Genomic DNA, 121,896 nt, shown 5'->3' with positions numbered 1-121,896 from the left:
TCCACTTTCTTGATGTAGGCACCTATTGATATAAACTTTCCTCTTAACACTGCTTTTGCTGTGTCCCATAAGTTTTGGTATGTTGTGCTGTTATCCTCATTTACTTCCAGAAAGTTTTTGATTTCTCTTTTGATTTTTTCTATGACCTATTGTTCATTCAGGAGCATGTTGTTCAATCTCCATGTGTTTGCGTATGCTCTAGGGATTCCTGAGTTGCTAATTTCCAACTTCATTCCTTTATGGTCTGAGAAGCTGCATGGTATGATTCTAATTCTTTTAAATTTGCTGAGACTTGCTTTATGGCCTAGTATGTGGTCAGTCCTAGAGAAGGTTCCATGTAGTGCTGAGAAGAATGTAAAATCTTTAGCTGTAGGATTGAAAGTTCTGTATATATCTGTTAGATCCATTTGGGTTATAGTTTTGTTTAAATCTACTGTATCCTTGTTGATCTTCTGTCCTGTTGATCTGTCTATTTCTGAGAGTGGAGTTTTGAAGTCCCCCTGGACTATTGTATTGGGGTCTAAGTCTCCCTTTAAGTCCCTTAACAAATCTTTTAGATAAACTGGTGCCCTGTAGTTAGGTGCATATACATTGATAATCCTTATATCTTCCTGTTGTATTGATCCCTTAATCATTATATAGTGTCCCTCTTTGTCTCTCTTAACAGTTTTTGTGGTAAAGTTTATGTTGTCTGATATTAAGATGGCTACGCCTGCTCTTTTTTCATTTCTGTTGGCATAGTATATCTTTTTCCAGCCTTTCACTTTCAGTCTGTATGGATCTTTGTTGGAAAGATGTGTTTCTTGTAAGCAGCAAATAGATGGGTTTTGTTCCTTAACCCAATCAGCCAGTATCCTGAAGATTTCTGACAATATGTTTTAGATTTCTAATTTCCTCTTCTTTTCTTTGATCTGACTGTATCCTTTCCTGTTCTCTGTCTTCTAGGTCCGATATTCTCTCTTCTGCTTCACCCATTCTGTTTGTAAGGCTCTCTATTGTGTTTTTCATTTGATCTATTGAATTCTTCACTTCAGTCACTATCACAGTTTCCTGTTGTACTAATTGTTTCGTTTCATTTTGATTCCTCCTTAATATTTCATTTTCACGAGAGAGATTTTCTATCTTGTCCATTAAGGATTTCTGTAGTTCAAGAATTTGTTTTTGAGAACTTTTTAATGCTCTTATCAATTTTTTGAGATCTTCTTCTTGCATTTCTTCTAACTCATCATCTTCATAATCTTGAATTGGGGGTGTCTTTTTCGTTTGGGGGCGTCATGGTGACTTCCTTGTTTTTATTGCCTCGGTTTCTGCGTTCGTTATTTGGCATATTGGAGATATTTGGTTTCTTCACTGTGGTGCTTTTTCTTGTTATACTATGACTCTAGATTAAGTGGACTATCTGTTTTTGATGGAGCCTTAGGGCTTGAGATGGGTGTGGCCTGAGAGCTCTGTTTGGTGTGCCAAAGGTGACACTTCCAGGTTAGGCATGGTAGATCTCTCTCTCTCTCTCTTTCTTTCTTTTTTTGATTCAAAAGGGAAGTAATTCTGCACAGCTGAACGAAGTTGGAGGTAGTTAGCAGGCAAATGATATACCCACAGGAGCCAGAGATGGGAAGCTCTTTCCCAAGGACCACACAGGGAATCTGTTCGGCCCTCAGGGTGGGCTCAGATTCTCCTTCACTCTCCCACTGGGTTGCCAAAGTTACGGAATTGTAGCATCTCTGGAGAGTACTCACGTGAATTCCATGAGTTCTCTCCCCCACCGTGTCTTTTTTCACAGTCTCAGTTCAGTAGAACCACAAATTTACTAGGTCCTAATCTCCTGTTAATTCGCCCCACCAAGAGTCAGGTTTTTCTGCTAGGCTCAGGGCCGGTGCAGACCTGAGGTCGCTCTGCTTATGACGTATGTCTAAGATGGCACCTGCTCTTTGTCTTGCTCGCCCTTGAGAGGTGAGCAGAGAGAGAGAAACCCATGTCCGTACCAGTCACCTTTTTTTTTTTTTTATCTCTCTCTGTCTTCTAGTTAGCCTGGTGAACTTTTCCCTCCGGGGTCGTTCCCTCTAGTCTCCTCTCTCCGCTTGCCTTCCGGTGTCTCGGGCTATTGAGGTTCGGCTCACCTCGCGTTCCAGCACTGGTGTGTTGAGTCTGCCGCTGGTGTCCCGAACTTTGGGCTCCCACGCTCTCCACGCAGGTCCACTGTGAATCACACGTTCCGGAAGAGTTTCTTCTGCTGTTTCCTCCCCTACTCTTCCTTGAATCTGCAGTATCTCCACTTTTATTAAACTGTCTCTCCCTGGACTATCAGTGTCCTCCCTTCCTATTCCACCATCTTGCCTCCGACCGAATGCACAGTTGCTATATATTATTTTATATACAGTTTTTTCCAGAGGAAGTGACAGCCTTTCAGTTCTTGGTTCATGTTGCAACATCATATGTATGTATGTATGTATATTATATAGATATTATCTCTATATTTTATATATAGGTGTTGTATAACCATGTATAGAGTTTCTATATATTGTTTGATATATAGTGTCCATAAATATTTGCTATCCACATTGGTCATTCATACTTTGTACATAGAATGAGGTAATTTGGAAACCCTAGCTGAATGTATCAAATAATATTTAGTTTTTTATTTCATATTTTTCTGTTTCTCTCCTCATTCTTCTACCTGTCTGTCAATTGCTCATCCTCTCATTTCTTTCACCATCTTCTGCCTGGTGCCAAATGGTCTAGAAGGCTATTTGATACACTGGGCATTTGTGATCTGTTTTATGCCATTTTTATCTGTTTTATGCTGTATTCCTTATCTCTAAGAAGAGTTTATCAGGAATTATTGTATATTCTAATATTGGTGAATCTAACATTGGATGGTATAGTGTCTAAAACTATTGATAGTTCAATATGGCTTGTTTTCCGATTATCATCAACACAGGTATTTTCTCCTGGGTTTGCATGTCTAATATTTGCACTGAAATATTCCAACTATATTATAAAGCTGACTTTAATATTAAATGAGAAATGAATGAATAAATACACTATTGAATGTATAAAATCTGCAAACAGGGGAAGACGCTGTGGCACAGTAGGTTAGCGTCCTTGCCAGAAGCTCCAGCATTCCGTATGGGGGCCGGTTTGAGACCCGGTGCTCCATTTATCATCCAGATCTCTGCTATGCCCTGGGAAAGCAGCAGAAAATAGACCAAGTCTCTAGGACTCTGCACCAGGAACCCCTGGCTCCTGGCTTCAGATCAGTGCAGCTCTGTCCAATGTGGCTAATAGGAAGTGAACTGAACAGATGGGAGACCTCTCTCCTTCTGCCTCTCCTCTCTCTGTGTAAACTCTTCCAAATAAATGAATAAATCTTAGAAAACAGCAAATGTGTAACTCATTTTATTAAAATATGAATATTACAATGTCCACCAGGTGACAATGAAAACACAGAAATGAAAAGTTTCAAGGAGAGCTTTTATCTGAGATCAGTTTGTGTTTGTGAACATGAAACACAGGCTAAGAAATTTATACACAGTATTATTTTTGAGGAGAGGAGGATTAGGACAAGTGTGAGTGTGTAGTGGATATAACCACCACTTCTAACTATGACATCCCATGTGGGTGCCAGTTCATATCCTGGCTGTTCCACTTGGAATCCTACTCCCTGTCAATGATTCAAAAAAAGCAGTAGAAGATGGCCTAAGATGCTGACACTCAAATGGACAACTGAAATGATCTTGCTTTGACATGAACCAGCACTGGGCCACAGCAGATATCTTCAGAGTCTATCACCAGATGGAAGGTTTCTCTGATTATCCCTTCCTTTTCTGTAATTGGTGCTTCAGAACAAAACCATTTTAAGAGAAACATAAACTGTTCATAAGAAGGTTACATTCTGCAAGTTATTTTATAACATCAGAGTGCAAAATGGGTTTTAAAATCTTTTTTTAATCTTTTTTTTTAACTTTTATTTAATGAATATAAATTTCCAAAGTACAATTTATGGATTACAATGGCTTCCCCCCCATACCGTCCCTCCCACCCGGTTTTAAAATCTTAATCTCTAACAACTGAAAACTGTGAGACCCTTAAGAGCTACACTTCAGAACATCTGTATCCTTGGAAACTGTTCTATCCCTGAATCCTTTGAAAGCATTCTTCTCAGGTCTGAAAAGAATAATGTAGCACTTGGGGACAAAGATGCAGCCCAGGAGCCCTGCACTGGAGGCCAAGATGGAGAAGACCTCCACAGCCACCATGACCTTCCCCTTGGTGCTGTGGTAGACAGGCAGGAAGGTCACCCAGACACTGCAGAACACCAGCATGCTGAATGTCAGGAACTTGGCTTCATTGAACGTGTCAGGCAGATTCCTGGCTAGGAAAGCCACAGTGAAGCTTGCCAAGGCCAAGGAACCCAGGTAGCCTAGGACACAGTAGAAGGCAGTGACTGAGCCCTTGTTGCACACCAGGATGATGTGGCCATGCTCAGAGTGTGCATCTGTGTTAACAAATGGAGGAGAAGTCCCAAGCCAGATGGCACAGAGAGCCAGTTGGATCAGGGAGCAGATGGGAATAATGGAGTTAGGGACCCCTGATATCAGCCAGTGTCTCATCCTTCTCCCTGGGGCAGTGAAATTGAAGGCCAGAAGCACAGTGATAGTTTTGGCCAGGACAGTGGAAACAGCCATGGTGAACACTACTCCAAACGTGGTCTGCTGGAGGACACAGGTGGTTGTGTTGGGATGACCAATGAACAGTAAGGAGCAAAGGAAGCAGAAGATGAGGGTGATGAGAAGGATGTAGCTGAGACAACGATTGTTGGCCTTGACTATGGGAGTGTCTCGGTGCTTCAAAAAGACCCCAAGAACAACAGCAGTGAGGACAGAGAAGCACAGAGCTGTGCAGACAAGGGTCATCCCCAGGGGATCTTCAAAAGACAGAAAGGTCACTTTTTTGTAGAAGCACTGGTCTCGCTCTGTGTTGGCATACTGAAGATCTGGACACTTCACACACTGGTCCATATCTGGTGAGAAACGTAATTAACATCATCTCAAGTTCAGTTATTCCTGATTCACAAGTACCTTCTAGAATACCCAACGTAGCTAGTTTAGGCAAATGGTCCTTATTTGATGTGAAAGAGAGCATATAAAATGGCATATAAAATTATTGGCAATTATTTATGTCCATTTTCCTCATGTTAGCCAGAGTTAATACTTCATCTTCCTAAGTACCTTACATAATGATGAGTACATGCTCTTTTTCTCCTAACAAAGCCCTAAGGGCTACTCTCTGAACCTATTCATGGTGCTTTAAAAACATACCTTAGCCTGTGTTATTTTAACACCACAAATTCCTTCTTCATTGTTTCTTTGGATTGGGAACTGATGATCAAGGTGCCAGAGGGTTCCATGTGTGGTGAGGGCTACTCTGCCCTTATACAGGGCATATTCTGCTGCACGCTCACTTGGAACAAGAGCAAGCAGCAGCCCTCAGTTTTTAAGTTTTTATTTAATGATTGCATTTTTCATACATTCACCTTTAGGAATATAGGGGTTCTTTTCCCTATACCCAGCCTCCCACTCCCACTCCCATCACATCTCCTTCTCCCTCTTCCTATACCATCTCCTTCTTCATTATGGTTCATTTTTAGTTTGATTTTAAATACAGAGGACCAACTCCATGTTAAGCATAGATTTCAACAGTTGGTATCCACACACACAGACCACATATAGAGCACTGTTTAGGAACAAAATTTGCAGTCGATTCTCATAGTACAACTCATTAGGGACAGAGGTCCTACATGGGACTAAGTACACAGTGCCCTCTGTTGTTACTTGAACAATTAACATGTTTATGTATGTATGATGTCAGTGATCACCTGAGGCTCTTGCCATGGTCTGCCAAGCCTATGGAAGCCTTTTGTGACCAGAGACTCCATCGGTATTTGGACAGGGTCATACACAAAGTGGTTGCTCTCTCCTCTCTTCAGACAAGAGTACATCCCTTTTTGATGACCCTTTCTTTCAACAGAGGTTTCACAGAGATCCTCCATGTAGTCTATTTTTTGCTGCAGAGTCATGGCTTTCCATGCCTGAAATGAGCCCTTCTTTTAAAGGTGCTATTCCCTCTGTACTCTCATGGCCTATTCGACCACCCAATTGTTGCAGTCTTTGTTTTAATGAGTGTTCATTTATTTATAATTTACATGAAAGTCAGAGTTTCAGAAGGAAGAGGAGAAGCAGAATCGAGAGAGAGAAAGAAAGAAGGAGAGGAGGACAGGGAGAAAGGGAAAGAGGGAAAAAGAGGAGGGGAGAGATCTTCCCTCAGTGATTCACACCCCAAAAGACATTAATAGCTGGAACTGGGGTGTTTTGAAGCCAGTAACTGGGAGCTTCTTCTGGGCTTCCTGCATTGGTGTGATCTCTGAAACTTGGGCCATCTTCAGCTGCTTTCCCAAGCATCAGGAGAGAGCTGCATTGGAAGTGAAGCAGCTGGGACTGAAACTGCTGACCAACTGGGATGCTAGCATCCCAGCCAGAGGCTTAACCTACTATACCACAGCACCTGCCCCAGGTTCCCACTCTTAAAATCATGGACTGGGAGATATGCTTTGTGAATTTTGGTTGCACAGAAATCGCCTAGCAATCTCCCTAAAACATATCTCTTTAAGGTAGAATCTGGATTATGTCATGATAGGGGAAAGCACTGATTGACAAACCACCATTAGAAGGCAAATGGTCAGGTTCTAGAGAAACACAGAACAGCTGTACACTTGATACCAGCTGGATTAGTTTCCAACCTTGAACGTTTTCATCAAAGAACACACTAGGATGCTGCCTATAATCAAAGTCAGTCTGTAGATCAGCTTGAAACTTACTTGCATATTTCCACTTTCCTGTCTTTTTATCCTTGAACATGAATTTTCTCTCCAGCCCTGTCTGCATCCTCTTATGTTCAATATATTGTTCCATCGATGACTCATGTCTCAACTTGCAGATTTCTTCCAATATTTAGTTAGTCTTTCCTTTGGATATTTCATACTTTTGAGACATTACAAGTGCCATCTTTCATAGGTTTGTTTTCCAGAATTGGTAAGGAAAAGTAACTGCTTTGTATAATTTGGTATACCAGCACTACTTAATTCAATTACCGATTCACTGATTTCAATACACCATCCCAATATCACTTTAAATGATGCCACTTTTAAATCTTCCTTTTTAGTAAGTTGAATGTCATTCTTTTTTGACAATATGCATGGAGCCAAACCTCTTGTGTAATTTTCTGTAGAAGTTGCGTTCTTTTGTCAACTTTGTATCCAATCTTCAGTTGTAATTTCCATGTTTTGTAGCATTCTAAAATACTCTTTAGGATTGAAAGCTAATCCTTATTTTTGTCATGTTTGAGTGGTTTTGTTCTTTGTTTACAATTCATAGATCACTTAGATTTTATTAACTATTTTTCTTCAGTTATGCTAATTAATATTGCACTTTTCATGTACTATAAACTGAATTAGATTTTATGAAGCTCTTTGGGCATGATGTAGCTTATTTAAAAAATACTGTTGGATTTACATTGCTTGAGATTTCAAATGTATGAATTTATTTCAATAACAGCGTCTTACAATTTCATTTTGCTGAAATATCTAGCAGTATTTGATCCATCAACTTGAGATGTCCCCATAGAAGAAACAGAATTTTTACATTTTTCCTGTTCTCCATAGGAGTTGAGAAAATATCTGAAAATTGTTTATCACCATTCAAGTATTGGGAATTATTTTAATAACTGTGAGGATATTTGGATTTTTCAAATATTGCTCAACATATTTCATAATATTTCTATCTGAGAATATCTGAATTTCTTCTATATTTTTCAATGTATCAGAATTAAATGATTAATAAGCTCTATTATTAGTATTTTTATATCTAAATAGACCTCTTCAGCTCTCTTTGTGTATACACACACACACACACAGAGTAATCTTATTGTTCGCACTGTTCCATCTTGCTGAGGTTCATAAATCTTTCTTGTTTATGATCACCAATTTTAAATTCTTCCAATTTTTACTTACTTCAATTTCCTTATAATGTCCACATTTTACCTTCAAGGGCTTGTGCTGAATTTGCAGTCATTGACCTACCTTGGTATGCATACTTATTTTTTTTAAAGACAGAGTTACCAAGGGAGGTAGAGACAGAGTGAGGCCTTCCATCTGCTGGTTCACTCCCCAGATGGCGGCAGCAACCAGGGCTGTGCTGATCTGAAGACAGGAGATTCTTCAGAGCCTCTTATGTGTGTGCAGAGGCCCAAGGACTTGGACCATCTTCTACTGCTATCCCAGGCCACAGCAGAGAGCTGGATCAGAAGAGGAGCAGTTGGGACTAGGACTGGTACCCATATGGGATGCTGGTGCTTCAGGCCAGGGCTTAAGCCCACTGCGCCACAGTGCCAGGTCCACTATGCATACTTATTACCATGTATGTCAGGTTGAGTTCTTTTGATATGAATTTTATAAATGTGTGTACATATGTAAGCATAAGAATGTTCTTGAAGATTTATATTTTGAGCAGCAATGACTTTTGTCAAAGGCTAAGATTAGCCCCATTTATGATATTTGATGAGTATTATCCTCAGGATGATATACTGCATGATTTCTAAGATAGTTTTTCACATAACACACAGTTTGTGTAGAGTTGTGCTTTCTCACTCCAAGCATGCTACACTTGAATTTGGTGAAAGGAGTTTTACCTGTATAAGCACAAGGAACCCAGACATGAGTTTTCCTATACTGAATTAGCACATACACCACACTACTCCCATGGACTGTACTCTGTTTCCAAAACCTTTCATTATCAACAATAAGTTTCAAAAAATTAGAATTATACTAAATATATGGTAAAAATAACTACTCATACAACACAAGGAAAAACTGGAAAATCTTTATGATGCATGTGATGCATAGTTCTGATTCATGAAATAAATCTTAGAAATGCCACACTGTTTTATGGGGTGAATATTCTCCAATCTTGGTTTCTATTCATTTTTTACCATATGTATATCAGCCTGAACTCCAACATGGTCAGCATTCCAGAGACATTCAGTCTTTTATATGCTTTCAAAAATAATATAGGGAGTGTATTGTGGAAAGTTTTATCCTTTTGTGGATTATTATTGATTATAAGGAATAATTTCTACCTGAAGGGGGGAAGACTGTTCTCAGCAGTCATATTCCACATACTTTCTTTCCATGGATAAGTTGATAATTTAAGAAACAGGTGGTAACTTCTCCAAGAGGCAGGCACTGACTTACCTGTCTGATTGGAAATCTCATTCTCAGGACAAGGTGTGCAAACAAAACAACAGACAGGCTTTCCCTCAAGAGGGGTTTTCCTGAATCCAGGGCTGCAACTCACACTGCATACCGAGTGTGGAGTCTGAGAAAAATCAGATGAGTGTTGGTCATAGTTCAGACTATTACTTAAGTTCCAAGTAGAGGGTTTTCAAGTCCTGCAAACTTATTCACTGAAACTGTAAACATCTCTTTCTGACAAAATGACTACATTCAATTTGATTTTCTTAAATAGATTCAGAAGATGTGGTGGAAAATGTGTGTGTACTGTCCATCCTCAGACACTAAAAACATAAGAAAGTATTTGGATTGGAAGGGGAGTGGTTTAATGTCTCTAAGTGTCTTTTGAATAAGCCATACTGCACATACTCCCTTAGCAGTTGGGGGGTAACAATGTGTCATGTGAACCTTATGATCAGTCCAACTTACCTCTGTAATTCCTGTGGCCCACTCTATCAAATTCTCAGAGAGAGACAACTGTTCACTCTGTGAAACGTATGGGGAAAACCATCCTACTTTAACCTTACGTCCAAAACCATATGGAAAATTCCAAAAGTTGAGAATGTCGTATTCAGCTTCCCAATTTTTCCTGTGATTCAAATTCACTAGGTCACCAGCTGGATTGGTAAACTGGAGATTCTTCAGAAACGGGTGCAACTGAAAAAATGCATCATATTCTCATGAAGACTGCCAAGCAATAACACATGAAACCCAGGTAAGAGAAAACCTCTCTTTGTCTGTAATCACAAATGAACGATAGAACCTGTTTAGAACCACCCAATGAATTGAAGTAAAAAAAATAAACCTGATGAGAACTACATCAAGGTAAGTATGATTTCACTCATTTTTCTACAAAAACAAGTGGAATCAAAAATATCTAGCTGTGAGATTCAGACCATTTCCAACAGTGCAGTCCAAGCTACCAACACTCATTTTCTCAGTGTACCTTGGACAACTATCTGTAATAACGTTACTAGAATAAAGAACTGTGCAAATTATATGAGATCCCTTATGTTCATTGTAGATGAACATCCTCAGTAACATTTGGACCTGGAAATAATTACTGTACTGCTGAAGTTGAAAATGGAATAACACAGTCTACGTATTTCACATGTCAAAATTAAATTGACAGAATTGGAGAGTATTTTTAAGTCACAGCACTGATGCTTATCCAAGAGACCTGCCCACTTTTCATTGGAGCCCTTTTGCTAATGACAAATTACAGGCAGAGGCTCATTTTTATCTTGTGTTTTGCAGAAAGGTTCCCAAGCTACTTGGATTGAACACCTGCAGAAACTCTTAAGGGGATCACATCAGGAGTACATGTCAATAATGGAAACCAAGTTACCTGCCAGGGAGAAAATGCCACCTTTGCCCCATTGTTCACTGGCTGCATTTCTACCTCTTGTAGAAGCATCTCATGTATGCTGTGGGCCACAGCATACACAGCATTGTATATGTTGTAACTCCCATCACTCATGCTCATTTCAAAATGATGCGGAGGCAAGGATTCCAAGGAGGCATTCAGTGGACAGTTCTGCAAAGTTTTACAGGATGTCCCAGTAACTGAGCAATTAAAAGCCAGCGACCAGAATCTGGAGAGGTAAGAGTCTTCGGGGTACTTGGAAGGGTTAGCTCTCTGAAGAAAGTTTTTGAAACCAGAGATCTCACTATGCTGGTGTGAAAAAATGAGAGTCCCATGGAATGAGTGGAGCAGGAAAGGTTTCTCAGAACTGGCAAAATCCCATTGTGAAGTGGTGACCCAGACTTTCCATGTCATTAACTGCCCCCATGATTGAAAGCTGGTGCCTATGAGTGACTCAGTGACACAGAAAAGAATCACCACATTTGCTGATGATTTTAGGATCTGGATATGAAACGTACTTTGGAATGAAGAAAGTGACTCTACAGTGGCTGGGATCAATTCCACAAAGTCTACACAGATGCCATTCTTCTGTAACTCTACTTTCAAATCAGACATAAACTGAATACCTTTTGGGAGGTCTGAGATGGCCAAACCCACCCAGGTCCACCCAAAATGGAGCATCAAGGAGGTCATGCCATGGGCCAGAGAAGTGTCTTTGGGTGCCAACTGATAGAGGGAAGAAAACTGACCACTGTCACTCAGAAGAGGTTCAAAAGGCCCAAGGGTCAGCTAAGGGAAAAGGCAAGAAATCTGTGTAAGGTTATTGTCATAGTGTAAAACATTATTCCTGAAAAAATTAAGCAGATAACGGAAGTGTCAGATTTTAGAATATTTAATTTTTATCATTTCCCAGTACATAAAAGCTTCCTAGTTCATGAATCATTAGACTCACAGGTTGCAAAAACATTTCTCCTTTTTACTCACCCACACTTCTTCTTCAGAACAAATGCGGCTAATCCACAAAATCTCTGCACGTCTTCTCTTTAGATCACATACTGTGTCAAATGTATAAGGTCTCTGTCATTTTAATTTTTGGATCTAAGTAAGGCACCTAAGATGATGTACTTTATCCCACTTTTTTACTACACACTCACCTGTGGAATTTTGTAGAGTTCCAGCAGTGTCCCCATTTGGACAGCAATGCTGCTTTCTGATATTACAGCAACAGACTTGTTCTGTTTCCTACATGTGTAATTAGGAACGTGCTTTTCCAGTCCCACAAGCCAGATGAAGGGGTTCTCCATCACAGTCATATGACTGTGCATGACATTATAGAGACCAAATCCCAAGGTCATGTTGGGTAAAAGATAGGGGTTTTTGTTGATCTCTTCAATAGCGAAAACCAAGGCCAGAACATACTGGTAGTTTTTGGACTGAAACCTGCATGAAAGGCACAAGGATCTTTAAGGGAAAATCCTCCAATCCAGATTATCTCAATTCTGTGATTACTGTGAGAGATGGAATGGTCATGGCCAAACATTCATATGTTCTAATCCATATGTGTAGGTTTGCTGAGTACAGAGTGTGAACTGTTGTATTTGCAGGACACATGTCCTCACCAGAACCAAAGCTGCTACCAGCTTTTACTGGTTTCCAAGCCTAAATGATTCTGAAAAATTAGATCTGCTTTTACATCATAATGTCTTGGGCATGTTATCCCATGGTTCTCCATGTAGCCAAAGAGCATGATCTTATTTTTGGATGCAAACCTCATCAATTTTAATCATCTCTGGCAACAGCTAACTCTTCTAAGTTTTTATATTTCATATCTAAAGTAAATATTACAACAGGCTCTGGAATGCCCTCTCTAAAGTTCATGCACACCTAGGAGTACACTCCAGTTGTCAAAGAAAGCATGACAAGGAAAGTCACATCATCTTTAGCACTGCCTCTAAATGTTTCCTACATCCACAAACTACAATGATTCTTCATCTTACCACATCATTAAGTGCTTCTTGAAATAGCAGTCATACGATCATAAGGCTGCAGGTTGTAAAGGGAAAAGAGAGTAACTCAATTGAAGGCTATGTGTTCAAAAAGAGGGATGATGTCACAGTACTGAGAATGGTAGATGGGAGTCTGTAATTGATCCTGAAAAATCTCTTCCCCATCACACTTACACATCAACAAGCATCACAAGCCAAGAAAATAAAATCGAATTCAGAGCTTGAAAGAAGGAAAATAGTGAAAAGGGAGGAGCACTTTAGAGAAGCTGGAAACACTCCCTGGCTGAACATGAATCACTGGGCTATGAGGCACCTGATGCTTTACAATTAAGCCAGCCATGCATTTAGAACACTAAACATATGTTAAAGTAAATCATTGTGAGTAGTACCAGTATTTACTACAAACCGGCCTTCTTCACTCACGTTTTCCTACAATGTTGAATATAAATAGCCTTACATGTGAAGGAAATGATGCATTTCTACTTTTCATTATGAGTGATATCAGTATTTACTCCAAACAGGCCTTCTTCACTCAACTTTTCCTACAATATTGAATATAAATAGCCTTCCATGAAAAGAAAATGATGCATTTCTACTTTCTAGGATCTGACATTTCACAAAAAATGCAAATGAGGAGCCCCTTGTATTTATTTCTGATGTCCTGTGTGTTAATTCCTTAGGAATAGACCAGGTCACGAACACTGCTTGTTAAGGGTCACTGTGTGCTCCAGAGGAAGTGACAGTTTTTCAGTTCTTGGTCCTTGCTGTAACATAATATGGATATATGTACGCATATTATATATGTATTCTCTCTATATATCTATACATAGGTATACTATAACCATGCACACAGTAGCTATATATATAGTTTTTTATGTATATATAATTTGCATACATATTTGCTATCCAAATATGTCATTCATACTTTGTAGAATGAGGAAATTTGAAAATCATTACTATGAATCAAATAAAATTCAGTTTTGTATTTCATATATCTGTTTCTCTCCTCATTACTATGACACTTCCATTGTTCCGCATCCTCTCATTTCTTTCTCCAGCTGCTGCCTTGTACCAAAATGTCTAGACGGCCCTTTGACACACTGGAATTTGTAAGAGTTTATCTCTTTTATGCTGTGTTCTTTATCTCTAAAAACAGTTTACCAGTAACTGTTGTATATTCTAGAGTTAGTGAAGCTAACATTGGAAGGTATAGCACCTAAATCTATTGACAGTTAAGTATTTCTTGTTTTTCCAAGTATCATCAACACAGATATTTTCCCTGGGTTTATTAAGATTTGATTATGATCTCCAGTTTGCATGGCATACATCTTGGAGGAACTTGGGCTCTATTCATAGCCTCTTTTCCTACTACTGGAAAGTCACTATTTCCTCATCTCCATCATTAAGGGTACACTTAAATGATGTGCTGCATGCATAACCAGGGGGAATACTACTACTAATGAATAAATATTTCATGAATTGGACCCCATGGACACATATTAAGTTAGGTAAATTTATAAAAATCAATGTGAAGTGAGTAATATTGCTACACCAAGCTAGTATCCATTAGATTTTTTTCAACAGAGATATTTGGACAAATGCCTAAAATACTGAATCAGTTGCATCTCCTTGGTGGCAACAACTATACTTCTGAAATCCATTGGCTTTAATGATACTGAAATGATCTATGTCCTAATAGCTACCTTCTACCAAAGTTCTATGCAGAGGCAACCTACTTCCTGTAGCCTTACAGTAGAAAACAATTAGAAAATTGTCACCCTCATAAACAGGTTTGAAGAAAACAATTCCGCTGTCCTACAAGATACTATATTCTGCGTGCATGAAATTTATATATGCTATATATGTATATGAAATATTTATATTTAGTAATAAATAAAGGATCTTCAAGAGGGGCAAAAACAGAATAATCCCCCTTAAGAAATCTATTTTGCCCAGAAAAGGCAGAATCAGGGAAACACTATAAATGTAGTAAATTACAACCATTGAAATTCTTATGGGTATATTCATCAGTAAAATATAATTATTATATTTGTGCAAAGCTGTTACCCTGAGATTACTTTTACATAGAAAAAAATTTTGAATCTTTTCTCCTTTACAACTGTAGAAGAAATGAAGTGTTCTCATGGCCCCAAATCTAGTACGTAGCAGAAAAGAGTGTGAGCACATGTGGAAGAGCTCATGTAATTCAGTTCATTCATTTCAGTGCATGGGTTCTGTAAGAATCTACTACTGAGGCACAATAGGCCCCTGAGCTGATGAAAGTGGACAGGGAAGGATAGGAGGATACCGACCAGACTCTGGTTCCCCCTCTGATAAGACAACATTTCCCTGAGCCATCCACGGTGCCAGGCAGAAAGAAATGTCTTCCTCATGCCCCAAATCAATTACCAGCAGTTTTTAGGAGGGACAGAAGATGGACCTGGCAGGGATACAGAACATATTTGCCTATCCATTTGCAGACCCAATAACAAGTAGCTAATATGTAAATAAATGGAAAATGGTTATGGCAAGGAGAACTTACCAGCTGAATCTGCGATATTTGATGAAACTTCTCTCGATTCTGGGAACATCATATGTGTAAATGTGCAAAAAAGCAGCGATCTCAATATCTCCATCCTTGTAAAAACTCTGTTCCATCTGGGAATAGCAGTCGTGACCATCCTGACATGTCACAAGGAGATACAGCTGCAGAAAGAGCAAGAGAAAAATCAAAGAAAACATCTGTGAAAAACCCTATGAGACAAGAGCACTGGAACATGCAGGGTCATGCAGGTGGAAACATAGTGTGTGTGTGTGTGTGTGTGTGTGTGTGTGTGACTGCTTGAAACAAGTCACTTTAATACTGCTCCATCTGACCTCTTTCCACCAGCTGTCCACTCGTCCATGGGGGAATCTGATACTTTTCTGCCCCGAGGCTCTGTAGTTCAGGTCTTCTGTCCTGGTGAAAAACACAAGTAGAAAAACATGTTTGTGAATCATCCTCTTCACCTAGGTGCCAGGATTTCCTCCAAGTCCATGGAGACAAAGATTCAAGGAAGAAACCCCTGATAGTTACATTTGTTGCAAGGGTTTGTCAATAAACCACTCCATGAACTTTTGAAAATTATGTACCAGGATTGCATCAGAGGGCATGAAGGGAGGCATCAGGTGAGGCTTTCAGTAAGCTTTCAGACCAGGAATCTCCAGTATCACACACTACAATAACTCAAAGTGCAACAGGGCAGCCTCCCTCAACCAGTGTTCTGGGCAGCCACACATCACTTTGATAGCACATAGACCCCAAACCAATCCTGTTTACAGAGATACCCACTAGGACATGTGGTTTTCAATCACTGTGCAACCAGTAATCAGCCTGAATTCAGATATGTCCATTCTGCATTTCTAATCACTTCATCTTTAGTTGTAAAACATAAAAAACTTCCATGTTGCTGTTAACCATGGTAATCCCATGATGATCTGCTTTTGCACCTACAACCTTGGTTGGTGCTCACATGAGAACCTGGGACTATTTGAGTACTTATACCTTTTTTACTCTAAGCAGACAATACCAGCTGGAAGTCACCTCTTTATTCCCACCACCACAAACACCAAGGTCAGGATCATGCCTGCAGACACCTGTACTTCTTGAATGCAAGTGACTTTCAGGATGCTTATGTAGGACACCATCAGGGCAGCTAGGTACCATTAAACCTTTGCCAAACCACAGACTGGGCAAGATGAGAGTGAACAAAATGGATATCATGTCCTATGAGGCAATAATGAGGATCAACATTGACTAATCATTTGTGCTTGTATACCTGTGTGAGGTATTGCCAATAGAATAAATCTAATAAGGGGGGTAAGAAGGGCATATATGCGAACTCTATTTTTCCACTCAAAAGTTTTTTAAACTGAAATTACTGTAAATGTGGTGGCTAATATTTTAAGTAAAACACATTTTTCATTGCTTAGCCACTTCTCTGATGCCATTAGGGAGATTTTGATTAGGGGTACACGCAAAGTGAATGCAGTATAGGAACAAAATACACAACAGAATTCAGTGACTTGCCTAAAATTGAAAATATAATTTCTTGATGAGTTAAACTTATTACTGGTACATTGATGAAGCTTGTTGTCTATTCAGTTAAACAAGAAACATAAATCTAAATCAGAGAGCAAGCATCCACTGTTCTCTCTAATGTGTAGGAACTAAAAATAGAGTCAATCTTAATGCACTCCATTCACTGAAAATAAATTGGGAATGGAGAGGATGAATTCCATGCAATGAGGAGGCTTCAGAAAATTCATGGAAAATGTGTGTTATGAAACAGTTATGGACGATTTTTTTTAAAAATTAGCACCCAGATTTATTCAATATTTTTGCTTAAGTGTTTCTTTCATATTTAACATTTTCATCTTCTATATCCTTAATGCTGCATTTGACATTTTTTATAGTTTGTGATGAATGCTTCAATTATAGAACTTCAGACTTAATTCAGGGAAATATATATTCTAATTGCATAAATTTATATGGAATCTGAAATCATACATTTATGTCAAGTTGAACTTTAGCAACAACATCATAAAAGTTGATAATATTTTTTCTATTTGAGACTTTTTATAATTTATATTGAAGTCCAATATCATGTAGGTTATTGCAAAGCAATTTCCAAAAATAAAAATACGTGGACATTTGAATGGGTAGGTACAGAGTTCTCTGTGTGTACAGGGAACACACACATGAACTTACACTCATTCTACATCGAGAACACTGTCTCCAATGGACTATCCTGGACTATCTTCTCAGGCTCAATACACTTCAAATCAAAAGTAGAAATTGTCCCTTTTTCCCCATATCCTCGCCAGCATCTGTTGTTGGTAGATTTCTGTATGTGAGCCATTCTAACCAGGGTGAGGTGAAACCTCATTGTGGTTTTGATTTGCATTTCCCTGATTGCTAGTGACCTTGAACGTTTTTTCATGTGCCTGTTGGCCATTTGAATTTCCTCTTTTGAAAAATATCTATTGAGGTCCTTGGCCCATCTCTTAAGTGGGTTGTTGGTTTTGTTTTTGTGGAGTTTCTTGATCTCTTTGTAGATTCTGGTTATTAACCCTTTATCTGTTGCATAGTTTGCAAATATTTTTTCCCATTCTGTCGGTTGTCTCTTCACTCTCCTGACTGTTTCTTTTGCAGTACAGAAACTTCTCAATTTGATGCAATCCCAATAGTTGATTTTGGCTTTGACTGCCTGTGCCTCCCGGGTCTTTTCCAGAAATTATTTGCCTGTGCCAATATCTTGAAGGGTTTCTGTTGGTGGGAATGCAAACTGGTCAAGCCACTATGGAAGTCAGTCTGGAGATTCCTCAGAAACCTGAATATAACCCTACCATTCGACCCAGCCATCCACTCCTTGGAATTTATCCAAAGGAATTTAAATTGGCACCCTAATGTTTATCGCAGCACAGTTCACAATAGCCAAGACCTGGAACCAACCTACATGCCCATCAACGGTAGACTGGATAAAGAAATTATGGGATATGTACTCTTTAGAATACTATACCGCAGTAAGAAACAACGAAATCCAGTCATTTGTCCAAAAAGGGACAAATACCCTATGTTCTCCCTGATCGGTGACAACTGACTGAACACCAAAAAGGAAACCTGTTGAAGTGAAGTGCACACTATGAGAAACGGTGACTTGATCAGCATAGCCCTGACTGTTAATGAACAACTTAATACATTATGTAGGTTTTTTTTTGTCTGTTCTACTTAATATGACTGGTTTAATTCTGTAATTGATACACAGTTATTCTTAAGTATTGAAAAAAAGTAGAAATTGCTATAAGTACATGGTAACATTAATGTCATAGCAAGCAGTAAAGGAAACTAAGAAAATTCGGAATGCAGAGGTGAGCTGGCATGTAAGAACTCACTGTATCAATTCTCAGTAACTCCAAATTAGCTATGCTGGTATGCAAAGTCTACAACATGGCATTTTTAACCATTCTGAATTATGTCCCAGACAAAAATCCCCAATTCCTCCAACTTCCAGCCATACTTAATCTGATGCAGCTCCTCTGCATATAACAGAACATGACACTTTGCTAGTTTTGCCATTTCTGGTAATCCATCAGGAATCTGTTTCTACCATCATCCATCTAACCTAGGAATAATACTGCTGATTACTGAAGAGAGACCAAGATGGCTGAATGAGAAGGACATACTGTTATAATCTAGGAGGAGATATAAAAGTAAAAGTGGAAGAAATACATTCTCCTGGGATAGTTAGAGAGAAAACCACAGTGGGAATTCTATGGAAGGAAGAAGAATGCTGTGGATCAATGTGGAAGGTGCAGACATGGAATATGTTCAAGGACACAACAGACAATCCCAGCAGCCAAGAGCCAGAGAAAGCAACAGTGTTGGAGAGGGAGGGGAGATCAGACTGCAGTGCCTGAGCCACTGGTTATGTAATTGGAGGGAGAGATTTCAAGAGTCAACCACCTGAGAGAAAATTGGAGAATATGGCTACATATCCTTCCAGATACATGTTTCCAACATACAAATTAAAAAAAACAGAAGGGACAGTACAAATATCATCGAAACTGCATAGAGGAATTTAACATACATTACTGCACAAATAGAAGAGCCAAAGGCCTTACCAAGGGTGCTAAACATTAGTAAACTTGTAATACTATTTAAAATCACACTGAGATATCACCTCACATCTGCTCGATTGGCTACAATAACTTTTGTTTTAAAGATTTTGTTTGAATGGAAGATTGAGAGAGTGAATGTGAGTGATATAGTCAGAAAGAGAGAGAGAGAGAAAATATCTTCCATCCCATGGTTCACTCTCCAAATGATCACAACAGCTGGAGCTGAGCTGATCCAAAGACAGGAGCCAGGGGCTTCTTCAGGTCTTCCAAATAGCTGCAAAGGACCAAAGACTTGGGCCATCTTCCACTGCTTTCCCTGGCCATGAAAGGGACTTGGATCCTTAGGGATCTTTGGTAAATGTCTCCAACCATGATTATTATCAACTCCAAACTTAGAACTACTAGAGAATGAATGTTTTGTGCAAATATGGGGAGGTTGAAATACTGCTCTGTAGCATGATTATAGTTGGTGAGGTCTTTGGGTGGTAATAGCAATTTTTTATGGCTTACCTAGTTGCTTTCTTGCAATTTTCAATATGAGACTACAGAGAGAGTTTGTTACATCTCTCTAACAGGTGAAGACTGTAAGAAGAGGAAAGGAAAACTATCTTTAGTGGAGGCAGGAAACGTGTCCTGGACAAACACCAACCTCATGTATATTGATCCTAGTCTTACCAGCCTCAGCAATTCTGAAAAATAAATTTCTGTTCTTAGGTCAAAAAGTCATGGTATGTTATGACTAACAAAACAATTAAATTGGGATGAACACTAGTTACTCTCATTTGTGTCAACAGACAGCTCTCCCAAGTCCTTGGATTTTGTATTTGTAGCAAATGCCAGAACAGGCTCTGGAATGTTCTATCTAAATTACATGTTCCACAAGGAAGAGAAACTGATTTTCAAAGGAAAGCAAAATGAATTAAATAAAAATCAGTCTTGCTGAATTTTGCACATGTGCCATCATGTACCAAAAATGGTTATTTATATTAGCACATCATTAAATGACTCCTTGAACAGCATCATCATGAACATGACTTTGTGCAAGGTCTTGGGAAAGAATAATTCATCTGAGAGCTATGTGGCTAGCAGAGGCAGGATATCGAAGTGTGGAGAATGGTGGAGTACAAGGCTTGGCATTTATAACTGTTAAGCCTCCTCCTTTTCAAAACTGGGCATCAGCTCCCACCCCAAATCAGGAAACTAATTCAGATTCAAAGCCTGAATGAAGGAGATTCTTAAATGCAGAACATTTGGAAGATGTCAGAATCACTGGGGGGACTTCAAGTACTGTAGATCAAAAGGCACTGCACCTACTGAAGCTGAATGGCTGCCATCTAGTTTTCTATGGAAATCTGAAAAATATGTTCATATACATAATGACTATTGGTAGCAGTTCTAACTGCAAATAGGTCTTATTCTCTGAATATTAACTCCAGACATGCATGCAGTTTGACTTTCAGGTAAAGAAACACATCGTGCATTTCTACAGCCACTGACACAAAACTTCCCCAAGGTTAGAACACAGGTGCCCTTTGTGTTTCAAGTGTCCTGAGTATTCAGTCATGATGAACAGTGTATTTCATGTTGACGGCTTATACATGCTCGTATGTTCCGACCAGAAGAGGTATCTTTCAATTGTTGGGCATAGGATTTATATGTTTCCAACATGACAAATTGTAAACTTGACTTTTCAAGTATCTCTTTATTATCTATGTTGCTTTCTGGGTGAGATAAGTGGAAAATTGCCATTCTAAGCAAAAATATATTTTCTGATCTGTATTTAGTCTTTCTCTTCTCTTCTTTGTCATTCTTCCAGGTTACCTGTAATTGCTCTGTCCCTTTCATTTCCTCCTCCTCCTCTTCTCTATAAAGCTGTATATGATGACTGCCAAAGAGGCTTTATGGGAGTTTGCAAGTGGATACGCTATATCATTCCATCCTTTATCTCTTCAAACAGGTCATCAGTGGTAAGAAGAGATTCTGACACTGGGAAATCTAACAGTTGGGGATTTAGTGGCTAAAGCATTTATTGTAAATTTAATATTCTTTTATTCTGCTGTCATCAACAAACATCTATTTTTCCTTCACGTGTCTAATGAGGTTACTTTATAAGGTGCTTCTTGCATGACTTTTCACTTGTGAGATACCTGTGTCCTTATGACAATCTTTTCCTCCACTTAGGAACCATGAGAGGCTGGTACCGTGGCTCAATAGGCTAATCTTCTGCCTTGCAGTGCTGGCACACCAGGTTCCAGTCCTGGTCTGGGTGCCGGATTATGTCCTGGTTGCCCCTCTTCCAATCCTACTCTCCGCTTTGCCCAGGAGTGCAGTGGAGGATGGCCCAAGTGCTTGGGCCCTGCACCCCCATGGGAGACCAGGAGAAGCACCTGGCTCCTGCCTTTGGATCAGCTCGATGCGCCGGCTGCAGCATGCTGGCCGCGGAGACCATTGGAGGCTAAAACAATGGCAAAAGGAAGATCTTTCTCTCTGTTTATCTCTCTCTCACTGTCCACTCTGCCCTTGAAAAAATTAAAAAAAAAGAACCATGAGAGTTTCTCCTGGTCATGGGATAATCCCATGTTGAGTGAATTCATTTTCCTCTCTTGTCTCAGAGTTTATCTGGGATTCCCACATTAATTTGCCCCAGATGCATAGTGAAATATACATAAATCTTTTCCTTTTAGGATGGCTCTTAGCCTTTGTCTGTTGTTTTGTCTGCAAAAACATTCAACTGTTTGCAATCCATTTCTTTCTTCCTGGGGTTTTCTCATCTAGCAAATTTAGGGAAATAATCCAAATCATACTCTTTGAAAGACCTTGATTTGTGTTAAATGAAGAAGGGAAATCTAGAAACACAAGGAAGTAGAATTGGGCAGAGTCTCCTACTTACCACAGGATTCCTGCCTCTGTCTTCTGATGAGAAAACTGTGTGCACAGAGCTGAGGCTCCAGACTTTGGCTGAAGATCAATTTGGGGGCATTCATTGTGGCAGATGTGTGGATCTCTGCAAACTTCAGGTGTCGCTCTTGAGGAGCTGACCTGAGAGATTCCATAAGCAGGAGCCCATAAAACCATCCCCTACCCCTTAGGTGCATTTACTGCAGTCTTGCAGGCAAGGTCAAATCCATGCTGCCTCAGGCACCCTCTAGTGCCTGAGGGCGGTATTGACCCTGACTGAAAGGAAGGGAGACATGGGCATAAGAGCAGTAGACAGCTCCAAATCAAGACTGGGTCAACTGAAACATCCAAGTATACTGGAAAGGATCTCCATGGGAACATCAGATGGCTGTGCAGAAATAAACATGTATGTGTACAGGAAGTCTGAAAGACTATTTAGATAGGAGCTGCCTGTGAGCAATGGGATTGTAGTTGGTTTCCTTTTCTCTTTATAAATACTTAGATTCATTTGCATAAGGATACTATTGAACAATAAATGATAACTGACCAATTTCACATTGAATTTAAAAATGAATGCCAATGTGTTTCCTTTTTAATGAAATAAACAAGCCTATAATAAAACAGACAAGTCATGAAAAGTAAGTCATCATAGAATATACTATTCAGATAATACATAAACATATGATCTAACTATGATTGATAGAAATTATAATCAGATATATTATTGGCACATTAACTCAGGACTTAGTTTTTGCATGCAAAAATATAGAATTTCAGTTCCAGTGATCTTGCCTTTACAAACACACATACATACACAACAAAATTGTTTTGAAACTCAAGGACTCAGATACCAATTGACTTGGATATTTGAAGACACACATGCTAATGGCTATTCATACACAATTGAGTATGAATCAGGAAGTATTGCTATGTTCTGAGACAGCCACACAAAGTTATGATACCTCCCACCCAAGTGCTTCTCAGGCTATAGCTGCTGAAGACACTGTTGGAGGGTTTGGGGAGAAAGAAGTAATTCTATGAGGAACTGATGACTCTGCTGGAGATGATGGGGACATTTAATTTAAGACGGCTCAGTTAGGGAAAAGGCTCTCAAAAGGTAGTTGGAATCTGCATGATCTGGTGCTTCACCACTTATCTTTGAGAATAATGGAACCTGGAGCTGGGCAGTGGTGCAGTATGTTAAGTTTCCACCTTGAGTGCACACACTTTATAACCTCTGCTGGAGAGCACTAGGGAGAAAGGTACCCTAATCCACAGTTGGTGGGAATGTCAAATGATGCAGCGCTGTGGGATACAGTATGGAAATGTCTGTGAAAGAAAACGTATCTGCCATATGACCCAGTCAGCTAACTCCTAGGAATTTACCTGAACAAAATGAAATCAGCATGAAAAGGGGTCATCTGTACCCCCATGTTCATTGAAGATCAATTCAAAATAGCTAAGTATGGAATCAACCCAGATACCCATCAACTGATGACTGGATAAAGAAACCATGGTTTATACTCTAAGAATATTCATCAGCAGTAAAAAAAAAAAGGAATACTGTCTTTTGCAATAACATTGATACAACTGGAAACCGTGATACTTAGAGAAATAAGTCAGTATCAGAAAAGACATGTACTGTATGTGTTCTCCTATCTGTCATAACAAGTGCCTAAAAAGTAATGTATTGGAGTGAAATTGACAATTGGAGATTCCATGTTTGTTTATAGCCTTTGTCTCTATTTTTGAGGAATACTGTTGGTTTCTTCCTACCATTGTTTAACACTTTACATATGGTAGGGTTAATCTCATGGGTACAAAGTAAACTAGAAAATAGTTCTTTGCAAAAATAAAGAATCGGAATAGGAGAGGGAGGGGAAGAAGCATAACAATGTTGACAGGAGGGAGGATTAGGTGGGAAGTATCACTACATTCCTAATCTGTATATATGAAATTCATGAAATTTGTATACCTGAACTAAAATTTGAAATATAAGCACATTGAGTAACTTACAAACAATAAAAAAATTAAAAAAGGCAGAAGTAACAACAAAATACAAGTAATTCATGACCAATGGGAATAGGATATGATGGACATTTCTGCACAGTTAAATATATGACCAGAGGTCATTACAAAGGATCCTAATCAGCAATAAGTATGGAGAAACCATTCTATACCAGAAGGAGCCTCCACCTCACATCCACTACATGGGTACAATAAATTGAGAATTTTTTCAAGTGATGTAGATAACATAGGGAATTTGGAATCTTCGAATGTGATAGAAAGTAACAGCATATATGGTATGGAAGGCAGTTGTCATCTCCTTAGCAAATTCAACACAAAATTAATTTATAACCAAAACATTCCACACCTGAGAATACACTCAAAAATTAGAAAATATGCAAAAATCTCTTCTAATCCGTGTTTGTATCCAAACAGCCAAAGTTGAAAATAGCACACAAATCAGTCTATAGTTAATTGGAGACACAAAACTCAAAAAATTACAGCAAGGATTTATCAGTTTGTCATCTAAAATGTAGACACTTGCAATAATGTGGATGCCCCTTGAAAGCACCATGAAAAATGAAAGGTCAATTAATCCACAGAGTCCAATATTTAATTTATGCAAAACACTGAGTACCATGAAATCCACAGAAACATAAACATATTGATGGTTGTGCAAATTCAGTTTTTCAATCTTAGTTTTTAACCATTGAAAACTGAGATTGCCTTAAGACTTACAACTGAGAACATCTGTTTCCTTGGAAACTATCCTATCCCTTAATCCTTTCAAAGCATTCTTCTCAGGTCTGAAAAGTATAATGTAGCACTTGGGGACAAAGATGCAGCCCAGGAGCCCTGCACCAGAGGCCAAGATGGAGAAGACCTCCACAGCCACCATGACCTTCCCTTTGGTGCTGTGGTAGACAGGCAGGAAGGTCACCCAGACACTGCAGAAAACCAGCATGCTGAACATCAGGAACTTGGCTTCACTGAATGTGTAAGGCAGATTCCTGGCTAGGAAAGCCACAGTGAAGCTCAGCAGGGCCAAAGAGACCAGGTAGCCCAGGACACAGTAGAAAGCAGTCACTGAGCCCTTGTTGCATACCAGGATGATGTGGCTATGCTCAGAGTGTGCATCTGTGTCAATAAAGGGAGGAGAAGTCCCAAGCCAGATGGCACAGAGAGCCAGTTGGATCAGGGAGCAGATGGGAATAATGGAGTTAAGTACCCCTGATAGCAGCCACTGTCTCATCCTTCTCCCTGGGGCAGTGACCTTGAAGGCCAGAACCACAGTGATAGTTTTGGCCAGGACAGTGGAAACAGCCATGGTAAACTCTTGGGAGCCACTGTGCTGGTTTCCCTGTATAGGCCTTTGTTTAGATTAACCTTCAACTGTATTCCCATAAGGATTCACTAGAAAATTCCATTTGTACAGCTCGCTGATATGGTTAGTGCTTGGCCACCTGGCTTCAGTGCTCTTTCTTGTACCTTGATAAGCACGTCTGGTAGCTGTAAAACCTTGCTGTAACTCCCTTTGTCAAATTGATACTGATTCCTGTGAAATTATTCCTTTGAACTATGTTGTAAGATGACCCCTGCTTACCCTTGACTGTTACAATCCTTGCCTTGTACTATATAAGCTACCTGTTTCTCCAATAAAGTGAGACCTTGATCAGAATATTGTCTTGGTCTCCCTTCTTGTGTCTGGTTTGTCTCTCCATTCAGGTCTGCCCTCCTCATGTCCTAGTTGATTACCCTGCGGGCCGGGGCAAGTGGCACACAATGTGGGGCTCAAGGAACGGGAATTGAGCTGAAGGTTGCTGGAAGAGATGGCCATTTCATTTAGGTCACAGCCTTGTCTCATAACAGCTACCATGGACAATTCGTCTGTGATACGGGCCCGAAGAAGGCAAGTGAAGACTTGCATAGTGGCCACCGTGTCCTGACCCGTCCATGACACAGGCCACAAAGGTAAGAAGAGCAACACAATTATGGGACAAACACTCACTAAGCAAGAAATGTTTGTAGAAGGGCTAAAAGCCTCACTCACGGCATGAGGAGCAAGGGTTTAAAAAGGTGAGCCATAGAACAGTTCATTAATGCTATAGGAATAGTCAGTCCTTGGTTTGCAGAAGGAGTCGTGAATGAACAACATTGGGATTTGCTTGGAAAATATTTAAGTGTGCATTTAAAGAAGCAAAGCAAGCTGTGACAAAGGCTGTGAAAGCTTTATTGCAGATGCAGAGAATAGGGTTAAAGAAACAAACCGTAGAGCGATTTATCAGTGCTGTTGAAAAAATTAGTCCCTGGTTTGCAGAAGAGGGTGTTGAGGATAAGAAACACTGGGAGTAAAAAATATAGATCAGTGTACACTGGACAGCCCTCACCCTGCATTTAAATATTTCATTTGAAGTAAATGTTACCTGTTGTGAAGTTAATATTACTATGTGAAATGAGGAATTGTGGTGACAAAGTGTCCGCACTACCCATTCTGTTTTTGTATTATGTATTAACTCTACCCCTATTATCGATAGGAATGCTTGGACAGATTAGGCTTGGTTTGCTTCACAAAAAATGTAAATCAAAATATGCCACAAATAGTTAAGATTCCACAAACCTGCAAAAATATAACAATTACAGATAATAAGAGGCTAATTCCCCCTCAGATATGTTTCAATTTATCCTTAAAACACATTGAATATTATTGTGTTTGATTGCTGAGTGTATACTTATATGAGAAATTTTTATTGTATTCTTACAATGTGTTAATTATTCCTATACCTTGGTGCAACTCTAGGGCCAAATGTAAGGACAGATTTTTGGGATGGAGAGGCTTTTATCTAGGCTTGGCTCTGATAAACAAGTAACTTGTCTGCCAGATGACCTTCTCCTGCTCCTTGGGAGCCTGGCCAGTTCCCAGGGAGGAGGATAAAAAAATGTTTCTGATAAACAGGTAGGCATGCTTCGTGTCTCAGCTCTCTGGCCAAGATCCAGGGTGGGACGCACTGCTCACCTAAAATCTTGGCAATGAGCCACCCTTGTCTTTGGGGGCTTTAAGAGGGAGCTGGAGCAAGCCTCTGCTGCTGCTATTTCATCCCAGGAGAACACACAGTCAAGCTGAACTTTAAATGTGCCTGTAATGATTACTCATGATGTTTGATTCTCAGTATGGATCCCTTTCTGGTGCTGTGTGATGACTGCCTAGTAATGCCCACAGTACTGTAAATTCTACAAAACATAAGTACAACGCAGATATGGATCTATTGGCTATTGTGGCTGAGGTGTTCTGTGACAGTCCCTTTGATGAGCGATTAACAAAATGGATTAATTTAAAAACCAGATATTCAGGACCTGCCACTCTGCTTGGTATGTCATTACAAAAATCAACAAGGAGGGCTATGCCCGATAAATGAGGGTGCTATAAATGTGGGCAGCATGTACCTTTGTGAAAAAATTGTCCAAAAGTTAAAGATCAAAATAAGTCTCCTCCTGGAATTTGCCCCCAGTGCAAAAGAGGAAGGCATTGGGCCAATGAATGCCACTCCAAAACTGATTAAAAAAAAGATAATTCATTAAAAGAATAAAGTTCAAAAAACTAGAAGCGGGGCTGGCTCTTGGCCCCATTCCAAGAAAACCAACAAACTTTTGGGGCCATGACATTTGTTCCTCAACAGAACACCCTAAATCCATCAATTCCCTCCACAGAGCCACAGAGGGTAGTGCAGGACTGGACCTCAGTGCCAGGTCCTATATGGTATTGACCCCTGAGATGGGCCCACAAGCCCTCCCTACTGGGATTTTTGGTCCTTTGCCAACTGGGTTTTTTGGTCTCCTACTGGGCAGAAGTAGTACAACTATGAAAGGGTTACAGGGTTTTCCTGGAGTTATAGACGCTGACTTTACTGGTGAAATAAAAATTATGGCTCAAGCCAATAATGTAACTTTAACTACAGCACAATGCATTGCTCAACTGATTCTGCTCCCCTTCCCTTCAATTGGTAAGTCGCTCCTATATTTTGGCTGCATTACTAGTTAATCTATGGAGACATGATATTCTAACTCAAATGGGGGCCTTAATGCGTAGTCCAAATAAGATTGTTACCATTAACATGCTTCAATAAGGTCATTTGCCAGGTAAGGGTTTAGGCAAACAACAACAAAGCATCACATCTCCAGTTACTTTAACTGTCAATCATGACCAGAGAGGCTTGGGTTTCCCTTGATGGCTACTGGTCAGCCTGTGCCCCATGCAAAATAAAATAAAATAAAATAAAATAAAATAAAAATCAGATAATCGTGTGTGGGTTGGATCGGTGGCCTTTACTGCAGGAAAAGATAAATGCTGCACAGATATTGGTGGAAGAACAATTAACAACAGGACATATAGTTCCTTCTGATTCTCGTTGGAATAGTCCTATTTTTGTTATCAGAAAGAAATCTGGGAGATAGCAATTGCTTCAAGGCCTTAGGGCTATTAATGCTACTGTGGAAATTATGGGGGCTTAACAACCAGGTTTACCATTGCCTACTGCAATTCCAAAGGACTCTTATACTGAAATAATGGATTTAAAAGATTATTTTTATACTATACCTTTACATCCAGAAGATTGTCCCCGATTTGCTTTCAGTGTTCCATGAGTAAATTTTTAACTTTTATTTAATGAATATAAATTTCCAAAGTACAGCTTATAGATTACAATGGCCCTCCCCATAACTTCCCTCCCACCCACAACCCTCCCCTTTCCCACTCCCTCTCCCCTTCCATTCACATCAAGATTCATTTTCGATTATCTTAATATACAGAAGATCAGCTTAGTGTACATTAAGTAAGGATTTCAACAGTTTGCTCACACACAGAAACATAAAGTGAAAAATAATAGATGATTTTTTTAAATGATGATGAAATCAGATCAGACCTATTGTCATGTTTAATCCCAGTGAGAGTCAAGTCAGACTCACTGCTGACTTCTCATCAGAAACTCTACAAGCTAGGAGGGAATGGCGAGATATAGCCCAGGTAGTAAGAGAGAACAACTGCCAGCCCAGAATATTATATCCTGCAAAGCTATCATTTGTGAATGAAGGTGAAATAAAGACTTTTCATAACAAACAGAAATTGAAAGAATTTGTTGCCACTCGTCCAGCCCTGCAACAGATGCTTAAAGATGTGTTACACACAGAAACACAGAAACACGGTCATCAATATGAAAGAAGATAAAGGAAGGAAACCTCACAGCAAAAGATCACAGGGAATTCAAAGCATATATTAGAACTTATCTTTGGCAAATGGCAGGGCAAAGTTACCACTTTTCATTAGTCACATTGAACGTGAATGGCCTGAACTGTCCAGTTAAAAGACACCGATTGGGATTTGCTTCTTAACCTGATGCAATTTTAAATGATGCTTAATTTTGTTTTTAAATTTCAAATCCTAGCTCTTACCCATACATGGAACAACAATGAAATTGTACATGTAATTTGTCACTTTGATACACTAACATTATTCCAGGGGTACTTATGATGTACTTTTGAATTTTCTATACATGCAATAATGACATTTGCTAGCAGTTTTATGTCTTCCTTCCCAATATGTATGCATTTTGTATCCTTTCTTTGTGTTACTGCACTGCCTAGTAATTCCACCATAATATTGAAAAGTAGTGGTGAGAAAAAGACACTTCCCCCTTTCCCCAACTTAAGGGAAAACTGTCCAATTTCACTATTAAAGCTGGTTTTGGTAGATATTCTTTATCTAGATGAGGAATTTCTCTTCTGTTCCTTGTTTGCTCAGTTTTTTTATGCCAAATATCTTCTACAAAAGTTGATGTAATCATTTAACATTTTTGCAGTTTGTGTAGTATGTCCAATTTATTGATTTTTTTTAAATGCTGACAGCCTTGCTTACATGGGATAAATACCACTTGCTTGTACTACATAAAATTGTTGGATATTACCTATTATTATTTTGATTTCTATTTTTATTTTGCATCTTTGTTCATGTGAAATGTTTTTCTATAGTTTTCCTTTCTTAGAAGTTTAGCAAGTTTTTTATTAAGGTAATGCTGATTTCACCAATTGAGTTATAAATTATTATCTACACTTCAGATCTCAAGAGGAAATGGTAGAGAGTTGTCCTTTTTTGTACTTGGAATGTATGGTAGAATTCAACTATGAGTTACCCTTGCCTGATATTTTCATTCCTTTTTTTTTTGGTGGTGGTGGGAAGAAGTATGCATCTTTGATTCCATTCTTTTAAAGGAAATGGGCCTTGACTGATTATATTTCTTTTTGTGTAAGTATTGGCAATTTGTGCTTCAAACAATTGTTCTGTTCATTGAAGTTATCAAATTTTTGTGCATAGTGATTTTAGTAGCCCCTTATTATCCTTAAGTTTCCATGGAACATTAATGTTCATTTCCAATGATGGCCACTCTTTGATTTCTGATACTGGTAATTTCTGTCTTTCTCTTTTCTTAATGAGCATGGAGAGAGGTTTATGAATTTGTTATCTCACTGAAGTATCTTTTGGTTTTGCTGATTTTCATATATTATTTTCCTATTTTTCAATATTATTCATTTATACTCCAATTTTCATTCCTTTTCTTTTTCATGCTTCAATTGTTCTTCTTGCTACAGTTTCTTAAAATTTATTATCTGGGAACATTCTTCATGTGTTTTGTGAACATTCACAGTTTCAGGTGTATTTTGTTGTCCAGACTGTGGTCCATCCATGGAAGCTTGATCTTGTTGGACAAAGAATTCTGTAAATATTATTAGACCAAAGTAATTGATAAGGCAATTAAAGCCAAGTTTATGCTTCTGTTTTTTTGCATTTTTGAACAGCCAATTAATGGAAGATTGATGTTCCCAAATATAATAGTGGAACTTTCTCTCTCTCCTTGAAATTTTGTCAATTTTTAAAAAATATTTATTTATTTGAACGTTAGGGTGTCTGGGTAGAGCAGGAGTGGGGAGAGACAGAGAGAGCACATGCACGCACGCAAGAGAGAGAGAGAAAGAGAGAGAGAAACAGAAAGAGAGAGAGATCTTCCATTCACTGTTTCACACTTGAAATGGCTGCAATACCTGGAGCTGGGCAGGCTTAAGCCAGGAATTCCATCCTGGTCAACCATGCAGCAGAAAGACAGAGAGATGGATTGAGAGAGGAGCATCTAGAATTCCAAACAGCACTCCAAAATGGAATACAGGTGTCCCAAGCAGTGGCGTACCCTGCTTTGCCAGAATGCCTACCCTCATTCTGTAGGTTTTTGAAGTGTATTTTGCAGTTCTGAATTTAGGTGTATACACAAATTTGCTAGGTTTTAAAGCAATGGCTGCCTGCCTAATCATTAAGCAATCTTCCTGTTTGTCTCTGATAATTTTCCTTGTTTTGAATTCCATTTATCTGAAATTAGTGTAGTACCTCCAGCTTTCTTTCAATTAGTTTTAACATATATTTTGCTATCGCTTTATTTGAACTTGTCTGAATCAGTATATTTAGTGAATGTCCAAAAGACAATAGGTAGCCGAATATTGTTATTATACTCACTTTGTCAATCTTTATCTTTTAATGAATATATTTAAACGATTCACATTTAAGCCTTTAAATAAGAAGATGGTTTTCATCCTATTTCACAATGGTTACTGTTCCTCTTCCCTGTCATAGCTAATAAATGATGTTTCTAAGCCCTCTACTGTGAAAAGTTGGTGGGATTCCTCAAGATAAAGCAAAGTATTGGATCCCTAAGTCCATGTTGCCTGGGAGTTTCCCATTCATGGTAGGAATGGCCTCCAGCCACTGGGTAAAATTGCCTTCATACAAAGTTACCGTCTAAGTGCTTCAGCCAGGGCTCTGTTCCAGATAAGCAGGTCCCAGCTGTGATTCCAGCTTTATGACCTTTGATGATTCCTGGGTGCTCATTGCATTGTAACTGCAACTCCTTAGTGTGCCCAGAGAAGCTGTTGATATTTGTTTTGTTTAGCTTATTATTGTTGTAATGAGGAGAGTAATGACTTTCAAGTCTTTTCATTTCGGAAATGATACTTGAAAGAACTTCCACTTTGACTATGACATTGTCTAAATAAGATCGGCGTTGGAGCCTCGGGTGATTACTGACGCCATAAATAAGAGTGTCAGTTCTTAAATCAACAAGAGGAGTCACTGTGCATCTACTCCCCATGTAGGATATCTGCCCTAAATGTATTGTACTATGTGAATTAGCAGTATAACTAATACTCAAACAGTACTTTACACTTTGTGTTTCTGTGTGGGTGCAAACTGTTGAAAACCTTACTTAGTATATACTAAATTGATCTTCTGTATATAAAGATAATTAAAAATGAATTTTGATGTGAATGGGATGGGCGAGGGAGCGGGAGATGAGATGGTTGCGGGTGGGAGGGAGGTTATGGGGAGAAAAAGCTGCTATAATCCAAAAGCTGTACTTTGGAAATTTATATTTATTAAATAAAAGTTAAAAAAATAAAAAAAGAAAAAAATACAAAGAGTGGGAATAAGAGAGGGAAGAGATGTGCAATTCGGGACATGCTCAAGCTGACTTACCTCAAACGGTAGAGTTAGAAACATACCAGGGGATTCCAATTCAATCCCATCAAGGGGACATGTACCAATGCCATCTCACTAGTCCCAGTGATCAATTTCTGTTCACAATTGATCAGAATGATAGGACTAAGAACCAAAGGGATCACATAAACAAGACTAGTGTCTGCGAATACTAGCTTATAGAATCAAAAAGGGAGAGAACGATCCTACATGGGAAGTGAGATACACAACAGACTCATAGAATGGCAGATGCCCTAAACAGCACTCTGGCCTCAGAATCAGCCCTTAAGGCATTCGGATCTGGCTGAAAAGCCCATGAGAGTATTTCAGGCATGGAAAGCCAAGACACTCTGGGGAAAAAAAAAAATAACCTAAATGAAAGATCTCTGTGAGTGAGATCCCAGTGGAAAGAACAGGTCATCAAAGAAGGAAGTACCTTTCTCTGAAGGGAGGAGAGAACTTCCACTTTGACCATGGCCTTGTCTAAATATGATCAGAGTCTGTGAACTCAGGGGGCTTCCATAGCCTTGGCAGCTCATGACAAGAGCCTGGGGAGATTACTGATGCCATAAACAAGAGTGTCAATTTGTTAAGTCAACAACAGGAGTCACTGTGCACTTACTCCTCATGTAGGATCTCTGTCCTTAGTGTGCTGTACATTGAGATTTAATGCTATAACTCGTACTCAAACAGTATTTTTCACTTTATGTTTCTGTGTGGGAGCAAACTGTTGAAATCTTGGCTTAATGTATGCTAAACTGATCTTCTGTATATAAAGAGAATCAAAAACGAATCTTGATGTGAATGGAAGGGGAGAGGGAGTGGGAAAGGGGAGGGTTGTGGGTGGGAGGGACGTTATGGGGGGAAGCCATTGTAATCTATAAGCTGTACTTTGAAAATTTATATTCATTAAATAAAAGTTAAAAAAAAACATACACTGATAGCAAATATGTGTTCCTATCAGTGCCTCAATTGTTAACTTGTTAATTCCTTCCTGAATCCTCTGCTGCTTCTCCTTTGTTTTCTTGCATTTGCACTGTCATTCGACAGCATACCTGCCCTTTCTTTACAGGTCATATTCGAGCACATTCCAATGTTCCTGGACCTTTGGTAGAGGGCAACCATTTGGCAGATTCTGCTCTATGCATATATTCTATTGATACAGCAACAAAAGATCACATTTTACATCATTTAAATGCTCATACATTATGCTTAAAACATAATATTTCTTGAAAACAAGCTTGACAAATTGTAAAATTCTGTTCAACTTACTCCATCCAGTTACCAGTACCTCACTTTCAAATTCATCCTCGCAGTTTATTCCCCAATCAACTATCACAAATGGATATCACCCACTTCATGGAATTGGGTAAACAAAAATATATACATGTGTCTATTGATACTTGTTCTGGATGTATTTTTGCTTCCTTACATACAGGTGAAGCTACAAGACATGTTATTGCTCGTTGATTACAAGCTTTTGCTTCCCTAGGAACTCCAAAGCAGATTAAAATGGATAATGGAGCTGCTTATATTTTTGCTTCTTTTAAAAATTTTTGTGTAACATTCCTTATAATCCTAAGGGTTAAGGCATTGTTAAATGTACACATAATACTTTAAAGCAATATTTTAAAAAAGGGGGGGGGGAGTTTGTGGTTCCTGCCCATTCTCCTAACAAATGGCTCTCACATGCTTTATTCATTTTCAATTTTTTCACATTGGACAAAGATGGTCATTTTGCAGCTGATCAAAACTGGCATCCACAAACAGCTGTGACTATGGGAGTGTCTCGGTGCTTCACAAAGACCCCAAGAAGAACAGCAGTGAGGACAGAGAAGCACAGAGCTGTGCAGACCAGGATCATCCCCAGGGGATCTTCAAAAGACAGAAAGGTCACTTTTTTTACAGAAGCACTGGTCTTGCTCCATGCCACCACGGAGTGAGACCAGTACTTCTACAAATAAAGTGACTTTTCTGTTTTTTGAAGACACCCTTGAGATGACCCTCATCTGATGTTCTGGACACTTCATACAATGGTCCATATGTAGTGAGAAATGTACAATAACATCATCCCAATTTCAGTTATTTCTGATTCACAAGGTACTTCTGGAATACCCAACTGAGCTATTTCAGGAATATTCTTAATTGATGTTGAAGACAGCATATAAATGACATCTAGGAAATTATTGGCTGTTATTCATGCCCAACTTCCTCATGTTAGCCAAAGTTATTACTACACCTCCCTAAGTGCCTTACATACTGATGGATACATTCTTTTTCTCATAACAAAGGTCGTTCCTTCTTAACCTTTCTTACCAGGCACACATTTCTATACTTGTGATGTTTCCATCTCCAATTTCCTTGATTTCCATTTTTAAAATCACCTGTTAGGTCATCAAAGAAGGAGGTACCTTTCTCTGAATGGAGGAGAGAACTTCCACTCTGACTACAACCTTGTCTAAATATGATCAGAGTCGGTGAGCTCAAAAGGCTTCCAGACCTAAAGACATTATTGGGGGTAGAGCCAAGATAGCGGAATAGTGAGGGCACACACTGATAGTCTGGGAAAATTTAGTTTAATAAAAGTGGAGTTACGGTAGCCTCAGAAAAAGGATCAGGAAAAACTTGCAGAGGAAACTTCTGGATCTAGTGGCTGTGACTCGGAGGACCTATGGGGAGAGCAAGGTCACCCACCGCGTGGAAGCTGAGCCGCGGGAGCCGCAGGGTTGTGCACCAGTGCTGGAAGGGGAGTGGATGTGACACAGACGACCAGTGGGGAGAGTAGGGACGCCCATGGTTCTGAATCCACACATCAGCGCTGGAAGGGGAGGTGAGCTCAGTAACCTGAGACATTCATGGGGAAACGGTGGACAAAATCTAGAGGGAAGCAGGCTTTGAGGTGGGAAAGTTCACCAGACTGACTACAGGAGAGAAGGAAAAAAAAAAGGTGGGGGGGTACTGGTACAGAGGAGTTTCTCCACCAACCTTGCAAAGGTGAGCAGGAGACAAAGAGCAGGCCCCACTCTGGATATACATAACAAAAGGGGAGAGCTAAGGAACTGAGGCACTACAATTCAGTAGCCTAGGCAACCCAATACAATAGTACTGGGGGACTTCAATACTCCACTCTCAGAAATAGACAGATGATCCAGACAGAAGATCAACAAGGAAACACAGATTTAATCGACACAGTAGATTTAAATGACACTATAGCCCAAATGGATCTAACAGATATCTACAGAACTTTCAATCCTACAGCTAAAGACTTCACATTCCTCTCAGCAGTGCATGGAACCTTCTCTAGGATTGATCACATACTAGGCCATAAAGCAAGTCTCAGCAAATTTAAAAGAATTAGAATCATACCATGCAGCTTCTCAGACCGCAGCGGAATGAAGCTGGAAATAGGTAACTCAGGTAACCCTAGAAAGTATGCAAACGCATGGAGATTGAACAACATGTTCCTGAATGAACACTGAGTCATTCAAGAAATCAAAAACTTTCTGGAAGTAAATGAGGATAACAGCACAACATATCAAAACTTATGGGATATGGCAAAAGCAGTATTGAGAGGCAAGTTTATAGCAATAGGTGCCTATATCAAGAAATTGGAAAGATACCAAATAAATGAGCTTTCAGCGCATCTGTAGGACCTAGAAAATCTGCAACAAACCAGACGCAAATCTAGTAGGAGAAGAGAAATAATTAAAATCAGAGAAGAAATGAACAGGATTGAATCAAAAAAAAAAAAAAACATTACAAAAAATCAGCCAAGCGAAGAGCATGTTTTTTTTTTTTAGAAAAATAAACAAAATTGACACCCCAACGACCCAACTAAAAAAAAGACCCAAATCAATAAAATCAGAGATGAAAAAGGAAACGTAACAACAGACACTACAGAAATAAAAAGAATCATCAGAAATTACTACAAGGACTTGTATGCCAGCAAACAGGAAAACCTATCAGAAATGGATAGATTCCTGGACACATGCAACTTACCTAAATTGAACCAGGAAGACATAGAAAACCTAAATAGACCCATAACTGAGACAGAAATTGAAACAGTAATAAAGGCCCTCCCAACAAAGAAAAGCCCAGGACCAGATGGATTCACTGCTGAATTCTACCAGACATTTAAAGAAGAACTAATCCCATTTCTTCTCAAACTATTCAGAACAATTGAAAAAGAGGGAATCCTCCCAAATTTTTTCTATGAAGCCAGCATCACCTTAATCCCTAATCCAGAGAAAGATGCAGCATTGAAAGAAAATTACAGACCAATATACCTGATGAACATAGACGCTAAAATCCTCAAAAAATTCTCGCAAATAGAACACAGAAACACATCAGAAAGATCATCCACCCAGACCAAGTGGGATTTATCCCTGGTTTGCAGGGATGGTTCAACACTCACAAATCAATCAATGTGATTCACAACATTAACAGACTGCAGAAGAAAAACCATATGATTATCCAAATAGATGCAGAGAAAGCATTCAATAAAATTCAACATCCTTTCATGATGAAAACTCTAAGGAAACTGGGTTTGGAAGGAACATTCCTCAATATAATCAAAGCAATTTATAAAAACCGACGGCCAGCATCCTACTGAATGGGGAAAAGTTGGAAGCATTTCCACTGAGATCTGGTACCAGACAGGGATGCCCACTCTCACCACTGCTATTCAATATAGTTCTGGAAGTTTTAGCCAGAGCAATCAGACAATAAAAAGAAATTAAAGGAATACAAATTGAGAAGGAAGAAGTCAAACTATCCCTCTTTGCAGATGATATGATTCTTTACTTAGAGGATCCAAAGAACTCTACTAAGAGACTATTGGAACTCATAGAGGAGTTTGGCAAAGTGGCAGGATATAAAATCAATGCACAAAAATCAACAGCCTTTGTATGCACAAGCAATGCCATGGCTGAGAAAGAACTGCTAAGATCAATCCCATTCACAATAGCTACAAAAACAATCCAATACCTTGGAATAAACTTAACCAAGGATGTTAAAAATCTCTACGATGAGAATTCCAAAATCTTAAAGAAAGAAATAGAAGAGGATACCAAAAAATGGAAAAATCTTCCATGCTCATGGATTGGAAGAATCAACATCATCAAAATGTCCATTCTCCCAAAACAATTTATAGATTCAATGCAATCCCAATCAAGATACCAAAGACATTCTTCTCAGATCTAGATAAAATGATGCTGAAATTCATATGAAGGCACAAGAGACCTTGAATAGGTAAAGCAATCTTGTACAACAACAACAACAAAAGCTGGAATCATCACAATACCAGATTTCAAGACATACTACAAGGCTGTTATATTCAAAACAGCATGGTACTGGTACGGAAACAGATGGATAGACCAATGGAACAGAATTGAAACACCAGAAATCAACCCAAACATCTACAGCCAACTTATATTTGATCAAGGATCTAAAACCAATTTCTGGAGCAAGCACAGTCTATTCAATAAATGGTGCTTGGAAAACTGGATTTCCACGTGCAGAAGCATGAAGCAAGACCCCTAACTTACACCTTACACAAAAATCTACTCAACATGGATTAAAGACCTGAATCTATGACCTGACACCATCAAATTACCAGAGAGCATTGGAAAAACCCTGCAAAATATAGGTACCGGCAAAATACCCCAGAAGCACAGGCAGTCAATGCCAAAATTAACATTTGGGATTGCGTCAAATTGAGAAGTTTCTGTACCACAAAAGAAACAGTCAGGAGAGTGAAGAGACAACCAACAGAATGGGAAAAAATATTTGCAAATTATGCAACAGATAAAGGGTTAATAAACAGAATCTATAGAGATCAAGAAACTCCACAAAAACAAAACAAACAACCACTTAAGAGATTGGCAAAAGACCTCAATAGACATTTTTCAAAAGAGGAAATCCAAATGGCAACAGGCACATGAAAAAATGTTCAAGATCACTAGCAATCAGGGAAATGCAAATCAAAACCACAATGAGGTTTCACCTCACCCTGGTTAGAATGGCTCACATTCAGAAATCTATCAACAACAGATGCTGGCAAGGATGTGGGGAAAGAGGGGACACTAACCCACTGTTGGTGGGAATGCAAACTGGTGAAGCCACTATGGAAGTCAGTCTGGAGATTCCTCAGAAACCTGAAGATAACCCTACCGTTCAACCCAGCCATCCCACTCCTTGGAATTTACCCAAAGGAATTTAAATTGGAAAACAAAAAAGCGGTCTGCAGCATAATGTTTATTGCAGCTCAATTCACAATAGCCAAGACCTGGAACCAACCTAAACACCCACCAATTGTAGACTGGATAAAGAAATTATGGGATATGCACCCTTTAGAATACTATACCGCAGTAAAAAACAATGAAACCCGGTCATTTGCAACAAAATGGAGGAATCTGGAACACATCATGCTGAGTGAAATAAGCCATTCCTAAAGGTACAAATATCATATGTTCTCCCTGATCAGTGACAACTGAGTGAACACCAAAAAGGAAACCTGTTGAAGTGAAATGGACACTATGAGAAACGGTGACTTGATCAGCATAGCCGTGACTGTTAATGAACAAATTAATATGTTATCCTTCTTAGTATTTTGTTTGACTGTTCTACTTAATATGACTGGTTTAATTCTGCAATTAATACACAGTTATTCTTAAGTGTTGAAATTTAACTGAAATGTGATCCCTGTTAAACATAAGAGTGGGAATAAGAGAGGGAAGAGATGTACAATTTGGGACATGCTCAAGCTGACTTGCCCCAAATGGGAGAGTTAGAAACATTCCAGGGGACTCCAATTCAATCCCAACAAGGTGGCATGTGCCAATGCCATCTCACTAGTCCAAGTGATCAATTTCAGTTCACAACTGATCATAATGAAAGGACTAAGAGTCAAAGGGATCACATAAACAAGACTACTGCCTGCTAATACTAACCGATAGAATAAATAATGGGGAGAGCGATCCAACATGGGAAGCGAGATACTCAGCAGACTCATAGAATGGTGGATGTCCTACAAAGCACTCTGGCCTCAGAATCAGCCCTAAAGGCATTCTGATCTGGCTGAAAAGCCCATGAGAGTATTTCATGCATGGAAAGCCAAGAAACTCTGGCAAAAAAAAAAAATGAAACAAAACAAAACAAAACAAAAAGGACATAAATGAAAGATCTCTGTGAGTGAGATCCCAGTGAAAAGAACAGATTTTTAAAGAAGGAGGTACCTTTCTCTGAAGGGAGGAGAGAACTTCTACTTTGACTATGACCTAGTCTAAATAAGATAAGAGTTGGAGAACTCAAAAGGCTTCCATAGCCTTGGAAACTCACGACTGGAGCATAGGGAGATTACTGATGCCATAAACAGGAATGTCAATTTGTAAAGTTGACAACAGGAGTCACTGTTCACTTACTCCTCATGTAGGATCTCTGTCCTTAATGTGCTGTACATTGAGATTTAATGCTATAACGAGTAGTCAAACAGAATTTTTCACTTTGTGTTTCTATGTGGGTGCAAACTGTTGAAATCTTTACTGAATATATACTAAACTGATCTTCTATATATATAGAAAATTGAAAATGAATCGTGATATGAATGGAACGGGAGAGGGAGCAGGAAAGGGGAGGGTTGTGGGTGAGAGGGAATTCCTCAGGGTGGGGTAAGCCAATGTAATCCATAAGCTGTAGTTTGGAAATCTATATTCATTAAATAAAAGTTATAAAAAAGGCTTCCATAGCCTTGGCGACTCATGACAAGAGCCTAGGATGATTACTGATACCATAAACAAGAGTGTCAATTTTTAAAGTCAACAACAGGAGTCCTGTGCACTTACTCCTCATGTAGGATCTCTGTTCTTAATGTGCTGTACATTGTGACTTAATGCTATAACTAGTACTCAAACAGTATTTTTCACTTTGTGTTTCTATGTGCGTGCAAATCTATATGTGTGTGTTGAAATCTATACTTAGTATATACTAAACTGATCTTCTGTATGTAAAAAGAATTGAAAATGAATATTGATGTGAATGGAAGGGGAGAGGGAGCGGGAAATGGGAGGGTTGCGGGTGGGAGGGAAGTTATGGGGGGAGAGCTATTGTAATCCATAAGCTGTACTTTGGAAATTTATATTCATTAAATAAAAGTTTAAAAAAAGGTATAAAAAATAAAATAACCTACCTGTAATAATCTAAATTAAGATAACATTTTTAAATAAGGTAAGAGTTTGTAGAAATTGTGGAGTTTGAAGAGGTATAGAAAGCATTTAGCGAAGGATATATACATATACATATATATATATATATATATAGAGAGAGAGAGAGAGAGAGAGAGAGACAGAAATATGTTCAGATCTGGGGTAAAAGAAAGACTCATAGAGGCATGGAGCTGGGAGCCCATGGCCTCACTTCAGGCTGTGCCCAGTCTCACTGATGGATAATCTCCAGGAAGGAAGAACAGAATGCAATTTTCAGCCAACATCTGAATGGGCCATTGTGATCTGGTGTCCAGTCAGGGAGTCCTTGAAAAACACCAGAGAGTGTCACTGGCCTGAATTTCAAGGTTATTTCAAACTTTTCTCCCAGTGTCACATGTTGGGCAAATCCTCATGAAAAGAAAATGTGTTGGGACAGACCAACATTCCGAGAGCTGAGACAAGAAGCAAGAAGAGTGGAGTGTCTGGTTTTCTAGCTTGTGAGGAGTCCAAAGGGGCAGGAGATTGGCTGCCCACTGGAAACAGCATTTCTTGGCCCAACACTATTCTGGCATTCAGAGCCAGGTACCCAGCCAGGAGACCTTCTGAAAACACTGGCGTGTAGCCCCAGCCAGAATCCATCAGTCATCTCTAAGACTTCTTCCAGTCCCACATGAAGGGCTGATACACACAAGAGGGAGGGAGGGAGGCTGAAAGGATAGAATCCCAGCTCCAGGGGATTGATCTGGCCTTAGTCAGCCAGCACTAATCACTTTTAAATGGCTGACAGGGACCCAGTGTTTTAGGGAAAGTGAGAGTGACTATGAAAGAGACACTCTGAAAAAAAGTGACAGCAGTCTGCATGCTCACCAGTCCAGTGAGATTATCCAACTTTGGATGCACATCACGTAGGAGTTGCAATCTGAGTCACATTGGAGTTGCTCTCCAAGTAATGGCACCAAAATATTATGGGAAATGGTGGCACAAAAATTATTGTTACCTTGGTTCTTTGCCTCACGTGGAAGAAGAATTTCCAAGTGGACGGCAAAGAAATTTAAAAGTATTTATTAGAATCAAGGACCTCCAGCCAGAGTGGCATGGAGGGGGTCTTCCAAGAGAGGAAAACTGTGAAAACCCACATTCATTTGGGTGAACTTCTCAGGTGCACGAAAGCTGAAAAATGGAGATTTTCTTTGTTCATAGGTATGATTTAAAGAGGAAGTACTCAGAGATTGGAGTAGCCATATTTGTGGTGTTTGAAGTAGAGAAGAGGAAATGGAAAAGGAGAAAGGGACTTTCCTGGATGACTGTGTCAGAAGAGTTGTGATCGACAAAGCTCTCAAACCATGGTAGATTGTCAGGAAAATTAGAATATTCTAGTCTTCCACCACTTTCAATCATTGTTGACAAATTTCAGGGTTGAGATTGTATATTATGGCTGTCCTCTTATGTAGCATGCTATTTTTTCTCCCCCCTTAGCTGACCTTTTGTTCTTTTGAACCTCTGTGACCATAGTCACTTTTCATTCTCTCAAAGAACACATCTCTGACCCTTGCACCTAGATGCTACATTTCAGCTCAGCCCATGTGTGACTGGCCATTTCTGATCACCTGAAAGGTATTTGATTTATGTCAGGTTTGAGAGTTAGAGATAGACAGGATAGCATCTGTGAAGTGCTGTAGGATTAATCTCAGTCACTGAGAAGAGACATTAAGCAACAGCCTGGCCATATCAAATACTGATCAGGACATCATCAGCAACCGTGGTTATTCTTTTCTTTGACAACAAATTTCTGATAGTTGTAGCCAATGGAACATAGTGAGGTGGTCACTCATTGTGGTTTTGAATAGTTTTCTAAGTTTACTGATGATTAGCACCCTTGATAAGGCCTTTTGCTCATTTATCTCTGCAGAATGTCTGTTCAATTGCTATACCCATTGTTGATGATATTGTTGTTGTTCCTTCTGCTTTTTAAAATATAAGTTGCAAACATGTTTCTGAAAGAAGGTGTGGCTATATTCTCCCAATTTCTATCAAGTGTTTGACTCTTGAAAGCTCTCCCTCCAGTTATGTAAACATGGCCCAGGCCACTGACTGCAGTCTGATGTCCCCACCTTCCCTAAACTGTTGCTTTCTCCGGCTCTCAGCTGCTGGGATTATGTGTGTGTCCTTGATCGTACTACAGATCTGCACCTTCCACACTGATCCACAACATTCTTCTTCCTTCCATAGAATTCCAACTGCATTTCTTCCACTCTTACTTTGACTGTCTACTCCTAGCCTAGAACAGTATGCCCTTCCCTCTTCAGCCATCTTGGACTTCCCCCAGTAATCAACAGTGTTAATCCTAGGTAAGATGGATAATAGTAGAAACAGATTCTTGGTAGATTACCATATGTGGCAAAACTAGCAAAGTACTAGGTATTGTTATATTCAGAAGAGTTGCATCAGATTAAGTAGGGATGGAAGATGCATTATGTGTGGATTCTTGGCTGGGACATAATGCAGAACATTTAACAAAAATGCACCATTGTAGGCTTTACATACAAGCATAACTAATTTGGAGCTACTGAGAACTGACACAGTGAATGCTGATGTGCTAGAGCACTTCTGTGTTGTGGATTTGCTTTATTTCTTTTTCTGCTTGCTATGACATTATTCTTGCAGTGGGCTTATAGTGATTTCTACTTTCGATTTGAAGTGTGTTGAGCCTGAGAAGATAGTTCAGGATAAAGTCCATTGGAGACAGTGTTCCCGATGCAGACTGAGTGTAAGTTCACGTGGGTGTTCCCTATACACGCAGAGAACTCTGTACTTACCAACTCAAATGTCCACTTGCTTTAATTTTTGTAAATTGCTGTATAGTGAGCTAAATGTTATTAGACTTCAATAGAAATTATAAAACATCTCAAATAGAAAAAATATTACCAACTTTTAAGGTAGTGTTGTTAAAATTAAATTTAGACAGAAATGTACAATCTCAGATTTTTATACTTTTATGCAGTTAGCATATATATTTCCATATAAGACTGAAATTCTGCATTTGAAGCATTCATCCCAATCTATAAAAAACATCAAATTCAGCATTAAGAATTCAGAAGATAGGCCTGTGCTGTGAGTCACTAGGCTAAGCCTCCACCTGCAGCCCTGGCACTCGGGGTTCTACTCCCAGTTGGGGGACCGGTTTTGTCCCAGTTGCTCCTCTTCCAGTCCAGCTCTCTGCTGTGGCCTGGGAAGGCAGTGGAGGATGGCTCAAGTGGTTGGGCACCTGCACCCACGTGGGAGACCAGGAGGAAGCACCTGGCACGTAGCTTCAGATCTACACAGTGCACCGACTGTAGTGGCCATCTGGGGGGGTGAAAAACAGAAGGAAGACCTTTCTCTCTGTCTCTTTCTCTCACTGTCTTACTCTGCCTGCCAAAAAAAATGCAGAAGATAAAAAGTGATGACTATGAGGGAAATAGTTAAGCAAAAAATTAATGAATATATATTGATGAAATTCATGCATGTTTGGTTCATAACACACATTGTCCATGAATATTCTGAAGTCTACATTCTGGCTGGTATTTTCAGATTTATAGTAAAAAGTGAGAAGTAATCAAAAAGTCCCAAGTTCTCATGAGTGCATCAACCAAGGTTGTAAGTGCAAAAACAGATCAGCATGGAATTACTGTGGTTAACAGCAACCTGGAAGGGTTTCATGTTTTACAAATAAAGATGAAGTGATTTGACATCCTGAATGGGAACTTCTGCATTCAGGGTGATTACTGGTTCCACAGTTATTGAAAACCACACGTCCTAGTGGGTATCTCTGTAAACAGGATTGGTTTGGGGTCTGTGTGGCATCAAGAAAATGTGTGGTTGCCCATTGCTATTTGGGTCTTTGAATTCTTTGACACTAGAGATTTCTGGTCTGAAACACTAATGAGAACCTCACCTGATGCCTCCCTTCATGCCCTCTGATGCAATCCAGGTACATAATTGTTTATGGGGTGGTTTATTGACAATGCCCTTGGACCAAATGTAGCTAGCAGGAGTTTCTCCCTTGAGTCTTTGTATCCATGGACTTGGAGGAAATCCTGGCACCTGGGTGAAGAGGATGATTCACAAACATGTTTTTCTTGTTGTGTTTTTCACCAAGACAGAAGACCTGAGCTGCAAAGCCTTGGGGCAGAAAGGGTTTCAGATTCCCCCATGGACGGGTGGACAACTGGTGGAAAGAAGTCAGATGGAGCAGTATTAATGTGGCCTGACTCAAGCAATCACACACACACACACACACACACACACACACACTTTCTAGTTATGCACCTGCATAACGCTGCATGTTCCACTGCAATTGTGTCTTACAGTTTTTCACAGATTTCAAAGATGTTTCCTTTGATTTTTCTGTTGCTCTTTCTGCAGCTGTATCTCCTTGTGACATGTCATGATGATCACAACTGCTTTTTCCAGATGAAACGGAGTTTTTTCAAGGATGGAGATGTTGAGATTGCTGCCTTTTTCCCCATTTACAGATACCTCGTTGATAGAATCATGAATAATTTCAAAAATAATATAATATTCAGAGGGTAAGTTCTCTTTGCCATAATCCTTTTCCCTTGATTTGCATAATAGCTCCTTGTTATTTGGTCTGCTAATGATTGATAAATGCATTCTGTGTTCCTGCCCTGTCCATCCTCTGTCCCTCCTAAAAAATTGCTGATAGTTAGTGTGGGGTCAAGAGAAAGACAGTTCTTCTTGCCTGGCACCTTGAATAATTCAGGAAATGTTACCTGATAAGAGGAAGGAGAGTCTGGTTGGTATGTTCCTGTCATTCCCTATGCATGTTCATCAGCTCAGGGGTCTATTGTGCCTCAATAGCAGATTATTAGAGAACCCACGCATTGAAATGAACAAACCTGAGTTAGATGAGCTCTTCCACATGTGCTCACAATGTTTTCTAATATGTGCTAGATTTGGGATCATAAGAACACTTCATTTTTTCTGCAGTCATAAAGGAGAAAAGATATTCAAGAAAGTAAGTTTTTTATTAGGTAAAAGTAATCTCAGGGCAACACCTTTGCACAAATAAAATAATAATTAAATTTTAATGAGGAATATACCTGCAAAAATTTTAATGATTGTAATCCACAACATTGACGATGTGTCCATGAGTCTATCATTTTATCAGGAAAATACATTTCAGATGGGGTTTTATCTGCTTCTGATCCTCTTTCAGATACTTTCTTTTTTAGCTAAATATAAATGTTTCATTATATATATACTAATGTATATATATATATATATATATATATTAAAATTTCATTCCTACACAATATACTATCTTTTAGGACAGCGTACTTATTTCTTCACAAATATTTTTCTAATTTTCTAATTGATTTCTACTTTAATGCTACAGGAATTATGTTGACACTGCATAGATCATTGATAGAAAGTAGATATCAGGACATAGATCACTGCAGTATCATTAAAGCCAATGGATTTGAGAAGTATAGTTTGTGCCACCAAAGTGAAGCAACTGATGAAGTATTTTAGGCATTTGTCCAAAGATCTCTCCTGAAAATATTTAATTTGGATACTAGCTTGTTATAATATTCACTTCACATTGATATTTATGAATTCACCTAATATGATATTTGCACATTGTATCTCATTTATAAATATTTATACAATATTAGCAGTAGTATTCTCCATGTTTTTGCATACAGCACATCATTTAAATGTTCTCTGAAATGGTAGAGACCAGGAGGTAGTGAATTTCCAGTAGCAGGAAAAGATACTATGAATAGAGCCCAGGTTCCTCCAAGATGTATGCCATGCAAATGGGAGATCAAAATTAAATCTTAGCAAACCCGGGAGAAAGTACCTGTATTGATGATACTTGGAAAAAAAAGCAATACTGAACTATCAATAGACACTATACCCTGCAATGTTAGATTCATGAACTTTAGAACATAAAATAACTACTGATAAACTGTTCTTAGAGACAAGAAACAGAGCATTAAACAGATCAAAAGGGCAACTCTCAAAAAGCCCAGTGTGTCTAAGAGCATTCTAGATATTTTGGTGCTGGCAGGAGCTGGTGAATAAAATGAGAGCATGAGGAATTGATGGAAGTGTAGAAGAATGAGGAGAGGAACAGACATACATGAAATACAAAACAATATTATTTGATTCATTTAGCAAGGTCTTTCAAATTTCCTCATTCTACAAAGTATGAATGAAGTATTTGATAGCACATATTTATAGGAACTATATATATATAAAACAATATATATAAAGCAACATGATTATAGAACACCTGTATATAAATAGAGAGAGAGAATAGGTGTATAATATGCATACATACATATTATGTTTCACCATGAACCAAGAAATAAAAAACTGTCACTTCCTCTGGAGCACAAAATGACCCTTAACAAGCATTGTACGTGACCTTGTCTATTCATCAAGACTCAACACAAAGGACATCTGAAATAAAAACAAAGGGCTCCACATTTGCATTCTTTGTCAAATGTCAGATCCCAGAAACAAGAAATGCATCATGTTCATTGCATGGAAGGCTATTTATGTTCAATTCTGTAGGGAAAAATTGAGTGAAGAAGGCCTGTTTGGAGTAAACACTGATACCACTGGTCATGATTTACTTTAACATATGCTTAGTGTTCTAAATAAATCCATGACTGTCTTAGTTGTAAAGAGTCACAGGTCTCACAGCCCAGTGTTTCAAGTCCACCTACTGAGTGTTTCAGGCTTCTCTAAAGTGCTCCTCCCTTTTCACTGCTTTCCATCTTTCAAGCTCTGAATTTGGTTTCATTCTCCTGGCTTGTGATAGTGGTTGATGGGTAAGTTTGATGGGGAAGATATTTTTCAGGATTAATTCCAGACTTCCATCTACCATCCAGTGCTCTGATATCATCCTCTTGCGAATCACATAGCCTTCAGTTGAGATACTCTCTTTGCACATTACAACTTGCAGCCTTATGGTTATATGACTCCTATTTCAAGAAGTGTTTAATGATGTGATAAGATGAAGAATCATTGCAGTTTGTGATTATAGGAAATATTTATAGAAACAATGCTCCAGATGATGTGCCTTTCCTTATGTTTTCTTTGACAACTGCAATGTTCTTCATAGGTGTCCATGATCTTTAGAGAAGGCATTCCAGAGCCTATTTATAATTTACACTAGAAATCAAATAAAGAACTTAAAAGAGATAGCTGTTGCCAGAGATGATTTAAATCAAAATGCATGGGCAGCCATGTGATAACATGCCCAAGATTATGGTGTAAAAACAGATCTTATATTTCAGAATCATTTAATCTGGGAGACCAGGATCTAGGTAGTAGCAGCTTTGGTTCTGGTGAGGACATGGGTCCTGCAAATATGGCAGTCTTCACACTCTGTCCTTAGCAAATGTACAGAGAAGGGTTAGAGCATATGAATTTTTGGCCATGGTCATCCATCTGTCACAGTAATTACAGTAGCATAGATGATAATATGGATTGGATGCTTTTTCCTTAAGATCCTTTTGTATTTCATGCAGGTTTCAATCCAAAAACTACCAGTATGTTCTGGCCTTGGTTTTCGCTATTGAGGAGATCAACAAGAACCCCTATCTTTTACCCAACGTGACCTTGGGATTTGATCTCTATAATGTCATGCACAGTGACATGATGGTGATAGAGAATCCCTTCATCTGGCTTGCGGGACTGGAAGAGGACATTCCTAATTACACATGTAGGAAACACAGCAAGTCTGTAGCTGTAATATCAGGCACAAGTGTTGCTATCCAAATGGGGACACTGCTGGAACTCTACAAAATTCCACAGGTGAGTGTGCAAGGGAAAGAAAGAGAAAAAGCACATCAACTTAGGTGGCTTATTTAGACCTAAAAATTTAAGCAACAGAGACCTTCTACATTTGCCACAGTGTGTGATCTAAAGAGAAGGCATGCAGAGGATTGATGGATTAGCCACATTTATTCTGAAGCAAAAATGTGGGTGAGTGAAAATGAGAAATGTTTTCATCAACTTGTGAGGCTAATGACTCATGAACTAGGAATCTCATGTAGTGGGAGATGAGAAAAAGGAAATATTCTAAAATCTTCTGACACTTCCATCATTTGCTTAATTTCTTCAGGAATAAGATTGTACACTATGGCAATAACCCTACACATATTTCTTGCATTTTCCCTTAGCTGACTCTTGGGTCTTTTGAACCGCTTCTGAGTGACAGTGGTCAGTTTCCTTCCCTCTATCAGATGGCACCCAAAGACACTTCTCTGGCCCGTGGCATGGTCTCCTTGCTGCTTCATTTCAGCTGGACCTGGGTGGGTTTGGCCATCTCAGACCTCCCAAAAGGTATTCAGTTTATGACTGATTTGAAAGTAGAGTTGCAGAAGAATGGCATCTGTGTGGACTTCGTGGAACTGATCCCAGCCACTGAGAAGTCACATTCTTCAGTCCGCTGGCCATACCACATCCAAATCATAAAATCATCAGCAAATGTGGTGATTCTTTTCTGTGACACTGATTCACTCATAGGTGTCAGCTTTGCAACATGGAGACGTGTAATGACATGGAAAGTTTGGGTCACGACCTCACAATGGGATTTTGCCAGTTCTGAAGGACATTTCCTGCTCCACTCATTCCATGGGACCCTCATTTTTTCACACCACCATAGTGAGATCTCTGGTTTCAAAAACTTTCTTCGGACAGCTAACCCTTCCAAGTACCCAGAAGACATTTACCTCTCTAGATTCTGGTCACTGGCTTTTGGTTGCTTATTCACTGGGACATCCTGCAACACCTTGCAGAACTGTCCACTGAATGCCTCCTTGGAATCCTTGCCTCCACATCATTTTGATATGAGCATGAGTGATGGGAGTTACAACATATACAATGCTGTGCATGCTGTGGCCCACAGCGTACATGAGATGCTTCTACATGAGTTAGAAATGCAGCCAGGGAACAAGGGGGCAAAGGTGGCATTTTCTCCCTGGCAGGTAACTTGGTTTCCATTGTTGACAGGTACTCCTGAAGTGATCCCCTTAAGAGCTTCTGCAGGTGTTCAAACCAAGTAGAGTAGTATATTTACTCCAGTCACAAGATATAAATGAACCTGTGCCTGAAATATGTCATTAAAGACAGGGTTCCACTGACAAGTGGGAAATTAACTTGGCTAAGCATTAATGCTGTGTCTTAAAGAGTATACTCACCCATCCTGTCAATTTAATTTTGGATTTGCAATACTTTGACTGTTTCATTCTGTTTTCAATCTCAGCAGTATAATAATTATATTTACTGTCAATTGTTGCTCAGGATGTTCATCTACAATGAATAGAAGAGATCTCATATAATTTGCACACACTTGTTTATTCTGGTAACTGCATTACAGATGGTTGTCTTAGGTACACTGAGAAAATAAGTGAGTGTTGGTAGCTTGGACTCCACAGTTGGAAATGCTCTGAATATCACAGCTAGATATTTTTGATTGCCCTTGTTTTAGGATGAAAATGAGGGAAGTTGTACTTACTTTGATGTAGTTCTCATCAGTTTTTTTTATTGTATTTGGTTTGGTGGCTCTAAAAAGATTCCTTTGTTTATTTGTGATCACAGAGAAAAAGAGACTTTCTCTAACCTGGGTTTGGTGTGTTATCATTTGGGCAGTCTTCATGTGAATATGATGCATTTTTTCAGTTGCACCCATTTCTCAAGAACCTCCAATTTACCAATCCTGCTGGTGACCTAGTGAATTTGAATCACAAAAGAAATTTGGAAGCTGAATACGACATTCTCAACTTTTGGAATTTTCCGTATGGTGTTGGACATAAGGTTAAAGTAGGAAAGTTTTCCCCATATGTTTCACATGCCCAACAGTTGTCTCTCTCTGAGAATTTGATAGAGTGGGCCACAGGAATTACAGAGGTAAGTTGGAATCTTCATAAGGATCACACTGCACACTGTTACCCCCAAACTGGTATGGGGATTTGTGCAACATGGCTAATTAATAAGACATTTAATGACATTAACAACTCCTCTTCCAATCTAAATACTTTCTTATGTTTTTAGTGTCTGAGGATGGACAGTACACACCCTCGTTCCTCCACATATTTTGATTCCATTTATTTTAGAAAATCAAATTGCATGCTGTCATTGTGTCAGAAATAGGTGTTTACCATTTCAGTGAATAGGTTTGCAGGACTTGAAAACCCTCTACTTGGAACTTAAGTAATAATCCCAACTCTGACCAATGCTTATCTGATTTTGCTCAGACTCCACACTCAGTATGCAGTGTGAGTTGCAGCCCTGGATTCAGGAAAGCCCCTCTGGAGGGAAAGCCTACCTGCTGTTTTGATTGCACACCTTGTGTTGAGAATGAGATTTCCAATCAGACAGGTAAGTCAGTGACAGCCTCATGGAGAAGTTAACACCTGTTTCTTAGAATTTCCAATTCTCCATGGAAAGATAAAATGTGGAACATGACTGCTCAGAAAATTCTTCCCTTCTTCAGTAGAAATTAATCCCTTTAATCAGTAATAATCCTCAAAAGAAAAAAAAATTCCCACACTACACTCTGCTTCATGTAGTGTTTGTGAAATCATATGAAAGACTTAGTGTCACTGGAAGGCAGACCGTGTTGGAGTTCAGGATTATATGTGTGGTAAAAAATGAATGAAACCAATATTGGAGAATATTCACTCCATAAAGCAGTGTAGGATTTTTAAGATTTGTTCCATGAAGCAGCAATAGGCTATCATCACATGTATTGTGAAGATTTTCAATTTATGCTCATGTTGTATGAGTAGTTATTTTCACCATATTTTTAGTATCATTCTAATTTTTTAAAACTTATTGGTGATAATAACAGATTCTGTCAACAGAATACAATCCGTGGGAGTACTGTGGTGTATATACTAATTCAGTATAGGTAAATTCATGTCTGTGTTCCTTGTTCATGTATAGATACAAGTGCTTTCACCAAATTGAAGTGTCGCATGCTTGGAGTGAGAAAGCACAACTCTAATGCATATGTGTTATATGAAAAACAATCTTAGAAATCAGACATTATTTCATCAAGGGATAATACTCATAAAATATCATAAATGGGGCTAACCTTAGCCTTTGAGAAAAATCACTGTTGCTCAAAATAGGAAACTTCAACAACATTCATATGTTTACAGACATATACACATGTATAAAATCTATTTTGAAAGAACACAAGCTGACATCAATGGTAAAAATTATGCATAGCAAGAAAGGTCAGTGACAGCAAATTCAACACAAGTCCTTGAAGATAGGATGTGGACATTATAGGAAACTGAAGTAAATAAAAATTGGAAGAATTTAAAGTTGGTAATCAGAAACAAGCAAATTTTATTAACCTCAGTAAGAGGGAATGGTACAAAAAACAAGATTAGCTGAGGCAGTCTCTTCAGATATATAAAATACTAATATTAGAACATATTAATTATTTAATGGTGATACATTGAAGAATATCGAAGGAATTCAGAAATTTCCAGGTAAAAATATTATGAAATATATTGAGAAATATTTGAAAAATCCAAATATCCTCACAGTTATTAAAATAATTCCCTATACTTTTATTGTGATAAAAAATTATCAGACGACTTTTACCAAACATTCACATAGGAAAGGAAATCTTGTCTGAATTCCTGTAGAGAACAGGTAAGTGCAAAAATTCTGTTTCTTCTACAGCAACATCTTAACTTGTTTGATCAAATATTGCCAGATAGTTGTGCAAAATGAAATTGTAAGACACTGTTGTTGAAATAAATTCACACATTTGAAATATCGAACATGGTAAATCCAAAAGTATTTTTAAATAGGTTACATCATGCCCCAAGCATTGCATGCAATGTAATTCAGTTTATAATCCCTGAGAAAATAGTAAGAAGAATTAGCATAACTGAAGAAAGGCATTTAATAAAATCTAAGGGATCTAAGAATTGTAAACGAAGAAGAAAAAACTCAAAAACACCAAAAAGAAGGATCAGTTTTCAATCCTAAAGAGTGTTTTAGAATGCTAAAAAACATGGAACTTATGGCTGAAGATTGGATACAAAGTTGAAAAAAGAATGTAACTTCTGCAGGAAATTACCAGGAGACTGATCTGTGCATATTATCGAAAAAGAAAGACATGCAACTTACTAAAAAGGAAGATATACAAGTGGCATTGTTTTCAGCTGATACTGGAATGCTGTAATGAGGTTAGTGAATCAATAATTAAGTAGAGCTGGAATACAAGATTAAACACACAGAACAGTTATTTTTGCTGACCAGTTATGGAAAATGAAGCTATGAAAGACGGCACATATAATGTCTCAAAAGTATGAAATATCCAAAGGTATGACTAACTAAATATTGGCAGACATCTGCAAGTTGAGACATCGGACAACAATGGGGTAATATATAGAAAAGAAGAGAATACTGACAGACCTGGAGAGAAAATTCATGTTCAAGGATAAAATGGCAAGAAAGTAGAAATATGCCAGTAGGGTTCAAGGTGAACTACAGACTGACTTTGATTACAGGCAGCATCCTAGTGTGTTCCTTTATGGAAACATGCTCAAGGGTGGCAACTAATCCAGCTGGTATCAAGTGTACATCTCTTCTGTGTTTCTCTGGAACTTGAAAACCTTCCTGCTGATGGTGTTCTCTCAATCAGTGCTTGCACCTAGAATGACTTAATACAGACGCTATCTAAGAGAGATGTGCTTTAGTGAGATGGTTGTGTGCTTTCTGTGCACCCAAAATTCACAAAGTAAATCTCCCAGTCCATGTTACTAAGAGTAGGAACCTGGGGCTGGTACTGTGGCATAGTAGGTTAAGCCTCTGGCTGTGATGCCAGCATCCCAACTGGGCACCACTTCCAGTCCCAGCTGCTTCACTTCCAGTCCAGCTCTCTGCTGATGCTTGGGAAAGCAGCATAAGATGGCCCAAGTTTCTGAGCCCACACCCACATAGGAGACCCAGAAGAAGTTCCCAGTTTCTGGCTTCAGAGTGGTTCAGTTCCAGCTATTGTTGCCATCTGGGGTCTAAATCACCAGGTAGTAGATCTTTCCCTTTCTCTTTTTCCATCTCTTCCTTTCTCCCTCTCTATACCTGTCCTCTGTCCTTCTCCCTCTCCCTCCCTCCCACTTCTCCTATTTTGGAACTAAGACTTTCAAGTAAATTACAAATAAATAAATAAACAAATACTTATTGAAAACAGACTTGAGCCCTTGGGTGGTTGATGAGGCCATGAGAGTACAGAGTGAATAGCACCATCAAAACAAGGGCTCATTACAGGCATGGAAAACCAAGAATCTGGCAAAAAAATAGCCCACACTGAGGATCTCTATGAGTCCTTAATGGAAAGAAACAGTCATCTAAGAAAAATATTCTCTTCTCTGAAGGGCAGAGAGAGCATCCACTTTGCTTATGTCCATGTCAAAATGTTGACTTAGTCTATGTTTACAAAAGGCTTCCATAGCTTTTACAATGCATGGCAAGACCCTCGGGTGATCAGTGATGTCATACATAAGAGTGTTAATTGCTAAAGGAACAACAGAAGTCACTGTGCACTTACTCCCCATGTAGGACCTCCGTCCCTAATGAGGTGTACTATGAGAATCGACTGCAAATTTTCCCCCAAACTGTATATGTTGTGTGTCTGCATTGATACAAATTGTTGAAATCTTGGCTTAATATGGAGTTGGTCCTCTGCATATAAAATCAAACTAACAATGAACCATAATGACAAGGAATGTGAGAGGGAGAGGAAGGTGGGATGGGAGTTGGGGTGGGAGAGTGGGCTTAGGGGAAAGAACCACTATGTTCCTAAAGTTCTTTCTATGAAAAAATGCATTTGTTAAATAAAAAATTAAAAAAACAAGGGCTGCTACTTGCTCTTGTTCAAAGTAAGGATGCAGCAAGTATGCACCATGTATAAGGACAGAGTAGCCCTCACCACCATGGAATCCTCTGGCACCTTGATCACCACTTCCTAATCTGAAGAAACCATGAAGAAGGAATTTTTTGGTGCTAACAAGACACAAGTTAAGGTATGTTTTTAAATCACCATGAGTAGACTCAGGGACTAGGCCTTAGGACTTTGTAAGGAGAAAAATAGCATGTACTCATCAGTATGGAAGGGACTTAGGGAGGTGAAGTAATAACTCTGGATAACATGAGGGAGATGGGCATGAATGATGGCCAATAATGTCCTAGATGTCATTTTTGTGTGCTGTCTTCAAAATCAAATAAGGACTATCTGCCTAAACTATACTACATTGGTCTTCTGTATATAAAGATCTTTGAAAATGAATAAAGAAGGATATGATGGCAGAGGGAGTGGGAGATGTGATCGTTGTGGGTGGGAGGGAGATTATGGGGGAAAAGCCACTATAATCCAAAAGTTGTACTTTGGAAATTTATATTAAACAAAAGTCGAAAAAATAAAATAAAATAAAAATAAACAAGCTAGTCAGGTGTTCAAGAAGGACCTTGTAAATTAGAAATAGCTGAACTTTGGATAACATTATTCTACATTTTTCACCAGATATGCACCAGTGTGTGAAGTGTCTGGATCATCAATATGCCAGCACAGAGCAAGACCGCTGCCTAAACAAAGCTGTGGCCTTCCTGGCTTATGATGAACCATTAGGAATGACCCTGGTCTTCACAGCTCTGTGCTTCTCTGTCCTCACCACTGTGGTTCTTGGGGTCTTCGTGAAGCACCAAGACACTCCCATAGTCAAGGCCAACAATCGTTGCCTCAGCTACATCCTGCTCATCGCCCTCGTCTTCTGCTTCCTCTGCTCCTTACTGTTCATTGGTCGTCCCAACACAGCCACCTGTGTCCTCCAGCAGACCACATTTGGAGTGGTATTCACTGTGGCTATTTCCACTGTCCTGGCCAAAACTATCACTGTGCTTCTGGCCTTCAAGGTCACTGCCCCAGGGAGAAGGATGAGACACTGGCTGATATCAGGGGTACCTAACTCCATTATCCCCATCTGCTCCCTGATCCAACTGGCTCTCTGTGCCATCTGGATTGGGACTTCTCCTCCCTTTATTGACACAGATGCACACTCAGAGCATGGCCACATCATCCTGGTGTGCAACAAGGGTTCAGTCACTGCTTTCTACTGTGTCCTTGGCTACCTGGGCTCCTTGGCCCTGGTGAGCTTCACTGTGGCTTTCCTTGCCAGGAATCTGCCTGACACATTCAATGAAGCCAAGTTCCTGACATTCAGCATGCTGGTGTTTTGCAGTGTCTGGGTGACCTTCCTGCCTGTCTACCACAGCACCAAGGGGAAGGTCATGGTGGCTGTGGAGATCTTCTCTATCTTGGCCTCCAGTGTGGCACTCCTGGGCTGCATCTTTGTCCCCAAGTGCTACATTATTCTCTTCAGACCTGAGAAGAATGCTTTGAAAGGATTCAGGGATAGAATAGTTTCCAAGGAAACAGATGTTCTGAAGAGTAGCTCTTAAGGCTCTCGCAGTTTTCAATGGTTAGTAACCAAGATTTATGAAACCAATCTTGCATTCTGATGTTATAAAATAACTTGCAGAATATAACCTCCTTATGAGCAATTTATACTTCTCTTAAAATGTTTTTGTTCTGAAGGACCAATTCACAGAAAAGAAAGAGAGAGTGGGAGAAACCTTCCATCTGGTGATAGATTCTAAAGGTATCTACAGTGGCCTAGTGATAGTTCATGCCAAAGCAAGGAGTTTAATTCAGGTGTCCATGTGAGTGTCAGGGCTGGAAAGATGTAGGCCATCTTCCACTGCTTTCTCTTGATCATCAACAGGGAGCTGGATTGCAAGTGGAGCTGCCAGGACATGAACTGGCACCCACATGGGATCTCAGGGTTACAGGTGATGGTTATATCCACTACACCCCCATGCTGGCCCCATTCCTCCTCTCTTCTTCAAAGTAACACTGTGTACAAATTTCTTAGCCTGGGTTTTATGTTCACAAACACAAACCTATCTCAGACATAGGCTCTCCTTGAAAATTTTATTTCTACATTTGCATTGTCAGCTAGTCAACACTGTAATATTCTTATTTTAATAAAATTAGTTACATGTTTGTTTACTGTTTTCCTTCATTAGAGTCTATATTAAAGTGGGCTTCATAATATAGAATGCATATTTTCAGTGCAACCATTAGACATGTTAAATCATTTTAATTATATATCATTTCATATTGATTTAAAATGATGTGATAATCACACACCAAGTTTTAATTATATGTTGGTAGAAGGATTCTGCAAACTTCTTTTCACCTGTTCGTTTCTTTTTCTTATTAATTTTGGCTTTAAATTTACTTTTGCCAATACCAAACATAAGAAAACAGTTATTAATCTTGAGGAGAAAAGAATTCAACAAAGTAGCAGTTTTAAACTAAACTAATTTCATTTAGACATTTCACTCTTTTGTGCGACAATCATCTATGTCATATTTTAAAATATGTTGGTCACTACAAATCAAATTCCTTATCCATTTACGGTTACTCTCAGTTCCTTCTCTTGCCAGTCACCCAATCACCAATCCATTTCTGTTTCCATAGATTTATGGTACTGTGGGTTTTTTATAAATTAAGTATTGGATTCTGTGGTTTTAGGTGACCTTTCATTTTGCATGGCGTTTTCAAGGGGAATCCACATTATTGCAGGTATCTACATTTTTCATGACAAACTGATAATTCCTTGTAGTAATTCATTGTGTTTTGTGTTTTCAATTAACCATATACTCACTTGCATGTTGTTTCCAACCTTGGCTGTGTGGAGACAAGCACTTATGTACAAAGATTTTTATGTATTTTATAATTTTTGAATGTACTATTAGGTGTGGAACATTTTGGTCATAAATGAATTTTATGTTGAATTTGCTAAGGAGGTGACAACTGTCTTCTGTACCGTATGTGTTGTAAATTTCTCACTATCATGGTTTGAAGGTTCCAAATTCCCTATGGCTTCTCCATCACTTTGAAAATTTTGAAATTTATTTGAGCCATGGAGTAAATGTGAAGTGGTGGCTCCTTCTGGTGTGGAATAGTTTGTCCATGCTTATTGCTGATTAGCATTCTTTGTAATGCCCTATGGTCATATATTTATCTGTGCAGAAATGCCCCTCATCCTAACTGCATTGTTCATAAATTACTTATATTTTGTTGGTTCATTTGCATTTTAAGATACATTTTATTGTTTGTAAGTTACTCAATATGTTTATATTTCAAATTTTAGTTGAGGTGTACAAGTCTCATGAATTACATATATACAGATGTAGGAACATAGCGATGCCTCCCACATAACACTCCCTTGTGTCCACAATCTCTCGCTTCTTCCTCCCCCCTCTCTTTTCCCACTTTTAAATTTTGCAAGGAACTATTTTCTTTTTTTTTTTTTTGTTTGACAGGTAGAGTTATAGACAGTGAGAGAGAGAGAGAGAAAGATCTTCCTTCCATTGGCTCACTCCCCAAATAACTGCTATGGCTGGCACTGCATAGATCCACAGCCAGGGGCCAGGTGCTTCTTCCTGGTCTCCCATGCAGTTGCAGAGGCCCAAGCACTTGGGCCATCCTCCACTGCACTCCCGGGCCACAGCAGAGAGCTAGACTGGAAGAGGAGCAACTGGGACTAGAACCTGGCACCCATATGGGATGCCATTGCTGCAGGCAGAGGATTAACCAAGTGAGCCATGGTGCTGGCCCTGCAAGGAACTATTTTCTAGTTTACTTTATACTCATGAGATTAACCCTACCGTATGTAACATGTTCTACATATGGTGTGAAGAAACCAACACTATTCCACAAAAAATGGATACAAAGGCTATAAGTAAACATGGACTTGCAAATTATCAATTTCACTCCAATTCATTACACTTTGTTGCAAAAGACAGGATTTCTTTTTTTTTTTTACTGCTGATTAATATTATTAGAGTATGTATACCATGGTTTCTTTATGCAGTCATTAGTTAATATCTGGATTGACTCCATATCTTAGCCATTTTGAATTGAGCTGCAATAAACATGGGGATACAGATGACCCTTCTTCATGCTGATTTCATTTTGTTTGGGTAAATTCTAAGAAGTCAGTTTGCGGGACATATGGAAGATTTATTTTCAGTTCTCAAGGTTTCCATATTGTCTTCCACATTGACTACATCAGTTTACATTCCGACCACCTGTGGCTTAGGGTACTTTTTCCCCAAATCCTCTCCACAACAAGATGTTAGTTGATTTCTATATGAGAGCCATTCTGACAGGTGAGGTGAAACCTGATTGTGGTTTTGGTTTCATTACCCTGAAGGCTAGTGATCTTGAACATTTTTCAAGTGCCGTTGGCCATTTCAATTTCTTTTTGAAAAATCGTGTTGAAGTCATTTCCCACTTCTTCACTGGATGTTTATTTTGTTGTTGTTGAGTTCTTTTTGGTCTTAGAGGGAACTGGATCAGATGTGGAGCAGCCAGGGCTCGGAGCCGTCGACATGTGGGATGCCAGCACTCAAGGTGGAAAGTTCACATACTACACCACATCCCTGCTCCAATTTCCATTATTCTTAAAAGGTAAGAAGAGAAGAACCAGATCATGCTGATTCTAACCACCTTTGGAGAGCCATTTCCCTAATTGAGCCATCTTAAATGTCCCCATCATCTCAAACACAGTAGTAAGTTCCTCATAGAATTACTTATTTCTCCCCAAACACTCCAACAGTGTCTTCAGCTTCTACAGTCTGAGAAGGGATTACATGGGAGATATCATAACTATATGTGGTTGTCTCAGAACATAGAAACACTTCCTGAGTCATACTCAAATGTGTGTTAATAGCCAATAGCATATGCATCTTCTAATATCCATGTCAATTGGTAACTGAGTCCTTGCATTTTAAAACAATTGTGTGTGTATGTGTGTGTGCAAAGGCAAGATCACTGGAACTGAAATTTTTATTTTTGCATGCAAAAACCAAGCCCTGACTTAATGTGCCAATGACATCTCTGATTATAATTTCTATCATTCATAGCTAGAACATATGTTTAGGTATTATCTGAATAGTATATTCTTTGCTTACTTGCCTTTCATGAGTTGTCTATTGCATGATAGGCTTGTTTACTTGATTAAAATGTTACACATTGGCATGGCAGTCAATGTGAAACTGGGCTGTTCTCATTATTCAATAGTATCCTTAAGGCAAATAAATCTAAGTATTTATAAAGGAGAAAAGAAAACCAACTGCAATCCCATTGCTCAGAGGGAATTCCTATCTAAATAGTCTTTGGAACTTTTTTTCACTCACATTTTATTCCTGCAGAGCCATCTGGTGTTCCCACGGAGATCCCTTACATTATTCTTGGATGTTTCAGTTCACCAACTCTTGACTTGGAGCTCCTCTTAATGCCCAGGTCTCCCTTCCTTTCAGTCAGGGTCAATACCACCCTCAGGCACTTGACAGTGCCCTTGGCAGAAGATGGATTTGTCCTTGCCTGCAAGACCGCAGTGAATGCACCTAAGGGGGTTGGGTGTGGTCCCAAGGGCTCTTTCTTGTGGAACCTCTCAGGCCAGCTCCTCCAGAGTGAAACCTGAAGTTCACAGAGATCCACACATCAGCCATAATGAGTACTTTCACACTGATCTGCAGGCAAAGTCAGGAGCCTCAGCACTGTGAGCACAGGTTTCTCATGAGAGGACAGAGGCAGGAACCATGTCCTGTACAGGAATATGGGTCATGAGGCATGGGGAATGAGAACAGGCCCCACCCCACTTCCTTCTTTGGTGCAGAATATGAGGATGTGGAGCTTTATGTGCATGACTCCCAGGGCCAAGCTGCAGAGGAGCAAAGTGTGTTCATGCCACTGCCCCTGTTGGCTCCTCACTGCTCTGCAGCTCCACAGGCCCTCCCAGACTCTGCCCCAAGTTGTGAGACCTGGGGAGGAGCGGGATGAGTGAGTGTGGGAGTTCCCCTGAGGTATCATGAGTAAGGAGAATCCTTCCAGTTTCTTCCCCACTGTTTTGGTGAAACCTAGTTATCCTGTAATGTAAAAAAATTCCAGTGCACCTTGTCTCCCTTGGGCTGGAAATTTACATCTTCAGTTGTAGAGTATATTGTGGAATTCATTTATTCTGAAACAGGAAGTCTTACCTCATGGAGACTCTAACGTTTGAAGAGGAAGTTAATTTGTTTCCTTGTTTCTTCAACCCTCAGAATCACCTTGAGAACTTACTGAAACAGGGAGACTATTGGGACGCACTCTGTGATGTCTATATAGTAGACCTGGGGGTGGCCGTGCCTTTCAGATCCACCTGTGGTGAGTCAGAGCTTCTGCCCAATTCTGCTTCCTTGTGTTTTGGATTTCCCTTCTTCCTCTTTAAAAACATTTCCTTCTCTTTCTTCTCAAAGAAAACATGGGAGTAGCTACCATAAAACATCAGGTTCTTTCAAACAGTATAATTTGGGTTACTTTGCTGAATTTACTGGAGGAGAGAAAACCCTAGGAAGAAAGGAAGTGGATTGCAAACACTTGAACATTTTTGCATGAACCAACAACAGTCAAAGGCCAAGAGCCATCATAGTAGGAAAAGATTTGTGTGGAGCTCTCCATCAAACTGGAGCAAATTAATGTGAGAACTGCAGATAAAGCCTGAGTATGGAGAAAAACATGACATCACTCAACATGTGATCATCCCATGACCAGGAGAAACCATCACAATTCTTAAGTGCAGAAAATGATAGTGATAAGTATCCACTTACTTCACAGGTGAAAAATCATGCAAGAAGGACTGTATAAAGCAGCCTCATTAGACACATGAAAGACAAATAGACCATTGCTGATGACAGCAGAATCAAACAACATTAAATCTAAAATAACTGCTTTAGACCTTAAACCCCCACCTGTTACATTTCCCAGTGTCAGCATATCTTATTACTGACTCCCTGTTCGAAGATATAAAGGATGGAATTATATATCATTTCCACTTGCAAACTGTCAGCAGAAGCCTGTTTGGCAGAGATCATATACAGCTTTATAGAGCATAGGAAGAGGAGGAGATGAAAAGGACAGAGGAATCAGAGGAAAATGGAAGAATGACAAAGAAGAGAAGAGGAAGAATATAGATCAGAAAATACATTTTTGCTTAGAAGGAGAATTTTCAGCATACCTCACTAGAAGGTAACATAGATAATAAAAAGATACTTGAGGGTCAGTGCTGTGGAGCAGCAGGTTAAAGCCCTGGCCCGAAGTGCCAGCATCCCATATGGTCACTTGTTCAAGTCTGGGTAGCTCCTCTTCCAATCCAGCTCTTTGCTATGGCCTGGGAATGCAGTAGAAGATGGCCCAAGTTCTTAGGCTCCTGCACCCATGTGGGAGATCTGAAAGAAATTCCTGGTTCGTGGTTTCAGATCAGTGCAACTTGGGCCATTGTGGCCACCTGGAGAGTGAACCAGTGGATGGAAGACCTCTTTCTCTGTCTCTACCTCTCTGTGTAAATCTGTCTTTCAAATTAATAAAATAAATCTTCAAAAACAGATACTTGAAAAGTCAAGTTTACAATGTGATTTGCTGGAAACATAAAATTTTGTGCCCAACAATTGAAAGATGCCTCTTCCTTTTAGAAACACAGTGAGTATGAACTAGCCATCAACTAGAAATAGACTGTTCATCACAGCACACAGAACACTTGAAATACAAGGGGCACTTGTGTTCTCTCCTTGAGGAAGTTTTGTGTCCGTGTCTGCAAGTCTATCTGCATGCAGATATGGAGGAAAGATTCAGAGAATAAGACGTATTTGGTTTTAAAACTGCTAATAATAGTAATTATTTATATTAACATACTTTTCAAACTTCCATAGAAAATTAGATGGCAATCATTCAGCTGCACTAGGTGCAGTGCCTTTTGAATTCCCCCCAGTAAGTGATTCTGATGTCTTCTAAATGTTCTGCATTCATGATTCTCCTTTTTGAGGCTCTGAATTGGTGTTAGTTTCCTGATGTGGGATGGGCGCTGATGCCCAGGTTTGATAAGGAAGAGACGTAATAGTTATAAATGCCAAGCCTTGTGCTCCACCATTGTCCACACTTAGATATCCTGCCTCTGCTGACCACATAGACCTCAGCTGAGTTATTTTCAATCCCATTACCTTGTGCAAAGTCATGTTCATGTTGACATTGTTTAGGGAATCATATAATGATGTGCTAATTTAAAGAACCATTTTGGCCCATGTGCAAAAACTCACCAAGAGTGACTTGTATAATAAATACTAGTTTCCTTTGAAAATCAATTTCTCTTCATCATGGCCCATGCAATTTAGAACATTCCATAGCATGTTCTGCCATTTGCTACAAATACAAAATCCAAGGACTTGGGAGAGCCAGCTGTTGGCACAAATGAAATTAACTAGTGTTCATCCTAATAATCCCCCATGGTTTTGTAGCTTTGTAGATCACAACTTTTCTAACACAGACCTTCAGGAAACTTCCCTTTCTCCTTTTCCATTTCCTCCTCTCTAAGAACACTGAAAGTATGGCTACTCCAATCTCTGAGTACTTCCTCTTCAAATTATAACTTTGGATAAAGAAAATCTCCATTTTTCACCTCTTTATGCACCTGAGAAGGTCACCCAAATGAATGTGTATTTTCTCTCTCCCCTACTTTTTTTTTTTTTTTTTTTTTTTTTTTTTTTTAGTTTGACAGATAGAGTTAGACAGTGAGAGACAGAGCAAAAGGTCTCCTTCCATTGGTTTATCCCCTAAATGGCCACTACAACCAGAGCTTCACTGATCCGAATCCATGAGCCAGGTGCTTCCTCATGGTCTCCCATGCAGGGTCAGGGGCCCAAGCATTTGGGATTTCCTCCCCTGCCCTACAGGGCAAAGCAGAGAATTGGAGTGGAAGAGGAGCAACCAGGACTAGAACTTGTCACCCATATGGGATGCTGGCACTGCAGGCGGAGGATTAACCAAGAGAGCCACAGTTCTGGCCCCTCTCTCTTCCCTTCTTACACAATCTCATCTGCTGAAATTTGTAGAGTTCCAGGAGTATCCCAATATGAGCTGAAATTCTTGTCCCTGAGAGTACTACTACAGTAGAGGTCTCACTCTCCTTCAGTGATAGTGTGCGATGTCTTTGTCTAGCCCTGAAACCAGATGAGGACACTCTCCTTTGTCCTTAGGTCACTGTGCATGACATGACAGAGATCAAATCTCAGAGTCATGTTGGGCAAAAGAGAGGGGTTCCAGCTTCTGTCCTCAATGGTAAATACCAGAGCCAGAAGATACTGGTAGTTCTTGGATGGAAACCTGTTCAAAGGGCACGAGGACCCTTAGGGGAAAGACTCTAACCATGATTATTATCAACCCCAATCCTATAGAATGAATTTTTGTGCAAATATGCAGAGGTTGAAATACTGCTCTGTAGCATGATCAAATTTGATGAGATCTTTGGGGGGGATAATACAATTTTTTATGACTTACCTACCCACTTTCTTAGATGTTTTCAATTTGAGAATATGCAGAGTGCTTGTTAAATCTCTCCAACTGGTGAAGACAGTGAGAAAAGGAAAGGAAAAATGTCTCTTCTTGAGGCAGGAAATGTGTCTTTGACAGAGGCCAAACTCATGTACATGAACCCGATCTTCCTAGCCTCAGCAATTCAAAAAATAAATTCCTGTTGTTAAGTAAAAATATCATGGTATTTTGTTACATGGAAACTCCAGGTTACTAAGGGAGATAATTAGGAAAATGGAATATTCTAGTCTTCCACCACTTTAAAGCATGATTAATAACTTTTGGTGTTGAGATTGTACATTATGGTTGTCATTTTATGTTGAATGGTTTTTTTTTCTCCCCTTGTAGCTGACCTTTTGGCATTTTGAGCCTGTTCATTCAGTTTTCATTCTCTCAGATGACATTGAAAAACACACCTCTGACCCATGCATGGTCTCTTAGATGCTTCATTTCAGCCCAGCCTCTGTGGGACTGGCCATCTCTTCACCTGCAAAGTATTCGATTTCTATCAGACTTGAAAGTTAGAAATCGGCAAGAATGGCATATGTGTAGCCTTTGGGAGATTTATCCCAGTGACCAAGAAGACGTGTTATGCAACAGCCTGGCCATGTCATATACTGATAGGGATATCATCAGCAAATGTGGTTATTCTTTGCTTAGACAACAAAGTCTAAAATCTGCATCCCCATCTCCCAGTGGGATTTTGACAACAGTGAGACACATTTCCTGTTCCACTCATTCCATTTCCTGCTCATTCCATTCCATTTACTTTATCCACTCATTTGCTAGTTTTCAAAATTTATAGACAGCTAACCATTCCAAAAATCCAGAAGACATTTACATCACCAGATTCTGGTTGAGGTTTTTTATTGCTCAGTTTCTGAAGGCATCCTGCGAGACCTTCTAATTCTGTCCACTGAATGCCTCCTTGGAATGAAAGCTTTGGCATGAATTTGAAATGACCATGGGTGATGGGGGTTACAGGATAGACAATGCTATATATGTTGTGGCCCACAGCATTCATGAGATGCTTCCACAAGAGTCAGAAATGCAGCCATGAGCAATGGGTCAAAGGCATCATTTTCTGCCTGGCAGGTAACCATTTCCATTGCATGGCATGCACCTTTGAAGTTTAAAAACTTTAACTTTTATATTTTGTCTTTTTTCTGTTATTTATTTGTTTAAGGTATACAAACTTCATGTAAAAACTATTATTGGGGCTGGTGTGGTGGTATAACAGGTAAAGCCTCTGCCTCTAGTTCAGGCATCCCATATGGGCATTGATTCCAGTCCTGGCTGCTCCATTTTCAATCATTTTGAACTTGGAGAGAAGAAGAAGATGGCCTAAGTGCTTGGTCCCCTGCACCTGCTTTGGAGATCTGGAAGAAGCTTCTGGCTCCCACTTAGATCTGCTCAGCTCTGCCCCATTGTGGCCATTTAGAGAGTGATACAGGGGATGGAAGACTTTCTCTCTCTCTCTCTCTCTCTCTCTCTCTCTCTACCTCTCTCAATCTCTCATTCTATCACTTCTCATTCTATCTCCCACTCTCTCACTCTGCTTTTCAAATGAAATCTTTAAAAACAGTAATATTGTAGCCAATGGAGAAGATGTGAGGTGGTATATCAGACTGGCTTTGAATGGTATTCCAAGTTTACTGAGGATTAACACCCTCGGTGAGGCCTTTTGCTCATCTACTTGTGGAGGAATGTCTGTTCAATTCCTCTACACATTTTTGATGATATTTTTATTGTTCCTTCTGCTTTTTAAAATGTAAGTTTTAAAATGTATCTGGAAGAATACGTAGCCATATTCTCCCATTTTCTATCAGGTGTTTGACTTGAAACAATCCCTCCAGTTATGTAACCAGTGGCCCATGCACTGTAGTCTGATCTTCCCTCCCTCTCTAAGCTGTTGCTTTCTCCAGATCTTGGCTGCTGGGATTGTGTGTTGTGTCCTTGATCATACTGCATGTCTGCACCTTCCACACTGATCCACAGCATTCTTCTTCCTTCCATAGAATTCCAACTGCGGCTTTCTATCAACTGAGAACTTATTTCCTCCACTTTTACTTTTACTGTCTACACCTAGCCTAGAACAGTAAGCCCTTATCTATTCAGCCATCTTGGACTCTTCCCAGTAATCAGCAGTATTAGTCCTAGGTTAGATGGATATTGCTAGAAACAGATTCTGTTACATTCAGAGGAGCTACATAAGATTCAGTATGTCAGATGGATGATGTGTGGCTTTTGGGTGGGACATAATACAAAAATGCACTTGTGTAGACTTTACATACCAGCATAGCTAATTTGGAGCTAATGAGAATTGATACAGTGAGTGCTGACATGATAGATCACCTCCGCATTGTGGGTTTTATTGGTTTCCTTTTCTGCTTACTATGACATTAATCTTACAACTTGCTTACAGTAATTTCTACTTTTGATTTGAAGTGTGTTGAACCTGAGAAGTATTCCAGGATAGAGTCCATTGGAGACAGTGTTCTCAATGCAGACTGAGTGTAAGTTCCTGTGTGTGCTCCCTGTACACACAGAGATCTCTTTACCTACCAACTCAAGTGTTCATGTTTTTATTTTTGTAAATTGCTTTACAATAACCTAGATGTTATTGGACTTCAAAAGAAATTATAATAAGTCTCAAAGAAAAATTTGAACTTTTAAGATAGTGTTGCTAAAATTCAATTTATACAGAAATGTGTATCAGATTTTTATACATTTATTCAATTGGAATATATATTTCCCTATAAAAATACTGAAGTTCTACATTTGAGGCCTTCATTTCAAGCTATAAAAAACATCAAATTCAGCATGAAGAATGTAGAAGATAAAAAGTGATAAATATGAGGGAAACACTTAAACAAAGTGATGAATATATCTGGCTGCTAAATTTTTGAAATTATTTCATAACACACATTTTCCATGAGTTTTCTGAAGCGTCCTCATTGCATGGAGTTATTTCTCTCCATTCCCAACCTTTGTTCAGTGAATCATGTATATTCAGAGTGATTCTACTTTTATTTTCTACACATTACAGAGAGCAAGAGATAATCGCTCTCTGACTTAGATTTACTGAATAGACAACAAGTTTCATCATTTTACAGGTAATAAGTCTAACTCGTCAAGACATTATAATTTCATTTTTATACAAGTCACTGAATTCTGTTCTATATTTTGGGCCTTTACTGTGTCTTCATTTGCATGAGCCACTATTCGAAATCTCACTAATTGCATCAGAACAGTGACTAGGCAATGGAAAATGTGTTTTGCTTAAACTCTTAGGTATCTCATCAATAGAAGTTTCAGTTTAGAAAACTTTTGAGTGGAATAATAGAGCTCTCTTATATGCTATCTTGTCCCATCCTTATTAGATTTACTCAATTAGCAATACATCACACTGGTAAGGAAGCACAAATGATTAGCCAATGTTGATCATCATTATTGCCTACAGGACATGCTATCCATTGTGTATTGTGAGTCTGTGAATTTGGCAAAGGTTTAATGGTAAATAGGTCTCCTGATGGTGTCCATAATAATCTTGAGAGTCACTTGCATTCAAGAAGTACAGGTGTCTGCAGGCTTCATCCTGCCCTTGGTGTTTCTGGTGGTGGGAATAAAAAGATGACTTCTGGTGAGTATTTTCTGCTTTAGAGTAAAAAGTGAAAAGTACTGAAATCATCCCTAGCACCTATGAGAGCATCAACCAATGTTGTAGGTGCAAAAACATATCATGGGATTACTGTGGTTAACAGCAATGTAGAAGTGTTTCATGATTTACAACTAAAATTGAAGTGATTTGACATCCTGAATGGGAACTTCTGAATTCCGGGTGATTATTGGATCCACAGTGATTGAAAAACCGCATATCCTAGTGGGTATCTCTGTAAACAGGATTGGTTTGGGGTCTGTGTGGCATGAAGACAATGGATGCCTGCCCAGAACAATGGCATGGGAGGCTGCCCTATTGCTCTGACTCTTTGAAGTGTGTGATACTGGAGTTTTCTGGTATGAAACTTTACTGAGAACCTTGCCTGATGCATCACTTTGTGCCCTCTCATGCAATCCAGGTACATAATTGCAAAAAATTCATGGCATGGTTTATTGACAAGCCCATGGACCAAATGTAACAAATAGGAATTTCTCCCTGAGTCTTTGTATCCATGAACCTGGAGGAAATTCTTCACCTGGGGTGAAGAGAATGATTCACAAACATGTTTTCCTTCTTGTGTTTTCACCAGGACAGAAGACCTGAGGTGTAGAGCTTTGGGTCAGAAAGGGTTTCAGATTCCCCCATGGATGGGTGGACAGCTGGTAGAAAGAAGTCAGACGGAACAGTATTAAAGTGCCTTGATTCAAGCAATCACACACACACACCTACATACGTGCATGCTATATGTATGCACCTGCATGACACTGCATGTTCCACTGCAGTTGTGACCTAGGGTTTTTCACAGACTTCAAAGAGGTTTCCTTTGATTTTCCTGTTGCTCCTTATGCAGCTGAATCTCCTTGTGTTGTCATGATGATCTCAACTGCTTTTTTCCAGATTGAATGGAGTTATTACAAAGATGGAGATATTAGGCCGGCACCATGGCTCAATAGGCTAATCCTTTGCCTGTGGTGCCAGCAAACTAGGTTCTAGTCCCAGTCGGGGTACCGGATTCTGTTCCAGTTGCTCCTCTTCCAGTCCAGCTCTCTGCTGTGGCCCAGGAGTGCAGTGGAGGATGGCCCAAGTCCTTGCACCCTGCACCCACATGGGAGACCAGGAGAAGCATCTGGCTCCTGGATTCAGAAGAGCGTGGTGCACCAGCCACAGTGTCCTGGCCACAGAAGCCATTGGGGGTGAACCAATGGAATAAAAGACTTTTCTCTCTGTCTCTCTCACTGTCCACTCTGCCAATCCAAAATAAAATTTAAAAAAGGATGGAGATATTGAGGTCAATGTTGTGCCCACCATCAGCCAAGTAGAAAAAACTGACTCTGGTGGGGAGAAATAACAGGAGGTTAGAACCTAGTGAATGTGTGAAGCTAATTAACTGAGACTGTGAAAAAATAAAACAACTGAGGGTGTGTGAAAGAACTCATGGAGTACCCAAGAGGTGAGTACTCTCCAGAGACGCCACAAACTCGGTTACCTTGGCACCTGGTGGGAGACTGCAGGGGAATTTGAGCTTACACTGAAGACTACACAGATCCTTTGTGTGGTCCTTGGGACAGAGCAGATGAATATTATATCCACAGGGGCTAGAGCTCAGACACTGTGCCTTCAATTCCACTCAGCTGTGTGGAAATACTTCCCTTCTGAAAAAAAGAGAGAGAAACAGATAGAGAGAGAGCGAGAGAGGATTTACCAAGCCTAAACTGGGTGTGTCACCTTTGGCACACCCTTAACCCTGAAGAACTGAACAGAGCTCTCTGGCCACACCCATCACAATCCTCTAAGGATCCATCAATAGCAGACAGATCACTTAATTTAGAGTCATAGTATAACGAGAAAAAACAGCACATCGAGGAAAATAAAAGAAGAAACCAATGAATATCTCTACAATGCCAAGCAACAAATGCAGAAACCAATGAAACTAGAGCAAGGAAGACACTATGATGCCCTGAAATGAACAAAGCACCCAATTCAAGATTATGAAGGTGACGAGATAGAAAATGCAAGATACAGATTTCAAAAAGTTTATGATAAGAACATCTAGAAGTTCTCAAAAACAAATTCTTGAACTACAGAAATCCTTACTGGACAGGAAAGAAAATCTCTCTCATGAAAGTGAAATCTTAAGGAGGAATCAAAAGGAAATGAAGAAACTAGTAGAACATGAGCTTATGATAGTGAAGGGACACAAAAATGAAATGAAGAACTCAATAGATCCAATGACAAACACCTTGGAGAGCCTTAAAAACAGAATCAGTGAAGCAAAAGAGAGAGCACATTGACAGTCCGGGAAAAGACAGTTTATTAAAGTGGAGATACTGCAGTTTCAAGGAAGAATTAGGGAAGAAACAGCAGAGGAAACTCTTTCGGAACTGCAGGTTCACGGTGGACCTACATGGAGGGCATGGCCACCCACAGCTAGGGACCCCAGCCGCAGAATCTATGCACCAATGCTGGAAAGGGAGGTGAGCCGGAACATTGGCTGAGATACCGGTGGGAAAGCTGAAGGAGGAGCTTAGAGGGAATGAGGCTTGAGGCCCCATGGGGGAAAGTTCACCAGGCTAACTAGAGGAGAGAGGGAAAAAAAAGGGACTGGTATGGACACGAGTCTCTCCACTCAACTTTCAAGGGTGAGCAAGACAAAGAGCAGGTGCCATTTTGGACAACGTAGGGGTTGCACTCACCATTAGCCAAGCAGAAAAACCTGATTCTGGTGGTGTGAAATGACAGAGGGTTGGGACCTGGTCAATGTGTGGAGCTAATGAATTGAGACTGTGAAGGACTGAAGGTGTGGGAGAGAACTCATGGAGATCTGAGTGATCTTCGGAGAGTACACAACCTCAGTAACTTTAGCAACCCAGTGGGAGACAGCAGAGAAATTTGAGTTTACACTGAGGACTGCATAAATCCTTTGTGTGGTCCTAGGGACAGAGGAGAAGAATATTATACCCACAGGAGTCAGAGATCAGAAATTGATTGCCTTCAATTCACTCAGCTGTGCAGAATTATTTCCCTTCTGAATCAAAAAAAAAAAAAAAAGGAGAGAGAGATTTACCATGCCTAATCTGGGTGTGTCAGCTTTGGTGCAAGCTTAAGCCTGAAGAATCAAACAGAGCTCTCTGGCCACACCCATCAGAAGCCTCTAAGGATCCATCAAAAGCAGACAGTCCACTTAATACAGTCATAGCATAACGAGAAAAAACAGCACAGGGAGAGAAGAAACAACCAAAGAATACCTCCACAATGCCAAGCAACAAATGCAGAACCAGAGGAAACAAGAACAAGGAAGACACTATGATGCTCTGAAATGAACAAAACACCCCAATCTAAGACTATGAAGATGATGAGATAGAAGAAATGCAATATATGAATTTAAAAAACTTTATGATAAGAACATCTAGAAATTCTCAAAAACAAATTCTTGAACTACAGAAATCCTTACTGGACAGGATATAAAATCTCTCTCATGAAAGTAAAGTCTTAAGGATGAATCAAACTGATACGCAGAAACTAGTAAAACATGAAATTTTGATAGTGAAGGGACATAAAAATGAAATGAAGAACTCAATAGATCAAATGACAAACACCTTAGAGAGCCTTAAAAACAGAATCAGTGAAGCAGAAGAGAGAATATCAGACTTAGAAGACAGAGCACAGGACAGTATACACTGAAACCAAAGAAAAGAAGAGGAAATTAGAAATCTAAAACATATTGTTTGGAATCTACAGGATACTATTAAAAAAACCAACAGTCGGGTTCTAGGAGTTCCTGAAGGCATGGAAAGGGAGAAAGGATTAGAAGGCCTTTTTAGTGAGATACTAGCAGAAAACTCTCCGGGTTGCAAGAAGGACAGAGACATCCTAGTACAGGAAGCTCATAGAACCCCTAATAAACATGACTAAAAGAGATCCTCACCATGACATGTTGTAATTAAACTCACCACAGTGAAACATTAAGAAAAGATTCTAAAATGTGCAAGAGAGAAATGCCAGATTACTTTCAGAGGATCTCCAACTAGACTCACAGCAGACTTATCATCAGAAACCCTACAGGCTAGGAGGAAATGGTGAGATATAGCCCAGGTACTAAGAGAAAAACTGCCAGCCCAGAATATTATATCCTCCAAAGCTCTCATTTTTGAATTAAGGTGAAATAAAGACTGTGCCGGCCTGCGGCACGATGAACTGGGTTTTCCTGAAACAGAGAGTGGGAATGCGGGGACAAGGACACAAAGAATGGAGCCAAGACAAGTCCTGATCAAGGCTCCTTTATTGAATAAATCCAGTAGTATTTAAACATGATCAGTTGTTTACAAGAAGGAGCACAAAAGATTTACATATCAAAAAGGCTCTTAAGGTTACAAAGAGTTCCCAATAAGGTTCTTAATTATTGATTACAAGGGTACAATAAAACACTTAGGTGATAAATGCAGGTTATAGGTGTGACTGATTATCTGTATCATTTCTTGTGAAAGGTTTAGGTTCTTCCTGCCTCTTCCCGGAATCTCCCTAGCCCAATTGTCTGTGCCAGGGAAGTCTCCATATGTTTAAGTGTAAACAAAGGGAGTGACTACCTGTGGCTGCCCACATTTCCCCCTTTTTTATTTTTTGAGGCACTGTTCCTGTCTTAGGTTGCCCATGTCTCTTCTTCTCCTTACCCGTCATTGGACACCCCAGACATTCTCTGAGGCTCCTGTCTTAGGTTGGTACAAGGAGACAGAGTCTTACCCGTCATTGGAACTCAATGCCATCCTTTTTGGCTCGGGGGTGAAGCTGTGAATGCAACTTTAAAATCTCAGACCAAACGGTACCAAATGGCACAGAGAGGCCTTGGAATATACAGGGGAGGCACTGACAAAAAGGCAGGAGCAGCAATAAAGGACCCAGCAACATCAAAAGCCAGTGGTCCATTGAGATTCACCAAAAGAAAAGGGATTAGTTGGAAACATATGCTGAAGTTCACCTTTTAGCTGCTGTACCAGATATTTTATGTGAGGAACATTATTTGAGATATTAAAGCAGCAACTTCCAGGAATCAAGTCACAGCTTATAAGATCTTTCAGTAGTAAGTAGTTAATGGCAGCTAAATGTAGCCAGAAATTGCTACTTTCAACAGAGAAGGAGGAATTGACCATAAGAGTTACTTTAACAGTTTTGACCAATACATCAACCAGGCTTCTTTCCTAAAATTGACAAAGGTATACCTGAGTCTGTCAATGTGACCAGTTTTGATATGCTAAAATCAGTATTCTCCCTTTTCGATTGATCAGTCACATTAAGCCATTGGTTTTCAACTATAACCCTCCCAGTACGGAACAAGGTTTGATTGTTCCTTACCCATTGTACAAATTCTGCTGTTTTAATTCCATTATCATAAGTGCATGAACAATTTTGAACTACTGGTGCGCACCAACAGAGTCCATGGCCTAGGCTTAGTTTGATGTGAGCCAGCAAGCTTCATTCATCTTCAGGGGGATCCCAATCAGCAATGTTATCGTAATGAAGATCGAGGGGTTACTTCGAGACATTGTTTGCCGCACCAGTCGCTCAGGTAACCATCGTACTTCATTGTCTTTTTGCGAGAGTATAGAAACATGTCCACATCCCGATATTAAAACAGGGTCAGGTCCATACCATTGAGCAGTTAGAGAGTCTTTCCACTTCACGTAGACTTGTTGTCTTTCGGTTTCAGGATGCCAGTGACGATCAGCTGCAGATTTCCCTTGATTATCCAGTATTAAAAAATAGTATTAAAAAATTTAAAATGAAAAGAGCATGTGATAGCCATTTTTGTGGGGAATATGCCATGGTCCTGTATTCCCCCTTTTTTATTTTTTATAAATAATTTTTAATGTGGCATGTGCTCGTTCCACAATACCTTGTCCCTGGGGATTATAGGGAATCCCGGTGATGAGATGTGGAAGTTAGTACAGAAGTGCTTAAAAGAGTTGGAAGTATACGCTGGGCCATTATCAGTTTTTATCTGTATAGGGGTTCCTAGAACAGCAAATGCCTGAAGGCCATGAGAGATGTTTGGCAGCCTTGCCGGATTGCGGGGTGGCAAAAACAAAACCTGAACATGTATCTAAAGAGACATGTATGTATTTTAGTTTACCAAATTCAGGAAAATGGGTAACATCCATCTGCCAAAGCTGATTAGGCATAAAACCTCTAGGATTTACACCATAATGAGGGACTGGGAGAAATGTGACACAGGAAGGGCAGGATTTTACAATTTGCCTTGCCTGTTCCTGGGTGATTCTGTATCTTACTGGTAAGGTCTGGGCATTGAGGTGATGCAAATCATGACCATGGGACGCTTTTTAGACTTTGTCAGTCCCTCTTTAAAGGATCTGGCTACTGAGCCAGAGACTGGAGCAGCTAGAAAGAAACACGTTTATAACTGAAGTTTAGCATCATTTCACATCTTGGCACCACTTTTAATCTAAACAGCCCAATTGGTTATTATCTCTGCAAGATGAGAGATATATCTTTTGACATCTCCAGGGGCCCTCTGGAGGTATCAAAAGTCCAGAAAATTTAAAACTTTGATTTTCAGAAAGTCTGTTAAAGGTGCCAAGAGAATTTAGAGTATCTGGTCAAAATAGAATTCCTTAACATTTAGTCAGGGCAATTTTAACACTTTTAGACCACATCTGATCATAATGTTATTTAACATAACTTTTTAAGACTTAATGCTTTTTATCAATCATAACTTAACAGACAATAGAGTACACAGATTACTTTGGCAGAATATGGATTCTATGTTTCTTGTTGTTGAATAAACCAGAAATAAAAACCTTGGATGTAGGAATTAGCACACGAAATTATCACATAACTCAGAACTATTTAACAGAGTTAAAAAGAGCTTACACGACCTAACTTTAGAAATGGCAGAGTAACTGATTAAGCAGACACTGTTAAAAAGAGACGTTATAGTTTTTGCAATAACAGATTTTAAGATTTATGATGAGACCATTTCCAGATAATTACTAACATTAGTACACATTAAAAAAAAAAAAACCCATTGTTATAACAGAAGATCAGACTTCAACTTTAGCTTAGTGTAATTTTGGCATTAACATTTAACTTATAGAAAACTCTGTAAACAATGTTTTAAAATCAAACTTTTTACAACTTTTCATGACTTGCTCACACCTTCTGAAACTTTACACCCGTAGTTACTTTTCCATAGTTTTGAATTGTCATGTATGGACAACCTATGAGAATACATGCTGACAAACTCAGTCTCTCTTATCAAATTTAAGATGTTAAAAGTACACATAATACATTTTTCATGTTTTACTTAGCACTGATGCCTAGATGACTTAAGACACTGAGTTATTAATGAATACCACACCAATATCTGAATTAAAAGTCAAAATTACATTTCCATGCTTTTAAGTAACAAAAAGATAGATAACACCACTTGAGCAAACAAAGTCACTAGTGCATGGTTACAAGTTTGAAAAGATCTTCATCCTTAAGAGAAAAAAGTTTAAAGCATATCAAAGACATGTAAAACTGAGCAAGTGAACCAAAGGGAGTTTGCATTAGCCCAACTTTTTTAACCAATCTGTATTGGCTTACTTTAGTTAACATAAAGGCTTGTATACACAGAATTTAATCTCATTTTTATAGGACTACTCTAGCTGAAAAGCAAAAACATGAATACAACATAGATTTGACATCATTTACTACATTTTAATACACTTTGTATAATTTGAATTGACTCAAACAGCTGTTAATTTAACAAATTTAGAGTCTCATCCTTTGAGAGTTCCAGGGATCCCACTGGAAGCCCCAAAGTTGAAAAGACTCGGTTTAGAATTTAAACTATCAGAGAGTCAAACCATTTTAGTCAAAAATTAGTACGTTTAACCAAGGCTGTGGGCTAGATCTGATCAGAGTTAGGTAATCACTCAAACATTAAAGACAGGCAAATAACGTAAACAGCTTCGCATTGCAGTTTTTCCAATCAAGACTCATACTGTCAACAGAAAAATGGGAAACCTTCAAGACACATGAAAACTCTAATTAGATAAGTTAGCTACAGCAGCACAGAAAAGAATTGATTATCAGCGTATGAGTCCATTGCTTAAGTTTTTATTAACTGTAAAGAGAAAAACCCATCAAGTTGGAAAGGGTTAATGGATTAAGGTTCTTGCTCCCTTAGATAAAGCCAGCAGTAGCCAGAGGCACTTCCCCTGCCCCCCTCCTAGTGAGGAGGTTATTGAATTGGAAATGGAGACTAAAAAAGCTGCCCTGAGGAGCCCTTTCCGAAGAGAGATCTGGCTAATCCTGCATGGGTGCCATAGGCCACATTGGCTGAAATAGAGTGCAGAGAAAGGCTGTGGTTCCTCATTTACAGGGAAGACTGCACATGCCGGGGCCTAACAGGACTGGCTGTGGGGTTGGGTAGGTACGCCGTTTCACCAAGAGTGCTGGGAACCTCCATAGCGCCTAGTCTAATTAAAACAGCCACCAAGTTGAGATCTTAAACCAGAGCCAGATCCAATCAGGGCTACTGCAACCACTCAATTAAAACAGATAATTAATAGCGACAAAAGCTTTTCAAGACATACCGGAACTACCATAAGCTGCAAAGATGGAAAAACATTTATCAGGTTGGAAAGGGCTATTGAATCAAGACTTTTCTCTAGGTCAAGATACCTGTGGAATTTTTCCTCTCTCTTTCTCCTGGCCATAGGTATAGGGAGCAGTGGGCTCATATGCATCATGAGCAGATTTTAAATCCTTTAACATTTTAAAGGGGACTGGATGGTAATGGGCATTTCTTGGCCATCTTCTGTATGTACTTTCACTGGAAAAGCATCAAAAAAGATTTTGGCTTCCTCCTGGCCTTGCTGTGCTGCTTTTCTCAGGGTTTGAGTGACATTCTTTTTAAGATATTTGGCAAACATTCCCCTTCTTGACAAAGGGATAATTTTTTATCATTGTTTTTCATAAATAATTTAAAGGGAGGGGCGGAGGGAGTAACTTTTTCCATAGAACTAGAGGATCCGCAGGATCGATTATCCTCGCCATCACAGCTTCTCGCTTCCTCAATTTTCTCATGTCCTCCCGATGCATCTCATCTACAAAGCCTTCTTCAATAAACCAAGGACATGAAATTTCTATGGTTTCTATAAATTGCTCTATTACTTTCTTTTTTAACCCTATTCCTTGCGTCTGCAATAATGCCTTCACTGCCTTTACTATTGGGGGATTTTTCCCGATGCTTGTCCCATAATGCCTGCTCAAAATAAATCTCCACAATTTTGGTGTCGGGTACTCACCACAAATTGTATACCTCTATAGTCGCGACTCCATGAATCCAGGTTCCTCACTGCTTCTCTAATTCTCAGGTCCCACGTTCGGGCGCCATTTGTGCCGGCCTGCGGCACGATGAACTGGATTTTCCTGAAACAGAGAGTGGGAATGCAGGGACAAGGATGCAAAGAATGGAGCCAAGACAAGTCCTGATCAAGGCTCCTTTATTGAATAAATCCAGTAGTATTTAAACATGACCAGTTGTTTACAAGAAGGAGCACAAAAGATTTACATATCAAAAAGGCTCTTAAGGTTACAAAGAGTTCCCAATAAGGTTCTTAATTATTGATTACAAGGGTACAATAAAACACTTAGGTGATAAATGCAGGTTATAGGTGTGACTGATTATCTGTATCATTTCTTGTGAAAGGTTTAGGTTCTTCCTGCCTCTTCCCGGAATCTCCCTAGCCCAATTGTCTGTGCCAGGGAAGTCTCCATATGTTTAAGTGTAAACAAAGGGAGTGACTACCTGTGGCTGCCCACAAAAGACCTTTCATAGCAAACAGAAATTGAAAGAATTTGTCACCACTCGTCCAGCCCTGCAAAAGATGCTTAAAGATGTGCTACACACAGAAACACGGAAACAGGGCCATCTATATGAAAGAAGGTAAAGGAAGAAAACCTCCCAGTAAAAGATCACAGAAAGCTCAAAGCATATACTAGAAATGTGCCAGGGGATTCCAGTACAATCCCATCAAAGTTGCATGTACCAATGCCAACTTACTAGTCCAAGTGATCAATTTCAGTTCACAATTGATCACACTTATTTTCACTAAGTGTCAAAGGGATCACACAAGCAAGACTAGTGTGTGCTAATACTAACTGATATAATAAAAGAATGAGAGAACGATCCAACATGGGAAGCAGGATACACAGTAGACTCATAGAATAGCAGATGTCCTAAACAGCAGTCTGGCCTCAGGATCAGCCCTTAAGGCATTTGGATCTGCCTGAAGAGCCCATGAGAGTATTTTAGGCATGGAAAGCCAAAACACTCTGGCAAAAAAAGAGGACCTAAATGAAAGATCTTTGCGAGTGAAATCCAAGTAGAAAGAACAGGGCCTTCAAAGAAGGAGGATGGCCAGCGCCGTGGCTCACTAGGCTAATCCTCCACCTTGCAGTGCCGGCACACCAGGTTCTAGTCCTGGTCGGGGCACGAGATTCTGTCCTGGTTGCCCCTTTTCCAGGCCAGCTCTCTGCTGTGGCCAGTGAGTGCAGTGGAGGATGGCCCAGGTACTTGGGCTCTGCACCCCATGGGAGACCAGGATAAGTACCTGTCTCCTGCCATTGGATCCACACGGTGCACCATTGGAGGGTGAACCAATGGCAAAGGAAGACCTTTCTCCCTCTTTCTCTCTCACTGCCCACTCTGCCTGTTAAAAAAAAAGGAGAAGGAGGAGGAAACCAGCCATCCAACTCCTTGGAATTTACCCAAAGGAAATTAAATAGGCAAACAAAAAAGCTCTCTGCACCTCAATGTTTTTCTTCTACTTAATACTATTGGTTGAACTCTGTAATTAACCCACAATTATTCTTAGGTGTTTAAATTTAACTGAAAAGTGATCTCTGTTAAATATATGAGTGGTAATAAGACAGGGAGGAGATTAAGAATCTTAGGGAAATGGTTAGATAATTAGAAACACACACTGACCAAAATTGAGTCATGAAAATATAGAAATCCTAAATAGACCAATAACCAAAGCAGAAACTTAATCAGTTAAAAACACCCTCCCAGCAAAGAAAACCCCAGGACCAGATGGCTTCACTGCTGAATTCTAACAGACATTTTGTTAAAGATTTATTTATTTATTTGAAATCAGAGTTACATAGAGAGAGTAGGAGAAGTAGAAAAAGAGAAGTCTTCCATCTGCTGGTTCACTCCCCAATTGACAGAGAGGCCCGAACTGCACTGATCTGAAGCCAAGAGCCAGGAGTTTCTTCCAGGTTCCAGTGTGAGTGCAGGGGCCCAAGGACCTGGGCCATCTTCCACTGCTTTCCCAGGCCATGGCAGAGAGCCAGACCAAAGTGGAGCAGCTGAGACTCGAACCAGCACCCATATGGGATGCCAGAACCACAGGCAGATGCCTAGCCCATTATGCCAGAGCATTGGCCCCTCTACAAGACATTTAAAGAACTAACTCCAATTCTTCACAAGTTATTCAAAACAATTGAAATGGAGGGAATTCTCTCAAACTCCTATGAAGCCAGCATCACCTTAATTCCTAACATGAAAAAGCTGCAACAGAGAAAGAGAACTATAGACCAATATGCCTGATGAACATAGATGCAAAAATCCTCAACAAAATCCTAGCTAATCAAATCCAACAACATGTCAGAAACATCATTCACCCAAAGTGGGCTTTATCCTTGGGATGCAAGGATGCATTCAATATTCACAAATCAATCAATGTGATATATGACAGTAACAAACTCAAGACAAACCATATAATTATCTTAATAGAAGCAGAGAAAGCATTTGATACAACACAACACCCTTTCATGGTGAAAACCTTAAGCAAATTGGGTGTAGGAGCAACATTCCTTTGCTTAAGGTAATGTATGACAAACAGAGGGCCAGCATCCTGTTAAATGGGAGAAAGCTGGAAGCATTCCACCCAATATCTGGAACTAGACAAGGATGCCCACTCTCACCATTGCTATTTAATATAGTCCTGGAAGTTTTAGCCAAAGTCATGAGCTAAGAAAAAAAAAACACAAATTGAAAAGTAGGAAATCAAACAATCTCCATTTGCAGATGACATGATGCTATAGCTAGGGAATCCAAAAGACTCCACCAAGAGACTATTATAACAGCCTAGTACTGGCACAAAAGCAGATGGACAGACCAATGGAACAGAACTGAAACACCAGAAATCAACCTAAACAACCATGTCTAAATACATCTGACAAAGGAGCTAAATTCAATCCGTGGAGCAAGGACAGTGTCTTTAACAAATGTTGCTGGGAAAACCAGAGTTCCACATGCAGAAGTATGAAACTAGGCACCTACCTTACACCTTACATAAAATTCCACTAAAAATGGGTCAAAGTCCTAAATCTATGACCCAATACCACTACATCATTATAGAACATGGGGGAAACACCACAAGACATTGGCACAGGCAAAGACTTCTTGTAAAGGACCCCAAAATTTTGGAAATCAAAGCCAAAATTGACAAATGGGATTACATCTGGCTGAGAAGTTTCTACACTGCATAAGAAACACTCAGCAAAGTGAAGAAACAACCAATAGAATGGGAGAAAATATTTGCAAGCTACACAACTTATAAAAGGTTAACATCCAGAATCTATTAAGAGAGCACAAGGGGCCGGCACAGTGTCGCAGTGGGTTAAAGCCCTGGCCGGCATCCCATATGGCTGCTGTTTCTAGTCCAGGCTACTCCTCTTCTGTTCCAGCTCTTCTTCTACAATGGTCTGGGAGATCAGTAGAAGATGGCCCAAGTCCTTGGGCCCCTCCACCCACATGGGAGACCAGGAAGAGACTCCTGTCTCATGGCTCCTGGCTTTGGATTGGTGCAGCTCCGGCCATTGCAGCCATCTGGAGAGTGAACCAGCAGATAAAAGACCTCTCTCTGTCTCTACCTCTCTCTATAACTCTGTCTGTTGAATAATAAAATAAATCTTTTTTGAAAAGAAGAGCACCTGATATTCAACAACTAAACAAACAATCCAGTGAATAAATGGGCAAAAGACTTAGACATTTTTCAAGATTGTAAATTAAAACAGCCAGCAGGCACTTGCAAAAATGCTCAGGATCACTAACCTCAGGGTAATGCAAATCAAAATCACAGTGAGGTTTTCCCTCACTCCAGATCATTTTTATAATGATCTATTTTTAGTATACTTAATGATCATATAGTTAACCCTACTCTAAAGGAGTTCAACAAACAGTATGAAGAGAAGGCAAGCAAAACGAAACACAGTTCCTCAATGGAAGAGACAAGGGCTATAAACAATCATTTATTCTCAAAATGTCTATTCTACTCTAGTACATTACATTTCAGATAAACTATTAGTTACATCAGATCAAGGAAAACATGATTTCTGTCTTTTGGGGACTGGCTTGTTTCATTAAGTGTACTGGTTTTCAGTTGTGACAGTCATATTGCAAAAGACAGGCTTTTTTTCTCTTTTCTGACAGCTGAGTAATACTCCATAGTGTATATATATACCATAATTTCTTTATCTAGTCAACCATTGATGGACATCAGGGTTGAGTCCATATCTTTTTTATTGTAAATTGTTCTGTGATGAACATGGGGGGAAAGATAACTTTCATAAACCAATTTCATTTCCTTTGGATAAATTCACAGGAGTGTATGGCTAGATCATATGGCATGTCTATATTCAGATTTCTGATATATCTGCATATTGTCTTCCAATGGCTTACCAGTTTACATTCCCACCAACAAAAGATTAAAGTACCCTTCTCCCCACATCCTTACCAGCATTTGCTGTTTGTTGATTTCTGTATGAGGGGCATTCTAACGAGGATGAGGTGAAACCCTGTTGTGGTTTTCATTTGCATTTCCCTGATGGCTAGTGATCCTGAACATTTCTTCATGTGTATATTGGCCATTTGAATTTCCTCTCTTGAAAAATGTCTGTTCAGGTTCTTTGTCCATTTCTTGAGTGGTTGTTTTGTGGTTGTTTAGTTTCTTGAGCTGTTCATAGATTCTGGAAGTTAATCCTTTGTGTTTCATAGTTTGCAAATATTTTCTCCCATTCTGTCAGTTGCCTCTTCACTTTGCTGAGTGTTTCTTTTGCAGTGCAGATGCTTCTTACTTCAGTGTAATCCCAGTTGTTAACTTTGGCTTTCATTGCCTGTGCTTCTGGGGTCTTTTCCAAGAAGTCTTTCCCTATGTCAATGTCTTCTAGGGTTTCCACAATGTTCTCTAGTAATTTGATGGTATCGTGATGTAGATAAATATCTTTGATCCACTTTGAGTGGAATTTTGTTTAAAGTGTAAGGTTGGAGTCTTGTTTCATGCTTCTGTGTGTAGAGAAATCCAGCTTTCCCAGCACCATTTGTTGAAGAGACTCTCTTGGCTCCAGGGGTTGTTTTTTGCTCCTTTGCCAAAAATAAGTTAGTTGTAGGTGTGTGGATTAATATCTGGAGTTTCTATTCTTTTCCAATTGTGGTTTCTCTGATCTGCAGTAATTAATAGAGTACCTAAAATGTAATCTATAGGAGCGAAACTGACACTTTGAGATGCACTGATTTTGAACAGCCCCTGCCTTGACAGTTGAGGAACAATATTTTTTTGTTTGTCTGTTTTGTTTTGTTTTGTTTTTTTCTTCATAGTAATTGGTGAACTCTCTAGTTAGTGTAGAGTTAATTTTATGAGTATAAAAATTAACTGAAAAATTGATCTCTGTAAAAAACAATAATGAGAAAGGAAGAGGGAGGAGGAAGAAAGGAGAGAGTATGGGTTGGGGGGCAGATGGGGGAGAAGAATCATCATGTTCCTCACTTGGTGAGGAATGTGAATCTAGTTCATTCATTCTGTATACAGATATCCAGTTTACCAAATCCTATTTAATAAATAAATTTCTGGCACCTTTGTGGAAGACCACTTTGCTACAGATGCATGAATGCCAACGGTATATTGATAGAGATTACAATGAATTTTTAAACAGCTTTGGAAGCACGAACATTTTAATATACATGGAGTATTCAAGAACTTCATGGAAAATGCACATTATTCTCTAATTTGATTTCACCATGGACATGTTGACATTCCATCACATTCAGTCTTCTAATCCATGAACATTGGAACTCTTCCTTTTTTATCCATCAGAATTTCTTACATCACTCTTTTTTTTTGCAATTTTCATTGTAGAAATGATCATCTGCCTTCATTAAATCTTCTCCTAGGTGGTTTTTCCCTAGCTTTTATGAATGAGATTGTCTTATTGATTTCCTTTTGGGAAAATTATTTTTGGTATATAATGCTAATGATTTTGTCTGTTTATTTTGTACCCTGCAACCTTCTGAATTTGCTTGAGCTCTAACAAAGTTTTTTGGATAAGTCTTCAGATTTTTCTGTGTATGGAATCATATTATTTGCCAACAGAAATAATTTGATTTCTCTGTTTCCTGTCAGTATGCCTTTTGCTTCCTTCTCTTGAAAAACTGCTATGGCTAACACTAGTAGAATCAATTTTAATAAAAATAAAATGGAAATCTTTCTTTTGCTTCAGATTTAGAGAAGATGCTTTCAAGCTTCACTTCATTCAGGACAATGTTGGAATGGGTGTGTCATGGATAATCTCCAGTATATTGTGTTATACTTTTGTATCTAATATATTAATTTTATCAGAATGCAATAAATTTCATTGAATACCTTTTTATAAGTATAGAAATGTTCATAGGATTTATATCCTTCATTCTGTCTATATAATATATTAAGTTTCTTGAATTACATAGATTGAAACATCTTTGCATAATTAGGATAAGTCCCACATAAGTATGATACATAACTTTTTGATCTGCTTTTTCATTCAGCTTCCTAGTATTTTCATAAGATTTTTTTGGATGTTTGCCCATCAAGGATATTGGTCTGTAATTTTCTTTTTATGACTTTGCTATCAGGATCACAGAATGAGTCTCAAAATAATTTGAGAAAATGAGTGTGAGTTCTTCTTCACAAGGCCTCAGTGAGTTGATACACTCAGGAGACTTCTCAGCATTCTGGTAATCTTAGCCACTCAGAATGGGCTGCTGTTTGCTAACCAAGGCTACTGAGGGTTCAGTGGGGCATCCTGGCTGTTTGGCAGAGATTTAGAAGGGTTGGAAGGGCAGTTGGTGGTTTTCTGTAGGCACAGATGGGTACACAATATGGCCATGCCACTTTCTGAAGGCATGGTATGGTGGTTTCAGCCACTGAGGCTGGAATAGTGCTTTACAGAGCTGCTAAAGGGGCAGTGGGTAGCCTGGCAATGGGGGAGGGTTAGTGATGCTGCTCACTCCATGGGGCTGCATGTAAGTGGATGGGGTGGTCAAGCCTCTGGAGGCAACTGTTAGTTGTTTCCAAGATTGTGGCAGGCAAGGTTTCAAGATGGCACTGTGTCACAGAAACCTGGGCATGGATGGAAGGGCACAGTAAAAACTTTGAAAGGCAGAGTTTCAGAGAGAGAAGGAAAGACAGAGAGTGATCTTCCATCCACTGGATCACTCCCCAGATGGCTGCACTGAACAGGGCTAGGCCAGGCTGAAGGTAGTTGTCAAGAGCTTCTCCAAGGTCTCCCATGTGAGTGCAGAGCCCCATGGACTTGGGCATCCTCCACTGCTTTTCCAGGTGCATTAGCAGGGAGCTGGATTGGAAATAGTGAAGCTGGGACTCATACCAGTACCCATAAGTATTGTGGCACTGCAGGCCACCGCTTAACTTGCTGTGCCACAGTGGGGCCCTGATTCTGATTTCTGAGGAATCTACATATTGTATTCTATAATGATTGTGCTAGTTTAACTCCCACCAGCAATGTACTAGGGTATCTTTTTCTCTACATTCTCACCAGTATTTACTATTTTTTTTAAGATAGCCATTCAAACTGGGGTGGGTGAAACTTCATTGTGGTTTTGATTTGCATTTCCCTGATGGCTAGTGATCTGAGCATCTGTTCATATGTCTGTTGGCAAGTTTTATTTTCTCTTTAAATTTTGAAAAAACATAATTTCAGTCCACTCTATAATCACAGGCTAACTGTACCAATAACCACTCGACAAATAAAAGGTAGAAAGAACACAGTTCCACAGGGCTATACATGAAAGCAGAAGGAATACACTCCAAAGTAATGATAAAATTTATGTTATAGCATGCACACAAACCAGTAGCAAAATTGTTTATCATAATTAATTATTATGTAGAATACTGAATTGTATGTGCTACTTATATGACTGGTAATGCAGTACATTTGTTTATACCACATTACCTTAAACACACAGGAATTCATTAATGCATTGTGCCTGGATATTAAAAAGGCTGCAGGATCACCAGGTAATAGGAATTTTCCAGCTGCATCATAATCTTATGGGGCCACTGTTGTAGTGTGATCAAAACACTGTAATGTGGCACGTGGCTGCACATCTCTCATGGCGGAGGTTGTGTTTTCATTTTGTTGGTTGTTTGCTTTGCAGAAGCTCTTTAGTTTGATGGACTGCTATTTATCTGTTTTTTACATTTGTTGCGCTGGCTTTGAGGTCATTTCCAAAAGTCATCATTCATATTTAGTAGCTTTATAGTTTCATGTCTATGTCCAAGTTCTTAATCTTTTTAAAGATTTATTTATTTATTTGAAAGTCCGAGTTAGGGAGAGAAAGAGAGAAAGAGAGAGAGAGAGGGAGAAAGTCTTACATCTTGATTCTCTTCCTAGGATGGCAGCAACAGCTGAAGCTGGGCTAATCCGAAGCCAGAAGCCTGGAGCTTCCCCCAGGTCTCTCATGCAGGTGCAGGGGCCAAGGACTTGAGCTGTCTTTCACTGCTTTCCCAGACAATACCCAAGAGCTTGCTCAAAAGTGGAACAGCAGGGACTTGAATTGGTGCCCATAGGGGATGCCAGCACTGCAGGCAGCAGCTTTACTGTTTCATCACAGCACCAGCCAACTTAACCCATTTTGAGTTAGTGTTTGCATGTGGTTTGAGGTAAGGATGTGATCTCATTGGCTACATTTTGATATCCATGTTTCTCAGCACCATTTTTTAAAACAGAATGTCATATCCTCATTGTACATTATTGAAATCTTTGGTGAAAATCAACTTAGCTGTAGTTGAAGTGACACTAGCAAGATGGATGCAACTGGAAACCATTATACTTTGTGAAATAAGCCAGTCCCCAAAAGACAAATTTCATATATTTTTCCCTAGTATGTGATAGTTAATATAGAATACAAAAAAACCTACAGGAATCAAATAGATATCCTATCTATTTAGACCTTATTTCTGTGAACTGTGAACTTCCTACATTTTACTTGTTAAGTATCATGGTTAGTAGTGAATTAAGCCTGTGATTGTAGAGGGGATTGAAAGCATCTCTTTGAAAAAATAAGCAAAAAAGGGAGGGAGGGAAATATGGGTATCAAATATTATCGGTCTCCGAGTGTAGTAGACACTTCACTGTCAGATTTGTGTAAAAACATGTCATGTTGTTTGCACAGCAATTGAAATTACTCAATGATGCATTTTTCAGAACATATTCCCATCATTAAAGAATGTTAAGATTATGGTTGAAAATAATACATACTGTAATCTGTTAATAACTAAACTATATAAGCAGTTCAAATAATTCAATAGTAAGAAGGCAAATAGGATTACTTAAGCATGGCAAAGGTCCTGAATATGTATTTCTAAAAAGTAGATATATACATGACCAACAGTTACATTTAAAAAACTCAATATCACTAATCGATAGAAAAAATATAAATATTATAATGAGATTGTGCCTGGGCTATCATCAAAATCATAAGATAAAATAAATTAGTTCTGATAAGAAAATAAGGAAATGCTTGTACACTGCTAGAGGGAATGTGAATTAGTACACCTATATGAAAACAGCATGAAGATTCCTCAAGAAATTCAAAATAGAATGACCAGGGCCAGCGACGTGGCATAGTGATTAATCCTCTGCCTGTGGCACCAACATCCCCTATAGGTGCTGGTTCTAGTCCAGGTTTCTCTACATTCAATCCAGCTCTCTGCTATGGCCTGGGAAAGCAGTAGAAGTTGGCCCAAGTGCTTGGGCCCCTGCACTCACATGGGAGACCAGGAGGAAGCTCCTGGCTTTGGACTGGCACAGCTATGGCCATTGCAGCCATCTGGGGAGTGAACCAGCAGAAGGAAGGCCTTTCTCTCTGTCTCTCCCTCTCACTGTGTGTAACTCAACTTCTCAAATAAATGAATAACCTTAAAAAATAGAATGACCATATATTCCATCAATAGATATGTACATATGGTCTATGTGTATGTACATGTGTATGTGTGTGCATGTATGTATATTGCAAGGCATATATCCAAATGATAAGACACCAGTATACCTAAACAATTTCTGCACTTTCATTTTCACTGCTGGATGATTCATAATAGCCAAGATATGGAATAAACCTAAATTTCTACAAAGAGATGGATGTGTGAAGAAAGGGTGGTCTGGAGAGACAACAGGATATTATTCAAGCCTTTGAAAAGGAAGGAAATCTTGCCATTTTTGGCAGCATGGATGAATATGGAAGACATTACATTTGCTGAGAAAGCCAAGTACAGAAAGACAAATACTGTCTGATGTCATACACATGCAGATTATTAAAAAGGCAAACTCACCAAAACCAAGAGTAAAATATTGCTTACCAGGGGCTGGATGGTAGGGAAATGGGGAGATGTTGGTAAAGCAATGCAAAAGTTCAGTTAAACAGAAGAAATAACTTCAAGATAACTGGTGGACAACATTATCAGTACACTTAGTTACAATGTGTGTATGAGATGAACCACATGCTGCACTCTTCGCACCACAAGGAGGAAGTCCTTGGTCTCAGACACCTTCTCAAAACAGTAAACCCCTCCCAATACCCATAAGACTTTTACTTCAGTTAATTGTGGATTCATATTTTTGGCTGCTCACTTGATGGGTTGCTATGTGGAAAAACTGGAGTCCCACCAAATGCTTCCCTAGAGATTTTTCCAGGAAACATTAACTTGCTGACCTTATCAGACTCCATCTATTTCATCTACAATGTCATGTATGCAGTGGCTCATGCTCTCCATGAAACACTTTGGGAGAAAAGTAGAAATGGGATCTCCATGAAATGTAGACTAGATTGTGCTTCTTCCCTGGCAGGTAAATCTCCTCTAGAAGCAGGATATGAATTAAGCACCTGGTAGCATCTACAGGTATTTTTATTGAGGTACAACACCATGACCCGGTTTTCATCTCAAGATCAGCAGGATCAGGAAAAATGAAAGATGGGTTCTTCCCCATCTTTCTGCACTTTTGTTTTCACTGCCAAATGATGCACAATAGCAAAGATATGGAATCAACCTAAATGTCTACAAAGAATGAATATGTGAAGGATGGTCTAGACAGACAACAGGATACTATTCAAGCCTTTGAAAAGGAAGGAAAGATGGGTTCTTCCCATATTTAAAGATATGTCTTTAAACACTATCAGTATTGGGAGAAGTTTGCCACTGAAGCACCCATTTTTAACTATTTAATTACAAACTGTATAGCAGGACATTCATCAAGTAGGACAAAATTGTGTAAAAATGTCCAAAACAATTCAGGGCAAATAATGGTAATTACAAGTTGGTCAAATCTGTATTTTCCCTTGAAATATTTTTAATGTCAGCAAATATGGACATAATGACTGTATCTTACAGCAAAATTTCCTCCATAATAATGCCTATGTTATGGCCTACATCCTGAAGACTTCTGGTAAAACAGAAATAGATTCCAAGTAATGTCCTAAAATGGCTATGGGAAATGCAGTGTTTAAAGACATGAGTATTGGGCTGGCACTCTGGCAAAGTAGGTTAATCCTCGCCTGCAGTGCCAGCATCCCATATGGATGCCAGCTCTAGTCCTGGCTGCTCCTCCTTTGATCCAGCTCTCTCCTATGGCCTGGGAAAGCAGTGGAAGATGGCCCAAGTGCTTGGGCCCTTGCACCTACATGGGAGAGCTGGAAGCAGCTCCAGGCTTCTGGCTTCAGATCAGCCCAGCTCCAGTCATTGTGGCTATTTGGGTAGTGAACCTGTGCATGGAAGATCTTTCTCTCTGTCTCTCACTCTCTCCGTCTGTAACTCTACCTCTCAAATAAATTAAATCTGAAAGACATCAGTATTCACCCAAAACCAGAAAACATAATTGGAGCATGGACCACATCACACCTTTATAAATGAGACCACTGATGATGTATATAAGCTCATGCCACCCTCCGTGGGTTTTGTGAATATATATAAATTTATCTGAATGTTAATTGAGTTTTCAGAATATATAAGCCATATACAGAATATATTTATGAACATTAACGAAATTTGTTGAATAAATCATTAACATTTAATCATAAAAAAGGCTACATGTGTTAATGCTACAAAGTATAATTCACCATCTAATTTTATTTTTTCTCACAACAATGACACTCACTACCCTATTTAATAATTGCTTAGAGTTGACACTTACCAAGTTGGTGATTTTCCCAGGATGGTTTCAATGATGTGATGATATCTTATTTAGAATGCTTTCATTATTACAGATAGCTATATTCTAAGCTAACACTTCTTAGAGAATAACAGATTGATTATTTCCCACAACTGACTGTCATGGCCCCAAAAGGTCAAGGGTGAGAAAACTCTACTTAAAATCTCTTTAGAATCAATGGTCTTGAATTTTTAAGTTTGAGCACAGATAGCTCCCTACATTATCTCCAAAAGAATCACACTGTTACCTGAAGAAAAGTCTGGGGTGGGGAGTTCTCACCCTTTTTAAATTTATTAAGGCATGCCTGATATATCAAAAATTACACACTTTTGATGAGTCTAGACATATCCATACACTCATGATATCATCACCAAAATCAAGAAATTAAGCAGGGTCTGGCACTCTGGCATATGGGGTAAAGCCATTGCCTGCAGTGCCAGCATCCCATATGGGCACCAGTTCTAGTCTTAGCAGCTTCTCTTCCAACCCAGCTCTCTAATGTGGCCTGGGAAATCAGTAGAAGATGGCCCAAGTTCTTGGGCTCCTGCACCAATGTGGGAAGACATGGAGGAGGCTCCTGGCTTTGGACTGGTGCAGCTCTGGCTATTGTGGCCAAATGGAGGGTGAACCTACCAATAGAAGACCTCTGTCTCTCTTTTTGACTCTCCTTCTCACTCTGTGTATCTCTGACTTTCAAATAAAAAAATCTTTAAAAAAAGAAATTAAACATATGATCTATGTTAACTCTCTTTAGAAGTACACATGTAAGGTTCTAAGAAGACCCAAAGAGACCCAACTAGCCAGGATTGCAGCACAGCCCAAGCCTCAGCCACCTTCTCTACAATAACCCAGAATATTTCTGGTTAGATTCAAGTATTCCTTCAGAGTTTTCATGAGAAGAGATCTTATTTGAGGCCATGAGATGATGACCATCCAAAGTAAAGTAAGTCTCTGGCAAAAAGAAAACCTCGGAGTCAGGAGGAAAAAAAATAAGATTATTACATATGAATTTTCAATCAGTTATTTGAATGTATTCCTCATTTCTGAATTATGCCTGCCTTCTAGCTCCATCCATTCATAAGGAAACTCCAATTTACAAACAGCACTGGGGACCACATCTCCTTAGATGAACAAGAAAACACATGTCAAAATATGATATCCAGAATGTTTTAAATTCCCCAGTTGGTCTTGATTTTAAGGTTAAAGTTGGAGAGAATTCCCCTAAGAGTTCGTGTAAGCAAGCTTACTCATCAAAGAAGGCATGATAGAATGGCCTATTGCATTCAAAGAGGTATACTTCCACTTCAATACTGGATATCAACAGAGAGATCTGAATACACTCCTCAAATCAGATATAGTGTGAACCCTTCAATTTAGTAGTAAACCCACTTTTCACATGTTGTCTGTGTACTCTGTGGTATTTCTTATATATATATTCTGATTAACTGCCTGTTAAAAGATCAAGTTTGATTGGGGAAACTCTGAAAGACACTGGCACAGGCAAAAAAAACATCTTGGAAAAGACCCCAGAAGCAAGGCAATCAAAGCCAAAATTGACAAACAGGATTACATACATCAAGCTGAGAAGCCTCTGCTCTGCAAAAGAAACACTTGGCAAAGTGAAAAGGCAACTGACAGAACTATAAAATTGATAAAAGATTAATATCCAGGATCTATAAAGAGCTCAAGAAACTCCACAACAACAAAGCAAACAATTCAGTTAAGAAATAAGCAAAGGATTTCAACACGCATTTTTCCAAAGAGAAAATTCAAATGGACAACAGATGCATGAAAAAATGCTCAGGATTACTAGCCATCAGGGAAATGCAAATCAAAAGCACAATGAGGTTTCACCTCACCCCACTTAGAATGGCTTTCATACAGAAATCAACAAACAATAAATGCTGGCAAGGATGTGGAGGAAAATATACCATAATCTACCATTGGTGGGAATGTAAACTGGTATATCCATTGTGAAAGACAGTATGGAAATACCTCAGAAAGCTGAAAACCAATATACCACACAACCCAGTATCCCACTCCTGGGAATTTACCCAAGGGAAATAGAATCAGCCTATGAAAGAATTATCTCTGCCCTATGTTCACTGCAGCTCAATTCACAGTAGCTAAGATAGGTTATCAATACAGATGTCCATCAACTGATGACTGGATAAATAAATTATGGGACATATACACTGCAGAACACTACCCAGCCATAAAAAGGATGAAGTCCTGTCTTTTGTCAACAAAATAGATACACCGGGAAACCATTATACTTAGTAAAATAAGCCCATTTCAAAAAGACAAATACCATGTTTTCCCTGATTTGTGGTTAACTAATAGAGCTCCAAAAATGTAATGTATAGGAGTGACATTGTCATTTTGAGATTTAATGTGTGTTTAGAACACTTGTCACTACTGTTGAGGAACAGTGTTGTTTTTCTTCTTACTATTTGTTGAACTCTTTTCTGAGTGTAGGGTTAATCTTATGAGTATAAAGTAAATGAAATTAGATCACTGTAAAAATTAAGAAGGAATAAGAGAGGAAGGAGGATGAAGGGTGGGGGCCTGGGCAGGAGGGAGTGTGGGAGAGGAAGTATCACTATGTTCCTAAGTCTGTATACATGAAATACATGTAATTTGTGTATCTTAAATAAGAATTTTTAAAAAGATCCAGTTTGAATAAGCCATTGTTTTTAAATCTGGTCTATTTAGTCTTGCAGCACTTGAGTGAATAAAATGAACAAAGGTAATGAATACATAGAGTTCAAAACACAGACATACAAATACCAAACATATCTCTCCATGTGTCTTGAAACTCTTAGCCATGCATGCTAAGAATCCTTCTTATGTACTGACACACTATAAACACAAGTAGATTATGAACTGACACACCACACACTTCTTTGTAGACACTACTTCCATTGTCCTGGAAGTTGTACGCACCATTCAGTCCTCAACCTTTGTTCAACTAAGCATCTCTAAGCAATGATTTATGCCATCCTAGGCATAACTTGGACTATCCTAGGTAATTCTGTAGGCCATTTATATAACAAGTGTACTTGCAGCCCTAAAGTGTTAATTTATGGAATAAAGTGCTCTACATGGCCTCCGAAGCCCAGAAATGGATTAAACACAATCCACAGCTCATAAAACACATTTCATTTCAGTACTGGCCTACATATTTTGTGCAGTCACATTTGGTGGTATGAAGACTTATCACAACCTTAGGTTCTTTTACCTACTCTTAAATAAGTCTTCTACCCAAGCAAGGTTGAGGACATGGTAAAAAGATGAAGACAATTCAAAAAGTTAGCAGCAGTTTTAATGGCATAATAGAGAGGCACCTTACTCCTCTAGTCTAGAGGAAGATAGTTTTAAAAAGAGGGAGAGAGCAATCTCAGAGAACCCTTAGTTTTTTAGGATGGATTAGACGGTTATTAACATCACTTACAAAAGTGTCTTGAACTTAATGGAGCTTATGTTGAGAGAGCATATTTATATTTTTTTATTTTTCTCTTATAGTTCCATTTGCCATGAACATTGTGATGTCTCCAACTCTTGTAGAATTTGCTGATTTTTCACCTTCAATTATGTCTACATTTGCTTATTTCTAGGCAAGGTGGTTTACTGAGAATATTTCCATAGTTGTTCCTTCTGATAAACTGATACATTCATCAACATAAAATAACCTTTCTGGTTTCTTACAACCATTTCTGACTTAAAGTCTGTTATATCTGAAATTAGAACAGCTGCCTCAACTGTTCCAAGAACATTCAGGATAGTTTCCAGTTATTTTATCAGTTCTTACCAGACACATAATGTAAGACGCAACTTAACACAAGACTCTAGTGTGATTTGATACTACATAAACTGCAAAAGCAGCAGCAGGGAGGGTGCACCAAGGGGTGGTCGCCAGTGGCCAGGCCATGCTGAGTGGCAGATGGCATGCTTACCTCAGTGCTGTGGGTGTCTGGGGTGCCTGCAGGAGACAAGGTCACGGCCCCCAGCGGATCAGAGCGAAAGGGCAGGGCAGATGCCCAGCATTTTTCCACACAACCCTGCTGGAGTTTCTGATTGCCCCCTCTCCAAGAAGCCACTCAGATATGAAGCATTAATCGATGACATGAGTAATGAAATGCTGAGAAAAGCCTATCCCACTACTGACAGGATTCCTAACATCATGCCACAGGCAGCAAGGACAACCCAAAAAATAAAAAAAAATTAAAAAAAAACAGAGCAGCAATAGATTATACTTTTTAAAAAACACACCTACATTTTCTCAATACCATATTCCTTTTGAAACAAGGTGACAGGTAATAAGTTCAAGAGAATGTTTCTGTCTCTTCTTATGCTGATAGTCCTTATTCCACTGATTTCTCCAGCTGGACTTAGGGGGAAGAAAATGTCCCACAGGGTATCCCAGTACCACCAGCCTCTGCTTCTACAGTTTCTTCCTGCCATGTCCCATAACAGGCTATGTGTTCTTGCACCTTTAGACTTGGATGGACATTAAACTCTTCAGGCCTAGCTAAGGCAACCAGAGTCAAGGTGGTATACAAATTCATGACATGTTGGGCATTCATCTCTGAAAGTTCTACTTGGTAGAAATACTGGAGATCACTAATTGAGAAAACCAATTATCATGTTCATCTTGATGCAATGAGAAGAACACAATGCAATTTCTCTGACACTGTGGTTAAAAAATAACAAAAAGTATAACCTGAATCCAATCGTCTATCTATCAAAGCAATCTGAAGAACATTTTACAAAATTCTATGAAATAATGACTTCACTTTCAAAGCAGTCATGGTCATGAAAAACAAAGGTTGAGAAACCATTCTGTTCAGTACTTAAAGCAACATGTTTTCTAGGAAAGCAAACAAAAGCAACTAAGTATACGCAATGTCTAGGAGTAAACAGAACCCATAATATTTCATGATAATTAAAATTTTAATAGCCTGAAGAAAGAACCACCCCATGGAGAGCTATGCCACTTTCAAAGAGGAAGAATTAACTTGAAAAACATGCCAATTTTCCCAAAATTGACTTCGGGAATCAGCGTAGTTTAAGTCAGCGGCCACGTACCTTCCTGGACCTCCATTCTTGACACATGTGCAAGGGAAGGTGTCAAAGGCAGACGACAAGCAGGAGCTGGCCACTGGACAAGGAGCAGCCATTCACACCTGGAGCTGCTGTGCTTCCCAGAGCTCCACCCTAGACCGAGAAAAGCCCCACCTGTGGAACGGGCCTCCCTCTCCAGTCTTGCCCTCTGAGCCCCAGAGCTCAACCCCAGGCCCTGACCCCCACCACACAGACGTGGTCAGCCGCACCCACGGGCCAGGTGCTGCTCACACGCAGGCTCCCGCTCAGTGCCCAGGGAGTGAAATGGGTCTGGCATCACGGCCCAGGCCTAGCGTTCTCAGCTCACCACAGTATTGCCTGGAAGCCCCCCCCCACCTCCCAGTCCTCCTCTGAAGCAGGCCAAGCCCATTCCTCTACTCAGGAACAAACCAGAAGACCTCTGCTGGGGGCTGTAGGAACTTGTAGAGACCACCTCAGGCCAGAACTCTGCCACAGAGACTGCCATCTGGGACCTCCCACACCAGACCAGAAACAGAAGCTCTGTGTGCCTACTCACTTTAGCCAGAAGCGGAAATGCAGGGCAGCCCTCCCAGGGCCGGAAATGCAACCGCCATGCATGCATTTCACCTGCCACCAGGGGTCCAGTGGGTGAGCAGCAGATGGGAGGCAGGGCCACTGCTTGCTTGTGACTGACCCTCGTGGGGCCCTTTCTTCCCCCACACCCACAACGCAGACATGTTTTGATTGTTACCAGCTGTGGGAAGCTGCGCAGGACAGCTCCTGGCTTCCACAAAGAAGAATTATCAGTAGATCCACGGTTGGGAAAGACTGCAGAGGGGCCGGTAAGTCTCCAACATTCTGAATAAAGTGGAAATGGTTCAGAAGTCAACAGAAACAAGATGTGTTTATGGGGTCTAGGGTCACCGTGAAGTGAAATGCGCACAGTGTTAAGTCACTTTTTCCTATTTTAGGGAGTAGATGACTGGACAAGAAACAGGTGAATCCAGATTCCTACTACCCTTTAATAAATCCTCTTTAATAGGGCGTGGTGTGAGGGACCGGCACTGGGGCGTAGTAGACTGAGCCTCCGCATGCAGTGCCGGCATCCCATATGGGTGCTGGTTTGAGTCCAGGCTGCTCTTCTTCTGATCTAGCTCCCCGCTATGGCCTGGGAAAGCAGTGGAAGATGGCCCAAGTCCTTGGGCCCCAGCAACCACGTGAGAGACCTGGAAGAAGATCCTGGCTCCTGGCTTCGGATCAGGCCAGCTCTGGCCAATGTTCCTCTGGGGAGTGTAACAGTGGATGGAAGACTCTCTTTCGCAAGCACTCTCTCTCTCTCTTTCTCTGCCTCTCTGTAACTCTACCTTTCAAATAAATAAATCTTTTTTAAAAAATTTTCATGGAATAATTGAATTATACGTTTAGGGGCAGATGTTGTGATGCAACTGGTTGCACTACTGATTACAACTGCATCCCATATGGAGAGTGCCAGTTCTAGTCCCACAAGCTTCACTCCCAATGCAGCCTTCTGCTAATGTATCTGGTGAGGCAGCAAATGATGGCCCTAGTGCTTGGCCCCTGCCGCCCACATGGGAGAACTGGAGGGAGTTCCTTGCTCCCAGTCTGCCTCACCCAGTTCTGGTTGTTGCAGGCATTTGGAGAGTAAATCAGAAGGTGGGAGTTATTATTTCTCTTTCTCTCTCTCTCTCTCTCTCTCTCTCTGTGTGTGTGTGTGTGTGTTGCTCTCAGTCTCTTTCTCCTTCAAGTAGAGGAAAATAAACCTTGCTAGAAAAGAGAAAAAAGAAAATAAACATTCTTTAAAATAAAGTAATTTTAGGCTGGCACTGCTGCTCACTTGGCTGATTCTCCACCTGCGGCACCGGCACCCCGGGTTCTAGTCCCAGTTGGGGTGCCGGATTCTGTCCCGATAGCTCCTCTTCCATTCCAGCTCTCTGCTGTGGCCTGGGAAGGCAGTGGAGGATGGCCCAAGTGCTTGGGCCCTGCACCCACATGGGAGACCAGGAGGAAGCACCTGGCTCCTGGCTTTGGATCGCTGCAGCACGCCGGCCGTGGTGGCCATTTGGCGGATGAACCAACGGAAAGGAAGACCTTTCTCTCATCATACTCTCTCTCACTTTCTAGCTCTGCCTGTCAAAAATATAGTAATTTTAGATTTTTTATTTAAGTAATACTCCTGGATTCCTGCCTCTGCCGACTACCACCATTTACCATCTTCTTCCAACTACCATCCTCTGTCACTGAGATCATCCCAAATATCCCAAGAGCCTCCAAACTTCCCCCTTTGCCTCTCTTCAGACTGTTCTCAGCACAGCACACCAAGGGGTTCTTTTAAAGCATGTAAATTACATTTCGTTCTATGTCAAAGCCATGTTAGGCTTGCCAGTGACACCTTCCATTTCCCAGTCTGGGATTCGCACTCCCCACTGGTCTATGGCTTCTCACACTTCTCCCCATCTCTTTACCTCTCCTTGAACAAACCAAGAGACACACCCATCCAGACGTCTGTTTGTACTTGAAATTCCTGTCGGGAATGCTCTTCTATCAAAAATATTTATGGAGGGCCAGTGCTGTGGTATAGTAGGTAAAGCCACGGCCTGTGACTCCAGCATCCCTTATGGGTACCAGTTCAAGTCCCAGCTGCTCTACTTCCAATCCAGCTCCCTTCTAATGGCCTGGGGAAGCAGTAGAAAATGACCCAAATTCTTGGGTCCCACCACCCACCTGGGAGACCTGGAAGAATCTCCTGGCTTCTCACTTCAGCCTGGCTCAGCCCTGGCCATTGTGGACATTTGGGAAGTGACCCAGCAGATGGAAGATCAATATCTCTATCTCTTCCTCTCTCTGTGTAACTTTGCCTTTCAAATAAATAAATCATTTACAAGGAAAGAAGAAACAAACAAACAAACGTCCATGGGCTCACTTCAACCCCTTCTTCCCACTGTTAGTGTTTCTGTGATTGAGCTCCCTCCACATTCCCTGTGGTGAATGCCGTGTGCCCCTCTAATTCACATCTGGAAGTCCTAACCTCCAGGGTGCCTCTACGAGGGCACCCCAGGGCATGTGGAACATGTATGCCACCTTTTCATCCCAGTATTCCTGTGGATTTTTTGCATTTGGAGATCCTCCCTGGGTGGATGTACTTAAAGTTAAACAAGATTGTGAAGACGTGATGTATTAGGAAGAGAATCTTCATGAGGCATGGAATCAGCCAGCACCTGGTGCTTGCATTTCTGTCCTCCAGGGCTGCAAGAAAATGGATTTCTGCTGTTCAAACCACCCCATCAGTGGCAAATACCTGAGCTGACAAATACCTTCCTTATCTACTTGCTCCTTACTTTCCTCTACAGCACACATCTCCTTCTAACATGCTATCTGTCTTATTTATTTTCCATAGTCATACAGGAGTAGACCAGAATTGAAAAGAAAAAGATTGGGGCTGGTGCTATGGCACAGTGGGTTAAAGTCCTGGCCTGAAGTGCCAGCATCCCATAAGGCACTGGTCCTGGTCCCGGCTCCTCCTCTTCTGATCCAGCTTTCTGCTATGGCCTGGAAAAACAGTGGAAGATGGCCCAAGTCCTTGGGCCTCTGTATCCATGTGGGAGACCTGCAATAAGCTCCTGGCTCCTGGCTTCAGATCGGCACAGCTCTGGCTGGGCTGTTACAGCCATCTGGGGAGTGAACCAGCAGATGGAAGACCTCTCTCTGTGTCTCTACCTCTCTCTGTAACTCTTTCAAATAAATAATATCAATCTTTAAAAAGAAAATAAAAAGGCTAAAAACAAACAATAACCAGCCTCAAAAAGTACAAACAGAAAACACACTACACCCGACTGCACTAGACTAGAGAATATAGCCAAGAGCACAAAATGACGAAATTTATAACAAAGGCAGAGCAGCTAAAGCTGCCGCTGCAACACCTACATTCTGTGGCAGGATGCTGCTCCAGTTCTGGCTATTCTGGTTCTGGACCAGCTCACTGATAATGCACCTGAGAAGGTGACAGAGGATGGCCCAAGCACTTGAGCCCCTGCCACCCATGTGGGAGATGGAGTTCCTGGCTTCTGGCTTTAGCTTAGCTCATCTGGGGCTGTTGCAGCCATCTGGAGGAGTGAACCTGTGGATGCAAGATACCTCTCTCTGTGTGTCTATCTCTCTCTGTCTCCATCTCTCCTGTCTCTGTGCCACTCTGCCTTTCAAATAAGTAAGTAAACCCCTTTTTTAAAACCAAAGATAAAAAAAAAAAAGATCAACAAAGATGAAAGTTAGTTCTGAAAAACTTCTAGGATCGTGATTAGGGAAGAAAAACATGACCAAAAGCAAAAAATGAACATTTGAATGTAACTTCAAAGGCTAAAAAAGATGAAGAGAAATTATTTTGAACTCCAGGATCCGAACTTGGAAAAATAAAATTTCTTAGAAAAACATAATTTACTGAAACCACGAGGTGGCGCTACAACATCAGCTTCCAGATGCGTCATGTCTCTCCAGGAATTTTTTTTGTCTTCATCTGGAAGAGCTCAGGTATGCATAAGGAGCATCCTGCACCTCTGGGTCACTCTTCAGGGAGAGGAAGAATACAGGTGGAGGTGCCTTCGACTAAGACAGCAGGGACAATGTCGATGTTATTGATGAACAGGAAAGATACAAGAGATAACTCCTCACACCACAGTGCCACACATCAGGCCACTATGCTGTTTCTATTGTTGAGTTACACAATTGATGGCTTAAAACAATGCACACACTTAATTATCTTGCCGTTTCTGAGAACTGGAAACCTGGGCACAACTTAGCTGGGTCTTGGGCTCTCAGAAGCCTGGAACCAATAAGGGCTGTGGTTTCATCTTAAATCTCAACTGCTGAAGAACCCTCCCCCAAGCTTGATCAAGTTGTCACCAGAATTCTTTTCCTTGTTGTGATAAGAATGAGGAAAATAGCCTCTCACCAGCTTTTGGCAGGGGTGGAGGTGGGAGTGGGTGGGGGTGGAGGGTGGGGTGGGGATGGGGATAGGCTGCCTCTGGCCTTCGGGACTGTTGTAGTGCCCTGGTGATTGCCTTTTCCATAGACAATCCACAGGATTGATTCGAAAGGCCACTGGGATAATCTTTCACTCCCATCTGGCAAGACCAGGTGTTATATGAGGGTACTTCAAAAAGTTTGTTGAAAATAAAATTAGATGATATGTTAGGGGTGAACATTTGACTCAGCAGTTAAGATACTGCTTAGAATGGCCACATGCCATGTCAGAGTGCCTGGTTCAAACCCTGGCTTCTCCATTTCCTATGCAGCTTCCTGCTAATGCACTCTAGGAGGCAGCAGGTGATGGCCCCATGTGGGAGAACATCTGGGCTCCTGGCTTCAGCTTGCTGTTGTGGCATTTGATGAGTGAACTAGCAGATGGAAGCTCTCTTTGTCTGTCTCTCTCCCCAACCCCATCACTCTTTCAAAGAAATCAGTCTTTAAAGAATGATGATGGTTATGTCAGTGACAGTGATGACATGATGATGATAATGATAATGATAATGATGATGGTGATGACAATGATGATGAAGGTGATGCTGCTACTGACAATGATCATGATGGCAATGGTAATGGTGAAAATAATACCAATGATGGTGATGATGATAATGCTGGTGCTGGTGGCAAATTAAATTCATTGAGTACTTACCATTTGCCTGGCATAGCTTTCTTTCACTTGAAACTCTTTTAACTGAAGTATAAGGTATATATAACAAAAGTCATGAATTTTAAGTACACAGGCATGTGGATGGAAGACCTTTCCCTCCCTCTCTCTCTCTCTTTGCCTCTCCTACTCTAACTTTTTCAAGTAAATAAATGAATTTGAAAAAAAAAAGTGTACCAAGTTCCTTTGGCCTTCATTTCCCATCTCTGATGTCAGCAAGGCACCAGGAGGACCCCTGCCAGGGGGTTCCATTTCCTGCTCTCAGGAAGAAGAGTGCCAACACCTGCTATTTTTAAAAGTATCTTTAACTCAAAGTAAGCCATATGCCAAAATGGCATATTGTGGAGTGACCAATGTCAACCCCCTTTACAGACAGAGCCCAAATGGAAGCAGCCTTAAACTCTTATGCCCTGAACCAGTTGCAGTCACTGAGATCAAGGTAGATCATTAAAATGCAGGTTGCCACACTTCTTTTGTCTTATTACAGTTTCACATTGACTATATTTTATTGTACCTACTACATGAAGGTACCTCAATAGGTTCAGGAGAAAATGGAATTTAAAATTGTTTATTTTGATGCAAAATATTTTTTTAAATCTGCACATACATTTTTGTTCTCCATAATCCATGCCCCTTGGTTTGGACATTGGTTATCCCCCACAAGAGCTTGTGTCTTGGGACTTGGGTCCCCAGGGTGGTGCTGGGGCCTTAAAGAGGCTGTAGTCATGTCAATGGTGGCATCACTCACAGAAGAAACTAACACTCCTCTCGTGGACTGCATTGGTTCCTGCAAGAATGAGTTGCTACAGAGACCAAGATTGCCCCTTCCCCAGCCCAGTCTCTGGCTTCCTGTATGGTCTTATGATCCTTCTCACACACTCCCACCATGATGTCATCCACTAGGATGTGGTGTAGCCAAGGGGCCCTCACCAGAGGCAGAACCCACGGGGCCTCCCAGTCTTGCACTTTCAGCCTCCAAAACCATGAGCTAAATCACCCTCTTTCTTTTTCTGTCTAAACTACCCAGGTATTTTGTTATAGCAACAGAAAATGGACTAATGCAAGTGCCTTCTGAGAGGGATAGACATTCCTACTGTGAGTGCTCTCAGCTGCACTGAGACTCAAGACCCAGGGGGAAGATCCAGGAATTCAATGGCAGGCACCCCACCCTCCAGGCTGGGGCCCCAGGGACTCTGCTAAACTGCAGTGTGGCCACTTGGAAGGTGGTTTGAGGAGCCCCAAGAGGTCCCTCCAGGAAAAAAGACCACATCCCCACCTACTCACCCTGACACTGAAGCATGCCTTGAGACTCCTTCCTCTGAGAAAACACTTCATTTCCCAAGAGGTTCCTATTAAAAGCCATGAAATCAGGAGGCACCACTCCAGCGGCCACTCCTGCCAGTTAGCAGTGGCATCCATTTCCCCAAGAACTGGGGAGCTTGCAGGGATGGAGAGTGTGGAGAAAGCCATCTGGTAGGAGCATGGGGTCAGGGATTACCTCAGCAGATACTTGGAGCTTTGCAGCTTTGAGAACCAGCATGAAAGTTGAGCTGAGGCAAACAGGGCCGTTGCCCTACCTGCCAAACCTCGCTGCTCTCACTGTCTTTTTTAAAGGCTCTGCTGGTGAAGACTTACCTTTCTCCACCTGCTCTGGAGAGAGGTGGAACATGGGGCTCACCCTGTGCAAAGGGGAGCTCACCAATTCATTGACACTGCTGCAATGTAAGAGAGAGCGGCTGTCAGGTTGGGTCACCAACAGCACTGATCCTTATCCACAGATGCTTTCCCAGTAGTCAATGGAACCTTGTTGCTGCTGAAATACAAGTAAGGGGCCACATTTATATTCTAGACACTGAAACAACTGCATGATTTCTGGTGTTTTGAGAAAACATCCCAAGCTACTTGGAACGACCACCTGAAGAAGCTCTTAAGGGGATCAGTCAGGACTACATGACATGCAATGGAAACCAAGTTCTCTGCCAGGGAGAAAATGTCACTTTTGCCTCATTGTTCATTGGCTGCATTTCTAACTCTTGCAGAAGTATCTTATGTACACAGTGGGCTACAGCAAACACAGCATTGTATATGTGATAAATCCCATCACTCATGGTCATGTCAAAATCATGTGAAAGCAATGATTCCAAGGAGGTATTCAGTGGACAATACAGCAAGATTTTGCAGGATGCCCCAGAAACTAGGCATCCAAAAACCAGTGACTAGAATCTAGAGAGATAAATGTCTTCTGGGTATTTGGAAGGGTTAGCTGTCCAAAGAAAGTTTTTGAAACCAGAGATCTCACTACAGTGATGTGAAAAAATAAGAGACCCATGGATGAATGGAACAGGAAGTTTCTCACTGGTGGCAAAATCCCATTCTGAGGTGGTGACCCAGACTTTCCATGTCATTAAATGTTTCCGTGTTTTAAAACTGATGACTATGAGGGATCAGTGTCACAGAAAAGAATCATATTTGCTGATGATTTTAGGATCTGGATATGAAACCTATTCTTGAGTGAAATACGTGACTCCTCAGTGACTGGAATCAATTCCACAAAGTCCACAAAGATGCCATCCTTCTGCATCTCAACTTTTAAATCAGAATTAAACTGAATACCTTTTGGGCAGTCTGTTATGGCCAAAGACACCCAGATCCACCTGAAATGAAGCATCAAGGAGACCATGCCAAGGGCCAGAGAAGTGTCTTTGGGGGCCATCTGATAGAGGGAAGGAAACTGACCACTGTCACTCAGAAGAGGTTCAAAAGACCCAAGAGTCAGCTAAGGGAAAATGCGAGAAATCTCTGTAAGGTTATTGCTATAGTGAATAATCTTATTCCTGAAGAAATTAAGCAAATGCTGGATGTATCTGAAGATTTTAGAATATTTCATTTTTCTCATCTCCCACTGTATATAAACTTCCTAGTTCATGAGTCATTAGACTCACACATTCAGGAAACCATTTCTCATTTTCACTCACCCACACTACTTAAGGACAAATGTGGCTACTCCACCAAATCTCTGCACACCTTCTCTTTAGATCATACACTGTGGCAAATGTATAAGGTCACTGTAATGTAAATATTTCTGTCTAATTAAGGCAGCTAAAGGTGATGTGCTTTTCTCCCTTTCCCTTGCACACTCACCTGTGGAACTTCGTAGAGTTCCCGGAGTGTTTCCATGTGGATAGTAATGCTTGTTCCTGATATTACAGCTATAGACTTTCTCTGTTTCTGACACGTGTTATTGGGAACGGGCTTTTCCAGTCCAGCAAGCCAGATGAAGAGAATCTCCATCACCACAATATCACTCTGATTACATTATAGAGGTCGACTCCTAAGGTCACATTGGGTAAAAGATGGGGGTTTTTTGTGATCTCCTCAATAGTGAAAACCAAGGCCAGAAAATAACTTTTTTTTGGGACTGGAACCTGCATGAAAGGCACAAGGATCTTAAGGAAAAAGCCACCAATCCAGATTATCCTCAATTTTACTGCAATAACTGTTACAAAAGGATTGGTTGTGGCCAAAAATTCATATGATCTAATCCTTTTCTGTACATTAGCAGAGGACAGAGTGTGAAAACTGCTGTGTTCGCAGGACAGAATCCTCAAAAGAACAAAAGCTGATATGACCTTGATCCTGACCCCCCAGCCTATATAATTCTGAAAAACAAGATCTGCTTTTACACCACATGGTTGTCCATTCAGCCAAAGAACATGATCTCATTTATGGATGCACACCTCATCAATTTAAATCATCTCTGGCATTTAAATCATCTTCTAAGTTTTTATATTTGCCCTCTCGAATGTTCGTGAACACCTAGGAAGAACATTCCAGTTGTCCCAGAAAGCATGACAAGGAAAGTCACATCATCTTTAGCATGCCTCCATACATGTTTCCTCAATTCACAAACTACAATGATTCTTCTTCTGATAAACATCAGTAAACGCTTCTTGAAATAGGAGTCATATGATCATAAGGCTGCAGGTTGTAATTGGAAGAAAGAACAATTCAACTGAAGGTTATGTGATCAGAAAGAGGGATGATGTCACAGCACTGAGAATGGTAGAGTGAAAGCCTGCCATTTATCCAGAAAAATCTCTTCCTCATCAAACTTACCCATCAACCAGCATCACAAGCCAGCATAATGAAATCAGATGCAGAGTTACAAGGAGGGAAACAGTGAAAAGGGGGAGCTCTTTAGAGAAGCCTAAACAATCACTGGGTGGACTTGAAACCTTGTGCTGTGAGACCTGTGATGCTTTTCAATTAAGACAGTCATCCATTTTTAGAACACTAAGCATATCTTAAAGTAAATCATTAACAGTGGTATCAGTGTATTCCAAACAGGCCTTCTTCACTCAATTTTCCCTACAGAATTGAACATAAATAGTCTTCCATGCAAAGAACATGATGCATTTCTACTTTCTGGGTTGTGGCATTTCACAAAAATGTAATTGAGGAGTCCTTTGTATTTATTTCTCATGTCTGGTGTGTTGAGTCTTGATGAATGGACTAGATCATGCACAGTTTGTTAAGGGTTATTGTGTGCTCCAGAGAAAGTGACAGTTTTTCAGGTCTTGGTTCATGCTGCAACATAATATGCATGTATATATGTATATATGTGTGTATGTATATTATATACATATTCTCTCTATATATTTATATATAGGTATTCTATAACCATGTAAACAGTTGCTTTATATTGTTTTATATATAGTTTCTATAAATATTTGTTATCCAAATATGTCATTAATACTTTCTCTGCAGAATGAGGAAATTTGAAAAATCTTGCTAAATGAATCAAATAATATTCAGTTTTGTGTTTCATGTATCTCTGTTCCTCTCCTCATTCTTCTACACTTCTGTCAATTCCTCATCCTCTCATTTCTTTCTCCAATTCCTGTCCAGTACGAAAATGTCTAGAAGGCTCTTTAAAACACTAGGTATAAGGCCGGCGCCGTGGCTCAATAGGTTAATCCTCCACCTTGCGGCGCCGGCACACCGGGTTCTAGTCCCGGTCAGGGCGCCGGATTCTGTCCCGGTTGCCCCTCTTCCAGGCCAGCTCTCTGCTATGGCCAGGGAGTGCAGTGGAGGATGGCCCAGGTGCTTGGGCCCTGCACCCCATGGGAGACCAGGAAAAGCACCTGGATCCTGGCTCCTGCCATCGGATCAGCGCGGTGCGCCGGCTGCAGCGGCGGCCATTGGAGGGTGAACCAACGGCAAGGGAAGACCTTTCTCTCTCTGTCTCTCTCTCTCACTGTCCACTCTGCCTGTCAAAAAAAAAAAAAAAAAAAAAAAAAAAACACTAGGTATTTGTGAGCTTCGCCATTTCAAACTGTTTTATGCTGCCTTTATTATCTCTAAGAACAGTTTATCAGGAATTACTGTTTATTTGAGTTTTGGTGAATCCAGCATTAGACGGTATAGTGTCTAAATCTATTGATAGTCAATATGGCTTGTTTTTCCAAGTATCATCAACACAGGTATTTTCTTTTGGGTTTGTTAAGATTAGATTATGATCTCCAATTTGCATGGCATACATCTTGGAGGAATCTTGCTTCTATTCATAGAATCTACTCTTGATGCTGGAAATGCACTATCTCCTTATCTGTGCCATTTAGGGTACACTTAAATGATGTGCTGCATGAATAACCATGGGGAATACTACCACTAAAATAAATAAATATTTCTTAAGTTGGATGCCTTGTGCACATATCAAATTAGGCAAATTTTTAAAAATCAATGTGAGTAAAATCATAACACCAAGCCAATTTCCATCAGGTATTTTCTGGAGAGATCTCTGGACAAATGCCTAAAATACTCAATCAGTTGCGTCACCTTGGTGGCACCAAATATGCTTCTCAAATCCATTGGCGCTAATGATAGTGCAATAATCTATGTCCTAATATCTACCTTCTATCAAAGATCTATGCAGTGTCAACCTACTTCCTGGAGCATTATAGTAAAAAGCACTTAGAAAATTAGCACCTTCATAAACAGGTGAGAAGAAAATTATGCTGTCCTACAAGATACTATAATTTGTAAGCATAAAATTTATAAATATATGTATATACATATGAAGCATTTATATTTAGCTACAAAAAGAAAGTATCCTAAAGAGGGGCAGAAGCAGAATAATCCCCTTTCTGAAATGTATTTTTACAGAATAAGATAGAATCAGGGACACATTGTGAATGTTGTAGATTTCAATCATTGAAGTTCTCATGGTATATTCATCATTAAAATATAATTATTATTGTAGTTGTGCAAAGCTGTTGCCCTGAGATTACATTTACCCAGTAAAAAACTTACTTTCTTGAATATCATTCTCCTTTAAAACTGTAGAAGAAATGAAATGTTGTCATAGCCCCAAATCAAGCACATAGAAGAAACGTTTGTGAGCACATGTGGAAGAGTTCATGTAATTCAGGTTGGTTCATTTCAGTGTAGGGGTTCTGTAAGAATCTACCAGTGAGGCACAATAGGCCCCTGAGCTGATGAACGGGGTCAGGGAAGGACAAGAAAATACCAACCAGACTCTGCTTCCTCCTATGATGAGATAACATTTCCTGAACCATTCAAGGTGCTAGGCAAGAAGAAATGTCTTCTTCATGTCCAGAATTAATTGTCAGTTTTTACAAGGGACAGATGATGGACAAGAAGAGACAAAGAACACATTTCTTTATTCATTTGCACACCCCCAAAAAATTAGCTGTTATGTAAATTAATGGAAAATGATTTTAGCAAGAACTTACCATCTGCGTGTGAGAATATTCTGGAAATTATACATGGTTCTTGGAAAGAAGTATGTGCAAAGGGGGAAAAGCAGCAATCTCAATACATCCATCCTTGTAAAAACTCCATTCCATCTGGAAAAATGTTGTTGCAATCATCATAACAAGAAACAAAGAGATACAGCTGCAGAAAGAGCAACAGAATAATCAAAGTGAAGATCCTCAAAATCTGTGAAAAACCCTAGGACAGGACAGCATTTCAACATGCAGTGTCATGCAGATGCATACATATAGTGTGTGTGTGTGTGTGTGTGTGAGAGAGAGAGAGAGAGAGAGAGAGAGAGAGAGAGAGAGAGATTGCCTGAATCAAGCTACTTTAATACTGCTCCATCTGATGTCTTTCCACCAGCTGTCCACTCATCCATGGGGGAATCTGGAACCCTTTCTGCTCTGAGGATCTGTAGCTCAGGTCTTCTGACCTGGTGAAAAACACAAAAAACAAAGCATGTTTGTGAAGATCCTCTTCACCACAGGTGTCAGGATTTTCCCCAAGTCCATGGATGCAGACTCAAGGGAGAAACCCCTGTTAGTTACATTTGGTCCAAGGGCTTTGTCAAAAACCTTTCCATGAACTTTTTACAATTATGTACCTGGACTGCATCAGAGGACACGAACGGAGGCATCAGGTGTGGATCTCATTAAGGTTTCAGACCAGAAATCTCCAGTGTCACACACTTCAAAGACCCAGAGAGCAATGGGGCAACCTCCCGCACCCAGTGTTCTGGGCAGGCCCACATTACCTAGATGCAACACAGACCCCAAACCAATCCTGTTTAAGTTCCCATTCGGTATGTCAAATCACCACATCTTCAGTTGTAAAACATGAAACTCTTCCATGTTGCTGTTAACCGTGGTAATCTCGTGTTGATCTGTTTTTGCACCTTCAACCTTGGTTGATGCTCTCATGCGAACTAGGGACTCTTTGACTACTTACCACTTTTTACTACAAAGCAGACAATACCAGCCAGAAGTCACCTCTTTATTCCCACCACAACAAACACCAAAGGCAGAGTAATGCCTGCAGACTCTTGCATTGCTTGGATACAAGCAACTTTCAGGATGCTTATGTAGGTCACCATCAGGGCAGCTACATACCTTTAAACTCTGTTAAAACCCACAGACTGCACAACACAAGAATGAACACAATGGATAGCATGTGCTGCAGGCAATAATGATGATCAACACTGACTAATAATTTGTGCTTGCATGCCAGTGTGATATATTGCTAATAAAATAAATCTAAAAGGATGGGGTAAAGAGGGCATATAGGAAAATGCTATTATTCCACTCTGAAGTTTTCTGAACTCAAACTGCTATCAATGAGATGCCTAATATTTTCAGCAAAACACATTTTCCATTGCCTAGCCACTGCTCTGATGCCATAAGGGAGATTTTGAATAGAGGCTCGTGCAAATTGAAAATGAGTATAGCCACAATGCACACAAAATTCACTGACTTGCATAAAAATTAGAACATAATGACTTGATGAGTTAGATTTATTACCAGTACAGTGATGAAACTTTCGCCTATTCATTTAAACAAGAAAAGTCAATCTAAATCAGAGAAAATATCTCTTATTTTGTCTCATGTGTAGAAACTAAAAGTAGAGTCATTCTGAATGCACACAGTTCACTGAACAAAGGTTGAGAACAGAGATGACGAAGTCCACGCAATGAGAAGGCTTAGAAATTGCATGGAAAATGTGTGTTATGAATATGTGTGTTTGTAATAAAATATGAAAATGTGTGTTTGCAATAAAACTGACTAATGAGAAGAGATTTCACATAGTGTTACATGCCTTACACCTTGGAATTGCAGAGCAAGGAAGAAGCAGGATTGGGAAGAGGCACCATATCACTGCCAGGGGCATGTGCTCATCCTCTGACCTCCACAAAGTCCTATGGGATATAAAGGCAGAGAGCGCATGTACAAGTGGTCCTACTGTTTCAATACACCTGCCTTGCTAATTCTGATGCCGGATAAGATTTGAAAGCTCTGAGGGCTCCTGTGCAAGGTGAAACTCTTGCTGAGGGCTGCTGTTGCCAATCTCACCTGAGTCTTTGGTGCACAAACACCTATTTGGATGAAGTCTCAATCTAGGGGCAAGTGGTGGTCTACACGAGGGCCTCCGTAAACTCCCAGAGTTGCATGATAAAGATCTCTGGAGGTGGTACTGTGGTGCAACAGCATAAGTCTGCACTTCTGGCACCGGCATCCTACATGAGTACTGATTCATGTCCAGCTGCTCCTCTTCTGATTCAGCTCCCTGCTCTATCACCTGGGGAAACAGTGCAGGATGGCCAAGTTCTTGGGTCCCTCCACTCAAGTGGGATACAGAAAAAGCCCCTGGCTTCTGGCTTCAGATCAGCTCAGCTCCAGTCTTATTGGCCATTTAGGTAGTGAACCAGTGGATGCAAGATCTCTTTCTCTCTCCCTCTGCTTTGCAAATAAGTAAATAAATATAAGCTAATAAAACATTAATGAAGAGACCCAATGGTCTCTCTAGGTGGCATTTAGCACAGTCCTGTGGAAAAATTCCAATCCATCGTCAGCCATGGGTGTGCTCACAGGGTCTGAGGGTTACCTTGATCCCCTGAAGGAATCCAGACTTGTGCAGAAGAGCAAGAACAGACTCCCTAACACCCACCATTGTTGGACTGCAAAGACAACCTGAATGTTGTTCTGCAGCACCAATGTTCATCTGATTTCAATGTAAGGGGATCCATAAGATCCCAGAAGAACCAAGAAAAAACATATCTGTACACAACAGTCTCTGAATAATATGATAATTATTGTTTCTGAGGAATATGGTTGTGCATGGTTTATCTATTTTTCTTTATATTTAATTTTGGATTTAATTTCCCATGTCTACATCTTGTATAATAAAAAGATAAATGATGCTTCCACATTGAAAATAAATGCCCATGCATTTATACCTAAACTACGAGCACTCCTATTTTAAACAAAAAAAGGAAACAAGCCAAGTCAGAATAGAATAGATTCTTCATATAATGAATACACATATGTGTGACTCAATTATTTCTAATAAATCCAAGTATCAATGAGACACTATTTGCACATACCAACTCAGGCCACCTGTTAAGATAACCAGTGTGAAGGGAATAATAGTGTTATAACTGTCTAGAATGCATCATTTTAATTCTTGAGGATTTCGGACATATGCCTGAAATACTGCATCACATGAATTGCTTGGTTAAACCAATTATATGGTCCATTATAGTGGATTCTCAGAATCCATTGGCTTAAACCATAATGCAGGGGCCAGTGCCATGGCTCACTTGGATAATCTTCTGCCTGTGGTGCCGGCACACCATATATGTGCCAGGTTCTATTCTTGGTTGCTCCTTTTCCAGTCCAGCTCTCTGCTGTGGCCTGGCAAGGCAGTGGAGGGTGGCCTAAGTGCTTGGGCCCCTGCACACACATGGGAGACCAGGGAAAAGCACCTGGCTCCTGGCTTCAGATCGGTTCAATGCCGACTGTAGCAGCCATTTGGGGAGTGAACCAATGGAAGGAAGACCTTTCTCTCTCTCTCTCTCTCTCTCTCTCTCTCTCTCTCTCTTACTGTCTGTAATTCTACCTGTCAAATAATAAAAAATCATAATGCAAAGAACGATGCCCTAATATCTATCTTCTATCAAAGATCTATGTACTGCCTTCTTACTAACTGGATTATTAAAGTAGAAGTCAGTTTGAAAGTCAGAAACCTTCAGAAATTGGTATGATAATAAAATTATGCTAGACCTCAAAGATATATTTAGGTCTAAATCAAATATAAAGGTAGTTACATGGAAGAAAAATATCATATTTTACTACGAATGCAAACCTAAGAGAGGAGGAGGCAGAATAACCACAAATTTCAAATATCTATATATTTTTGCAGTTGTCTAAACACCAAATTATTACTTATGAACTGAAACATTTTCTTTCTTGGCCTATCTTTTATTTTCAATGGGGATTTTTTAAAATGCATTCTTATGGTCCCCAAATCAAGTGCCAGGTAGAAAAGTTGATCAGCACATGTAGAAGAACTCAAGTAAACACAAGGATGTTCATTTCAGTGCCTGGGCCGGGAGACAGTGTTTTTTCAAACTGATCAAATTGGAGAATGGAGGACAGGAAGTATAACAAATACCCTCTCTTTTCTTCTATGAGGAGATGCAGTGTCACATCAACATTCTGAGATTAGTCAAAAGAAATGTCTTCATGAGGCCACAAGCATCTAGAGATTCACAAAAGAAGACAGTTCACTTAATCTAGAGTCATAGTATCGCAAGAAAAGCCACCAGAGCAAAAAACAAAAAAAAAGAAGAAAAATGCAAAGAATATCTCCACAATGCCAACAAGAAACAAGGAAAACATCATGACGCTCCCAAATGAACATGACACTCCAGTACATGATTATGATATGATGAAAGAGAAGATTGCAAAATATGAAATTGAAAATTTTATGATAAGAACATTTAGAAATTATCATAAGCAAATGCATGAACTACAGAAACCCAAGCAGGACATGACAGAAAATCTCTCTTATGAAAATGAAATATTAAGGAGGAATCAAAATGAAACGAGGAATTCAGTAGAACGTGAAATTGAAATACTGAAGAGAAATCAAAATGAAATGAAGAATTCAATAGAACAAACAAACACATTTGAGAGCCTTAAAAATAAAATCAGTGAGGCAGAATAGAGAATATCTGACTTAGAAGACAGAGCACAGGAAAGTATATAGTCAAACCAAAGGAAAGAAGAGGAAATAAGAAATCTAAAAAAAATTGATACATGATACTATTAAAAACCCAACATTTGGGTCCAGGGAGTTCTTGAAGGTGTGGAGAGAGAAAGGATTAGAAGGCCTTTTTAATGTGATACTAGCAGAAAATTCCCCAGGTTTGCAGAAGGAAAGAGAAATCCAAGTACAGGAAGCACATAGACATCCCAATAAACAGACCAAAAGAGAGCCTCATCATAACACGTTGTTATCAAGCTCACCACAGTGAAACATAAAGAAAAGTTTCTAAAATGGGCAAGAGAGAAACATCAGATTACTCTTAGAAGATCTCGAATTAGACTAACAGCAGACTTCTCAGCAGACAGTACAGGCTAGGAGGGAATGCCATGATATAGCCCAAGTACTAAGAGAAAAAAATGCCACTACACAGTATTATATCCTGCAAAGCTCTCATTTGTTAATGAAGGTGAAATAAAGACCTTTCATAGCAAAAAAAAAAAAAAAAATTGAAAGAATTTGTCACCATTCATCCAGCCCTGCAAAAGATGACTAAAGATTTGTTACACACAGAAACATAGATACATGGCCAGTGATACAAAAAAGGTAAAGGAAGAAAATCGATCAGTAAAAGATCACAGGAAGCTCAAAGAATTTATTAGAAATATCTTTGGAAAAAATGACAGGGCAAAGTCACTACTTATCAATAGTCACATTGAATGTAAATGGCCTCAACTCTCCAATTAAAAGACATAGACTGGCTGGCTGGATTAAAAAACAAAACCCATCAATTTTCTGCTTGCAAAAAGCACATCTTTCCAACAAAGGAGCATGCAGACTAAAAGTGAAAGGTTGGAAAAAGTGTTTCTATGCCAACAGAAACCAAAAAAGAGCTGGCATAGCCATCTTAATATCACACAAAATAAACTTTAACAAAAAACCTGTTAAGAGAGACAAAGAGGGGCAGTATATAATGCTTAAGTGTTCAATTCAACACTAATTGGAAGATGTAACTATTATAAAAGTACATGTACCTAATCACAGGACACTAGGTTATTTAAAAGATATGTTTAGGAACTTAAAAAGAAGACTTACACTCCAATACAGTAGTATAGGGGGACTTCAATACTCCACTCTCAGAAATAGACAGGTCAACCAGATAGAAGATCAACAAGGAAACAGCAGATTTAATAAACACTATAGACCAACTGAATCCAACATATATCTACATAACTTTTCATCCTATACTTAAAGAATACACATTCTTCTCAGCTGTACAAGGAACCTACTCTAGGATTGACCACATACTAGGCCATAAAGCAAGTCTCAGAAAATTAAAAAGAATCGAAATCAAACCATGTATCTTTTCAGACCACAAAGGAATGAAGCTGGAAATTAGCAACTCAGGAATCCCTAGATCACATGCAAACACATGGAGACTGAACAACATGCTCTGAAATGAACAGTGAGTCATAGAAGAAGCAAAACAGAAATCAACAACTTTATGGAAGTTAATGAGGATAACAACACAACATATAAAAATTACAGGATAAAGCAAAATGAGTGTTAAGAAGAAAGTTTATAGCAATAGGTGCCTACATCAAGAAATTGGAAAGGGACCAAATAATGAGAGCCAATGCATCTCAAGGATCTAGAAAAACTAGAGAAACCAGATGCAAAACTATTAGGAGAAGAGAAATAATTAAAATTAGAAAAAAAATCAACAGAATTGAATCAAAAAAATACAAAAGATCAGCAAAATGAATGGATGGTTTTTTGAATAAAAACTCAATTGCCACACAATTGGACCAACTAACTAAAAAAAGAAGAGAAAGGACCCAAATCAATAAAATCAGAGATGAAAAAGGAAATGTAACAACAGACACCACAGAAATAAAGAGTCATCAGAAATTATTAGAAAGAGTTGTATACCAGTAAACAGGGAAATCTATCAGAAATGGATAGATTCCTGGACACATACCACCTGCATAAATTGAACCATGAAGACATAGAAAATCTAAACAGACCCATAACTGAGACAGAAATTGAATAAGCAATAAAGTCCCTCCTAACAAAGAAAAGCCCAGGGCCAGATGGATTCACTGCTAAATTCTACCAGACATTTAAAGAACTAACTCCAATTCTTCTCAAACTAGTCAGAACAATCAAAAAAGAGGAATCCTCCCAAATACTTCCTATGAAGCCAGCATCACCTTAATTCCTAAACTTGAAAAAGATGCAGCAGAGAAAGAGAATTACAGACCAATATCTCTGATGAACATAGACATAAAAATCCTCAATAAAATCTGGCCAATAGAATGCAACAACACATCAGAAAGATCATCCACCCAGACCAAGTAGGATTTATCTCTGGTATGCAGGGATGATGGTTCAATGTTTGCAGATAAATCAATGTGATACACCACAGTAGCAAACTGCAAAAACAACATATGATTATCTCAACAGATGCAGAGAAAGCATTCGATAAAATACAACACCCTTTCATGAAGAAAACTGTAAGCAAATTGGGTATAGAAGGAACATTCCTCAGTACAATCAAATCAATTTATGAAAACTCACGGCCAGCATCCTATTGAATGGGGAAAAGTTGGAAGCATTTCCACTGAGATCTGGTACCAGATAGGGATGCCCACTTTCACCACTGCATTTCTATATAGTTCTGGAAGTTTTAGCCAGAATAATTAGGCAAGAAAAAGAAAATTTTTAACTTTTATTTAATGAATATAAATTTCCAGAGTACAGCTTATGGATTATAATGGCTTCCCCCCCATAACTTCCCTCCCACCCGCAACCCTCCCGTTTGCCTCTCCCCCCCCTTCCATTCACATCAAGATTCATTTTCAATTCTCTTTATATACAGAAGATCAGTTTAGCATATATGAAGTAAAGATTTCAACAGTTTGCACCCACATAGAAACACAAAGTGAAAAAGACTGTTTGAGTACTAGTTATAGCATTAAATCCCAATGTACAGCACATTAAGGACAGAGATCCTGCATGAGGAGTAAGTGCACAGTGACTGCTGTTGTTGACTTAACAAATTGACATTCTTTTTTGTGGCATCAGTAATCACCCTAGGCTCTTGTCATGAGTCACCAAGGCTATTGAAGCCTTTTGAGTTCACCAACTCTGATCATATTTAGACAAGGTCATAGTCAAAGTGGAAGTTCTCTCCTCCCTTCAGAGAAAGGTACCTTCAAGAAAAAGAAATTAAAGGGATACAAATTGGGAAGAAAGAAGTCAAACTATCCCTCTTTGCAGATGATACGATTCTTTACTTAGAGGATCCAAAGAACTCTACTAAGAGACTATTGGAACTCATAGAAGAGTTTGGCAAAGTAGCAGGATATAAAATCAATGCCCAAAAATCAACAGCCTTTGTATACACAGGCAATGACATGGCTGAGAAAGAACTGTTAATATCAATCCCATTCACAATAGCCACAAAAATAATCAAACACCTTGGAATAAACTTAACCAAGGATGTTAAAGAACTCTATGATGAGAAATCCAAAATCTTAAAGAAAGAAATAGAAGATGATACCAAAAAATGGAGAAATCTTTCATGCTCATGGATCGGAAAAATCAGTATCATCAACATGTCCATTCTCCCAACAGCAATTTATAGATTCAATGCCATACCAATCGAAATACCAAAGACATTCTTCACAGATCTGTAAAAAATGATGCTGAAATTCATATGGAGACACAGGATATCTCAAATAGCTAAAGCAATCTTGTACAACAAAACACAGCCATAGGCTTCACAATACCACATTTCAAGACATACTACAGGGCTGTTATATTCAAAACAGCATGGTACTGGTACAGAAACAGATGGGTAGACCAATGGAACAGAATAGAAACACCAGAAATCAATCTAAACATCATCAGCCAACCTGTATTTGATCAAGGATCTAAAACCAATGCCTGGAGCAAGGATAGTCTATTCAACAAATGGTGCTGGGAAAACTGGATTTCCACGTGCAGAAGCATGAAGCAAGACCCCTATCTTACACCTTACACGAAGATCCACTCAACATGTATTAAAGATCTAAATCTATGACCCAACACCATCAAATAATTGGAGAACATTGGAGAAACCCTGCAAGATATAGGCACAGGCAAAGAATTCTTGGAAAAGAGCCCAGAGTCACAGGCATTCAAAGCGAAAATTAACAATTGGGATTACATCAAATAGAAACTTCTTATGTCTGGCACTGGCAAAAGAAAATCAAAGCAAAATTTATAATAAACAAAATGAACAGATGGAAAAGTTTGCAGAATCACTTCTACATATAATGAAATCTTGGTGTGTATCACATCATTTGAAATTCATATGAAATGATATATAATTAAGGAGTTTCTGGACAATGAATTATACATATTATAATGACAACATGTCTAATGATTGCACTGAAATATTCCAACTATATTACTAAGCTGATTTTAGTATAGACTCCAATGAATGATTAAAAGTAGCAACCAAATGTGTAATTCATTTTATCAAAATAGGAAGATAACAAGGTCAATGAGTTGACAATGAAAATACAGGATTGAAAAGAAATGAGATGGGTTTGTGCTTATGAACATAAAACCCAGGCTAAGAAATTAGTACACAGTATTATTTTGAAGGAGGAGGATTAGGACCACCATGAGGGTGTAGTGGATATAACCACCACCTGTAAACCTAACATCCCATGTTGGTGCCAGTTCATGGCCTGTCTGCTCCACTTGCAACTCAGCTCCTTGTTAAGATCTAGAAAAGGCTCTGGAAGATGGCCTAAGCCTTTCCGTCCCTGGTACTCACATGGACACCTGAATTAACCTCCTTGCTTTGGCATGAACCAGCACTGGCCCACTACAGATATCTTCACATTCCATCACAAGATGGAAGGTTTATCCCACTCTCTCTTCATTTTCTGTGGATTGGTCCTTCAGAACAAAAATGTTTTAAGAAAAGTATAAATTGTTCATAAGGAGGTCACATGCTGCAAGTTATTTTATAACATCACAATGCAAAATCAGTTTTATAAATTTTAGTTTCTAACCATTGAAAACTGAGAGAGCCTAAGAGCTATTCCTGAGAACATCTGTTTCCTTGGAAATTATTCTATCCCTGAATCCTTTCAAAGCATTCTTCTCAGGTCTGAAGAGAATAATGTAGCACTTGGGAACAAAGATGCAGCCCAGGAGCCCCACGCTGGAGGCCAAGATGGAGAAGACCTCCACAGCCACCATGACCTTCCCCTTGGTGCTGTGGTAGACAGGCAAGAAGGTCACCCAGACACTGCAAAACACCAGCATGCTGAATGTCAGGAATTTGGCTTCATTGAAGGTGTCAGGCAGATTCCTGGCTAGGAAAGCCACAGTAAAGCTGGCCAGGGCCAAGGAACCCAGGTAGCCCAGGACACAGTAGAAGGCAGTGACCGAGCCCTTGTTGCACACCAGGATGATGTGGCCATGGTCAGAGTGTGCATCTGTGTCAATAAAGGGAGGAGAAGTCCCAAGCCAGAAGCCACAGAGAGCCAGTTGGATCAGGCAGCAGATGGGAATAATGGAGTTAGGTAACCCTGATATCAGCCAGTGTCTCATTCTTCTCCCTGGGCCAGTGACCCTGAAGGCCAGAAGCACAGTGATAGTTTTGGCCAGGACAGTGGAAATAGCCACAGTGAATACCACTCCAAATGTGGTCTGCTGGAGGACACAGGTGGTTTTGTTGGGACGACCAATGAACACTAAGGAGCAGAGGAAGCAGAAGATGAGGGTGATGAGCAGGATGTAGCTGAGACAACGATTGTTGGCCTTGACTATGGGAGTGTCTCGGTGCTTCACAAAGACCCCAAGGACAACAACGGTGAGGACAGAGAAGCACAGAGCTGTGCAGACCAGGGTCATCCCCAGGGCATCTTCAAACGACAGAAAGGTCACTCTTTTGTGGAAGCACTGGTTTCGCTCTGTGTTGGCATACTGAAGATCTGGACACTTCACACACTGGTCCATATCTAGTGAGAAACATACAATAACATCATCCCAATTTCCTGATTCACAAGGACCCGACTTAGCCAGTTTAAGCAAGTAGTCCTTATTTGGTGTTGAAATAGCATATAAGATGACATCTACAAATTATTGGCCATTATTCATGCCCATCTTCCTCATGTTAGCCAGAGTTATTACTCCATCTCCCTAAGTACCTTACATACTCATGAGTACATGCTCTTTTTGTCCTAACAAAGTACTAAGGGCTACTCTCTGAACCTACTCATGGTACTTTAAAAACCTACCTTTTTGACCTGTTTCATTTTAACACCACAAATTCATTCTTCACGGTTTCTTCAGATTGGGAAGTGATGATCAAGATGCCAGGGGTTTCTATGTGTGGTAAAGACTACTCTGACCTTTATACATCGCACATGCTTGCTGCATCCTCACTTTGAACAAGAGCAAGCAGCAGTCCTTGTTTTCTTAATGAATACATTCTTTCATAATTCAACTTTTTTTAACTAATGCTTTTTTCATAGATAGAACTTTGGGAATATAGGGGTTCCTTCCCCTAAAACCACCTTCCCATCCCAACTCTCATCCCACCTCCCTCCCCCTCTCCCATCTCCTTCTTTATTATGGTTCATTTTTAGTTTGATTTTAAATATAGAAGACCAACTCCATATTAAGCATAGATTTGAACAGTTTGCATCCATGAAGACAAACTACATATAGAATAGAGTTTGGGGAAAAATTGCAGTCAATTCTCAAAGCACAACTCATTATGGATGGAGTTCCTACATGGGGAATAAATGCACGGTGACTCTGTTATTCCTTTAACAATTAACACTCTTATGTATGACATCAGTGATCAGGCGAGGCTCTTGACATGGGCTGCCATCAATATTTGGACATTGCCATAAGCAGTTGGATATTCTCTCCTCCCTTCTGAGAAGAGTATATTCTTCTTTGATGACCATTTCTTTCCATTGAGGTCTCACGGAGATCCTCCATGGAGGCTATTTTTTGCCAGAGTCTTGGCTTTTTATGCCTGCAGTAAGCCCTTGTTTTAATGGTGTTATTCCTTCTGGATTCTCATGGCCCTCTTAATGACCAAAGGATCCCAGTTTTATTTCTAAGGAGTGTTTATTTATTTATTTATTTATAATTTAATGAAAGGCAGAGTTTTGGAAGGAGGAGGAGAAGTAGGAGAGAGGGAGAGTGAGAGGGAGAGAGAGAAGGACAGGAGGACAGGGAAAAAGAGAAGGGGAAAGAGAAAGAGGGAAAAAGAGAAAGGAAGAAATCTTCCACCAGTGATTCACACCCCAAATGATGGTAATAGCTGGAACTAGGCTGTCTTAAGGCAATAAATGGGAGCTTCTTCTGGGTCTCCTACATGGTGTGGACTCAGAAACTTGGGCTGTCTTCTGCTGCTTTCCTAAGCATCAGCAGAGAGCTGCATTGGAAGTGAAGCAGCTGAGACTGGAACTGCAGCCCAACTGGGATGCTGGCATTCCAGCCAGAGGCTTCGACTCCTAGTCACAGTACTGGCCCAGGTTCCCACTCTTAATTTCATGCACTGGGATATTTACTGTGTGAATTTGGGGTGCACAGAAAGTACCCTGTTATCTCACTAAACCACATCTCTCTAAGGTAGGATCTGGATAGCCATTCTATGGGCAAGCACTGATTGAGAGATCACCATTAGAAAGCAGATGGTCAAGTTCTAGAGAAATGCAGAAGAGTTGTACACTTGATACCTTCTGGATAAGATGCCACCCTTGAGCAGATTTCCATCAAGGAACACACTGGGATGCTGCCTGTAATCAAAGTCAGTCTGGAGATCACCTTGAACCCTACTGGCATAGTTCCACTTTGCTGCCTTTTTATCCTTGAACATGAATTTTCTTTCTCTGTCAGTATCCCCTTCTATACATTGCTCCATCGATGTCAGATATTGCAACTTGAAGATGTCTTCCAAAATTTAGGTGGTCTTATCTTTGGATAGTTCCTACTTTTGAGATATTACATGTGCTCATTTTCAGAGCTTTGTTTTCCAGAATTGGTAAGCAAAAATAACCGTTTTTTTTTGTATTTAATCTAGTATTCCAGCACTACTTAACTCAGTTACTGATTTTTGATTGTATTACACCATCCCAAGATTAGTTGAAAATGATGCCACTTTTATATCTTCCTTTATAATAAGTTGCATGGCTTTCATTTCTATTATATGCACAAAGCAGACCATCCTGGGTAATTTCCTGCATAAGTTGCACTCTTTCTTCAACTTTGTATCCAATCTTCAGCCATAACTTCCATGATTTTAGCATTCTAAAGCACACTTTAGGTTTGAAAACTGATCCTTCTTTTTGGCATTTTTGAGTTGTCTTGTTCTTCTTGTATAATTCTCAGATCACTTAGATTTGTTAAATGTTTTTGTTCAGTTATGCTATTCTTATTACTATTATTGTATGCAAGGCATTGGGCATGATGTAACCTATTTAAAAATACTGTTGGATTTATGTTGTTTAAAATTTCAAATGTGTGAATTTATTTCAACAACAGTGTCTTACAATTTCATTTTACTGAAATATCTGGCAGTATTTGACCAAACAAGTTAAGATGTTTCTGTAGAAGAAACAGAATTTTTCCATTTTTCCTATTCTGTACAGGAGTTGAGAAAGAGTTCCTTTCCTATGTGAAAGTGTTTATCACAATAAAAGTATTAAGCATTATTTTCATAATCTTCAAGATACTTGAATTTTTAAAAAATTTCTCAATGTATTTCATCATTTTTATATCTGGAAATTTCTGAATTTCTTCTCTATTCAAACTATCACCATTAAATGATTAAAAAGTTCTAGTATTACTATTTTTATATCTGTGCAGAGATCTCTTCAGCTCTCTTTGTGTAACACACACAGACATTGTAATCTTGTTTTTAGTACTGTTCCAACTTTCTGAGGTTCATAAATTTTGCTTGTTTTATGAGCACCACCTATAAGCTCTTCCAATTTTTATTTACCTCAGTTTCCTTATAATGTACACATCCTATCTTCAAGGGTTTGTGTTGAATTTGATGTCATTAACCTACCTTGCTATGCATTCTTTTTACCATGCATGTCAGCATGTATTATTTTGAAATAAATTTTACTCATGAGTGTATGTGTGTATGCATAGGAATGTTCCTGAAGATATATATTTTCATAAGCAATGATTTTTCTCAAAGGCTAAGCTTAGCTCATTTATGATATCTGATGAGTGTTATCCTTAGCATGATATACTATATAATTTCTAATACAGCTTTTCGTCGTACACACAGTTTGATGAGAGTTGTGCTTTCTCACTGCAAGCATGCTCTATTTGAATTTGGTGAAAGCATTTTATCTAAACACACACAAGGAATGCAGACATGAATTTACCTAAATGATTTTGCAAATACTACATGTGGTAAAGTATAGTGTGCAAAATTTTATCCTTTTAGGGATTATTACTGAATATAAGGTTTAACTTCCACCAGAAGATGAAAAGAATCTTCTCAGCAGTCATAATCCACATCCTTTTCTTTTCATGGAGAAGAGGAAATTCTAAGAAACAGGTGTTAATTTCTCCATGAAGCTGGCACTGACATACCTGTCTGATTGGAAATCTCATTCTCAGAACAAGGTGTGCAATCAAAACAACAGGTAGGCTTCCCCTCCAGAGGGGCTTTCCTGAATCCAGGGCTGCAACTCTCACTGCATACTGAACGTGGAGTCTGAGAAAAATCAAATGAATATTGGTCATATTGGGAATGT

At 39.7% G+C, this 121,896-nt stretch overlaps 3 protein-coding genes, 1 long non-coding RNA gene and 1 pseudogene across 4 annotated transcripts in view; 2 read left to right on the top strand and 3 right to left on the bottom strand.

The window, feature by feature from the left end:
- Positions 1 to 4,085: 4,085 nt before the first annotated feature.
- Positions 4,086 to 16,402, bottom strand: LOC100353392 (vomeronasal type-2 receptor 116-like). Its single transcript, XM_089316312.1, has 9 exons — positions 16,299 to 16,402; positions 15,593 to 15,674; positions 15,286 to 15,421; positions 15,129 to 15,211; positions 11,864 to 12,142; positions 10,692 to 11,498; positions 9,773 to 10,000; positions 9,305 to 9,428; positions 4,086 to 5,020 (listed from the first exon to the last, which is right to left on the bottom strand). The coding sequence occupies exons 1-9, from the start codon at positions 16,400 to 16,402 to the stop codon at positions 4,086 to 4,088; spliced, it is 2,778 nt and encodes a 925-aa protein (XP_089172438.1).
- Positions 16,403 to 26,233: 9,831 nt separating this feature from the next.
- LOC100339696 (vomeronasal type-2 receptor 116-like) lies at positions 26,234 to 56,545 on the top strand. Its single transcript, XM_089316311.1, has 7 exons — positions 26,234 to 26,251; positions 45,449 to 45,612; positions 48,592 to 48,877; positions 49,246 to 50,052; positions 50,747 to 50,974; positions 51,322 to 51,445; positions 55,611 to 56,545. Exons 1-7 carry the CDS (start codon positions 26,234 to 26,236, stop codon positions 56,543 to 56,545), a joined length of 2,562 nt encoding a protein of 853 aa, XP_089172437.1.
- A 16,454-nt stretch (positions 56,546 to 72,999) lies between these two features.
- On the bottom strand, positions 73,000 to 78,040 carry LOC149121409 (uncharacterized). The gene is made up of 2 exons (XR_016223207.1): positions 77,529 to 78,040; positions 73,000 to 73,951 (listed from the first exon to the last, which is right to left on the bottom strand). It is a non-coding gene; the product is annotated as an uncharacterized LOC149121409 (long non-coding RNA).
- A 16,062-nt stretch (positions 78,041 to 94,102) lies between these two features.
- Positions 94,103 to 94,304, top strand: LOC149121408 (phosphatidylinositol N-acetylglucosaminyltransferase subunit Y-like; annotated as a pseudogene).
- A 22,883-nt stretch (positions 94,305 to 117,187) lies between these two features.
- LOC127486802 (vomeronasal type-2 receptor 116-like) overlaps positions 117,188 to 121,896 on the bottom strand; it is a 20,467-nt gene continuing 15,758 nt past the window's right edge. Inside the window, exons 6-7 of the mRNA XM_089316310.1 lie at positions 121,733 to 121,856; positions 117,188 to 118,122 (exon numbers count right to left, since the gene is read on the bottom strand). Coding sequence (XP_089172436.1) covers positions 117,188 to 118,122; positions 121,733 to 121,856 — 1,059 coding nt within the window. The remainder of the gene's footprint in view (positions 118,123 to 121,732; positions 121,857 to 121,896) is intronic.

The sequence above is a fragment of the Oryctolagus cuniculus genome, chromosome 16, assembly GCF_051225735.1.
Source record: "Oryctolagus cuniculus isolate XC-2025 breed Fujian yellow rabbit chromosome 16, ASM5122573v1, whole genome shotgun sequence".
NCBI lineage: Eukaryota > Metazoa > Chordata > Mammalia > Lagomorpha > Leporidae > Oryctolagus > Oryctolagus cuniculus.
This window is presented reverse-complemented; position numbering and strand designations above follow the sequence as displayed.

Bases quoted from the DNA above. Each gene is read 5' to 3' on its own strand.
- LOC100339696 (XM_089316311.1), top strand. The intron at 45,613-48,591 runs GTAAGTTCTCTT...TATTTCATGCAG, and splicing joins AATAATATAATATTCAGAGG to GTTTCAATCCAAAAACTACC. The intron at 48,878-49,245 runs GTGAGTGTGCAA...ATTTTCCCTTAG, and splicing joins AACTCTACAAAATTCCACAG to CTGACTCTTGGGTCTTTTGA.
- LOC100353392 (XM_089316312.1), bottom strand. From the start codon at position 16,402: ATGGTGTCCTACATAAGCATCCTGAAAGTCACTTGCATTCAAGAAGTA. The intron at 15,422-15,592 runs GTCAGATGGAGC...CTCTTTCTGCAG, and splicing joins TGGACAGCTGGTGGAAAGAG to CTGTATCTCCTTGTGACATG. The intron at 5,021-9,304 runs GTAAGTCAGTGC...GTTTCTCACCAG, and splicing joins TGAGATTTCCAATCAGACAG to ATATGGACCAGTGTGTGAAG.